This window comes from Salminus brasiliensis, chromosome 17 (genome assembly GCF_030463535.1).
Source record: "Salminus brasiliensis chromosome 17, fSalBra1.hap2, whole genome shotgun sequence".
Lineage (NCBI taxonomy): Eukaryota > Metazoa > Chordata > Actinopteri > Characiformes > Bryconidae > Salminus > Salminus brasiliensis.
In genome coordinates this window covers 30755246-30899424 of record NC_132894.1, presented here as the reverse complement: position 1 = coordinate 30899424, position 144179 = coordinate 30755246, and the positions used below count along the sequence as shown (strand labels likewise).

General features: G+C 41.5%; 4 protein-coding genes across 11 annotated transcripts in view; 3 read left to right on the top strand and 1 right to left on the bottom strand.

Moving 5' to 3' along the window:
• Positions 1–1801, bottom strand: part of gemin6 (gem (nuclear organelle) associated protein 6) — a 2563-nt gene extending 762 nt beyond the window's left edge. Inside the window, exons 1-2 of the mRNA XM_072660583.1 lie at positions 1517–1801; positions 1–175 (exon numbers count right to left, since the gene is read on the bottom strand). The exon at positions 1–175 is cut by the window's left edge and continues 762 nt beyond it. Coding sequence (XP_072516684.1) covers positions 1–175; positions 1517–1644 — 303 coding nt within the window. The 5' untranslated portion in view covers positions 1645–1801. The remainder of the gene's footprint in view (positions 176–1516) is intronic.
• A 146-nt stretch (positions 1802–1947) lies between these two features.
• LOC140537869 (serine/arginine-rich splicing factor 7-like) lies at positions 1948–11487 on the top strand. Of its 7 annotated transcripts, none has more exons than XM_072660162.1 (10): positions 3091–4544; positions 4657–4751; positions 5837–6017; positions 6702–6878; positions 8095–8175; positions 8686–8763; positions 9714–9767; positions 9892–9936; positions 10884–10919; positions 11058–11487. In XM_072660162.1, the coding sequence occupies exons 2-10, from the start codon at positions 4748–4750 to the stop codon at positions 11110–11112; spliced, it is 711 nt and encodes a 236-aa protein (XP_072516263.1). In that variant the 5' UTR covers positions 3091–4544; positions 4657–4747; the 3' UTR covers positions 11113–11487. The 7 variants fall into 7 exon arrangements, with proteins under 7 accessions (XP_072516260.1, XP_072516257.1, XP_072516259.1 ...); XM_072660161.1 differs by having other exon boundaries at positions 4643–4751; XM_072660156.1 differs by lacking the exons at positions 3091–4544; positions 4657–4751 and adding an exon at positions 1950–2030.
• A 34698-nt stretch (positions 11488–46185) lies between these two features.
• LOC140537731 (heterogeneous nuclear ribonucleoprotein L-like) lies at positions 46186–125345 on the top strand. Its single transcript, XM_072659933.1, has 13 exons — positions 46186–46607; positions 89562–89680; positions 96531–96768; positions 99989–100074; positions 104110–104206; positions 104350–104422; positions 112333–112404; positions 114116–114330; positions 114709–114830; positions 117398–117599; positions 118127–118184; positions 119812–119910; positions 122622–125345. Exons 1-13 carry the CDS (start codon positions 46383–46385, stop codon positions 122675–122677), a joined length of 1662 nt encoding a protein of 553 aa, XP_072516034.1. The 5' UTR covers positions 46186–46382; the 3' UTR covers positions 122678–125345.
• Positions 125346–136617: 11272 nt separating this feature from the next.
• On the top strand, positions 136618–142705 carry ist1 (IST1 factor associated with ESCRT-III). Of its 2 annotated transcripts, none has more exons than XM_072660762.1 (10): positions 136618–136723; positions 137861–137961; positions 138049–138229; positions 138325–138412; positions 138584–138667; positions 139349–139459; positions 139556–139741; positions 139952–140062; positions 140667–140715; positions 140827–142705. In XM_072660762.1, exons 2-10 carry the CDS (start codon positions 137874–137876, stop codon positions 140991–140993), a joined length of 1065 nt encoding a protein of 354 aa, XP_072516863.1. In that variant the 5' UTR covers positions 136618–136723; positions 137861–137873; the 3' UTR covers positions 140994–142705. The 2 variants fall into 2 exon arrangements, with proteins under 2 accessions (XP_072516863.1, XP_072516864.1); XM_072660763.1 differs by having other exon boundaries at positions 136624–136723; positions 137864–137961.
• Positions 142706–144179: the final 1474 nt, after the last annotated feature.

Sequence of the window (144179 nt, the reverse complement as noted above, 5' to 3'; positions counted from 1 at the left end):
CTCCTTCAGCTCCTCTGCGCTGAACACCTGGTTGCCTGCAGGTGTGAGGAGAGACCTCAGCTTCTTCTCGGTTTCTTCATCTCCCTCCCTGAGGACCTGCACCTCACGCACAGCGTGGCCTAACACCACCCTCACACAGGCGCCTCCTTTCTCCTGGAAGGCCACGAGGACCACACTTGTGGAAGTGGAAAATGAGAAATTAAGGGTTACTGAGCAAGAAAGCAAATTTGCAATAAGTGCAACAGCCAGTAATACACAAATATTAAACATGACCAGAGACTGAGTTAAGCAGACTGTGAAGGTGTGAAATTCTTTGGAATATGAGCAGTAATTAACTAATATCCCTATATAAAAAAAAAAGTGTCCACTGACTTGTTGTTCCTGCTCTGTTTTGTGTATGTTTATGTTTTAATGCATCTGTGCTAGTTTTAATTATAGAAGTTTACTTCTTAGTTCAATTTCTGGATCGTTCCATGCCCTATCCACTTCCAGTTCCTACTTTTGAGCTTTAGCATTTGTTTTTAGAGCGGAAAAAATCCCAAATAAGTCAAGAATAGCACCTAACCAATTTCAGTTCCTGCCTGGATAGACACTGGAAGTTCCACTGCAGTTAAATAAGGAACTCTAGAAGCAAGTATTTCTTACCTCCCCGACTCAAGGTAGTTTTTGCTAGCTAGTTGTACTTCTGCTTCAGTTCCATTATTTCACTGTAGTATGGCCGAGGGATTCTGATATTTAAATAAAAAGCACTAATAGTTCTAGTTTTGCTACTTTGTGCTAAGAACAATGTCTTACAACCCTGTTACAGCTTGTTTTTTTGAGCAGACTTTTTTTTTGCACTTGTTCCCTCTTAAAATTACAATACAGGAACCTTACAGCATATTGCAAAAAGGTGTGATTTGGTGTGAAAAATTAAGATAATAAATTGGGTGTAAATACACCGCCTATCGAAGAGCAGTCAGGCCTCTATGCTCCACCAGAGGGCAGAGTGGAACCTGCATCTCACATTTTGCTGTTTCATCATTTATTATTTAGAATTTTAATATTATTATTATTATTATTATGAATATTGTCGTTAAAATTTGACAGACTTTTCTGAAATCATGAAATTTAGGCGACACGGCTGTGTTTCTTTGAGTAAATCCATCCATGACAGAATTAAAAGTAATTAAAAAGAAGCTGACACATTTCACAGGTAGTCTAACACTGATCTGGAGACAGGGGTGCAGTTATTGTATGGGTATTATAATTTGTATATAGAGCCAAAATAGTAAAGCAATATCACGGTATGGCAACATCACGATATACCCAGCAGGCTCAGTATCGTCCAGCTCTGCACTGAAGTGTTGCTTAGGCTTCGCCTCACACTTCTAATGTGTGGAGGATCAGATACACCAAATAAACCCCTTTCATAGCTCGTCCTAACAGAGCTGCGTTACACTGCACAGCCCTATACTAGTATTATCACATTTAAGCTTAACTCAACTGAATCCCTCCACATTGCCTTCGTCCATACCTTGCAGACACAGGGTCCACTGTAAGCACCCAGCCTTCATGCTGCTGTTTATCGTGCGCTGTCACTTTCACCTCGTGGTTCACATACTTGCTCCACTCCTGAGGCATCATGTTACACCAGTCACTCATCGCTCCTGAACGTCCAAGTCAACCGACACAAACACAACCAGTGTGAATGCAGCCGATTTATCCTCGTTAGAACATATACAACAGATCTCAGGAAGAATACCTGCCTCTTTTATATCACACCAATAACCAAGCTTCAACACAGCCCTGCTTTGGAAACTTGACCAGGTTCTGGAAGCCGAACAACGCTGGGATTTGTAGTTTCACACCCCTATTAAACCCACTGCACGGCAGCACGTAGAAACTACAGGTGTCGCATTCCGGGCGCTCCTCCGCCGGAGACGCTCGCACTTGTGGTTCCGTTTGGATGAGCCAGCCTGTGACGCTCCGTTTAGGTTTATTGAAGGCAGCTGAGTGTGCGATGTCAAGATACGGCCGGCACGGAGGAGGTGAGTCTCTTATAGTCAATTCAAGACGTTGGCTCGGGTATATTTAGGGGAATTACGCGGCTTACTGCTTAACGGCATCCACTGTAGGCAGAACCTGCTGTAATGGCGGGTGCGATGGCCGTGGCAGCGCGCGCTCGTAGCCATCAGTTCGAAGGTTGCTAGGATAAGATGGCGTTAGCGCGCTAGTGCGTTAGCGTATTAGCTTATTAGCTTATTAGCTTCGCTTGATTTTGTGCGGATAACAGCAAAACCCAAATGTTTCACGATAATGTTGTGGAGTTGTGCTTCGAAATGCGACCCCTGATACAGATATTCTTCGTTGAAAATTCGTGCACGACCCAAGTTACAGTTAGCGCTAGTTAGCTAATAGCTAGTGCTAGCTAGTTTCGCGGACGTTGTTTACATTGGGGAGCCGAGGTGGCTAACGGTGTCGAGCTAATATGGCTAGCTAGCTAGCTAGCTGGCTGGCCAACGTTTGGTGCTGGCTAGCTTATAGAAATTCTTAATTTCTCACATTTTAGAGAGCAATATGGATAAACTAATGTCATATTTGGATAATGTGTAGCTAGATAGCTAACAAAGTCGACTAACGTAAGCTAGCAGCAGCTAGCGCTAGCTAGATAGATCATATGTACGCCTTAAAACGTTCCCTCGAGTTTAATAAATAGCTAATTAATTCAATTTAATACATAGTTCAATTGATTGTAGTAATTTATTCCTTAAATGAAAACTTAATTAATAAATCAATTCCCTCAATTAATCAGTTCTCTCAGTTTAACCAGTGCTAGCTAGATTAAATTCGGGAGACAGTCCATGTCCCATAAATATAATTAATCTACCTTGATACTTTATTATATTAGCTTTATTAGTCTTTGTAAAATGTTTATTCAAAGAGCAAATTACTTGAGTCATTTCATTAATGTTACACCTGCAAACGGACAGACCCTTTGATCATTTCTTTAATGTCACTATGGCTGTAAGTTTGTCATAGTTTTGGGTTTTTTCTTTGTTTTTGTGGGTTGGTTTCACATTAGACGTTTTTGCTAAAGGTCTTTCAGGTCTAGCTGAGTGTTACAGATGAATGCACGTTTGGGCAACTCTGGCCAAAATGTCTGTTACTGTGATTAGTTCAGTGAGTAGAAGATGAACCGATTTATAAAAGGCATGCAGCTGCAGAAGCAAGATCAACATTTTAAGGAAGATTAGTGTTATATTTGTTTTTGTGTCATAAGAGATTGGGCACCCCAAGCTGTCAGGAAACTTTAGCCGAGGTGTTGCAAATGCTCCTCAAACCTTGGCCCGACGATCAGCAGCCATGGGCTCCTCTAAGCAGCTGTCTAGCACTGATGCCCACATAGCAGGAGAAGGCCGTGAGAAAATAGCAGCTTGTTTTCAGACAGCCGTTTTCTTTGGTTCATAATGTGGATAAAGAAATGGCAGCTAACAGCAAGCTGGGGGTCAAAATGAGGTCTTGAGGACCAAGAAAATGTTCAGAGCGAACTGCATGTAGGAGTTCTTATAACAGTACATCAGAAACCTCGGTTTCACTGCAGAAGAGCTTCTGAAGTGTTTTGCAGACTCTGGGGTGGTGGTGCAACGTTCTGCTGTGCCTTGACTCCTGCACAAATATGACCTTAATAATAAATAGGGATAGTCTTCACAAGAAACCTTTCCTGTGTCCCCACCAGATACTTCAGCAGAGGCAGTTTGCAGAGGAACATCTGCACGAGCCAGCTGCATTTAGGAAACATGGCCTTGTGGGCTGATGGAGTTAATGGACTGGATGGAAATTAAAAAGGGAAACTGGTTTAGTAATATTTAAGAATTGTGATCTTTAACTTTGCACCTTTTGGAAATCAGGAAATTGTCTTTTACTCTAAGCTCTTCACAGCGACAACAGTTTAGACCAGTGGTGCCCAAGTTTGCATGACACTACATCTTTAACATTGGTTTCAAACCTGTGCCCCATAACCAGTTAGTGCCAGCCTAGATTTTGTGTGTATGGGTGTTATTAACCAGGAAATACACTGACCAGGTGTTTTTATTAAGTCATTTATTTATTTATTTATTTATTTATTTATTTATAAGAAAATATTAGCTTGCAAAGTTGAATCTTTAAAACCCCACCTTCCATACTGCAATGTTACAGTCCCTTTTGTGACAATTTGATGATACCTTAAACTCTTGTAATAGTTTTGCTTTGTTAATTTTTGTATCTGAAGTGAAGTAGCATTAAGTTTACATTGGCCTGGTATGTGAGAGCCTCAGATTGAACCATCCCCCCCATGTTGTACGCATGCATGTCACTGTCTCACACAGTGATGGTACTTTGAGTACTTTTTGTGGCTGGATTATTAGAGAGCGCCTGTTCTGGTGTGTGATTAGATTTCTAGGTTTAAAACCAACCTTGAGTCATATTGTCAATATATTTTATATTTTATCACATAATTTGAGCAGTGTTCATCTGCGCTTGGACATGAGGTGCCCCAGGCAGTCACCCAGGTCGCCCATATGGTAGATCCAGCCATACCATATTGAATCACTGTGGGTTTAAAGTAGCTTTTAATGAGGTCTATGTGATGATCATTACATGCATCTCCTTAGATTAGCAGTGATGTTTTCTCAGGTCAGATGTGAATACCCACTGGATGAGGATGGAGAGTATAGTGGTTATAAAAGGAAAGGACCACAGTCTGGACTGCTCTACTTTAAAATAAATGGGTAATGGACGTTGATGGGGTTTTTTTAAGGCATGTGGTTGTGTTGACCTGTCAGATACAGTCTCATAGTGGAGAGTATACCCATAAATAATTAAGCCTGTCTGTCTTGTAGTGTTAATTGAAAGCTTTCTGTTTGTACATTTGAGTCAGGTTAATGACAACAGCAAGATGTAGTGTAAATCTGAACTTACAATCTTGTACATTTGAGTCTTTTTAGTTTATCAGTTTTTCTGTTTGCATTGTTTTGAAACCACATGAACAAAAATGTGAAACTTCATTTTCTTTACGAAAGGAAAAGCCCGGGAGTGAAATTCTGCAAATTGCACACATGACTCTAGTTCGGGTCTGCTGTAACTACAGAGTCTGCAGCGGATTACTCTGAAGAGACAGTCACATTAGGTACATCAGATTATGCGGAATAGACGCAGCGTGACACTTGCATGCGGCTATCAGTCTTGTAGACCAATTTAACAGTTAGGAGCGCATGAGACACCCACAACATTAGCTAAGAATATGCAAGGGGGACGTTTGCCAAGGCAGATTTTAGAGCTTGTCATGGACTGAATTTATTTTGTTAATAAGAAATAAAAATGAAAATTTGTAATTGATGCTGGATGTTTTGATCCAACATACAGCATTACTGCTCAGGAAATCTGTCCTACACTCTTCAGTGGTTCTGTATGGAACCATTTGACTGCCTGTATGGTTACTTGCCTGGTTTGGTGTTCTTTGGATTTGGATTGGTGAATTTGGGTTTTTATTGCCCTTTTTTTTATAGAGATTTTGTTCTATACATGGTTCTGTGTGATCATAGAACCCTGTACTGTACTGAGTCTACAGTATATAGAGCTATATAGAAATAATTTCCGTTAAATGTTAGATGATCTAACATGTAAACATTCAGTCTGTGTTATTTTGACCCAAAAGACTGGTTCATCAAAACTCCCACAGAAGCTCATCTGGAGGGACTTGTGTGAATTGTCTCACGGCCTTCTGCAGTATCAGAATTTTAAAAGTCAACATCGCGATGTACAGCTGTAGGAGTGCCTGAACCCCAGTGGCATATTTGTTCCTCTCCTTTTACAGAGACTAAAGTTTATGTGGGTAACCTGGGCACTGGTGCAGGGAAAGGCGAGCTAGAGCGGGCGTTCGGTTATTACGGGCCGTTGAGAACTGTGTGGATTGCTAGAAACCCTCCAGGGTTCGCCTTTGTGGAGTTTGAAGATCCCAGAGACGCAGAGGATGCCGTCCGTGGCCTCGATGGCAAGTAAGTGGGCGGACACGCCACCATCCCACCTTCTACCAGTCTTCTACATCACGCTTCATCATTCAAAAGCGTTCGGAGGGTTGTTCGTTTTGTTTGGTTTTGTTTTTTTTACGTTTGCAGACGGTTATTGTTGGTAATTTGCTCTTTGGAAATATCGAAGCGCTTGAATCTCAGCTGATTTATAGTAAAGGGACTGTCGTGCTTATTAGACTAATGAAATTTAGTCATTTCTCTAAGTTGAAGGCAGCTCAGGGCAAATCAAAATCAAAGTTAGTTCATTAAATCGGAAATCGACTTGATACATGGGTAAAACCGAGCAAGTGGTGATCCATTTCTGAAAGCTTAAGCTGTGTTTGGGCTGGATTAGTTTTACTTAGAAAGGTATGTAATATATCATTTAAAGGACTCACATCGGGATCTGTGATTGGACCGCAGTATGATTCAGTGCTGCGGTTCTAACATGTTCTTACTAAACCTGGGAACACGCACAACCTTGTGATGTCTAATTGTAATTGACTTTTTGGGGTCATCTGTGGTAATGCTTTATTTATATGAACGGTCAAGTCAAATCCCAAACAAGTTACCTTAAATACCCCTCTTTCATGAAACGAATCCAGCTAGAACAGTGCTTTACAAATCAGTTGTCCACACTGTTTGTCCCCCTCCTCCTAAATGTGCTTTCAGAGTGATTTGTGGAACCCGAGTGCGAGTGGAATTATCAACAGGGATGCCGCGCCGCTCCCGCTACGACCGGCCGCCCACCCGCCGGCCCTTTGACCCGAATGACCGCTGCTACGAGTGCGGTGAGAAGGGCCACTATGCATACGACTGTCACCGCTACAGCCGCCGCCGGCGGAGCAGGTATGGGTGGCCGTAGAACCTGGCATCTATCTGTACTTTATGGCTTTTACACCTGTTATTGTGATACAGTTACTGTACAGTCTCAAAGACTCTGATTAGACTTGTTAACACTATATTTGTATATTTTATATTAGTTTTGAGTAGAGCCTCGGCACAACAGTGTCTACATGTTTCTTAATTGCTCTATTGCAACTGCTGCTCTTTCTCTCTTGTTTTCTCTCCCTGTTTGACTCATGTTTCCTTAATTTTGATTTTTCAATATTTGATATATTGCTCAAATGTTTGTTGCGATTTTATTTAATGATTCACCTGGTCAAAACCTTTCAGGTTTCATCGTTTGATTCAGACTGTCACGACCCTTTACGATTTCATGGGGCATCTAGCAAAATTCCACTCTTACGGTCACCTGCTTTGACCAGGGCGTGAACAGCCAGACTCTCTAAGGCTCCTGCCACCTCTACTCTACCTGCAACTAAATGTTTCATACAGGGGCATTAAAGCGTGTGCCCACCTCCCGCTACCCCAAACCTGTGTGATCGCCAATCTGAGTCAATTTGGCTATCAATTTGGGCCCACGCTTTTGCTAATGAGAGCATCGAGACCTCGCCCAGACCACGCTCCCGTCTAGAAAAAGCACCTCGCACACTTCTATCAAGTCTCAATCAAGCGATTTGGCTGTCAGTGCGGTCATCGTTAGAAAGCGAAGAAAACGACTAGATGCAGAGGTCGGCTGATGATAGATACTTCTAGACCGCCTAGATCTGCTAGACCTCGGTTCCAAAGAGGGTCGACCTGCAAACTTGCAAGGTTTATTTTAAGTACCAATTAATGTGTCTCTCTTTTTTAAATTTTAATTCCTTTGTCTGAAATCAGTCAGAAGTGTAAGAGTAATGCAGTAAAGCTCTATTTGCTCTAGTTTTTGTTAAGATTCAGAAAAAACCTGATTTATGCAGAGAGATCCTATAGAGAGCATGTTGTTGTGATTAATGCTAAATTGAAGTACTGTATGTTTGTCGTTAATGTACTGGTGAGGCGAGGGGCAGAAAGAATGTAAGCTGATGTAAAAGGAGATGTAGGGACAGAGTCAGGAACAGAAGTAATGAGTAATTGTCTTTAGTTATCTGTGTTTGCAATTCTTGCACTAAAGATTTTTCTCTTTCCTTCCCCTCCTTCCATCCATGCTTCAATCTCTATCGTTCTTTGTGGCCGTGGGCAGGTCTCGCTCACGCTCTCATTCGCGCTCTCGCGGGAGGAGGTATTCTCGCTCCCGCTCACGAAGCCGAAGCAGAGGCAGGAGGTGAGTGCGTGTGAATGTGTATGTTATGTGGTGTATTTAAAAATAGCAGTACGTGCTCTTAGGCCTGCACAGTATACTGTTTCCGCATTGCCATCGCAATGTGCACATGCACAATAACATCGGAGGACGTTACGATGTTTTGCTGCTTGATAATAAAAAAGGAAAATCCGTACTATGCCAATTTTCTGTGACCTTTTTACAAAGCAGGTTATTCTACCCAGTATCATTTATGTTACTCCAATCCTGGACACATGGAGTGCATTAATAAAATCATTACATGTTGGATTTCTTTTTATATAGCAATACATACTGCTGAAAAAAAAAATTGCAATGTTGTTTATTCCCAATATCATGCAGACTATATGCTGTATTCTGCTCGTACAGTTACAACTTCATATCACACGTTTTATTTTTATTCAGTAAACCATGCACTTTCACTGAATGTTCTTAGCTTTGCTTATTATGAGTGTGAAATCAGTATCATCGAGTGTATTTGTATGTGTGTTTCAGGTCGAGGTCTTTCTCTCCTCGGCGCTCTCGCTCTGGCTCGCCCCGACGGTCTAGGTCCGGTACACCCAGGAGGTCCAGGTGGGTTACAAAGAAATCTTATGTTCTTTTTAAATGAACATAGGGGTTCTCTGGGCCTGAGCAATAAACCAATGACAACATTTATTGTACTTAAACAAGCAAGTACCTGACTATATGACATGGTTCAGTGACTTAGTATATCGCGACACAGTAAGCAAGGCTGTTTTTTATTTTTATTTTTTTTATTTATTTATTATTTTATTGTTATTATTTTTTATATCAAATTTATATTTCATGCATTCAGAACAATGACTGAGACAAAGACTGAGTACAACAAGCTACATATCTAGAGGTCGGCATTTAAACACAGCACACAATGAACTACTGTCTGTCACCAATCTCTGGATCATTAAAAATCAGTACTTTGTTTTTGAGACTCAGTATTGCGACACATAATATTACAATGCTTCGATATATTGATATTTTCATACACCACTATAAACCAGTGCATCCTTTACTCTCCAGCTGGGAACACAGAAGTCTAACTATTCACTGATAATACTGTAGATCAGCATGACAGTTAGGAGTGGTGGCTTATTAATTGGCTATTAAATCAAATATAGGAATATAGAAGATTTTAATACATAAATGAATATAAATTATTATTAACCTTATTTTTTTTTTAAATATGCACTCAGCATTAGAACAAGCATTTAATAATTGGTGGTAATTATCACTGTTGAATGATGAGGATGAAAAAATATATGTTGTGTATTTCTGCCATATAATTCTTGTCTTCTGCTGTACTTTATGGATCACCCAGAAGCTAACTGAGAAGCGGCATTAGAGAAGAAGTAGGGGTTGGTCTAAGAATTTTATCAAGCCAGGGTCAGACTATATAAAGCCCTAATTAAGATTCTGCAGCTTCAGCATCAGTTTCTAACGCATTAAGCTGAATTCCAGCTATTCTCACACCTTAATGAGCTCTTTTTCTCTTCTTGTATTTTAAGGTCTAGATCAAGATCCAGATCCCACTCTCGCTCTGCCTCCCGTCCAAGGAGCAGGTAATATTCTCCATCAACGGTCTTGTCAGTAATGTGCTTTAAAGTATATAGCATTGCCTTCTGAAGTCTTGAAGTTGTTAAATTTCCTGTATTTGCTGTTTTATTTATTTATTTATTTTTAAAGGTCAGGTTCAGTCGGGAGATCTAGGTCTGGCTCAGCAGCTCTGAGGTAAATACACACACACACACACACACACACTCTTACTCTGTTACTTTCACCTCATTAGTAGTGTAGCTTTCCTTTTGTTTCTCGTTGGGTTTTGAGTAATCGCTCTTAAAAAATAAAAAGTAAGCATGCATGTGAATGGTCATAAAGCAAAACCTCCACACTGGGGAGTGGAGCATAGACATAAAAGAGAGGTTAACAAACCTGAGCTGCGTAGCTACAGTGACCCTAGGAATAAACCTTGACCTCACATGTCCTACTCTGTGAAATTTCCAAAGTGTTTATGAACTTTTTTTTTTTTTAATAGTGTAGGTACCTCTTCAGTTAATTAGTCCAGGGTACACAAATAAATTAATTAGAGCATATAATGACCCAAAGCCATCTGTAAAAAAAAAAAAAAATACAAAAATAAAGAAATAAACAAATCCAAGCTTTTTGCCTTTCACAGTGCTTGATAACACAGATAATTAAGGTAAAAATGGGAAACAGTGGAGTGTGGAAGTATATGCTAAATCAAAGTTTGCTGATGAGCTGAAAGTCCAGTTTTCTGTTCAAGGGCCTACAGCACACTGAACTTCACTTGAACCTGCCTATTCAGGAGATAATCCATACATACTATGTCGACTTTAGATTAACAAATGAAATTGCAAGAACTGTAAGAAAGCCAGTGCAGCATATGGGCCCTTTAACAGGAATCTGCTTTTCTTTCCCTCCCATTGTGATCTATTAGGATCTGCTTATTAACTATAGATCATATATGTTATGCTCCTGATGTCCTTATACACCATCCCTGCAACATACAAATGCATGCCTTGCATTGCTTCTTGCATGTGACTGTATCATGGAGGCGTTTGCTGTGGGAGGGGGAATAAATAAATAAATAAGGCAGTAAACTGAAAACCTCGAGGTGTTTCTCAGTAAACTGAAGGAACTTTTTGTTTTAATCTCAGCCGTTCCAAATCTAGAGCTTCACCTCAAAAACAAAGGTAGGTTTTTCTCATCAGGTTGCAGTGGGTTTTTTTCGAATGGATTGTTGATTGTTTTGTGTAGTTCCTGCATGGTGAAAACTGAGCTCTGGTGGAACAGTGATGAACTTGCCTTTTTCGTTTTCTTTCCCCTTCCAGTCGATCTCCCTCTCGAAGTCCAGGCGGAAGCAAAAGCCCGGAAAAAGATGACTGAGCTTCTGACTGTCTTTCTTTTTAACCTTCTTTTTGTTGTTTTTTTTGGAGCACCTCAATTTGGAAATGAAGGGTTTGTTTTGTTTTGGGTTTTTTCCTGTTTGTTTACACAACCTATATGATTGTTTACTGCTGTATGGGAGGGAAAAGAAAAAATAGAAATGTGTGTTACATTATATTGGAATAGTTGGGATGCAGAAAATCTTTGGTGTTTTTGTTAGTTTTTTTGGAGGGGGTAGAAATGCAGTCTTATGACTTATTTTCTCACTGAGTTGGTGTGCAGTAGATGCAGTGTACAGTACAGAGATACTTGGATTTATTTAGAGTTTTTTTTATGTGCATATTAAATTAAGTTAAGACTTTACAAAAACTTGAACTGCCTGATTTCTCATTATTTTTATCTTGCAAATACAATATGGGACAGTTTCCTGGACAGGAATTAAACCTAGTCCCGAAATACACAGCATTTTGCATAAAGATGTTCCGCTAAAACGACACAAACAAATCTTTGAATGTAACAGTTGTGTAGCATTGTTTGAAAACCCCACAATTAATGGACCAATAGATATACTCCAATATATTTATATACAATCTTTTTACTTTCACTTCCATTGAAGTTAAGAAGGCTTTTTCCTTCTCCTGTAAAGCTGCTATTTAATGCAAGATTTGTGTGACAGTGATGATACAATCCACAACTAGGCTTAATACCTGCCTGGGGAAGCTGACCCTATATGACCAAGCTTGTAGGCACCTGTTTATCTACCTTTTATTCTAAAATCAAGGGTTGTGGTGGTAAAGCCCTTAATAAGCCCAGTAAATCCTTAGGCTCCATCTAAACGTGTCTGAATATTTGAAAAAAAGTGAGGTGTGTTTTTTTTTCTTTTTCTTTCCCTCCTTCTCTCCTCTGTTTTTGAAAATATTTCCATCCACATAGACAAAAATTATTGAACAAGCATGCTAGCCCTGTATGGGGCGACAATACCTCGATAAGAGACTTAAAAACACTAGATCTCAAATGAAACACTACTATATAGTGTACCAGGCGTATTACATAATTGGGGATTCTGTGTGTAGATGTTGTAGTTGTTTGATTTGCGTAGTTCACTATATAGGGAGTAATGAAGTATCTGGGATTCAGCCAGAAACATGCATGCGTAGTGACCTCAGCGTTTTCATTAAGCACCGTTTTTCCATCCACACAACACTGGGGGAAAAAATCTCCACCTTGAAAATTGTTCTGAAAATGTCAGTTTTCAGTGACTAAAATCTGTGTATTTGTCTGTTTCAGTCTCTACTACATACAAAGACCTTGTTTAAAATATCTGGATAAATGTGGCTGAAGCCTTAATCTATACAAACCACTTTCTCAAGTCGTAAATTTTAGTGAGATTTTAAAAACAAGTTATGATTTGTTGTAAAAAAAAAAAAAAAAAGCAGAGAAGAGTCTAGGCCTATGGTACCATACAAGACCCCTTGTGTTCCTAATAAGCCTGCTTATATTTTATTTTTAAAATATGAAAACAAAATATGTAGTGTATATTAATATTCTTTTTGTTTTTGTTTAGATATTTAGATATTTGATGAGTGTAAACAATATGTATGTGCAATATTTAAACTAAATAATAAATTATTAGTATTGCTATTCTTAGATTAGCTAATTTATATATATATATATATATATATATATATATAATCATATAAATTAAGTCCAGGCAGTGTAGCTGGTCCATGCGTTTCTTCTAGACATTAAGCCTCAATTCAAACTCTGGACAACTGCAGTAGAACTTGGTTAGTGACCTTATTAACATCTGCACAGTCAAGTAGAAATTTAGAAATGTAGCATTTTCTATAATAATTACACACAAAAATATAATAAATACATTGAGAAATCCTACTGGGCTTTATCCTGCTCTGGAACATGCTTGGCACAGGACATGGTTGCTTCAGAGCATCCAGCTCTATTGCCAAAGCTTTTTTAATGGAGATTACATTGAACACGCCTGCAATGGCTGCACCTTTAAAGTAGCTGAACCTACTAATTACAAGATGTGCCTGATTACTTTTGGACACAGTGAATCAGCTTAATGGCTCTCAGTTTGAAATCCTGCCAATAGGTGGAGCTGTGGACTTAGGGACACTGAAATGAAAATCACCTTCCTGTAACAACCCCCCCCCCCCCCCCCCCCCCACACACACACCTTTTGTCCAGAGGCTTCAGAATGGGTCAGTGCTAAAGTTCTGTGAGTGCTGCACAGACCTGGACAGGACATGATATTAGTGGTCAGGCCTGTTTGTATGCTGCATTGAAATCAGTGGGGTTTTATGTACCTATGGTTTTGCTGATGCCTTTGGTCATTTGACACACTTCTTACACAACAGCTCTGGACAGCGGTAAACGGAAATGTTCGAAGCTTCTCGGCATAGAGCTCAAACTCCAAGGTGTCAGAGCCCACAGTGTAAGAACAGAGCTGTGTGCAGTGTAGGGCTGAGTGATTGCTCTGTGTTTGATCCTGATAGGGTTTGAACTGCAGTAGCAAGTGCACTGTCTGCCAGACTGAGGCGTATGGCAGAACATCTGTTTAGATCGAGAGCGAGGGGGGGAGGGGGAGAAGGCTTTTTTTTTCTGTTTCCCATCTCCAGTGGCGGGGGGGGTTCAATGCAGCTGTTTCTTTTTTGCCCCCCCTTTGCCCCTCGTCCCCATTTTGCAGTTTGACAGCAAGCCAGCGAGACGGCCTGTGTTCTTTTAATAGCCCCATTAGCTACAGGCAAAATGTCAGCCACCTAATGTGATCAACCTTCGCGGCAGCCTGCGAGAAATCGGCACTGATGTGCCTCTGATGGAGAAACAGCGGGGAGGAAATGCCCTTCTCAGACGCAATAGCATGGAAACGATGAAGCGATGAGGAGTGTTTATTTGGTGGCCTATTAGTCCATCACAGGGTCATTCCGTCATTTAGTGGGTTCACTGATTTCATAGACTGTTTTTCTGCTCATCAGACTGATGAGAGAAGCCGGGCAGTGGAGGCCCGTTCGCTGAGAGGATGGAAGTGTGATCGCTGCCTTCGTATTGGTTACAGGGTCAAGTTCAGTACAGAAACCCCTGGGTCTTTGAACTGGGTCTTGCTGTGTTCTACATCCAGTCCAGTCAAAAGTCTGGTGTGTTTTTTGAGATATTGAGAAATCCCACTGATTGCGTTGCTTGAAGCTTTAGACCCCTCTAGGCTACGGACATGGTGAGCTTATGGGCTCATGTTTATCTGCTTCAGAGCATCCAGCTCTACTGCTAAAGCTTTTTTAATGGAGATTACATTGAACACGCCTGCAATGGGTGCATCTTTAAAGTAGCTGAACCTACTAACTACAAGATGTGCCTGATTACTTTAACATGAATTTAAGAAAGAAAGAACATTAATACACTTTTGTGAATCCGTCCACATGTCTGTTTGTATCTACTACCTTGTTTGCGGTCAATAAGATAATCCTTTATTAGTCCCACAGTGGGGACATTCTCGGCGTCACAGGCTGGTAGGCAAACTGAAGAGGGTCAATGGATGGACTCACCAGAGGGCGGATGTGGTTAAGGACCAGCCTCTCCAGAGCCACCGGCCTGTCATCTTCAATGTCCCTAAATTCAGCCATGTTACTCCCCTGCTGCGTTCTCTTCACTGGCTTCCTGTAGCTGCTGCCTGCATCAGATTCAAAACCCTGATGCTGGCCTACAAAGCCAAGAACGGACCAGCCCCTCCGTACTTGATGGCAATGGTCAAAAGTCGATCTGCACCAAGAGCCCTTCTAGCTTCAAGTACGGCTCGGCTCGACCCGCCATCCCTCAAAATCCACGGAAGACGAGCGTCCAGGCTTTTTTCTGTCCTGCACCAAAGTGGTGGAACGAGCTTCCCCTGGGTGTCCGAACAGCCGAGTCGCTCGCTGTCTTCAAACGCAGACTGAAGACCTTCCTCTTGAGAGAGTACTATGGTCACCTTAGTGTCTTGTGTTTAGTAATGTCTAAAGCTTAGAGATATCTTTAATATGAACTATTAGTCTATTCTAACTGATTTTTTTCTAAGGTAAATAGCAAAGCACTTTGTAAGTCACTCTGGATAAGAGCGTCTGCTAAATGTCTTAAATGTAATGTAAATGTTTAGGTCCTTTGGGTGCTGTGTTTTAGGTACAGGTACCACACAAGATGTTTTCCACAGCTGTGGTACTCTTCCCAATTTCAGGCTCATGTTGAACATGTACTCAACTACCCTGCACAGCTGATCTGCGCAGGACTTGAGGAGCCTGGCACTGATACTGTCGGGACCTTGCTCATTTCTCACCTGGGTTGTTGTGAAGGACAGGTTGAAGCAGGGGGGCTGGGTGCTGGAACTTGGGGAAAACTCTATTGGCCCCAATGAAACTTGAACAGCTGAAAGGTTGGAGTGCTGACATCAGTACGAAGAGATCAGTTCCTTTGGGTTTGGTAAAAAAGAGTTTTATATAAGGTTAAATGGCTTGAAATCACAACAGAACAATACTGAGAACCAATTTCTAAGGTTCCATATATCAGAACCATATACAACAGTTTCCCCATCACAGAGGATAACCATTAACAATGCAAAGAACCATTTAAGCACTGCCTTAGCTAAAGAAGCCTTGAAGGGTCGCTTAGTGCATAGTGGAGTTCCAAATTCCATGGTTGGTGAAGAACTAGGTATCCTTTTGACATACAGTATAGTGTGTGTGTGTGTGTGTGTGTGTGTGTGTGTGGACCAACCAGAGATCCTGGTTAAAAAAAACATTCTGTGGAGATGACTATTAAAAATACAAGACAGGAGCGATAGATCTGAATGTTCCAGGTGCAGCAGGGCCTTCAGGTGTTTGTAGGTAGAGCAGTAGAGGTGTATGATGTGGTTGGCTGTGGGTTTAAGGTGAACTCCTTTTATACAGGTGCTGAAGCTCACAGCATCTTCTCTTTCAGTGTCTTTCAGGCTTGACGGCCGCTGCAGAGAATGGGAAGTTCAGAAGAGAGGGGAATATACTGAAGCAAAACAGTATTTCTCTACAACAGTAGAAGACCAAAGAAAGGCTTGGCTTCTCTGTGCTGGGGCTTTGCTAGGTTAAGGTTTGGCAAATACGGATGAAATCCCACTCAGACAGATCACACTTTGTTCATATTTGAACTACGTTCAAAGGTTGTGTGGTGGGTCAAAGTGACTCCTTCGCCTTTTATACAGATGAGCCAAACCTGGAACGCTCACAGATGAAGTTTTTTTTACGTTTTCACGGATATACCTGGCACTGTGGGGGAAAAGAGAACGAGGGAGAGAGTGTGTGACGCTCTGGGCAGCGTTCTGCTGTACATCTGGATCCATGTGGACATCACTATGATCACTATGACATGAGCTACCCATGGTGGCAGCGGCCTATTCTCAGCGTGGCCGAGGAGAATGCACCCGGCTGCAGGGCACACATTGTTAGGAATGTTTTGAGGCACATGACAAAGGGTTGAAGATGTCCTGCCCATCGGATTCCCCAGATCTCAAATGGATCAAGCATCTGTAGAATGCACTACAACAACAAGTCTGATCCACTGAAGGTCCACTTCACAAATGAGAGGACTCTTGGTGCCAGATACCACAGGAAACCTTCAGAGCTCTTGTAGAATCCTTACCTTGTGGCGGCACAAGCTGTGTAATAAAGCTCACAAGCTAATGTGTTAGGCTCGAGCTACCACACTAGCTGACAGTATGATACACTGTGGGCGTTTTCGCATATCTATAGCTACTTTGCTCTGGTCCAAATCTCTTACAAACTTAAAAAACTCTTGGTTTGGTTTGCTTTCAAACTGGGAAAAATTCAAGTGCAGCAAAATGTGTCACATTAAACCACATGAGAAACCACTCTCTGCTTATTGGTTAGACATGTCCGGGGCGGGAGCAAGAATGTAAATACAGGAAGAAGGCCCTGTGTTCTTGACTAGTGTGTATTTTTTTCCAGTTTAACATGGAGCAACAGCAGAGATGACGTTTGGTCATAGCTGTAGTAAATATCTGGGCAGCTTTGGGAGCCATTTAGCTTTAACTTGAGGAGTGCACCTGATAGTTGGGCCGGATCGAGGTCAGATCATGCTCTCGCCGCAAAAAACTAATCGCTCCAGAGTTTCTTTGGGATCGGAACGAGACGCCTCTTCTCAAAGGTCTCGGTGCAGTTGTTTGGGTTTGCATCCGAGTGTGATTACTGTATTCACACCGGCCCAAACGAATCGCACCATGGGGGAAAACGAACCAGAGTCTGATTTAACAGGCCTGAGATTACGTAACAACTTCAGGCAGTTTGGGCCAAATGTGTGATGATGTTGGCAGTTTGCACAGTCCAGCTTGTAGCTCCACTGCGAAATTAAAATAGCAAACGTCTGACACCAAACAAGTTTTAGCAAATTAGCTACATTTGCTAAATGTGCATGTTAATGACGCTTCTTTGTCTGGCAGCTAAAACCCCAAGTACAGGCCTGTTGACTTCCGTTTAACCCGTTTCCTAACATGAGTTCTGTCGCCTATGAATAAACATGTCGCCAAAACTCACACCTAGTTTTTTTTCACTTTGATAAGCCACTGTTTAGATGCCTGGCTTAACTGAGCGTATACTACATTAGCAGAATATGAGCTTCATCCAGAACAGCATCTGGATCAATTTTTCCCAGGCCTGCTCTTCCTCTTAAAGGAAGGAAGTAAGATGATGGGTTGAATCAGGTGTGCTAATGCAGGTAAAACACTAAAATATGGATGGTGGGAGGCTGCTGCAGCAGGCTGAGGAAACCGTGATCTGAGGGATTTTTAAATTGAGGCTGAAGGGAAGGGGGAGGAGTGAGCTGGGCGTTGCATAACCGAACCCAAGGCATCTTTTGAAAAGCACACAGCAGCATGCATGAATCATGGGAAGCAAACAGAGAGACCCTTCAGCGGGAGCGTGCACACCACCCCCGCATGGCAGCAGCTCCTTCCCAGCCAGGCTCAAAGTGCAGCTGGAGCTCGCAACTCAGAGGAGCTGCAACTTTCACCTCGCTATATATGTTTCTCAGAGCTGGACGTGCCGCATGGAGACACAGCTAGGGTTCATTTTTACTTTAACGTCGCGTTATTGAACAGAGAGACTGTACTTTTCTTGAAATCATTGTCACTCCAGGCCGGGAACACTGCTAATTCACTATGATACTTTGGTGGAGCTGCACTGGATCTCACCAAGACTTCGTAATAAATCCAGTAATTTTAAGGCTTATTTATGCTCAACGTTAAATACGGATATGAACGTAGCTTTCGTTACATACTCTGCATTCATTTTGTCCATATTTGTGCACGTTCTCGAAAGGCTTACGGATACGTATGAAGCGAAGCAGTACCACTAAAAAACCATAGGGGTCAGTGTAGCCAATGGTTCAAGCGAAACACGACCACTGCCACATGTGTGACCTAGGTAGTTCAGACTACAGCCGCTTACACTGCTGCCTCTTTCGCGGCCTCCTCAGCTGTCACCATCCAGTGGATCTATTGCATCCATGTAACATCCATACCAACAAAAGGATGCACAGAAGTGGACAGTGATGGTTACAGCGTTTGAAACGGCCGTGAATGAGTCTGTCCTTTACTGCCTCAGTCCGCATGCCTCTCTCGCTTCAGACAGTTCTATATCTCTCAGCTTGTCAATTTTTATATTTGCGGCAGTGCTGTCAAAGTAAATTACACTCCTTACCTGTAGGGGGAGCCCAGTAGCAAAAAATTCCAATTTTCACATAATGCTACTTTAATTCACTGCTATGTTTTTAGGTCAGTGTTACTTAAGCAGTAAACAGACTGTAGACATTATATATATATCATCATCTTGTGCTTTGACTGGCTGGTTGAATTGTGAGCTTTGGTTGGCTGCTGAAATCCTGCAATCTGACTGGCTGGTTGATTTTTTCCCCTCTAGTCGTTACAATGCAGTTAATTGGTGTGCTGAACAATCACTCCCATCTGATTGGTTAGCTTCTGTTGCTTTCCATTTATCCCAGTTAGTTCAGTGGCAGACTGCGATATTTAGCGTAACTAATCCAAACACTGTCCATATTCCTCAGGTCAAGGGAGGAAACTTGTGAGGAATGCCAGGACACTTAAAGAACAAAAACCTGAAACCTGAAAAAGAGTAAAAATAGTATCTCTCTGGGTGAGTAACATGGCCCTCCCTCTCCCCCCACTGCCCAATGATGCTAGCTAGCACAGGTGCCTATTAGCGGATGTACCAGAACCTCACAGTTAGTGTTTTTCTCCAAGCGTGTTCAGCTGTCCAGTGACATTACATCTGTGGCAGATCCAAATGCTAGTGTAAAATTGGACACAGCTAATTTGGGAGGGAAATTGGGTCTGGAGGGATGAAAATGAGATTTTTTCATGATATGTGCCCTGTAATGCATTCAGTAGTTTGCGGTAAGCTCGAACTGACACCTCAGGGTTTGCGCGGGTAAATCCGGCCTCGTTTTGCAGCCTAAGAAAGGTCTGCACGGCCCATCAACAAAAGGTACACTGGTGAGAAACTAATGCAGGATGAAGGTGCCTCAGTAATTCTGAATGTATTATTCAAATGTATGCAGGGGTGGCATTTTTCATCCTCCATCTGACACATAAAACAGAGCACCAGGCTCTGTCAGGAGGCTGGAATTGATCTGGGCAAGTATTCTGTGTGCATCGAAGCAGGAGCATGTCCTGAGTGTGTGTGTGTGTGTGTTTGAGAAAGTAACTGTGTGTGTGGCTCTTTTAGGGGACCAAATGTCTGTAGAATAAATAAAAAAGTATGACCAAGAGTCATTAAAATTTATTCAAATTTAGTTATTTGCAGTTTTTATTAGAAAAAATGATCATAAATGAGCTTTTGAACCCTGAGGTTTAATAATCCATGTGTTAATGTGTGTGTGTGTGTGTGTGAGAGAGAGAGAGATAGAAGGTGGCTGCATATTTGTACAGTGCGTTTGTGTGTTTCTACTGTGTATTTATTGCAGTATAAATCTTTAATGTCTCAGCATCGCTGGCTAAGCTGTTATTACATGGTCTGAATGGCGTGATTATGTGAATGACATTGCTAGCGAGGGTCCCAGTGGCCCTCCGGATGTGCTCCTGCAATCTATTAAGAGGGAAATGAGTCTGTCAGAATTCCAGCCAGTAGCCCACACAAGCACCGACTTCATGTTCTGAAGATGACCATGTTGTTGTACATGTGTATCACTGCGGTTTCGTATGTTCAGAGCGATGCCTTGGAGAACAAGGAAGACAAACTGGACGACACAGACGGATGAGAAAAGTCCATGCTCTTAAAGCTGTATTTCCTAAAAAGAGAATAAAAAAAATATAATTTTGAAGCTAACCAATCACAACACACTTTGCTCTAAACCCCGCCCCTAAATACAGAATTAAAGGCTGTTCTTTCAAATTGAAAAAAACAATCACAACACACCTTGCTCTAAACCCCGCCCCTAAATACAGAATTAAAGGCAGGGCTTTCAAATAAAAGCAACTAATCACAACACACCTTGCTCTAAACCCCGCCCCAAAATGCAGAATTATAGGCAGGGCTTTCAAATAAAAGCATTTACATTCATTCATTCATGGCATTTAGCTGACGCTCTTATCCAGAGCGACTTACAAGGTGACTCATATTACAGAGGTGGGCCAATGTAGTGTTAGGAGTCTTGCCCAAGGACTCTTATTGGTGTAGCACAGCATAATCACCCAGATCGGGAATCGAACCCCAGTCTCCCACATGGTGTGGTAGCTCCGTGGCAGGTAGTGGTGTTATCTGTTGCGCCACACCAACCACAAAGCAGCCAATCACAACACACTTTGCTCTAAACCCGCCTCTAAATACAGAATTAAAGGCAGGACTTTCAAATAAAAGCAGCCAATCACAACACACTTTGCTCTAAACCCCGCCCCTAAATACAGAATTAAAGGCAGGGCTTTCAAATAAAAGCAGCCAATCACAACACACTTTGCTCTAAACCCGCCCCTAAATACAGAATTAAAGGCAGGGCTTTCAAATAAAAGCAGCCAATCACAACACACTTTGCTCTAAACCCCGCCCCTAAATACAGAATTAAGGGCAGGGCTTTCGAATAGAAGTAACCAATCACAACACACTTTGCTCTAAACCCCGCCCCTAAATACAGAATTAAGGGCAGGGCTTTCGAATAGAAGTAATCAATCACAACACACCTTGCTCTAAACCCCGCCCCTAAATACAGAATTAAAGGCTGTTCTTTTAAATAGAAGGAACCAATCACAACTTTGTGACAGTTGGAGGGTTTGGCCTGTTTTATGTCAGTCAGTGCAGGCTCTGAATCTGGGCCTCGTTTGCCTATATGTTCTTTTATAGGCTTGAGTAACCAAATTAGGTTTATGGCATGAACTGACCTTTACAATCACGCTCTAGTTCCCCGTGTTGGCCCCCACCGGGCAGACGACCTTATTGTGGATTCTAATTGCTCTAAATTTGAATGACATGTCAGAACACGTTCCCAGACTCAGCTTAAGTCAAAGCTCTCACTGAAGGGAATTCCAGTGATGGATTGCCATTGGTAATGCAATTTAGTCCAAGACTGAACTTAATGCATGTCCAGGAAACCGGCCCAATGAAGCCCATTTAGAATCCAGTCCTTCATTGGACTTAGAAATGGCTGCAATTTTGGAGAATGGCGTCATTTGACTTTCTGCTCTCCATACAGCCATCCCACTTCTCCACCCTCCATCTCCATCCCTGTTTTTCTCTCCCAGAGCATTCTCTACAGGGGCCCAACAGGGATTGATTTATTTTTCTGCTCCAGCCACCCACCAGCGCTCCAGCAGATGCAGAACTTTGATTCTGACCCAAAATAATGGCTCTGCTGCTCGAGTTTCCATCCGAGGGCCCTCAAATGGGTTTCATCAGCTAATAGCATTTAGCCGTGTGCACCAGGGCCGGCGTTTTAGAGCGTGTCATCCTCCGGGAGGCTCCCGTCTGTGTTGTGCTCCATCATTTACCTCAACGTCTGTCATTAACTATTTTCCTCGAAGATTAATGGCCCTCCTGAACTCCTGTGTATAAATATTTCTCTGTTCCCTCTCTGAGAGGCATTAAATGCTCGCCGGTGATCGATAAGTGAGGCTAATTGAATTATAAAGTTCCCAGACAGGAAATGATGGTAGGTTCATTTGTCTAAATGGTTTGGTAATGATGCCTCTCGGGTGTGAGGCGGGGAGCTCATTTGTTTTCGGCCTGATGTTGGGCAGCTAGAGTGCTCTTCGCCTCTTTCGCGGATGCGCAGAAGCTGCGACACTCTAGCCAAACTCGATATCCGAGTGGACGGACGACCGCGGGTCAACATTGATTACTCGCTCCGAATTTGGCTGATGCTTTTTCAGAGCTGAACTTAGGGCTTTTCGGCAGTCCTTCACTCTTTCCAAATTGCAGGCAGGTACATTAATTACAAGTGAGATGTGAGCGTGGATTCTGTGTCACATTATGTACTGTGCTAATTCTGTAATGTATTCCATTACAATATACATATTCAGAATACATTAAGAATGTTTAAGGCATACATCTCGAGAGTACAGGGGAACCTTGGGGGGCTTCTGGTTCTTCAACAATGGGGCCGTGTATGGCTTGCGATTTCGAATCCCAAGCCATGACACTTTGCCATCCGCAGCCAGAGTCACAGAGAGCACAACTGGCCATGCTCTCTCCCCTCAACACTATTAAAGTGATGTTGGTCAGTACAAGCATCTTTTGGCTTGTGCGGTGGAGCTGGGGACCCTGCGCTTTTCTTCGAACGTGTCAATGCATTGGTTGCACCTCGATAAAAGGTGGTGGCTGGCTTTGAATCTATCAGAGGAGACGTGTTGAGTCCTTACCCTCCGGGAGTAAGGACTGTCGGGAGCTTAGCTAGTGCTAGAAGCGCTATGAGCGGATGGATTAATTGGTTGCACCAAACTTTTGCAACAAATTTTTGATGAACAGCAATTGAAAGGTAATTTTTGCAAATAAATGCTCTAAATAGCAATATTTTTATTTATGTTATCAATGGTTTATGAAATGCAACACAAATGTTAATTTCCCTAAACACACTGGCTATAAATAGTAAAACCCTCTGGTTAACATAGGGTGGTCTCTTCATTTTTTCCGGAGCTGTATAAGGGAAATATTGTCACTGCCATGCAAAAACGAAGCTATATTTTGTGGAGTTTTTTTTAAGTTTTGCATAAAATGAATCTGGAAGTTGTTTTTTATGATGTATCAACATTTCAAAGGACCAATTGGACCAATTTCAATATACGTCCAATGAAAGTTAAGATTTTTGTAAACTTGCCATGTTGAAGATACATGGTCCAAGTACTCAGTGTAGATCCTCTTGTGTTCTGGTACATCACCACCCTGGTTGAGGCCTAACTTCAACCCGTACATCAGCTGATCTTCCTCTCCTCCAGATGAACAAGAGTCATTATAGCCAGGTCATGCAGAGGGCCCATAAAAGCTGTAATCCATCAATTTCTCTCCATTAAAATTTCCATAAGCAACAAACTAAAGCCCTACTGGCATCAATCACAAAAAGGAAGAGGGCGTTTGAATGGTACTGTGAAAGCTCACATTGGTGTCATTTGTTATCCTATCAGTTTTAGTAATGTTCATCAGAGATGCATGGCAGAGAGCTGGAGAGCTTTTCCGGAAAGATCCCCAGTGCCCAACTGGTCTTCTCAGCAGTTTCCCTTCTGCCAGAGGAAGGTCCTGCTGCTAGCTCAGCGTTTAGGAAGTCGACGCCCTTCGGCCTGATCTAATGTCAGTTTTGTCTCTCTGTCCTCATGGTAGCGGTCAGGAAATTAGGGTGGTTAAGCTGGTGCTGGATCAGAGCACTGGTGCTGCAGAGCATACCAGCGACTGCTTGAGGGAAACAGCCTCCCAGAGCTAGTTTGGCACAGGCAGACAGCGGAGCGGAATAAGTCCTCTATTCACACTGGCTTCTGTGCTCTCCAGCTTGGCTCCCTCCTTCAGGCCTCCTACACTGTGTCATTTTTGCAACCCACGGAAGCAACATACAGCACCATCAACAATGCAAAACGGTGTTCTGTGCTCTGCAAGAGCTTAGCCTGCAAATATGAGCATGTTGGTGCCCACGACATAGCCTGCCATGCCTGCTTTTTTCATTTTCACTCAATTTCACTCAATAATTAACAATAATTAATCGCTTTATTACAAAAGGTACCATATAGACCAATCAGCCATAACACTGAAACCACTGAACAGCTGAAGTGAATAACACCTAAAATCTCCAGATTAGGCAGCAGGTGAACAATGACTACAACCAAACTGTGATCAGGCAGGTTTTGTGGGGTGTTCCCAGCGTACAGCGGTCAGTACCTACCAACAGTGCTCCAAAAAAGGACAACCAGCGAACCGGCGACAGGGTTATGGGCATCCAAAGCTCACTGATGGAGGGTCTATGGAGGCCCCACCTCAAAGCTTACTTGGAAATATGTCCCATTTACTTTATTAACACATATTTGCAGAACAGTTCAGGGGGAATTCTAGACTACTTGTTGTACTGGGGCACACACAGAACAACAAAATATAGAAACAGAAAGTCATATATTATTCATTATCATTACATTACTGTCACACATATTGGTAATATCACGATGCCCCTGTTTCCAGCTAGCATAAATAAAGCCTCCGCTAACATAACTGATGCCTAGTTTAAGAAATGCCTTTGCTTCAGTGGTCTAATATGTATTTTGGTGGGTTGTATGTTTATAAGTGGCTATAACCAGATCTTCTAGCTATGAGCTGTCATTATCTTGTCCGCTTGTTGCGTGGCTGACCATCTTTTATTATTTATGAAGTCCATTACTCCATTGAGCCTAAATTAGCTGGCTCTGACTGAAAGCACTAGCAGCTAAAGCTTTTGGAAAGACGCTGAGGCATTATGGGAAATGTATTGCCTGTAGTGAATTTCCTGTCCTGTAGTTCGGCCCAGCTTTTCAGGATAAAATTGACTTTTTACCGCAGTGATTTTTTACATTTCTGTGATTTTATTGGGGCACAGTAACATTGGGTGTAATGACGCCCCCTGGAACAGTTACATGAGGATAACTGGCCACAAATAACAATGCTTCACATGAGCCTTGTTAAGATCTGATTTTCTAAATCCTGTATTTTGCCAGCCAGACTAGGATGACGCTGAGATTCTGTCTGCTACAAAAAAGTTTAGCACTTTCTTTTCACACATATGCAAAACAAACATGCATACATAAAGCGGAAAGTTTCGTCTACCACAAAGATGGCACACTCTCTCTATCAGTTATGATGACTGTGACTAGTATCTGGATTGAAATCAGACAGAAATCTGATCTTTGTGAGGGACAGAATATGCAAATTTGCTTTTAACGCTGCAATTGATACTGCCGTTTCCTTTCTGGGGAGGGCTTTGGTTGTCAAATGCGTCTTGGATAGATGGGTGTGTTAAAACTGCTGTAACATGCGGCTTAAATGCATCTCAGACCAATGTTTTCTTACTTGAGATTTGCTAAATTTACAAGGGCAATGCACTGAGCTGTGGAGCAGTGGCTCAGTGTTCTCTGGACTGATGGATGGTGCTCCCATTACAACGCTCTTGTGGCTGAATGCAATGAAACCCTTACAGCAATGCTCCACAATCTAATACAAAGCCTTCTTCCCTGGACAGCAGAGACAGTTACTCCAACAAAAGCATGGGAAACTCTTTTTAATATGCTTAATTTCAGAAGAATGTGATGAATGAGCAAATGTCCCAATACTTTAGTCCATATAGTGTGTATAGTAAGTGTATCTGGGATCCATCATTTTATGAGCACAGCTGTGAAACTTGCTGCTGTTTAAAAACACATCATGAATCTATGTGGTCAATTCAAAGGTGGGAAACTGTGTTTAACTTGTTTTTGCAGCGGCAGAAGCTGCCGTTGCTAGGCTGCACTTTTGATGATGCAATGGATAGGAAGTTTCGAGCTTAGATTACAAGCTAAATTTGGAAGTTACCACATGCCGCAGCAGCCTATTTTGCTTTGCTGGCTGTCTGCGCAGGATCCTCAAACGCCGATTGATATATATTTTTTATTTAATATGATGTGAAAAACAGCGCAACATGCTGTGCCAGGTCTCCATGGGAATGCATGTGTTCTCAGGGGAAGCAAAGTGCCTGTGTGATCTAAGATGTGTCACAATTGTGTGTGATAATCGAAAACCCACCAACCTCATGCCAGTCACACATACGTCATTCCAGTATGCGCATGCTCAGGAGATGCTTCAGGCCCGTAACAGCCTGGCCTGCTCAAGCTGGTCGAGCCTGTTGAGGAAACAATGAATGAGCAGGTGTCCCAGTATTTCTGTCCATATTGTGTAAGTGTGTTGTGAACATGCTCCGCCAATGTTCCATGGAGAAGTAGCAGAATTCCCACCAGGGAGGCAGTCCAGGTCAGTGGAGCATCAATCAACTTGACTCTGAAGCTGCTAACTGTATTATTATTATTATTATTATTATTATTATTATTATCTGGTTCCAACAGCACCTCTCAATGGGTGGGATCTACATATTAGGCAGCAAGTGAACAGTACATTTTTGAAGTTGATGTATTGAAAGCAGGTTAAGGATCTAAGCCCCTTTGAAAGTCCAGACTGTCATGGCTTGACGACTGGCTCAGAGCACCAAAACATGTTGTAGACCAAGTAAACCTATTCATGGCAACTGTATTCTTTAAAAGCAGTGCCGTCTTTCAGCGGGATAATGTGCCCTGCAAAACTGCAAAACTTCAGAAATGGTTTGAGGAACAAGACAAACAGGCCTCCAAATTCCATAAACCTCAGTACGATCAAGCATACGTGGGAAGTCCGATTCATGCAGACTCTGGAAGACTTCTGTAAGGATCTGCTGCTAATGCTCTAGTGCCAGACTCCACAGGACGTCAGACCTGTGTCAGTACCTACACCATATTAAGCGTTTGTTTTGTCCTACAGAACACTAGAGAACACTTCCCCTGTCCCTGATCTCTTCCTGACCAAAACTACAGCTAGCTGTTGCAATCTGTTGTGTGTGAGTCTGTGAATCTGGCCCTCATTTCCTTATTAAGTGCTGATCACAAGCCAGCCTTGGTGGCAAACCCCGAATGACACACTCCACAGAGCTGATCTCACCCCAGCGCTTCAGCAGCTCTCTGTGCCATCAGCAGCTGACAGGAACAGTGAGAAGATGTGAAACCCACTGCAGACATGCCTGAGCCTCCCCGGCGCCCCCTGTGGCCGTTTCCCCTCCCTGTCCTCTTTCTGCGTCCCATTTAAATCACACATTCTTCTGAAAGTGTGGCTGGAGACTGCTGGGCCTGGGCGAAAGCTGGCATTACTGCCTCAGAGCCACATGCGCAACCCTTGCGCACCTTTTCATTCTTTTTAACAGTCCATTTTTCGTCAGTCTGCAATGTGAACCCATCCTTCAGCTCTGTCAGTGTTTGGAGTTCAGAAGCCTGTGCTGATAGTTCCAAACATGGGAGAACCAAACCAGGAGCCCTGCTTTCAGTATTTCTGCAGAAATCTGCAGGGAGATTTCCACAGCTCCAAAGCTCAGTCTTAGGCCAGATATTTGGATTTGGATTCATATCTAGTCCATGTAGGGCCTGTATGGGAAGCCCAACTGGGAACCAGAAAGTTTTGTCCTCGGGTTCCACATTGGCCCCACATATGGATGCCCACCAGGGTCAGTGATGGGACCAGGAAGGGTTAAACATGAGCCCCATCTGGGTTGTACACTGCATACAGGACCTAGATAAGAGAGATCCATGAGAGATTAGGGCCCACATGTACAAGCCCACTTAGAGCCCATGCCCACCTGCAACCCTCCTAACCCATGTTCCATCCATGTGAGCCCCATGGCATGTTGGCCAGGTATGCTCACACTGTACAAAAGTAGTCGGTCCGACAGACATTCTGTGACGTGGATGCTGAAATTGCACATTAAATGCAGCCCCTAGACCGAGCTCTGTCAACACAGAGGCACTCAATTCAGCAGAATATGGCGGCCTGTATTTCAAAAGCTGTGTCATGCTATGTGCTGAAATTCCATTAATAAAAAAAGGACACGTACAGACTTACAGCTGCCAGCAGGTGGCTGGGAAGACGTGGACAATACGGTTTGTCGATTTTGCGGAGAGGTTTGGAGGTTCTGAAACGCAAAGCCAGCCACCCGCCTCTTGTCGAACTGCCGGAGATGCTGCATTGCCTGGCTTGGAGGAAAGCTCTGGGTCCCTGGCTCTACCGTACCAGCTGACAGACGCCTGTGCTGGCCAACATCGCTCAAAGGTGATGAGGAGCGAGAGCACGGCCAATTGTGCTCTAAGTGGCCAAAATTTCTGACGTCAAAAATCCATCCGGTCATCTGACTGCTCCTCTGGCGCTCGTTTAGGCAGTTATTTGAGCATTGCCCCCCCTCTTTGCATGTCAAACGTCCGCCGCTCGAACTAAAATTCGGACCGATGCAGGAAATTCAGGCCCAAAACAGGCCCATGGTTGGTCCATTGTTCTGAGAACACCAGTAGCTTCTGAAAGCAGGCATATTCCCTATGCGCAGTCTGACAGTGACCAAACTGCTGAACCAGCAGGACAGTCTTGACCAGACTAGTTGACCAGTGTTACTAGCTTTACCGAACTAGCTGAACATCAAAACCAGCTTGAACACACTGGTCATCCACCATCACAAGCTTGAGCAGACTATTCAAAACAGCATTGCCATCTTGAGCAAGCTGGTTGACCAGGATTATTGGCTTTACCAAACTGGTATAAACTTCGGGCATTGCTCCCCCTCTTCGCATGTCAAACGTCCGCTGCTCGAACTAAAATTCGAACCGATGCAGGAAATTCAGTCGGCTATGACCAAAACAGGCCCATGGTTGGTCCATTGTTCTGAGAACACCAGTAGCTTCTGAAAGCTGTGTGGAACATGAGGACGAAACCTTCTGGTTCCCTTTTGGACGACCCAAGCAGGCCCCAAATGGACACGTTCGCTGGGATACTTGTAATAGAGATGTAGGAGTGCGAAGAACCTTAAAGAACGGCTTAAAAGAACCTTCTCTTGATGTAAAGGTTCTTAATTAATTTTAAGGTTTCTTCACACTCCCACACCTCTATTACAAACATGGTTCTTTCTGGAGCCAAAAGTGGTTCTTCTTTCTTTGGCATCTGTGAAAGAACCCCTTGTAGCAGTATTCTTGCTATTTGCACTGAATGGCACTGAGCTGACCTACATTGTTACTGTGAATACACCACAGTTTCCTCTGCGAAGTGTAGCATATGGTGTCATTTAGCACATGTGTTTGGCATGCTCCTGTACTCACATACACACTCACTCTCATACACACACAGCCTGACACACCCTCTCACATTAACACCCATTATACTCAAGGCTTAGCAGATCAATACACACAGCTGTTCTCTCTCTCTCTCTCTCTTACTTTCGCTCTGCTCAGTCTCTCTCGACCCCTTTCTCTCCCTCTCATCCCACCTTCCCACCTCTCTTGTTCTTCCGCCCTGATTATGCGGCACCACACAAAGATGCGAGTAACCGAAAGAGGACGAGTAAAAAGGCACAAGTGGGCTACAATGTGTCTTCTGATAGGAGAAGCTAGCAAGGGCCTAGAGTAAGGGGGGTGAAGCAGGGACAGGGTGGTAGGTGAGCTCCTTAAGTCTATAAATCGGAAAGAATATAGGCATATTCCCTATTCGCAGTCTGACTCGTGGGAGCAGTGCGGTTAGGTTCGCATTACATGGGTTGGAATGGTGGAAACAGCTTGACCAAACTGCTGAACTAGCAGGACAATCTTGACCAGACTAGTCGACCAATGTCACTAGCTTTACATCAAAACCAGTTTGAACACACTGGTCAACCACCATTACAAGCTTGAGCACACTATTCAAACAGCATTGCCAGCTTGAGCAAGCTGGTTGACCCACATGACTAATTTGTCCATGCTGGTCAACCAGCATGACCACTTGTTCAAACTGATTGACCAGGATGATTTGCTGTACCAAACTGGTTAACCAGCATGACTTTCTTGACCAAACTGGTTAACCACAATTACTAGCTTTACAAAACTGGTCAACCAGGATGACTAGCTTGACCAAACTGGTTAACCAGTATGGCCACCATGACTTGCTTGACCGAACTTGTTAACCAGTATGACCACCATGACTAGCTTTACAAAACTGGTCAATCAGCATGACTAGGTTGACCAAACAGGCCAATCTGAACAGTAGTTCTTCTGTGGGCCACCATGACCAGCTTGACCAAACTGGTTAACCAGTATGGCCACCATGACTAGCTTTACAAAACTGGTTAATCAGCATGGCTAGGTTGCCCAAATAGGCCAACCTGAACAGTAGTTCTTCTGTGGGCCACCATGACTAGCTTGACCAAACTGGCTAACCAGTATGACCACCATGACTAGCTTTACAAAACCAACCAGCTGGGATAACCTTCGCTGCCCATGCACATCAGTGAGCCCTGGGTGCCCGTGACCCTGTCGTGAAGTCACTGCTTTTCCTGCCTTGGAGCACTTTTGGAAGGTACTGCCATTCACTGCATACCAGGAACACCCCATTCAACATGCCTGATGTCTCAGAGAGATGCTCTGACCCTGTCGTCTAGCCTCAGTCTCAGATTCTCACGCTTGCCTATTTTTCCTGTTTCCAACATATGCCTGACAAGACCTGACTGTTCACCTGCTGCCTAATTTGTAGCTTGCACCCTTTGACAGGTTCCACTGGAACCAGATACTCAGTCTTATTCCCTTCACCTGTCAGTGGTTTTAATGTTCTTCCTCACTCTAAAAGGTTCTTCATTTTCCTCGTCCTCATCAAATACAACAAGGACCAAAAAGGAAATCGGATTCGGGAAAAAAAAGGAAATTCAGATCGGCTGAAATCCAGAACGTCTGACCAGCCATGTGTAGTAATTAGCCATCTTGTTTGTGTGCGATGTTTCCAGTGCATGATGGGATGGCAGGGAGAAAGCAGCCCAGTGTAGCATGTAAGTAACTAAGATGAGTGTGTGTGGTCACACATTACGAAGGTGACTGTACTTCTCTGTCCTGAAAAAGGGTTCCTGTGTCCTTCCATGTGTGTAAATGATGAAGTGGGCAGCTAGGTGGGTGTCCGAGAGGAAGGGAGAGAGGGAGAGAGAGAGAGAGAGAGGGAATTATTTCGGAGTCCACCTGCACTGTGCTGTGAGACAGCGTTGGGAGGTTTTTAAATAGGGCTCAGTGCTGCCTGCAAACCATCCACTACTCTTTATGTAGGCTGGGGACTCCATTCAGGGACATCAGATAAACTCACTGATGTGTCTCAGCCACAGGGCTGAGTGTGTGTGTGTGTGTGTGTGTGTGCGTGTGTTCAAGTGTGTGTGTGCGACTTTTCTTAGCTTCAGTGAGTGAGTGTGTGTGCTCAGGCAGCTAATTCACATACATAGTGTGTTTTATGTGTGTGTGAGTGATTGCACTTGTTTTCAGACAGTTTCAGGACCAAATGCATCCGTTTCTTAAGGTTCTTAAGGGCAGTCTTTCAAAAGTCTTATCAGAAATTTAATGCTTATATATTAACACATATAGAACATATTACATATAGGTGCGTGCATATCATCACTGTCACCTCGTATCTCCAAAATCGCAACTTTACAGGAGAAGGCAAAAATCTTCTTCACTTTCAATGGTAGTAAATGTAAAAAATGTTTATTCCAAGTCATTTTGGAGCATTTCTATTGGTCCATAAATTCAAGTTTGCTGCACAATGTGAAAGACATTTTGGGGAAATAAAAATAGAAAATCCAAATGAAACCTTTAGGCCTTTAATGACTCAAGGGTATATTTGGGGTGAACAGAATGTGCTGAATGTCATTAAAAAAAGCACCTCTCCAACTGTCAAGCATGGTGACGGTTCGATCATGCTTTGGGTTTGTGTTGCAGCCAGTGGCAAGGTCAACATTTCAAGACAAGACAAGACACCCATATTCACCACAAGCGTTGGACAGAAATGGAATTTGGCCTCCGCCCTTAACCCATCCGTGCAGTGACCACACACACATACACACTAGTGATCAAACACACACACAGTGACAGTGAGAACACATGCCTGGAGCGGTTGCTGCAGTGCCCGGGGAGCAGAGAAAGTGAAGGGTGTTGCTCAAGGGCCCAAGGGCAACAGCTTGCTGTTCCCTGAATGGGTTCCAGTAAATACCAAGAAACTCTGGAATCAAACATCACACCATCTTTAAACAGCGGAAGCTAATATGAGCATGGCTCCCACAGCAGGATACTGATCCTAAACATCTCAAAATCCACAATGGACTACTTTAAGAGGTGCAAGCCATGATCCTCACAGTCCCATGATCCAAACATCCCTGAGAATCTGTGAATAGAATGGAGAATTGCCACGAAAATCCACCAAACAGGGGTGCCCATGGTTTGCATGCCACTGTATATAATACATATAGGGCATCTAATTTTTACATATAGACACTTACATATATGTAATACAAATGGGCATGCATTTGTGAGCTCTTCAGAACAAGGACAAAAGCTGACATCATTTGGGAATTGTCATGTACAGCATGTAATAGGCAGTGCATCAAACACATTAGCGTTACATATCAGCACTGAAATACATAATGTATGTGGGACATATGTATGACTTTCCCTTGTCCTGACGTCGTACAAAAACAAGTATGTGTGTGTGTCTGCCAGCGGGAGCGGGGAAAAGAGAGCAGAGGGCCATTAAAAGCCAGAGAGTGCCGCCCCGCTCCCTGCTGCTTCCATTATGCCCTTGCTATGAGGCAGCCATGCATCTCTGCTGTCTGTCTTGAGCCAAGGCCGAGACTTATTTACCCCGTCTCCTCTCAACAACAAAGCTAAGTGTACTGTGAGAAGCTCCAATTAGATATCAAGGGCCGCACAGATGAGAGAAGGAAAGACGGTTCATAAATATTGAAGTGTGAGAAAGAAGGGGAGGCACCGAGCGAGCCAGCTGCCGTATAAACTTTCAGCCATTTCGAACAGGACACTAGGTTTATGGGGGGAGGCTCGGGGGGGTTGGGCATAAAGCGATCACTGTGAAGCTGGGCTGGGCTCCTCAGGCATCCATCGATCATATTTACCTTGTCAGTATGGCTCACTCAACCACAGCTGACGTTTCAGGCTGTCAATCAAAGTCACTAGGTCTGCTGTTTAACCAACAGTCGTAGCCACAGTGCTAATCACAATAGCTTTAATTCAGACTGTCTTGAGTTTCTCACTGATGGACAGACAATAGCTAATGGACGTCTGAAACTGATTATAGGGAAGCTAGGACAGAACCACGGTCCGATTTTTGTTGTTTGGTCACACCTGTGCAGATCAGTGAATTGCTGGAATCCATTTGAAGAAAAACAGCCCTTACTCACTTCCTCTTCCTCAAGGAAAGGTAACTGAAGCTGACTTCTGCTTTTTAATGGACTTGTTATTTTTCAACGGGTGTCAGGAAGGATTGTGGACTAGACGGAACTCAGGACTTACCAGGACTCATGCACTTTATGAATTATTAACAGTAAAAAGTCTGCATCACTGTGACATGGGTCTTAGTTTTCTGGGTAGGAGAAGCGCTTTAACCCCTTGAACCATAACTTTATTATTCAGTTCTTAAATTGTGGGTTTTTGTAACAGTTTGATTTAGCATGTCTTCTGGAGTCCCACAGGGTTCTATTTTAGGGCCTATGAAACTGTTTATTAGGTTCATCATGATAGTAATGCAGTTGAATGGAATGGAAGTGAAGACATGTGGGCTACAGGGTCAAAAAGTTATGGTTGCCATGTCTTCTCATGTCCTGATCAAGAAGAAGACTTGTTATATCAGGATTTTTTGACATATTATTTTTTGACATATTCATATTCTTTAGCTTATTTCAGGAAATAATGCTTGAAATAATATTCCATAATAAGAGAACAACAATGGTAGAGCAATAGTGATGTATGTCCAAATATATGTGGACACTCCTTCTAATGAATGTATTCAGCTACTTTAAGTTGGACCTGTGGAGCAGCGGAACTGTGTTCTCTGGAATGATGCTTGATGCTGCATCCAATAACATCCTGGCCTCACTAATGTTCTTGTTCTTGAATGCAATGAAATCCTCACAGCAATGCAATCCAAAATCTAGTAGAAAGCCTTATTCCCTGGACAATAGAGACAACTACTCCAACAAAAGCAGGATAGACTCTTAACCCCTTTAATTAAGGAAGAAATGAAGATTAAGCAGGTGTCCAAAAACTGTCCATATAGTTTAGGTGAATAGGCCATAATAAGGTCTGAGTGTGAGTGGGGCTATGGGCTGTCACCCTGCCCTGTCTAGGGTATATTCCTGCTTTGAACCAGGAGATTCCAGGTTCTGGACTCTAACTAACACTAGGGCTATCCTACCTGTGGCAATCTCCTGATGATGAGGCCAACGCTTAGACAGTTGTGCCACTTGGGAGCCCTAAGTCAGTGCATAGATAGTTTAAAAGAAATATACAGAAAATATTACATACGTACTGTACTTTAAGTGACACTTCAGATTACAACACAGAGCTTCAGTTCGGTAAATAATGAAGGGGTAAAGCCATCTGTGCAGAATATAGTTTTAGTTATAATCATCAGAACTGATTAAATAATATTAGCAGCCGGCTCAGTTAGTAATTATATGGTAATTATATTACCATCTGTGAAAATGCGAGCTGTAGGGTAAGAGTAGGGTGAGAATATGTAATGTTCACACACGGAAAGCAGAATTTGAATCACAATGATGTCGTTTATCATGATAATACCATCCAATAACGTCATCCAAGCTTACCCACCAATGCTCAGCCACCTTAGAGACCCTCGCTATCACTCAGAGGGAAGGAAATGCGCTGTGATGTGTGATTTACATTCACTTTAAGCATTACGATGAGCTGTCAGGCCTACACAGAGGAGAGCTTTATTATTTGCATTTCTTTGTGTTTGGAAATGAGTTTCTTTTCTCAGCACTTTGCTCTGTTCCGATTATGTAAGACACTGCGGGGAATGAGGCGCATCATTTCCATTCTGCATAAGTCCATCAAAGAGAACCAAAGAGGAAAAGCACGAAGCCCAATTCATAATGTTTACATCAACCAGTAGCTGCGCTAACCAGGCCTGCATCCCCCGACACACATACACTCATCTGGCTTTCTTTGCTGAGCCCCTGTAGCATCATGTGAAAGGCTAAACCAATAGTTAATTACCTGGATCCTGTAGCCTGTGGGGGCTTTTGGTGAACAGCAGAAAAGAGAGAAGCGTAAAAGCTGAGGCTGAACCTACGATTGTCCAATCTACAGCTTATAGAACTACCAATGCTGCAACAACAACAACAACAAAAAGCCACGCTTTCACTTCCCTAACCCAAACGTTTGGACACACCTGGTTGAATGTGTGCTGATCATCATCTTAAAAACATGTGATACAAATGCTAGGGTGACTGTATTTTCGGACACATGGGTATCCACCGTAGTTAGGATGGCTGGAAGGGTTCTCAAGTAGGCCTAAGTTGTAGAGTGGAAATACCTCTCAAACCTCTCAGACCAGTAAATACCCTTAATAACCTTATGCTACGTTCACATGCTATCGGAAATGTGGTAAATATGTGTTCCTGACTTCGAAGTTGCACATCAACACCCCCTAAGTCGTATTTTCTAGTGGGAAATTCTGGGATTTCTAGTGGGACCTTAAACCTTTAAACATGGCAAACAGACTACTCTCTTAGCCCAGTGCTAGTTATTAACATTACGCTTGCTGTAATTTTTCATGCTGCTTCTAGAACAAAGCACTTGAACGTGACATGCTTGTCATTCTGATTTGACAAGTGGGAAGTAGGATGTGATGTCATAGGATGATGTCATGGTGGAGCCATGACATCATCACTATGGTGAATACCTGTGTGTCCGCAGTGTCCCCTTTTTTGAAAACAAAAATATGGTCACCCAAGCATTCGGATGAAAGGTTTTTGAGCTGATGATCAGCACACCTTCAACCAAGTATGTCTAAACTTTTAAACCATACTGTAAATATCTGGACAGTACTCAGTGGGCTAGGTTAGTATTTTTATTCAGCTTTAGAAGAAGACGTCACTGAATTTCAACGTGAGCTCTATCTACCGCCTTTGTATCCTATGGTCGAGCACCACTTTCTTTCATTTCAAAGCATTTCCCAGAACAGAAAGCACACTGACTCAGAACACAGCTATCATAGAAGCAGTGGCGAAGACCTTCAGTTTAGGCCACAAATGTCAAAATCACCTGTCGGATAATTCTCATTTCTTCCACCCATACTACTCATATGGGATTCTAGAAGTTTGCTAGCACTCGACCCAGACTTCCAAAGCTTGCGAAAAACATTCCCTTGATTTCAGCTACGTTTCTATACCTGCTTTTTTGTTTAACAGTGTCTTTATCAGCTTTGGCCAGCTCTGGTCAGTGATGTCTGTAGATCTACAATGGCAAAATGGTGACTGGTTGATTCCTTGGGAGTTTCTAATTGCACTGGTGGTTAATCTGATGTGCTAGGCCTTCAGTTCTACCAGTGAAGTCCTAACCAGTGGGAGAGCTTGTTTAGCCACATCTACCTGAATGTTCTGTTCGGCAGTTAAAAAATAACCAACAAAATCATAATAATGAAATATTCTAATCATATCTGTCCCGGATTGACGCGTAAGATAAGGGTCAGTTTCTGGATAATTATTAAGTCGAGTCCTGCACTATGGAGGGATCTCCTTTCAAAATCCTAAGCAGTTTAGGCCTGCATTTTATGGATTAGCATAGCTAACACTGGCTAAAGCTAATAGCACACTTAAGACAAACACCAGCTTTATTAAGGTGGTTATAACATGTGTTATTACATGGTCACTAAGTGTGCCAAAATGTAAACCAGACTGGTTTACTTGTTGACGTATCCATATTAGTTATTACTTTCTAAAGATTTTGCTAAGCAAGCATTAGTTAGTTATGCCACTATTGCTAATGTTGTTAGCATTTAGCAGTCCTTCTTCGTGTTGTCACTCCAACCAGCCCTCTCATAAAGGTAAAGGGGCACGTATTTGTCACTGTACACTGTACAGCAAAATGTGTCCTCCGCATTTAACCCATCTGGTAGTGAACACACACTCACACACACACACATGTGTTAGGGGCAGTGAGTACACACACACACACACAGAGCGGTGGGCAGCCAACTCCAGCGCCCGGGGAGCAGAGAGGGTAAAGGGCCTTGCTCAAGGGCCCAACAGGGGCAGCTTGCCGAGCCCGGGAATCGAACCCACAACCCTGTTATCGATATCCCGGAGCTCTAACCGCTGAGCCACCACTGCCCCATAACTGCTGAAGCAGGTGGAAAATGAACTAAACCTGGAACATGCTGATCCACTGGTTCCCTGTTTGGGTCAGTCCATGCCCTTTAAGTCCAAACATTCGCTGCTAAGCACAGGAAAGTGTGTCAGGCCCATGTTTTGCGGTTAACAACACTAGAGTCATAGACGCAATTAGCCTATGACTCTATCAGTGTTCCTAATTCATGAGTAAGGAACTAACAAGAGAGCACAGATGAATTACTGGAATCATGCAAATAATTTAAGAGCAGCCATCGTTTGCTTTAAATGGTCTCAGCAAGTGAGGTTAGCTGTCCGGAGGGGTTTCAGCTGAGGTACATCTTAGCATGGCTGTCTGGCCCCCTCTCCCCCATCCCTCTTTACCAGAGCTCAAAGCAATGTGCAGGATGGTGGGACTCGTGGGATGGGAGGAAGCTCTCCAGGGCTGCGAGAGCAAATGCGTTCCAATAGAAACTAGGTCAACAGCGGCCATTTATAATGAATTGTTTCAGATCCAAAGGCTGCAGAAGCGAACGCCGTCTATCCCTCAGTCAGTGTTTGACTGACACTCTGCCACGGCGCACCTCTGGGCTTTGCTGCCATGTGTGACTTTACTTTAGCACATTAAACCGCAGCGAATGTGCGACACTCCACTCAGGTGTGATGTAAATGAATAACACAGTTATGGAGTGGTAACGTAGCTGCTCTGTGGAATTGCTCTAAAGATTGCCTTCATCACAAATATGTCACATTCCCCAGCTGAAAACACAACATGCATGCACTGGACACTTTATTGGAAACCCGTATCTCCCAGTGCCACCATGCTGTAGGCCCTTCAGCTAGCCTGACATTGTCGACTTGCATATTAGTGTACCAGCAGTTGGCCAGGTGCTCTATAGTGGATGTTCTTGGGTGGTGGACCACCCCCAACCTAGCAGTAACCCTGATCTGTGTAAAACCCCAAATCTGGTCAACTGTCCATTGTCCAGGTGGTGACTCCCGATGAATGATGGTGAATGATGAACCAACTGTGCACAACAGCCGAACTGTACAGTGAACTGTAAGGAAAATGGAGCTCATAAAGTGGCCAGTAAGTGGACCTACAAGGTAGGCGTTTCTAATAAAGTGCCCAGCAATTTTTGTTGAGCTAATGGTGTTTACCATCAGATAGAAATCACAGAAAAGCAAAGACCCTAGCTAATCTGTTCCATCTCCTGACACACCAGAGCCCAGTAATGGCTCTGCTCACTGTATAATGCATAGTGTATCGTAATGTAGTCTAGACTAGACACTGGTCTAGATCTTTTTACCTTCTGTCTACAGAAGTGTCCAGTATCTGATATCTAAACTGCTTTTAGGCGTCTTTGCTAAAGCATGCCTTCTACTCTGCCCATAGATGTGGGCTGGCGTGTTTTGAATGTAGCTGTATCAGATAAAGTGATTGGTGATCGCATCTCTTCCTGAAGCTTGTGATTAGAAGAGTGATGTACTCACATTGGTGTAGTCGGGAAGTCACTGTATCAGCAAGGCCTTATTTAACACGTCATAGTCCATTTATATTATAAGAAAATCATCTTATTGGACTCGTATTGCAGCAACACTCTTACTTCATAGATTTTGGTTGGAAACAAAAGGGTTAAAATCTTTAAGTGCTTATGTGTTTATTCCATGTGTTTCTGTATCTAGGTAGATAAAGCAGGTTTCCTATTGGTTAGGATTTCAGGAGTCGGACTGAAGGCCGTACCCATTAAATTCCCTATCAACGTATTAGTAATTAGGAAGTGACAGAGCAGAGATCTTCTAATCATGTACTGATTTCCACTAGGTCAGACCAAATTCTGGATGAAATTACCATTACCATTACCATTACCATTTAACAACCTAGCCAATGGGCTAATTAATCAGCATTAATGAACAGCACCTGCCGGAACCCTAGCTTTTCTTCTGAAAGCAGTATAGATTTTAAGTAAACCATAAATTAGGCTGTAGATGAGTGTCCGTTCACTGTCCATTCTAATATACACCCCTACCTAGTTGGTCCACCTTGTGGATATAATGCTTTAGACAGAAGATCATCTGTTGCTGCACAGTGTGTTGTGTTGGTCATCCTCTAGTCCTTCATCAGTGCTCCCACTGTTAAAGAACTCCAGCAGCACTGCTGTATCTGATCTACTCGTACCAGCGTAACACACACTACTAACACCCCACACCAAGTCAGTCAGTGTCACTGCAGTGCGTAGAATGACCCTCCACGCAAACACTACCTGCTCTGTGGTGGTCAGTCCTGTGGGGTCCTGATCACTGAAGAACAGGGTAAAAGAAGGCTAATAATAAAGTATGCAGCGAATCAGATGGATACAGTCTGGAATTGCAGAACTACACAGTGCTCCTATATAGAAACAAAGAGCTGGTGTTAATGTTGTGGTTAGTGTACATGTTTTATTAAAAAAAAAAGAAGAACATGTTATAAACTGTACATATCTGAGCTGTTAGTGTGAGACTGACCGGATTAGCTCATGCTAACTTGCTGTGAAGTCATCATGTTTGTTTACACTGTTTTAATGGAGGGCTACTGGCCGTTGTAGCCTATTTAATGATAACTCTCAATTTACATCTGAGCCTTTAATTAGATATTTAACATTAGCCTACCAGCTGAGGTACTTAGCTAGCTTACCTTGCTAGTTAGCCAAACAAACCACTTCACTTAATGTTTGGTATGCTTATGTTGTTTCTGAGTGCAAAGTGTCTTCTTTATGTATTTGTTTAATACACAAAAAACATATTTGTGTATTATGTTCACAGGTTATACATCTGATATATGTCTGAAGATCTGCATCGAGCTGAGAAGAGTCATAAATATTAATAAAGATATGATTTGATAACTGAACAGTGTCATTATTGAGCATTTCTGTTAGTGTTTGCTCTGTCTAATAGTAACTCAGCACCGGTTTCAGGAAATAACCCAAATGTGTGTGGTTTAACCCAGCATTTTTGAGTGTACCAAAACTGGATTGTTTAGTACTGATACGATACACAGTGGTGAGTTTCGGTATCGGTATCTGTACTGATACTGGCACTTACACACAGAATCAGTATCGACAATAGAGAGCACTGATACCATGAAGCTTTGTTACAAACCCAAATGTTTAAACAACCAGTAAAAGCCGGTCATAAACAGTTATTAGCAATAAACAGACAAAGCAGACTTGCCGTTGCCATGTATTGGTGGCTCAGCGGTTAGAGCACCAGGCTGTTGATAACAGGGTTGTGGGTTTAATACCCGGGCTCAGTAGGCTGCCATTGTTGGGCGCGTGAGCAAGGCCTTTACCCTTTTCCCTTACCCTTACCCTCTCTGCTCCCTGGGTGCTGGAGCTGGCTGCCCACCGCTCTGGGTGTGTGTGTACTCACTGCCCCTAGTTCACTAGTGTGAGTGTGTGTGTGTTCACTACCACAGATGGGTTAAATGCGGAGGACACATTTCGCTGTACAGTGACAAATATGTGCACCTTTACCTTTATTATGTTTCTGAAGCCAAAAGGTGAGTTTCAGCAGCTTGGTTAAAGGCCACACATTGTTTGTACATATAGAGACGTGGACCTGAGTCTTGAAATATCAAGCTTAATAGATCTTATTTGGGATATATAAATAGAAAAAGTGCAACCTATAAAAAGTGGAACACTATAAATATCAGGATTTATGGCTATCTATCGAGTTGATATTGGTATCGGCAGATACTCGTGAATCTGGTATCAGTATTGGAACGAAAAAGGTGGCATTGGTGGGTGCATCCCTAGTGGTGACAGGAACCAGACATACATTTCACCCTAAAGCAAACTGAATGACCTTGTTTTAATCTCACTGATTAAACCATGCAGACAAATATGGTGTAACAGGAGAAGATCACCAAGAACTTCCATGTAAGAACATTAGCTTTGCTCACATTTGTATTTTATTTCTCCCCCAGAAACAATCTCTGTTCAATGATTCGAGCCCTCACGAAAGCAGACAAAGGAAAGTTTGCTCGAGAAAAACGAAAATAAAATGTTGCATTCCAGTTCTGCTCCACTCAGGTATTCACAGATGCCGGCTGCTTTGTGCTTCAGCCGAGAGCTCAGCGTTCACTGTGTGTAGAGAGGGAAAATGAGCAGCTTGCACTTCAACTGGAGCAAGCAAACAAATCTCCATGGCTCGAGCGCTCGCTGAATAAGCGGAAAACTGGAAGACCTCCGTTAAAGCATGTCTCAAGGTCTATTTCCTTCAGAGTTGTTTTGACAAGCTATTTCAGAAGATGACTGAGATGGACGGCGAAATGCTCAGCAGTGTATGACGATAGTCATTCAGGATTTCCTGTGTGTGAACACATTGCGAGGTAACAGATCAAGGGTGTTAAGCTCAAACCTCAGAGGGCCGGGGCATCATCTTGCAGAGCTGATTGCTCCCCCTCATCTGACACCAAATTCAACTAACACCAAATGTAACTCCTGAAGGCACTGAGAACCAACTGATGGCTTGAATCAGATGTGTCAAATGAAGTAGAATGCTAAACCCTGCAGCGCTGTGGCCTTCACACCCCTGCGCTAGAAGCAGGGCGGAAGCCATCCTGTGTTCGTTCGACCTTGGAGGATCCTTGGCTTCCCTGAGCCCTTGGGTGCATAACAAGCTTTTTTGCATAAACGTTTTCCAGCTTCTGGAGCAGCTGCCGATCAGCCAGCTGTCAGAAACCTTGTCTGATTCATATTCACCAGTGTATCTCCCCCCATGAACAAAGGCAGCATAGTGCAGACAAATTGGAGGTAATAGGCCTAAATGTTCCATCAGGCCTACAAGGAGCTCAGTGCTGCTTATTCCACTGGAGTGTCCTTGTTTTCTATTGCTATATTGCCATTGATGCTATTTAGGCTTTTTAAGTGTATCTCAGCATCTTTTTAAACCCTCAAACTCTATAAGGCTTTACTTTCTCACTCATAACTTACATATTAGTTTTATAGCAGTTACTGAATAATTCATAGTAGCTACTGGATAATAAGCCTCATGATTAATAACTGAATAATATGCCTAGACGTTATTAATTTTTCAGGGGATTCTGTATTTCTGAGGAGATTAGATATAAATTAATCCACTTGTATAAGGAAGGAGAAAAGTCTACAGGACGTAAATGGAAAAAACGCTCTGATCTTTGAAAGAGAGGAGAAAATTCAAGCTCTGCTCTCACTTCAGATCTGAAAACATCTACAAGTGTTTCTGTCTGTCCTTCCACTGTGAGGAGAGGGCTGAACGCTGCAGGTCTGAAAGGATGCGGAGCAGATCAGGAAGCTCTTACTGAAGAACAAGAATTTTTGATCAAAACAAACTGCTGAAGCTGCTGCCATTCTCAGCCACCCCAGAGTCCAGATCTCAACATCTTGGAATGGGTTTAGGATGAGTTGGATGGTTAAAGGCAGCGAATGCTCCAACTTCAATGACTGACCTTTGGAGGCAACACTAAATGCTGAAACTATCCAATATTTATATCAATTAGGGATCTCCTGATTAGAATGTTTTGCCCCCCTGTCTCTGATCTGAGGGTCTTACTGCTGAGTATCGGCCGATACTGATAGAGCCACACGGTTTAGAGAAGATTAGCTTCAGAAAAATCCCTTAATTTTTTATATCAGTTTCTATAATCAGACATTCTGGACTGATTGATTTAGTTTAGTCGAGACTCTCCTCCCTGACCAATCAGCTCCCAGCTCCTTTGCAACACTTCCTGTGTGTGTGCGTGTGTGTAGTGGTACACACTCTGGACTGATATCTGTTGTTGTTGGTTTGCTGGTGTGAAATAACTCTAAAAAACCTCTCACCATGACTATATATATATATATATATATATATATATATATATATATGTATATATATGCGAAGAAGCTAGCTGCAAGTTGGCAGCATGGATATTATGGCAGAGGCTTTGCAGAGATGTTGTCAGAGGAAGCGAGGAAGAAAAAAAAAAAGGTCGGGTGACCACTCTAGAGTCTGAACATAAAGTGATGGTAGATGCAGAGGTAATAGGATGCAAGCTTCCTCCTTTTAAATTTCCTTCTGCAAAACAGAGGTTCCCCTTTTGGGTATTGACTTAATGTTAAATCTTGGTTCAGCAGCCAAACATCTTAGTGTCATAATTGATTCAGATTCATCATCTGAACGTCATATAGCTAAAATGTCTAGGACTGCTTTTCTTCAAAACATTGACAAGCTAAGAAATGCTGAGTAAATGCTGAGAAAAGTAAGTACATGCTTTTATCACCTTAAGACGAGGCTATTGCCGTGCACAGGATGTGTCAGGATGTTCCAGCAGGAACCTTAGTAAACTTCAACTAGTTACAAATACTGCAACTAGGGTCCTACAAAGGGTCACCTAGGGTACCATATCAGTCTAGTTCTATCAGTGCTGCACTGGATTCCAGTTAAATTCCATATTGACATACAAAGCCCTACACAGCCTCGCTCCTGAGTACCTGCAAGATCTCATTTCCCATTGTGAACCATCACGATTACTTAGATCACAGGATACATGCTTCTTTACAGTTCCTAGAATTCAGAAAACTTCAGCAGCCAAGAGCCCTTTCTTGTAAAGCCTCCCAGTTCGGGACTTTTGGGACTCAGTCTTAATCTTAATCTCCAAGTCTAGGCTGAAAATCATCTCTCTAATTTATAAAAGGTTTCAGATCCAGGGGTTCATGGACACAAGGAATTGGGTAAACTGAGATGCTTGACTCGGACTCAGCATCCACAGGGCTGCTAGAAGAATTTGCATTGCACTGAGCTTCGGGTTGTTAGCAAGGTTAGGGTGTTGGATGATGGTGCCACTGACTGCAACACAATCCCAAAGCATGATTGACCCACCATCATGCATAACAGTTGGAGAGGCGTTCTCTTCATGACATTCTGCAGACCATTCTCCAACATACCCTATATGGACAAAAGTATTGGGACACCTGCTTATACCTTGTTTCGTCCTTAATCAAGGGTATTGCAAAGAGTTTATCCTGCTGTATCTTTTGTTGGAGCAACTGTTTCTACTGTCCAGTGAGGGCTTTTTACTAACATTGCTGTGAGGATTTGATTGCAGTTAGCAACAAGAGCAATAGTGAGGTCAGGATGTTGGATGATCACCACCCTACCTCATCGCCAACTCCCCACCTCATCTCAAAAGTATTGGATTGAAGCATCATCCATCATTCCAGAGAACACAGTTCCTCTGCTCTACAACTCAATGCCGGGGGGATTTATACCCCTCTAGCCCACGCCAGGCATTAGGCAAGCTGAGAAAAAAACAGAATTTTACTCAAATATGAGCATCGTGCAGTTCTGGCGAGAGGTTTCGTGCAGATCCATAGTGTTTCCATAGTGTAGTGGCAGCATTCCGACCAGGAGTGGCAATGACAGAGATGCCATATTTCCTTTAACAGTCAGTGGAGCATTAACATTGCCATGTTATTTTATAGTAATATTGCTGCATACTGTTGCTTTAAATATAGTAACTTCGTTACTACCTATTCATCTCTGAACCATATATGACACTAAATATGTTTAGAAAATGCTGTGATTCTCAAAGTATTCAACTATTTAGTAGCCAGATCTGAAAAGCATCATATGATTCTCGCTCAGTCTGGACCGTTTATTTACGCCTTTTATTTTAGCCAATTAGCGACGCCACCTCTAGGCAGCGGAGGCGGTTCATCCAATGAAAATCCTCCGAGCTTTTGAAGGCGCAGCAGCAGCACCACCAAAAACTCCGGATGGAACGACAAATTCGTTTTAGCGAACCGATTCCTTCGAACTGTCCATTTCCGTGAATCGAGCGGTTCATTGATTCACATTCTCGGGCAACTTCCCAGTTTACCCCCATAGACCACAAAGACTTAGGATTTAGCTTAGGAGTTTGATCACGGTTGCCCAAATAAACACAGGACAAAGTTATAACCGAATAAATGAAGCGAATTACAACCGCTCCAGAACATGTGGGCGATTTCAAAGAGACATTTATTTTTAAAAAATGAATGTTTTATAAAACAATAAAATATACATGTTGTAAAAGAATTTAAATTCATGGAATTAATATTTGTAAGTTGTAATATTTTAAATTTTAATGTTTCGACACGGACAAACGTTGTTTGCAAAAATGTCGAATCAGTTTCGCTTGTGAATCGGTTTATTGAAAAGAATCGGTTCAAAAGAGTCGGACAAAAAATGAATGCTTTATAAAACAATAAAATATAAATGTTGTAAAATAATTTAAATTCATGAAATTAATATTTGTAAATCGTAATATTTTACATTTTAATGTTTCGACACGGACAAACGTTGTTTCCAAAAATGTCGAATCAGTTTCGCTTGTGAATCGGTTTATTGAAAAGAATCGGTTCAAAAGAGTTGGACAAAAAAAGGAGTTTTATAAAACAATAAAATATAAATGTTGTAAAATAATTAAAATTCATGAAATTAATATTTGTAAATTGTAATATTTTAATGTTTCGACACGGACAAACAAAAATGTCGAATCAGTTTCGCTTGTGAATCGGTTTATTGAAAAGAATCGGTTCAAAAGAGTCGGACAAAAAAAAAAAAAAAAATTAGAAGCGAGAGAGGGCGCGCGCGCGTCATTGGCTCTCTCGCTCGCTCGTGCGGCTTCGCCAATGCGCACACGGCGGTGAGAACGTTGTGCTCGCTCGTTCTTCTCGCGAGGAGGCACATGCTGCTCGCGCCTTCACGTTTCGAACCGCAGCGCGCCGAGTCGACTCGCTTTCACCGTTAAAACCGTTAAACGACCGGCAGAGCGCCGCTCCATCGGCCCCAACATGTCGCTGGTGGAGGAATACGCCGAGGGGGAGTACGAGAGAGCGCCGAAGAGGCTGAAGACGGCGGAGGTGGAGGAGGGAGAGGAGCTGGAGGAAGGCGAGGACTCGGACTCAGCATCCGCGGGGCTGCTAGGAGACGAGGAGGAGGAGGAGGAGGCGGCACGGCGGCCCGGCGGCAAGAGCAGAGCCCGGTGGAGCGCGTCGAAATACGGCTCCGGGAGGAAGGTGAGTGGCTCTTGCTGGAAGCGAGGTAAACAATTAAGACCTCAGCCCTCAGGTTCCCGGACGAGGAGCTCCACACGAGCATCTCCACACTCAATGGAAACTCGTAGCATAGGTGAATTAGCGTTTTTAAGGGGTGTGTGTGTGTGTGTGTGTGTGTGTGTGTGTGTATGACGTGTGTGTGTGTGTGTGTGTGTGAGTGTGTGTGTGTTTATTTACCTTGGAGCCCACATAGAGGATCCACAGACTGCTGCTAATATTGAAAGTATGGGAGATATCCAGTTTTGAGGGGTTGGATGGGAGGCTTTTTGGGAGTGGGGGGGGTACCTTTCAAATATAGCTATGTTTTTCATCTGGGACCCCTTATTGGCTGATGTTAGCAGCTAATAAGCTAAAATATAAGCTAATATAAGCTCCTAGTATTGGAGATATCCTTCATTATAGGGGTTGGATAGAGTGGTGGAGAAGGTCATGGACCTCTTAAGGAACACCCACATGCTTATGATGAGCCCTCTCTGCTGACAGGCTACAATTTAAGCTCCCAGCATGAATTAGCATGTAAGGATTGCCAGTGAAACAGCGTTCACCTCCATGATTCTCTATTTTTATGTTAGTAGTGAGAAGGACGAGCACAGACCTCCCAGACCTTTCCTAACCCCACTCTGCGCTGGTTTAACTCAGAAAAAGAAGACCCAGAAGAAGCTGAGACCTGCTGAGCGCTTTTCATGGCGGCCAGCAGTTCTTTTGAGTTTTTAACTCGATTACAACTAATCAGATTTCACATCGTTTGAGACTGGCTGGCGTCCCTGGAGAAAAGCTCCAACATGAGGGACCCACCGGGACCAGGTCACACACACACACCCCTTTAAGGCCTCCTGCCGATGAAAGCGACAGATAGTATGGGCTTGAGATGGGGCGTTTGGGGCTCTGGGAGGGCTTGGTTGTTGCTTTCTCTTTCGCTAGTGCCGGCAAGGTCGATTTGCGCTCAAGTAACCTATTTCGTTTGTCTGCGACCACCTGCCACATTCTTCATGTAGCTGTTTTTTTGTGTGTGTGCCAGTCCGTAAGCTTCTGGCAGTTCATTAAGAGACATTCGGACAATGTCTTAACATCAGGGCTATCAGAAAATGAACCAAGGGGTCATTTGACTTCTAAGTTGAACCCCACAAGCCTGCCTGATGTTTTGGAGATGCTCTGACCTGGTTGACTAGCCATCACAATTTGGCGCTTGCCCATTTTCCCTGCTTTTAACACATCACCTTCGAGAACTGACTGTTCACTTGCTGCCATATCCACCCCTTGACAGAAGCCTCTGTAGATGAAGATAATCAATGTTTTTCACTTCACCTGTCAGTGGTGCTAATGTTATGGCTGATCGGTGTGTATAATAGCATAATAATGAAGTTGCAGAGCTAATCACTTTTAATATATAATAACATACAATTATTCAGACACTACGATTAGAATATAAATGTTTAAATATCCTAAATAAATACAGCAGAAATAAAATGATCCTACTGTTCATCCAAAGTCGACATACTGGCTTATCCACGTTAATGGGCTCTCCTCGCAATGTAAATACTGAAGTAATATTGAGGCGAGGTAATACAGAGGTCAGCAAAAGTGATTGAGGTCATGTCTATATATATTGTATAATAAGCTGATAACCCAGTTTTCGTGACGGGCCTATGATTTCCCACCTAAATGCATAAAAGTATCACCGGCAAAATACATATGATTACTCGAAAATACTAACAACATAGAAATATGATTATTGAAAAAATACAAAACAAATGTGAATAAACATGATTTAAAAAAAGAATAACAGCAAATAAACATGATTTAAAAAATGAATAACAGCAAATAAACATGATTAAAAAAAGAATAACAGCAAATAAACATGATTTAAAAAATGAATAACAGCAAATAAACATGATTAAAAAAGAATTACAGCAAATAAACATAACTAAAAATGTCTAAAAGCAAATAAACATGATTAAAAAAAAGAATTACAGCAAATAAACATAACTAAAAATGTCTAAAAGCAAATAAACATGATTAAAAAAAAGAATTACAGCAAATAAACATGATTTACAAAAAAATGAACAGCAGATAACGATGATAATTAAAAAAGACTAACAGCCAATAAAGATGATTATTAAAAAATATTAACAGCAAATAAACATGATTATAAAAAGACTAGCAGCAAATAAATGTGATTGGTGAAAAGAGACGTACAGAAAAAAAAAAAAAAGATATATTTTATTTACATAAATCTGCAGTAGCTTTTAGATGAATCCCTCTGTGAAAATAACATAAAAATAAGTATTTGGAATAATGTGAGGGGGATATGGAGTAATGTCATTTGTTTACAATTGTCGACAATTGATTAATGTTGTTTATGTATGAGAATCACACTGTTTGTTGGATTGCTGTGTTAAGATTATTTTAAGCTTTAATTAAAAAACAATTGTAAACAAGCAGTAATGGATCAGTGTTGGTATTCGTGCAGCTGACACTTTAGAAAAAGAAACCATCCACCCATCCAGAAAAAGCCATCACACGTTTGTTTCTTCTCGAGATCTCTGTCTGAGTAGCATTTTGTCTTGATATTTATCTTTTACAGGCATAGGGGAAAGGAAAAGTAGGAGCTAGAGCAGAGATAGACCTTTCCACGTTGGGCCTATTGCTTTTTCCTGACCTCTTTGAGAGTATCATGCATCTCCACGGTGAGAAACAGCAGCAGCATCACCTTTTGCTGGCCAGATCTGCTGACAGGATGATGAGATCAAAGGACGGCAGGTGCGCAGCAGGCTGGTGTTATCAACCTACGTATTTACAGCTCGTGGCGCACTGCCTTGTGGGTGAGAGCGATAGGGGGAGACGGCGAGATGGTTTTAGATTCAGCCTGCATTCATAATCTTCCCACTTTTATGTGTATGCAAATGGGAGTGGGCTGACAACAGCCAAGGGGACACTGCATGCTCCACATCCCTCTTTCTCTCTCGCTCTCTCTCTCTTTCTCTTTCTCTTTCTCTCTAGTGGGTGGCTGTGTCTCTAGAGGCTGTGAGAGGCATCTGGGCTCACTGTGGGGAAGGCTGTAAGATGGTGTGGATGGAGATGAATAATCCTCGCCTAATGCTTGAGCCCAGGGCCCTGCAATGAGTCTGCACCTGCTCTAAAGGAAATAGGGGGCGACCAGGCCAGGCCAGTTCCAGCTAAGAAATTACCTATTGATTTTAATCCAGTGATGCATGTGCATCAGATGCACAGATGTCTCATTGGGGCATGGACAGCACTGCTGGATTGCCCGAGGAGCTTGTAATGACCATGATCAGGGAAAATGAAGGAGTGCTCCATGCTGGAGGAAAGTCAGCTTACCTGCCCAATGGACCTAAAGCTGAATGTACTTTTTCATATGTACTTGTGTACAGTATTTTGAGTTGTTTACCTTTCATGATGTATAAATAGAACAAATGTAACTTGCTCAGATGTGGTTTTACAAGCCTATTTACCACCCTGTTATTTAATAAAACAGCTTTTCATTTTGCTGTGAACTTGGGAAAGCTGGGAAAAATATTGATTACCTCTGCTTTTATTGGCCGGTTTAAGTCACTGTGACAACATACAAGCATGTATCATAGCCTGGCCTATCCTAGCCTAGCCTTGACTAGCATAGTTTTTAACACTGTAAGAACTTTCTATAATTATATATTTTAAGTGACCAGATAGTTGCTGTTTTCTCTGTGTCCTCTCAGTGTCCATTTGTGCATGGTTAGCTAACTGTGTGGGGTCCGTTAGGGTTAGCTTTCGGCATAGCACCTGGCTAGCACCCTAAAATTCACGTCAGAGCAGTGAAAAAATGCCAGTTTAGAAACAAAAGTGCTTACGCAGCAAATTTCACATTCAGGTACGCGTATCTGTGTAAAAAGGTACTAAACTTCGGTGTCTGACCCTTTAAACAAGCTTTTTAAAACTTTTCATTTAGAACCAAATATGTAGAAACACCACATGGAAACTGAGAGTGCTGAAGGTCAGTTAAATGTCTGTTTAATAGTAATTAAATTATTTATGACTGGCTTTTGTTTTTAAATGTTTGGCTTTCTAATAAAATATGCAAGCAAAAAAAAAATATATATATATAAAAGGAGATTGTCAGTAAGCTTCATGGTATCGGTGCTCTGTATTGCCGATACTGATACTGTGTGTAAGCGGCAGTATCTGTATTGGTGCAACAACAGTTTGAGGGTTTTTTTCAAAGGGTGCTCAAAGCATCTTTTATTTTTACGAGTGTGTTTGTTTGAGTGGTTAAGTAAAGGGTTAAGTAAAAGCTACTGTATGAGTGTGCAGATCTGAGAGGCTGTGAGATTTAGTTCACTACAGTAGGCCAGAATCTGTCTTTTGTTTGCTTTGCTGTGTTGAATTTCGCAAGAGCTTACTTTGATGAAATCTCAGGTGGTGCTATGAAAGTTTTACAGATAAGCTCTGCTTTTTGAGCGCTTCTAGGTTCACCGAAAATTGCTTTTCAGGTACGAGTGACAGGCACTGCCGAAAGATTGTTCTTACGGAAGCAGTGTCAAAGAAGTCTCGAGTCACACTTCCACGCGTCCTGTTGAAGGTATTTTCTATAAATGGAAGTGCTTCGCTGCTCCGTTTCAGCTTGTGTGCTCGTGTACCTGTGTCTACTTTCGAGACGCTGGAAGAGCCATTCTTCTGCCACAACGTGTGCAGTTTATTATTTTTTTTGCCAGCACATGAGTGTCTGGCCTTAGATTGAGTTTTGCCAGTGTGTCTGAGTGTGTGTGTGCATTTGGGTTTGGGGGGCAGGGCTTTTGTTGATCTTTATCAAGGGGAAGCCCACAACGTATTATTTCCATGCCTTACGAGGCCATGAATATGCACAAATAAATCTTCTCACTCTTCTCTCACCCTACCCTGACTTTTCACAATGGCATAATCTCTCTTCCTCCCAAACCTGTCATAACATTGTCACTAAATATGATCAAGATCTAGTCCTCTGCTTCTGAACTGTCTGCACTTATCAATTGTCTACTGCACAGTAGGCCGCAAAAATGCAAATAATTTGAAAGCAACAGCAAAAATGAAAAATAAATAATTAACAGTAGCACGTTTCTTCATGTCATCCACCTGTATTTTAATATTTGTGTGATATGTGGCCCTACCACACATTTCCCTCATTTGCATGTATTTGCCAATTATAACAGGACACCATAGTGCCAAAAAAATATCACGTGAAAGAGTGAAATTTCCTGAAAAGGACCTGAAGTGGATTTAAAGCTTTCATAAAGTTAAATGGCTAAAAGTTCAACTGCACTTGAGACGTACCTGAAGCATTAATACACAATTCCATATCTGATTTTTTAAAAATGGATTAATAAATGTGCCTTAGCCAATCAGATTTAAAAAAAACAAAAAACATTGAAATTGAATGGAAACAATGTATATAATTTTATTCGGTATACCAGGCTGATAATGTTTGTCAACAACAATGTTTTTATTTTTGTATATATAAAATATTCCCTGTATTTGTAGCTATAATTGACCAAGTATATGTATCTCTGATTCTGGTATTATTAAATGTATTTTACTTTTACTGAGGACAGATGTGTTTCCAATAAACACAGTTGGAAGTAGGGTTGGGTACCGAAGTTGGTATTTTTAAGTGTACAGACAGAATTATGCTGACACAGCCACGTACCATTTTACGGCAAATCAATCGCCACCAAATTTTGGTTCAAGCTTGACGCGCAGTCCTTGCAATGGCGAGCTGAAAGCGGTCCTGAGTGTGGTTATATTTTTTAAAACTTGATGCAGACAGCGCTCTCTGCAATATTTGTAATGCAAAATAAAGCAAACATCTGGTCAAACAATTTATATTTCAAAGCTGAAAAGTGTATTTGATAGCCTGAAAGCCAAGTCCCTCACAACTGCTGCTGCTAACGCCATTGCCAAATAGTGGAGAATACAGTTGTGCTGCTGCTGTAGTCTTTCATACAGGTTATTTAAGCAATACACAGACATTTGTAGCTTGTAGTTCAATACAAGACAAGCAGAAAACACTTTTGCCTTGCGGTGTGTGTGTGTCGTGTCTGTCGCATTACATTTTTTTTTGACCATCAGTATTTTTCTTTTTTTCTTTTTTTGTCCATGCCTGCCACATACCCATCCAAAGCTACTGTAGGATGTGTAAAAGTAAGGAGCCTCTTGGGAAAGCAAAGTAAAGACTTTCAACAGCACTAACCGAACACGCACTAAGAGTCCATGATTCAGCCCAGTTTAGTGAATTTAGGTCTTTTTCAGAATTCTGTGCTGCACGTTTGTCGATAGGTAAGCGTGTTTGAGTTTACAATGCCTGAATGTCGAGGTTGTTCAGATAATAAGGTTGCTGAATTGTTTGCATGCAGGAAATGTGCAGCAAGTTTGCAAAACTGTTTTTTAACCATTATCCAGGGTGATAAGCGCTTCAGATTGGCACGGATATGAGTAGAAGATTTCACGAGAAGGCTGGATTCATTCGTCTAACAGGTGTCAGTTCTGGTGACCTAGTATTAGATTTCATTCTCAATTTAGCGAAGATACTGGAAAACCTTAGAGAACAAAAGAATCATAATCTGAAAAGTATTCTTGATAATATTTCTGCTGCGCTGCAACTGCCCACTGATGACACATGGATAAGGCTTTTTTGGAGTCTTACAGCTTGCATTTTCGTATCTCATTGCTCTTCTTAAAGTGAAATGATGCTATAGATCAACGTACGTTTTAAAAATGGTTTAGTTTTGTTGTTGGATGAAATGCCAACATTAGTTCAGATGTTTTTCAGACATTTATTGAGATATTAAAATAAATCCCATAGGCTTTAACCTAGGGCTGGGCGATATGGTTGAAATACTATATCAAGATATTTAAACACATTTATTATATTATGCGCAATATTTATCATGATACATGTAATCACAGACTAAATACATCAGTAGTGACATATTCTTCCATTCAGATACTCTCTCGTTCTGAGTACAGTGATTTTATGTAACAGCTGCTGCTCTTCATCTAATTAAACCAGTCCAATACCACTGTTGGTAATGAAACCTGCAGTTGATCAGGGTTCTTTACGCACAACTAATATCCTTGATATTCTTAGAAAAGCATATTGAGTAACACAATAACAAAATTTATCAATATCTCATATTGCCCAGCTCTCCCATGTTCACTGGAAATGCAGATCACACACTTCTTTAATATAATAACGCATAGTAGTATTTAAGAAGGTGCACAGGTCCATCAACCACTTGTTAAAGATGCATTTAAACAATCGGGTCACGGTTCTGTGCGTGCAGTCTCACAGAGCAAATGCTTATTTCTTATATTATTGTTGGTAAATACAGTAATTTCAAAAGCATGTGTTCCTACCGGGAACCTTAAGCTGTAAGCCGTTGGATTTGCATGCTACTGTAGTCTGTAGTCTTGTTTGCCCCCCCCCACACTACAAACGTTGCTAACGTTTATACTTTACTGCTTCATTTACACACTAGAGGAATTCCTCAGCGGGGCGCAGTGCAGGACTAGATGGATCGAACTATAACTTGTGTTTGACCACCAGGTTTGACCACCAGACTCCCCCACCACCCGTGTCAGACCAGCTGCACACCCTCCTGCCACCACTACCTGCTTAATGACCATGTTAAAATCTAATGGATCTGCCTGTACTAACATTACTACCATTAACTATCATTACTCTCTTTACTCTTACCATCACTTCTGTGATTATATTAAGTTATACTATACCATGATTATTGTGATTATCAGATGATGATATTTTATGGTGAATATGTTGCACACCTGAGGAGTAGAACAGTCGTATGCGGTGGTTCAGTGACTTTTATCAATAATTTATAATTAGTTCTGACCAAAGGACAATGGGTCACCCTGGTGAGCCTTGGTTCCTCCCAAGGTTTCTTCCTCCAGCTTTGAGGGAGTTTTTCCTTGCCCCTGTCGCCTTTGGCTTGCTCACTGAAGGTCTTAGGTTTTCCTGTCTTCTTATGTTGTTGATCTCTTGTGTGTTTACTGATTACTTATTCTGTAAAGCTGCTTTGTGACAATGACACTATACAAGCACTATACAAATAACCTGATTTGCCGCACAACTGTTAATCTTATGCTTACATTATCCCGTTGAGACCTTTGTGTAGCCCCACAACTCTAATAATAAGAATTATATTCAGAAATACTTTATTGAAGAATTTAACGCAAGTATACAAAGTGCTTTACAGATTGAGAGCAATACAACTAACCACATGGAGGCTGTATTTTAGTATCAAAGTTTTTATCTGCTTTAAAACACTACGTTATTACTGCCACAAAGAGGAAGATTACAATCATTAACATGAATACCGCAGCTTATATACTTAACTTTGCACCTTAGATGATGTTGTTATAAGAATAAGAAGAGATGTGCAAAAGCACGTTCCATCTTAGCCTGCCTAACTACAATGAGTAAATTAGTGTTACCCTGCATTAGCTTGTCCCTGCTCTCCCGTATTAATCTTCCACAGTAATCATACACTTATATCACACTGCAGTCATGCAAAAACTTTGTATCTTCAAAATGGCAACTTTACAGTAGGATGAGAAAACGTCTTAACTTGCAATGGAAGTCAGTGTCAAAATAGTAATTTTGGAGCATTTCTGTTGATCCATTTATCAATCAGCGTGAATAACAACTGCCAGATTCACAGTACTTTAAATGACAGTGAAGAAATGCATCAAAACTATTACAGTCTATTGTAAGTAGGGCTGCAATTGTATTAATTTTTTATGGTATGTCACAATATTTCACCATACTTCCTTGTTGTTGTTATTCTTCTTCTTGATATTATTATACACAGACCCTTAAATCAATTCTTACTGGGTATTTTTTTTTGGTTGAACAAAAACGTACTACAGTTAAAGCTTAAGACGAGATGAAAACACCATCCTGAAAATAAATGAAAAAGAAAGCTACACGTGAGCTGGATCCAACTTGTGCTTATTTTTATTATGGATTAATCTTCTGATTATTCACGAAGACAGTCTGGTTAGTTTTATTTATTTCCAAAGACAGTATTAAGCAAATATAAACAGTATGTTAGCCATCAATTCTCATACCACAGTATACCTAACAACGGTATACAGCAGCAACCCTAACTGTAACATGTACCATCTACTCCAATGAGCTCAGGTTTTGTAAAAGCTGTATGATTGTAAGTGGTAAAATGACATGAATTAACTACATCACGTAGGCTTAACATTGACTTGGGACCAGTGTCCCATATTTTAACAGAAAATCCAACATTAGGGAATGCAGATTTGTCTGAGAGAACTGATATGTCTGGCATTTTTTGTATGCGAGTATGTGTCAGATTAGGACACATCCTGAGGATTTCAGAGATGTAGACTGTGTGGCTTTAGCATGTTTGCTTAATATCACAATATATTTCAGCATTTATTTTCTATACCTGCAAGAGAGATTAAAAGAAAATGTGAAGCACTTTTAAATTAAGGGTATTCTAATTTAGTGCAAACTTGATACTACTGATTGTCCGGCACATGTAAAGCCAGACACTGCCTCGTTTTGAACTGCCGCTTGCAGCTCCGATACAACAGCTAACAGATGCCTGTGCTGACCACCATCACGCTAGGATTAATGTGGGCACGAAGTGTCATCAGCTTACCCCTGAGAGAGCATGGCCAATTGTGCTGTCTCAAACCAGCGATCCTCAGATCATAGTGGCTGCAGCTTAGTCCACTGGACTTCATGGAGGTTCCTTTGTGTTTGCTTTTCTTATGTCATTTTTACAGTGTAGAGACACATGGACTTCTCGGCCGTAACCGACCAAGCGTTGATCATTAATCAGAATCAGATATGCTGTCACAAGCACTGATGCGTTTGCTGATACTGTAGAAAATGCAAATCCTTAAATGCCCAGCGAGCCACGAGCATTTTAACACCTTGAGATGCTAAGCAGGTACTGTGTGGTTGAGCATTGCTCTGAGACCAGCATAGTTCACTGTGTGTGGTTTGCTGGACAACATTAGCACCACTCAGGTCAGTTCTTCTGAATTTTCCGTTCTGGCACAACTTTTAGATTTAAGATTAGGCAACTTCTCTTTTAACTGGAAAAGCAGCCCTGAATAGGTACATACCTACCACAGCGTGCAGAGTAGTCTAGAATACTCATAAGCGAGTGGTATCGAAAGCTCAGAAGAGTGTATTTTTGGCCAAGGGGTGTACAAGGCCAGGAATACACTTGGTGTTTGTGGCCCTGTGCTTTTAGATGATGCTCACCACGACTGCAGTCTGTTCAGGGCAGGTCGATATTAGCTCGCTTGCCCTGACTGACTTAATAAAAGTTTGATGCTCCGCGACCGCAGTGCCTCGCAACACAGGGGCGCGTTAAGTTAGGCGCCCACTGTGATCTCAATAGCGGCCTTCACAGGGGAATCTTGAAAGCGCAGACGGTTCTCTGAAGAAGTTCTGAAGGCACGGCAGCTCCCGGCTGCCCTACTTAGCCACGATTTCACTGACGGCCGCTAATGCTCAAACAGTTTCTGACATCAGACGGCTGATAGAGGCGCCGCTTAATATTCTCCAGCTTTCATTTCATCGTCTCCTTATGTAATCCCGCTCCGGAATTAATGCAGATGTCGTCTTTTATTTATTTATCATCCTCTTTTCTTCTATATCTTCTCTCATTCATACATGTAGGCAGGCGCCTTGCTCTGAAGCGGGTATAATTTTTTTATAATAATTTTTATCTCCCGCTGTGAAGGATTTTAATTTTGATGACCAAATAATGCAAATGATGTGATTAAAAGCACAAACACACCCAGAGCAGAAATTACAGGTCAGTCATTGTCATGAGCTATGCATGACCGTATCTCACCTGCTGAAATTTGCATGTGCATGAGTATGCAGAGGCAATGCTCCCTGTTTGCTTTTGATTAAAGGGATTCGTGTTCCGAGAGCTGGGTTCGTTCAGACAAATCTGCACTGCTGTATAATTTTTTCCTCTCCTTGCGCTGACTGACAGGTTGTTCTGTATCTAGATCTGTATCTGTAAATCAAATAACTGAGAAGCAAAAGCTTCCAGAATTGTGCAGAATTTTAATGGATGGCCCTGAAGCTGTAGACGACTGATTGCATTCACAAGCCAATTTAAAACCTTCCAGTTTTTTCTTGCTATGATTTTTTTTGTAATAACTTGGGGGAAAGAGTCGATTTTTAGACGCTTAGGCAAAGGAAAGATTCTTCTTTGATGCACATAAGAATCTAATTGAGCTTTTACATAAGGCTTATGCGTTTGCTTTTAATTGAAAAATGCCAGGAATACCAAACGTTTCTGATACATGGACACTATAGTGCATTAAACATAAAAAAAAATACTTTCTCAAGTGGCTGCACATAAACAAAATATGGTAATTATTACAACAAAAGAATAATGTAACTTGTGTGAAAGTGCCTCACTCTTTATTATGAGTCTTTCTAGTGTATTTAACAAAAAGAACATAAAGATGAAACACAAACACAGAGTTTATTAAGGTTTTTTAGATTCAAATGTAGAGATATACTGCTAAATTTGGACGCTCCTGGTCAAATGACAATTGATAATTTATATAAATAAGTATAAATAAATTAACATCCTCTACAGAGACACACTTCTGTTCATTCTAAAGCAGATTTACTGCTGTATTTGATTTTTTTCATATGTGTTACCTTTATAATAAAAAAGTAAATAAGTAGGATCTGTGTCTGATACATTTGAAACCATTTTACATTTAGGTTTGTTTCCTATAGAAGCAACTGAATTACTCACATATTTATTCTTTGAAAATCCTACTATTTTGAACAAATTGCTGTAATTATACAACACACTTGATTTAGTTAAATAAAGTGAGGGCATGGAGACCTTTGCAGTTTACAATTGCAATTAAAAGTGACATATTTCACTCAGGAAATCATCACATACAGTGTTCTAGTTTATGCAATAGTAAATGAGCTTATGTCTGCTTATTATGAGCTTATGTGTTTATTATTGTCAAAATAAAGGAATTCCAGGAATTTATTTAGCAAACTTTGCAAATGAAATGTGTTTAAACCATTTGGGTCCAAAACACCCATTTAAATGCCACAGAACATCTTTCATTTGGATTTAAAGTGATAATGTTCGTATAGTTACGTATTGGATGAACATCTATCAGTAGTTTATGTTGATTAAATGTAATTTTCATATTTTAATTCACAAATTAAATTAGAATCTTCTGTTATTTTGTTCTCATGTGACCAAAGGAATTTAGGTTTTATGATGACATTTAGTTTCCATACATTAATTAGCAATCAAATGGTTAATGTTTCTGTTAAAAAATCAGTACTCCAGTGTCATCAAAATGTAAAAATTTTTCAGCTGTATGATTATGTTGTTTAAAAATTGTGGGCAGACGTGGACGTGAACGGGTTAAAATAAAAGAAAAAGGCTTTTGTCAGTTGGCCTGCGGTATGAGAGCGGAGTGGAGTCCGGTGTGGGAAAGAGAGAGCTTAAGGCAGTTAGGTTGACATATCTGTGTTATAGCGGAGGTGCACTCTTTTCACAGGCTGCTGCAACTTTGCTGGCTTGCAGAAGCTCTTTTGCAGCATACTTGACACCGGTGCACCCCATGGAGCCTTTTTTTTTCCACTCGACTTTCCCCTGAACCCATTTCTTTCTGGGCCAGTCGACGGGTCCCGCTAGAAATGTGTCACTCTGCGTAATTAATTTTAGCAATTTCGATAATCAAATTGAGGGCTTTTGGAATCTGATTGAATTACAGCCACAGCACAGCAGAGCTCTTCTTACTCCCGTAAGAAACAGCATTCCGTCCAATTTTTGAGTTATTTTTGGCCTCATTCATAACTTGTGTGTCATCTTGTGTTTCGCTGCTATTTTTACAGTCATTATGTCTTCGGTGTCACAAGACTGAAGCACAGCTGCTGATAAAGAGAGGTTTGTTTGTCTCCTGTAAGCCTGATTAGGCTGTTTATGCGTTTGTGTAATTAAAATCAGACGCATAATACATAATCGGTTGTGCATGAATATTCCAGCACACGGCCATCTGTTGCAGTTTTTTTCCCTCTTGAGCTTTTATTTGGTTTCTGTAGTTAATTATGAATTTACATTACAATTAAACAAGCTCGCATTGATGTTTTTGCTTGTTTGATGGTCTTGAGGTGTGTGTGTTGTGCTTGAGTGTGTCTGTGTATACGCGTGACTGTGTCTAGTGTGAGCATTACGACTGGGTTGTTGTTTTTTTTTTTTTTATCTCATTTACTAAATGATTCTTGGTTCCCAGGGAACAGAATATTTGCCTTTTGGCTGGGATTCACCTCACAAGCTAATCAGCGGATTAAACGTCCATTCTGTGATTGCACCATCAAAGCAACAACAGCAAATCATCCCAACAGCGGTCGGTATTCACCATCCCCTGCCTGCAGCAGGACGTCCTTGCTGAAGTGGTGTTGATTAGGGACGCTGCATTTGTTAGCTGGGCCTGGTGTTAGCAACACGTCAGCTCATAATGTTGATTATGTATGCACTGTTTCAGGACCACTCAAGTCCTGGAGGCCCTCTGCTCAGAACACTTTAGCATTTTCCATCCTCTTAATTTTTGATCAGTTGCCGACCTGATGAGCCAAATTTAGTGAATGAGCTAATAGTCTGACGTCTAGTTGATTTTATCTTTTTTTCATATTTTTTTGCATTTTTACACATTTATTTTTATGTATGGTGTATTATTTACATAATTTAATAATAATAAGCGTATATATGTATGTGTGTGTTTGTGTGTATATATATATATATATATATATATATATATTAAGCATTATAAATATATTAAGCATTAATAAAATGTAGGGATAAAATGTTGGGACTAAGTCATTAGATCATTAGGGTTGGTTAAATGTGTTTGATAGTTAATTCATTTGAAGAGGGATATCAATAAAAGACACAATAAATACATACATTAAGGGACATGTATAGTATAGTGCTTTAGTCTAGTCTTTAGCCTAGTGCTTTAGCCTAACCTTAATATCTCTTGTTTTGAGATAAGATAAGATAAGATAAGATAAGATAAGATAATCCTTTATTATCTTATCTTTAATTTAAGGAGTTTTAATTTAAGGGTCTACATTCCTCCACTGTATTTAAATGAGCCCTTAAACTGCCATCTGCTCCACATGTAACAAGTGGAGCTGCAGCCACAGTGGATAAATAAGCCCAGTTATATATATACAAATAGGCATATAGGAAAAATATGGGACAATCTTTTGGGATATTGGGTTTAGGTAAAATAACTAAACACATACAACGGAATTAGTTGTATTTTTTTATAAATCATTTATAAAAATATTTTTTTTCCTGTGAGGGCAAAAGCTAGAGCACCCCCACTTTTATTACTACTTAATATGCGTAAAATTAGAACCAGGAGCAGCAGTTGATTAGAACCTGATTAAAAAGGGTTTTGGAGGAGCCTGTCTTATTTAAACCTCAGACATTTAGTTCGGTTTGCTCTTGATTGTTGAAGTGAGTGGTGAAGAGCTCTCTGAGGCCTTCAGAAAGAAGGTTGTAAATGCAGATAAATCTGGGAAGTGATTTTCCAAGATCTCAGAACAATTCGAAATCAGCCGTTCCATGTCTAAAAAAGAATATACAAATTCAGATTTATTCATATGGGGCTTTTTACAGCGAATATTGTCACAAAGCAGCTTTCACAGAGATCCGGGTGAAGGCCTCCTTTGAGCAAGCCAACAAGGCAACAGTGGCAAGGGAGAAACCTTGAGAGGAACCACAACTCAAAAGGGGAACCCATCCTCCTCTCGTCGACACCGAATAGCAGAACAAATGACCGAACACCCAGAATAAAACTGTCAAAACACATAGTGAAGTCCATGCAGGTAAATGCACAGGTTGCATGGGATGTTCCACAGATACTTCTGATTCATCGTGCCATGCTATTTATTTTTGATATCTGTTCTTACGTGTTTTTAAGATTCTATTAGTTGCAGTGACTGGTCTTTTGACTGCTAGTGAAATGTGACATCAACAGGAAGTCAGTCTAACAGCGTGGGGCACACACCTCAAGAAACTCCTCACATTTGCCCGAAATCTAAAAGAGTTTATCAGGTATTTGTAATTAATCTTCAGTCTTTCGTTCAAAGACTCAATCTAGTTGGATGTCAACATGGCAAGACCTTAACAGAAGAACAGCACAAAGGTGTAATAGTCTGAGAGTGGCAACGGACGCTCGAGATCGGGGGTGAGTACCGCAGTGTGTTTAGTGTGTTAGTGAGTCAGACTGTGTTATTACCCTCAGACGTGTACAGCAGCTTTATCGGCATGCGCCATCAATGCCTTATTTCACACAGCGCACAGTGCTACTGAAATTAAGCTCCTGTTTGAAGAGAAAACAAGCTTCGGGTATGCGTTTAAAAGACAGCACTCCGAGATACGGAGAATAAGGAAAGAAGGAGAGAGAAAGAGGGAGAGGGAGAGAGAGAGATGTGTGCGAGAGAGAAAATGGAGTGAGGAAGTCTGTGAAAATCATCAAAGCAAGAGAAATTCCAGCCCCAATGTCAATGTGTAATTATAAAAGTAGGGCAGAGAATCCAATCTGTAATAACCTCTCTCCCTCTCCCTCTTCCTCGCCCTCTCTCTTTCTCCCTCTGCATCCGCGTGAAGAAGGGCAGCACAGTTAACAACACCCGTGAGCTGAATTTGAAAAGCACCTCTGTGTTTGTTGAACGTTGTTGAAAACTTGAACAATCAGCCAACAGTTTTACTCTGGATGGAGGATGGAGGGTGGAGGGTGGAGGGGACCGGGCTCAGAGGATATTGCATATTGGCGAGTGGAAGTTTGAAGATCATCTAATAGTGTATGTGTTAACAGAGCCCTACTTCAGAAGGGATGTAGGGTTCTGAATGCAACCAGTACAACTAGAACAAAAAGCCTCGAGCGAGTTCTTGTGCTGCTTTCTAATTTGAAGGCCCATACCAGTGCATCTCAGCAGTAACAGCCACAGTATGAAAGAGTTCTGGACACTGTGTTGCTAGTGGACAATATAAAGTTACTGTTATTGTGACAAACTGCTTAATGATCCACTTCTCTGAGTTTATCATGGGTATCATCAGCATTTCTAGAGCACTGAACAGCTGCACGTATCATAAAAAGGACAGATTTAGAGCAGTTATAGAAAGCCTGAAAGAAACCACCAGTGACCAGTGTGCAGGAACCGCAAGCTGCAAAGTAGTCGACACAGTAGATGTCAGCACAATATGCCATTATCATATTTCAGTTGTTTGATTTTTCATCTGCTCCTTCTTAAATAGTTCATTTTATTAAAAATAATCCAATTTAAAATGATTGAACTCATAGTTCGTCAAAATTAAATGATCTCAATGATCCTAAACATGTGTGACTTGATGCTCATTATCCAGTCAGATTTGTAAAAAATATATATTCAGTATTTAATGCTGTGTGGGCGTTTTATACCACGCTGTGATTGGCAGTGGTGTAACCCTGGCAACATAATCAATATCCTAAAACAACAGGTTATTTTCTTTGTTTTTTTTTAAACTTTTATTTTCTGTCAGAAGTTGAGTGAAATGTAGTAGATCTATCCAAGGGGAATGTTGAATGTTGATGACCCGCTCAAGTAGGAAGTATGTATAGCACTGTGGCCAGGTACAATAATTTAATAAAAGCTGAAAAAAACAAGGAATTTAAGAAATGAAGAGTATAAAAACACAAAAAAAATAAATTACACATGACCACATACAAATAAATAAATCAGGTAGAACTAAATAAATAAACAAAATAACTATAGCTATAAAGTAACTATATAGTGTATATATATATTTTTTTATTTATACACTTTTTTCCCCCTTGGAATTTCTTTCCTATATCTTCCTGGTGTTTTATATGTAGAAAACTGCAAATTAATCCCTTGTCTGCACACATTTGTGAAATATGTGAAATAAATATTTCTTGTGTTTTCTCGTGAAAGGCTAGAACGAGAAGCTAAAAGCACGCCCGAGTAACGTCTATGTAGTCGTGCAAATAGTAAGGGATGTTTGCCGATATGGCCCTAAAATAAATTCCCAAAATTTCAGGCTACTTTTCGTGATAATGATTTTCTTGGTGAAATGACAAAACATTGAGAAATGTTTGATTCATTTTGAGAACGTACTATTGCAACAAAATAAGTGTTTTACATAGTAAAAATATAACAGTTTCAAACATTAAGTAGAAACAGAGTGAAAATTGTAATCTCTGGTCTGTTTTGTAAACTGTATTAAGCGAGATTCTCAGTCTTTGCAAATCATCAGTGAGGAATGTCCTTAGATTTGAGAGATGGTCAGACTTTAGTCTTTTAACAGTATTTTCAGAGTCTTTCCAATGTCTTCCAGTCTGTGGTTAGCATTAGTTATTATGTGGTTTACCCAGAGACTCATTTGATCCCAGAGACATATTTGATCATAGATGAGGTTTGTGAACTAAAAAGCTACCCATCATAACACTGATATACTGTTTATCACAGTTCTGTTCTGTTGACATCAGAATTTGTGATAAACAGTATATTACAGTGTTATGATAGGTAGCTTTTTAGGTCACACACCTCATTTCTTATCAAATGTGACCATCTTATAGCAATTCTACTTGTTACAGGAAATGCAATTGGCCTCTTTTCGGGTCATTTTTGAGACATTTTTGTAAATAAGCTTACTGCAGAAACCTGTATAGCCCTACCCATTCTGTCAAATCCAACAGAGAATGCACAACAGTGGTCTTTGTTTGACCATCAATGTATTTAATACACGTTAATACAGGAAACTATAACTTAAAGAATAAATAGATTCATTAAAGCTTTGATTCCACAGATCAATTCCTGCACGGATTCCTGAGCTGATTGAGAATGATTGTAAAGTGACCTAGCTCCTGCGTTTGCGTTGGAAGTTGGGGAAGGGGAAGCGTTTAGTGGCAGACAGAGACGTTGCTGGGTGCTTTACAGGACAGAGAGAGATGTGTTTTAGCTCCTCAAGGTTAAAAGAGGTAAAAACGGATAAAGAAACATTTTTCTGGAGCGCTCTCCTGTCACACCTACAACAGCAGTGTCAGGCTGCGGGCACTTTCACAACAGCTAAGACAAGACAGCTAAATATACGTGTAGGCTGCTGTCAAGACATTGTCAACTGTGGGCTTCCTGCAGAGATGTTAGCACCAAAAAAGATGTTTCGGAAGGACTGAACTTGATTTTTTTTTTTTTTTTAATTACCAGTTCAGTTCTACACTGATCAGCCATAACAGTAGCATCACCTACCTAATATTAAGTAGATCCCATATTGAGTAGATCTGACCAGTCGTGATGGACTCCACATTCTCTGAAGGCTTTCTGTGGTATCTGGCACCAAGATGTTAGCAGCAGAACCTTTAAGCCCTGTAAGCAGTTGAGCCATAGGTGCCCATTTATAATTGATGAGCCAATAGAATAAAGTTGGCATTTTGGTAATACAAGGTTTTAGCATCACAGTGCCTATATATATATTGATGCTGTCCAATGAAAAACATGTATTTTTGGCCGTTTGGTTTGAACCCTGTAGCTGCTCAGTACACTGTGTAAATAATTCTGGATATACAGACCAATAGAAATGCCCTAAATTACTTTTATTTACTTTAATTAACCTCTATTGGAGATTTTTCATGATATATATGTGTATTTGACATGGAAGCATCCCTAGTTGTGGTGTGTGGTTTTCTCACTGTAAGCTAACAGCTCCTCCACTGCCTGCTGTGGTTTTTCACGTTGCGAAAGACCTTGGATCCCGTCTCCTTTGCCTCAAGCTGAATTTGCTCTGAAAGACTGATCGAGGAACTGCCGTCTCCTGTGCATTCTCCCTAGCTTGCGAAACCCTAAAACCCCCATTGTCGTCTCTCTTCATTCAAGACGAATAGCCCGGCATCAGCACGAGCCAGCTTTCAACCGCCAGCAGCATTTAAGGGTCTGTTAACTTGACGCTCATATGGTCCGAGCCGCATTAGCGTTGATTACTGGAGCTGCTTTAGGGTCTGTCTCGAGCTGAGCTGGGAGCTAGGCAGGCTTTGTCAGTTTGGTACCGCTGTAGTGCGTTTCCTGGGCACAGCACTCTGTTATGATGTATTGGGGGAGATATTGCAGTGGCCACTCCACTCACCGAGGCCGCGTTCGACCGAGTTGAAGAGTCGAGAAGGATTTGGGCCCATTTATCAACAATGTATGAACACTGTCCCCCTATAGCTACTCCTACTCACTCGGTGACTGTAATGCAGTCTCTCTCTCTCGCTCATTCTCTGTTCCACTCATCTTTAATGAGGACCTCAGGGAGAGAGATATAAAGATGACCTGATGAGCCTTTTACTAAAGTGTTCTAAAAGGAAAATCGTGCGAGTGAGACAGTATTGGAAGCGAACCAAACCAAACATGTTTTCTTTTCCTCGCATCTTTCCGAAACCAAAGAGTCTGCATTGTTTCCTTTTTGAAGACACGCTGCTTATTTATTTATGATCCCAGAATTAACAGGACATTACAAGGCATTAAAAAGTACTGTAAGCAGAATGTCAGCAGTTGAAGAAAGCTCAGTGGGAGGAGGCATAGGAAGAGAAGGCCGTGTTGGTGTTAGGTAGATGTTATCTTCTTTAGCTGATGTTAGGTTAACACCTCTAGCTGATGTTAGGTAGCTTTTACCTCCTCCATCTGATGTTTGGTAGCGTTAAACTCCACTAACTGATGTTGGGTAGATGTTACCTTCTCTAGCTGTTGTTAGGTAGATGTAAACTCCTCTAGCTGTTGTTAGGTAGATGTAAACTCCTCTAGCTGATGTTAGGTAGATGTAAACCCCTCTAGCTGTTGTTAGATAGATGTAAACTCCTCTAGCTGTTGTTAGGTAGATGTAAACTCCTCTAGCTGTTGTTAGGTAGATGTAAACTCCTCTAGCTGTTGTTAGGTAGATGTAAACTCCTCTAGCTGTTGTTAGGTAGATGTAAACTCCTCTAGCTGATGTTAGGTAGATGTAAACTCCTCTAGCTGATGTTAGGTAGATGTAAACTCCTCTAGCTGTTGTTAGGTAGATGTAAACTCCTCTAGCTGTTGTTAGGTAGATGTAAACTCCTCTAGCTGATGTTAGGTAGATGTAAACTCCTCTAGCTGTTGTTAGATAGATGTAAACTCCTCTAGCTGTTATTAGGTAGATGTAAACTCCTCTAGCTGTTGTTAGGTAGATGTAAACTCCTCTAGCTGTTGTTAGGTAGATGTAAACTCCTCTAGCTGATGTTAGGTAGATGTAAACTCCTCTAGCTGATGTTAGGTAGATGTAAACTCCTCTAGCTGTTGTTAGGTAGATGTAAACTCCTCTAGCTGATGTTAGGTAGATGTAAACTCCTCTAGCTGATGTTAGGTAGATGTAAACTCCTCTAGCTGTTGTTAGGTAGATGTAAACTCCTCTAACTGATGTTAGGTAGATGTAAACTCCTCTGGCTGTTGTTAGATAGATGTAAACTCCTCTAGCTGATGTTAGGTGGATGTAAACTCCTCTAGCTGATGTTAAGTAGATGTAAAAAAAACATGAGGAATAAGGATGAGGAAAAAACCCTCATCCTCGTCCCAACACTCTGTTGTTTAGTGTGTTTTGTCCCAACTGATATCAGTTATTAAGGGCCAGTGTTTTTGAAGAGTCTGCTCCTTTTTTCCAGGAACGATAAAAAAATGCTAGCTTATGTCTGTGATAATGTACAGCTCTTTGGTGGTGCAACAGATATCACCACCAAACATTTACATTACATTTACATTTATGGCATTTAGCAGACGCTCTTATCCAGAGCGACTTACAAAGTGCTTTGCTATTTACCCAAGAAAGAAAACTTAACTAGCTCAAACAGAAATAGAGTGTATTTGCAGAGAAGAACTAAGAGCTCCTAACATTAAAATGATGTTTTACGCTTTTATGTGTTAACATAATCAACCTATTTTATGTAGCCTACCAGAACATGCAACCAAGTAGTTGTGCGTTGGGGAACCATTTACCAACAGACATGAATCCTTGTTTAATGTTTCCTATGAGGCTGTGGCTGTGGCTTCAGTGGTGCCACAGTGGTCCTTGAGGTCCAATTATTTACCTCAAATGAGTAAAACTATGCAACATTCAGGTATGCTACATTCAAAGGGGGATATTTTTCAAATAGCAAATGGAGTCAAACCATTTTGAGCAACAGAAAACCCTACAGAATATGAAATGATTATGTTTCCTAGTTAGTTTAGAATATTGATTAAAATAGTAATGGCAGTATTCCTCATGATATAATGCTAAATATAAATGCTTAACTGAGCAACAACAAACCATTCACAATATCTTAAACTTAAAGAGTTTATTGGTAAAAGAGACTGTATGAAAACAAAATATGTATTTAGTAGTTAAAAGTTAGTATTTGTTTTCTTTTTACTAGAAATTCTTAAATACAGTTCTCCAAAAATGAAAATAATAGACTTAATATGTGTTTATTATGGTAAATGTTTTCTTAAGACACTCCATTCCATTGAATATTCCATTATTTAGTTAAATAAAAAAAAAAGTCAAACTAAACATTCAGAAATTTCAGTAAACAAAACTAAGAAGTGACGGTGGACAAATAGCTAACAGGAAAAAAAAATCTTGAACAATATGATAACTGCGTCATGACATCGAAAAGCCATTGTTTTCCTACAGTACTACAACTAACAGTACAATCTCAACATTTAATTCTGTTCTTTTTAAAAAGAGTAAGGCGACTTTTGAGGAAAACCAATTTATCTTATTTTATTAAAAAACAAATTTGAGAAAAATTGAAGAAAATCTGACTCCAGTGTGAACTGCATTACTAGATTTACTCTGATGTTAAGGTGAATATCATTATGGTAAAATATTTGCTAATTCATAAACAAGCACCATGTACACTGTTACCATGTAAATAATTTTGTTTCATTAAAAATATTGAATTTATTTATTAAAATGAGCATATTTTGGCAATAAAATAGATCACGAAAAAATCACGAAATAAAGATGAATGGACTAGTTGCAGTTTTTCATGCTTTGTATAAAATGGGAACTTCCACTGCCAGTAAGCTCTGCTCCAGGAAGCTCCCAGCTCACTGTGTTGTCGAGTGCACATAAGATGCCAGTCCTGGTGGGCTTAAACACAGCAGACTTTAGCGTTCCTCCTCATTTAACACACGATTCAACTCTACAGCTAATTAGCGAGGCGTTTGTGGCTGAACGCAGGTGGCGTTTTTGAATTGTAAGTGTGGAAAATAAGTGTTTGTGAGTGAGCTTTCAGCTAAACAAACAAAGAAACAAACACATAAATAAATACAAAGCACAGATGTGCACGTGAGCCGGAAAGTGAGCTGAACAGAGGCCTTTTGGATCAGAACCGTTTGTGCGCTGCTCGTTTGCATGTGCCGTTAGCAGTTCATGACACAACAGTGGCCTGCAAAAAAATAACAACTGAACTGTTCTGAGGGTTTCAGGGTTTTGGGTTGCCATATTTTGCAAAATAACAGATACATTTTTCTATATTGGCATCGAAGCCGTAACTGCATGATAAACCGTTTTTACAGTGAACTGTACAGCTGCAGTGGTAGAGGTAGATGAGCTACATGAGGAGGAAGGTGACTCACTTTGTAGGATCTCGGAGCCTATTAATACGAAGACGCAGATTTCCGAGACATCATATTTTTGCTCTGTGATGGTTTAAAAGAAGAGCGTAAGTCATTCGCTCATCACATGCAGTTTCCAGTGCAGGTTATGTGCATCTGTGAATCCATTTTCTTCTTTGTTTGTGTTTTGCGACTGCTTTTGACTGTTGATTGAAGTTTTTTGGTACCACATTGATCTGACTGCTACTTTTGTGTTTGTAGCTCAAGCAAAAAAGCAAAACCTTAATTAAAATAATTTAATCATTTAAAATAAATTAATAAAAATAATTCATAATTTAGCCTTTTTACAGCTTTTTATAAACGATGCAATACATTTTCCCCTTCTTATTATCCTGTTATTTTCCTGTTATTTCCCGATTTTCCCAAAATGGAATAAAGATTTAAACTAAGCATTCAAAAATTTCAGTATTTTTTTTTTTTTACCAAAGTTTACTGCAACGCTAAAAGTGCTACCAGGCCTTAACTTGGTTACTGCTGAATTTTATAGATTTGGCCCATAAAGTGATGACCAGAGCACTGTAATGCTAGAATACAGACTGCCCAGTACCTTAACTATGCATGTTTCTGGCTGTATGTGGTAAGAAGTGGCAGTGGCAGAGGTAGAATAAACACAGCGGTAGTATTGTGTACTGTGGTGGTACAGTATGCAGCCAGAGAATGCCGTTTCATAATGCAAACCAGCCTGCAGCAGAGTCCACAGTGTGGACCTGTTTAACAGTGGAACATGGAAATCTAGGTAATATCTGTAGTTCTTGTGCTTTGACTGGGTTTAGGCCACTTCCTTAAAATGTTTGTCTATTTTCTGCCAGTGCCAAAACCACCATATTTGGTGGTATTAGTGCAATGACAGTGATAATGAATTCCTTTATATCCGTGTGGGGAAATACACTCCCACTGCGTTTTGAATTATGGCTGGTTAGGAGCGAAACTGTCGTGGGAATGCTTTGTTCTACAGGTGTGGGAGAACCACACACCTCGGCTTGTTCTTAAAACGGAAAATGGCACTGAAGCGCATACTCGGAACTGAGAGGAAGAAGCTAACGCACACACAGTTCAGAGTGTGTACCATGATGCACACACATCACATGTAAAGTGATTTATTTGCAGAATTGACACACTGTCAAGTTTAAAATGGTGATTTTAAAAATGTTGCTACTAGGGATGTCCCGATCATGTTATTTTTCCCCCAATAGAATCAGTCTCTTAATGCTCAGTATCGACCGATTTGATCCTATCTGATCTTTGTGTTTGTATAAATAATCTAGCCACACAGTTTAGATCAGATCAGATCAGATCAAGCTGATTAATCGGTTTTGTAAAATCCTTTTATTTTTAGTGTCAGTTTCTATAATAAAAGATTCGGGACTGATTGATTTAGTTTAGACGAGACTTTTCTTAAAATGACTATTTTAATAATCCAGTCTGACCAATCCACTTCCAGCTCCTTTGCAACACTGCAGCCTAATCACTTCCTGTGTAGTGGTACACACTCTGGACTGATAACGGATGTTGTTGGACTACAGGTGTGAAATAACTGGTTTACAGTGAGTGAATGTGATGCTGTGATTGGGTTTCTATAGCGTGAGTGTATTAGCATTAGCGTTAGCCCCTGCTCGGTTCTAAATGGGTTCTTCAATGCTGGTTTAAAAACACAGAAAGGCGTGTGGTTCTCCCGCTGGTAAAACAGACCGTTTCAGAGAGAGTTTTATAAAAGGTCAGATATTATGGTCTGTTTTCATGTTCCACTGCAGAACTTTAACTTCGGTATTTACCTTCGGAGAACGTCTGCACTGCTGCCGACTGGGCAATAATGTCCGTTAATGGGTGCTTTGAGGACACCAGAAGGCGATCTGAACACTGGTTAAAACATAGAATTGGATCAGAATTGGCCTTAAAATAGCCAATACCCGACCCATTAAAGTATGCCTGGATAAGTCACAATCACAATCCCCTGGATCAGATTGGGATATTCCTAGTTGCTACCAAAAAAAAATCCAATCATTATAGAAAATGATACTGAAAAGAAAGTGATTTTTCTGAACGTATTAATCTGCAGCTCATTAAATCTAAACTGTATGGCTGGATTATTTAGACAAACATAAAGATCAGAGTGATATCAGCCTAAATTAGTTCAGAGGCAAAAAAAAGATCAGGAAATCCCTACAAACCATTATGTAGTGTTTCTTTAAGAAGATGCATTTTAATTAATTTCTTATAAAACAACCAGGCACACAAATAAAGACCCGACCAACCCTGTATTTTGCCTGCTGTTCCATACCACGTGAGCTGTGAAGAAACATTGAACGAACTCCCTTTACATCAGAAAGGCTTCTCCCACCCTTCGCACCCCCCGGACCTCCCAACCACATAATATAATTGATGAGAGTTGATTAATATGGCGCTTGGGTTGCTTATGCGGCAAAACGGAATGACCCTGTAATCTTTATTTCTGACTCCCTGCCCTGTTCCGCGCCCTTAATCAAACGCTTCCTATTATAAGCTGACCGTCTGACCCTCGCTAAGGAGAGAGGAGGCTGTTGCTGCGCAGCGTCTTTCTCCACAAGGCTAAATTCGTCTGTGATGGTCATGGTTGTCTAAGCTGTTCCCTCTCACTGCGCCAGCCAGCCTGGGAGGCTGATTGCCGTGTCACTGCGTGTCAGTGTCAATCCATCCTCTCCAGACCTGAAGCACACTCGCCCTTCCTCCTGACACCTACAATCATCTGCCGAAACAGCTACCTGCTCTGCACTCTGTGCACCTTTTTGCTGCCGGTGGTGTCCTGACCCGTCATTGTGAGCCAGTGGGGTTTTTTCTGTCTGTCTTGAGAGGTAGAGGGGACTGGCCCAGATAACTGTTCACAACCTGCTCTCGTTTTCACCTCATGAAATACATCTGATGAAGGCCTTGTGGGCTCAAACCTGCAATACTGCTAGATAAATATGGTACATAACGCATGCGTACGCTCTGAATAACTAAATTGAGCATATGTGGACAGCTTGTGGCAGCGTCCACAAATTTATGTGCATACTGTATTTGTACGTGGTGTTTGACCGCAGTTGTATATTCAGTATTTGTGACATATAGAGCATTTTCACGTCTGAAAGTCTGGATCAAGGTCCGAACCAAGAAGGGTTTTCAGTAGACACTGATGCTAAAAACGCGTCAACATCAATATTTTAAACTGACGCAATATTTTAATATTATTTTAACTTCTTCTTCATTATTTTCAGGTCCCTATATTAGTATAAAAAATAACCAATGCTTTTCCTCATTACCACTATGGAACTTCTCCATGAGGTCAGTCATTTTGGCTCTAGTCCAGTCCGCTCCATTCAAAGCTACAGTATTACAAACAATTGGGGTCCGATTTTTTTTAAGTTTCCAAAGACTTCAAGGCCTCAACAGTATGTATGATCTAAAATTAGGACAGAAGTAAAAGGTGGTTTGTACACTGGCCAAAGTTTCGAAAGCATACCACAGCAGCACTCACGCAACGCACCAGCACCTGAAGAGAAAACATACAGGCGCTGGACCACCAGAAAGGGCACAACCACCTTGACTGTAACTCTGTTCATGTTTAAGGCTGGTTAGCACCTCTTTATGCTTAATACCTCGTGGGCCACCAACACTTGCGACCACTTACTTTGACGCCAGAGTGGTTTAAACACAAAGCTGGACGCTGACTACTCTTTCCTGCTCAGTAGAAAAGTGGAACAAAGGACCCCAATAGACACCAGTGTTTATATGTAATTCTGGGAATTCTGGGATTGCATGTGCGACTGGGTGAAGGTCACATTATATCTGATATTAGCATAAAATTATGTGAATTAAATTTTATTGGTGACCCATAACACTTTATTTCTTTATGTCATAAAAAAAACATTGCAGTGTAAACACCCACTAATCACACACAGGCAAACACCTTGGAGCTGGTTGGTGTTACTGGAGCAGTGTGTGTGTGTGTTACTGCACTTTGGGCTTGGGACTGGATATAAACCATATCTAATGACTCTTTTCTGCCTTTATTTTAAGCACATTTCTCTGTATAGGGAACGGCATAAATACCACAGATCACATACACTTTGATGGAGGGTATAAATGCCCCAATGCACTGCTTACTGTAGACCTATATTTACAGCTTTGTCAAATTAAAATGCCCAATTTGAACTTTTTTGGAAGGAAATTTATTTGCTTAGATTATTCAACTAATCTACAAAATAATTGGTAGATTAATTGATAGAAAAGTGTTCACTAGTCGCAGCCCTAGAACCATGATTTAATAATTTAATCATAATTAGATATGCGCCAAATGCCGATTCCAAATTTCTTCCTTTCTAAGAATTATATATGGCGGCATACAATAAGAACTTTAAATTTATGCTATGTATAACATCTCTGTTAGCTGTTAGCTGGTAGTGTTCTCCTCCAAGCGTGTTTAGCTGCCCAATGACACTAGACCCGCCCCCCTTCCAGCATAGTGTATAATGTGCTAGGCATCCAGCTACTGGGTGGGAATTGGAAATGACTAAATAGGGAAGAAAATTGGGGGAAAGAACAGCGCTGTAGGCAGAACAGTACAATAATGAACCATATTCACTACATCATCCCTGTCTGTGTAATGCCTGACCCCTTAAAGTGTAGTGTCTTGTGTTCATTGTAGAAAGACAAGGCCAGGCCTAATTAGGGTCTCAGAGTGAAAAAAGAAAAAAGAAAGAAAGGGAGGAAAGAAGGAAAACCGCTTCTGCAGATGACAGAGCTCTTTGCATGTAAATGCCTTGTCGTTACATCAGCATTCTTAACAGCAGCAAGAGCGGATGAGTGAATATGGAAAATGGGGTAATTATTCACATGCACACACACACAAACAGGACCGTCACTGCTCTTCAAGCATCCTCCCAACAGCACCTCATCCCTCCACCCTCAGCCACCCTTCACTTGGAGCCAAAAAAGAAAGAACTGTTACCATAGTGACAGCGGGAGAGGCCCAGTCTGCTCGTGAGCGACAGCGCCCAAGGCTGTCCATCACAACTTGGGCTGTCACCTCTGTTGTGTTTGGCATGGCAGCTGAGGCCCCCTGGAGCCCCTCACTCTGAGCAGGGGGATATTTTGAACGTGGACCAAAGCATGACTTTGCCCTGCGGTTTTAGTGCTGCCCGTCCCATTGTCTGTTCATTACAAAAACACGCAGTGACAAGTGTGCTGCCCTGTGTGTGTTCACCCGCATAGGTTGCCAGATTTGGCTTTCATTCGGCATTACTTTTACACGTAAAATAATCTTGTCTGAAACACTCGAGTTGCAAATTGTTTTGATTTGACTTGCTGTTTTTCCTTTTACGGAGGATTTGTGGAGAAAAAAAGACAAGCTCAGCTTTTATTGGCTGGTTTACAGCACTGTGACAGCACCAATCACAATAGCCACATAGCGTAGCATTACATAACCTAGCCTAGCTTAGCCTAGCATAGCTGATCGGCGTGACTGCAACTGTTATTTTGTCATTTTTCCAGAATCTTATCAGAGACTGTCCTCTCAGGACTGTGTGCGCTTTGCTAGCTGAAGGAAATAACTGGATTAGCTTTTAGCCTTGCATACACTCGCCTAGCACCTGGATGGGCCTTCTCTCCTGGCCCCCCCTAGCAGCTGCAGCACTGTCCCCCGGCTTTTAGCCTTGCACCCGGTCTGCCCTTCCCCCTTTTGTGGCCAACCTAGCTTATTTCCCCAAAGACTTTCACTAGTGGACTGGGGAGTATGTCAGTTTTGTGGGCATAAGTAACAAGAGTCAAGACTGTGATGTAACAGTTGTGAGCTTTTGGAATTGGTCTGTTTTCAGCTCTGTTCTACCTGTACCAAACTCACTACTATGAGCAATCCCAAGAGGAATAGAGCTCTCCATTCTAGGTGACTCGATGACTGGCTAGGTCTGACAAAGAGGGATGAACACTCGCAGGGATAGTACAACGCAAGAGTAATTTAAACTGAATGTGGCACGCCCATGAACAATACGATGAACTGGATGTAGCAGAACGAGGAAGCCGTTCTGCCGTCTTCGTGGTCTCTCGAACCTTAAAACTTGACCGTGAACTACAGTCAGACGCCACCGCACCAGGATGGCTCAGAGTAAACAATTCTCGGCAACGGGTATCTCACGCTAGCTCCTTAAATACCACAGCCTCAGGTGAACCGAATCAACAGAACAAAGAACACAAACGAAACACACCTGAAAACAACTAAACCGTGACGTGAGACATAAGCATGGAAGTCAACTTAAAAGTCTGTAAAACTAGACATTAACAAAACTTCAACATAAAAAAGTCCAGAGGAGAGCCTGCGGGACGCGGCCTGGGACTGCCCCCCGTGGCGGCGGGGACCTGACACTAGGGCACCTTTATTAGGCTTATAAAGAGGTGTGTTACCTTTCATTTCCTTTTTTATTTGTTTTTATTTTAAAACTCATTTCTTTAAAGGTAACACACCTCTTTATGTCTAATGTCCTTTAATGTCTTGTTGAAGGTTTACTGTTAGCTACAGGACAGTCACTAGTCACTAACTTAACTGTTTTGCTCAGTTCTCGATTCTCCGTCTACATAAGATTGAGCTGCTTGGCTCTAGTCTGCAGATTTTGAGGCAGTCGGATAGTTGATAGTGCTAAGTAAAAGCAACAGCAGGCAAGACACATTGGTTTTGATTGGCAGGGCAACTAGTTTGCAGTATCAGGGAGACGAGAGATCAAACTAGGGTCTCGTCTCTCTTTCAGAGATCAAAATCAATCAATTCTCAAATGCTCATTGCTGTGGTTTCATTGTTTTTCCACAGAATCATGAGCGATTGTTCCAGCTGCAGAGTGCTGCTATGATGTAAATCATGCTCTTAGGAGTTTTAACCAAGGGCAAGATGTTGTAGTGTCTCTTTTCTTCGGCATGTTTAAACGTGGACGGCCTATTCTTAGGCAGAAGGCCGAATATAAGGAGAAGAACAGTCGTGGGAGTTGATTTCGAGGTGACCAGTTAGCGAAATATAAGGAAGCTTACATGCGGCATCCTCATGTCTAGGATATAACCCAGTCACTACAGCGAGGGTAACCAGCTTCTTTGGAATCTGGATCAGTCAGTTGCAGAAGTGCCCAATGGCAGTGTGAAGTACCACCACCACAATCTCCTTTAGCATAGGGTTTTTCTAGTAGGGCAGGCCTTTGTGGAGCTGAGTGTGTTAACAGCTACAGTAACAAACCAAATAAAGATTGCCCCCCCACCCGTCTCCTTTGACTCATTGGAGCACATCCTGTTAGTCATTCATCTGTTTTGCTACAGCTTAAAACCATAGACACAGGCTCGCATGCACTCACGCCTCTACACAGAGTCTTCGTTTGGTCTTCGCCGCCTGATTTTCTCTTTCCCAAATGTGACGTAAACAGTGGCAAGACCCTCACTGTGTTATTTAAGCTTCCCAGTGTGTGATCTCTTGTACTTTTGGGGGTTTGCGTTGACACATGGTCCCCCAGCGTAGTAGGATTTCCAGCGCAAAGGCATTGCATGTTCATCTGCAGCTTCCGGAAATAAGGTCAACCTGTGTGCTTCTGCATCTTTGCTTCTGCAGAAGCATCGAGTGCCAAGATGCTTGTTTTTTCAGCTTGGCGTTTTAGAGAATCTAGGGTTGATTTTTTCCAACCGCAGAGTGCTTTTGTGATTCAGATTGTGCTGCTGGGAGTTGTAAACAAGGGCAAAGTGTTGTAGTGTTTCATCTTTCCCGGGTATGTTTAGAGCTGGGTATGTCTCGGGCCTATTCCTAGACTGCACGGCAGCGTTAGGGGAGTCTTTACTGAAAAATCCCTTCAGATGTGTTGAAAAGACTTAAAGGAATAGTTCCACGAGCAGTCAGATTAACAAGATTCATCACTGGCCACCGGGATGCAGTGGATCGGCCAAGACGTGTGTGATATCTGAAGAAATCTGAAGATATCTGCTTGTTTAGTTTACAATTGAAGATGTTATGGGCTAACGTTTGTTGGCTAATGCTAACACACACTGGACTTGGACTGTCACCAACCTCAAATTAGGTCTATTCATTCTGTTTGTACTAACATTACGTGTTTACGTAGCTTTTTGTGAGATTTCTGAAGCATTAGCATTAGCCTAGCATCTCCGGTCATAAACTAAAAAAGAAGCACATTTCAGATAGCAAACAGTAATAAATCATGTTCTTTTGTTTTCACGCTTGCCCTGGATACATGAGTCCGAACCTGGGACTGATTCTGGGCTCGTTTGAGGGAGGGGGCTCATTATCACTGGTTTGCTTTCACACAGTAATTTCCATTCGAGTCGTGGCTCGATCGCGTGATTTGGAACTTCACTTTTCTGCTGCATTTTCACAGAGTGGTAAGACTCAGGTTCATCTGTTTGTTACCATTCCTGGTTCCTTGTGGTTGGTGTGGCGCTATGGATAACACCATTACCTGCCAGGGAACTACCACAACACGTGGGAGACTGGGGTTTGATTCCCGGTCTGGGTGACTATCCTGCGCTACACCAATAAGAGTCCTTGGGCAAGACTCCTAACACTAGGTTGGTCCACCTCTGTAATAACCTTGTAAGTTGCTCTGGATAAGAGCGCCAGCTGAATGCCGTGAATGTAAAGGTAAATGTTTTCCTTGGATACAAACAGTCAAGTAGCGAAGAACAGTGCTTTCTGGACACCTTCAACCAGTTGTGTAACCCCAGACGCAGTGCCGGGAGCGGATAGCTTCTACACATGCAGCAGGCCGCAGACCCGTCAGAGTCCGGTTGAAGCGAACTCCAGACCACCAATTTCAGGGCGACTAGAGACTGGATCTCTGGCCTGCTCCTGGGCTCGAAAACAACTTTCACACTTGACCACAAACATACAGAATTCACAGAGCAAGAAGCCCTGGGTCTGTAAAAGCTCTTGCAAATGTTTTAGGGCTAGATTGAAAACTGACAACATGGACATGCACAAGCTGGAACTCCTCTGGTCTTTAAAAGAAAGGAGCTAAAGGGAACACTGTCTGAACTGTCTGAAAGGAGATGTGGTCAGATGTAGTCAGCATTAAAGGCTTAAATGGCACATATTTAGATCTCCCATAATTATCGAGCACCTGCAGGGACAGAGTCGACTTACTGCTCGATTGAATTCCAAATTGAAAGCTGCACTGTGCGGACCATACTGTGGAGATTCGGTAGGTGATGAATGTGTGGAGCGTTCTTACATAACCAGTCACAGTTCTCACTTCTGCTTTTTGATTGTTTGTCTGTCCAACGCTTCAGGACTATCACGCTATCATACGCTGACCGCCTCGAAGGAAGTGAAGCAAGAAGCCCCTGGCTTAGTTCACAACTTCTGTTTGTCTCTCTCTTTATTTAACACGTCCTTCACACTCATGAAGTCGAATCCCACTGTTATGTCTGGCTATCGCACCTTTATGTGCGTTGGTTTGACCTCTAGTTCCGGTCCTTGTCGTCAGTGGTGCTATTAGAAGACTTCGCGCAGGAGCACTGATAAGAACAAGTTCAGGGTGACATCCTTCTTCCTGTCCTGACGTGCTGCTGTTTGTACTGTGGTTTGATCATCTACATCAAAGCGAATGAAAGCTGTTTGAGGGGCCACCTTATTCCATTTGATTCTATGAACCATGCACAAAAAATGCATTATATATGTTTATTAATATGATATACAGTGCAGTGCAAGCGTTTTCGGCACCTCGGCGTCACGTTACTTTAGAGCATTTCTCTCAGCAATATGAGAGTTTTTACTGTATAAGCTCCAGGTCTCATTAGAACAGATGCAGGTAAACTTAAATACAGTAAAAGGAACAAGAACTTTTCATTCTGAAGAAAGTAGTTGGGATCTAGCCTGAAGAACCTGTAAAACCTTGGTTCCAGATTGCTCCTGGATGCTCCCAGTGTTCAATTCCATCACCGGCTCACCGGATTTAGCATCTTTACACACTGATTTACCAAAGATGAGAACTCTAAATAATTCTAGACTCCCATGTGGAGAGCTTTGGAGATGTTTTAATGAACACAGTGATGGAAAACCAGGATTATCTGTAGGTTATGTATGTTATTAGTATTTACTCTAATATTAGCGCATTACTGAGCAAATAAGCAATATACACTTACTGCCCAGGTAAGGAGCTATTCAATTCCTGATGTAACAGCTGCCGAAAACATTAGCATAGTCTTGTAGATTGCGTTTGATATTTTATGTTCACTTGGAGATCATAAGGATGTATAAAGTTAATTAATTATTGAAATGACACATAAATTATCATTAATTTAAGGTAATGATGTGTAGTGCAACCCCACAAGACTGGGTTTTGTTCAGTCCACACTTGTCTGACTTCAACCTGATCAACCTGAACAGTTCAAATGAGCCCATCCAAAATTGCTATTGCTCACTTATATACTAATATACTCATCTATTTTCTTCACATTTTAACTAACAGTCATGCTAATTGAATAAACATTTTAATAAACAGTTCAGGTACTTTATTTGTTTTTCGTTCTTCAGCACCTGTCGGTGCTTCTAGTACCCTAAATGCTAATCTGAAACACAGTTCGCCATTGCAGGCCTGTTGCTGTCTGTGGTTAAGCAACAACATAGGTTGCTTCTGCCTCTGATCTTGGGGAGGACGCTGTTCACATATAGAAAGCAAGCAGACTGAGAATAGCCTTTCTCAGACTTGGCTAGTGCTTTTTTGACTTACCGTTAGGCCTTTGGGTTTTAGTGTGCAATAGTCACATTAAGCAAGCGTGCAAAACGGTGTCGCAACATTACAGCTTCTCAATTCTTACATTCACACATCAGCTCTTACTCAGCCTGCTCTGTGAATAATCAGCCTAAATGTAAGGTCAAAACAAATTGTCAGAGATCAGCTTTCGCCAGTATCTAACTGCATAGGACAGGTTGTTTCTTTATACGTTTAATATTTTTAAGTGAAAAATGCATTTGTGTTTAGTCTAGGGCTGGGCAATTCAGCGACAATTAATCATTCAGAACCTCTAACTGAATACATCTTGCTTATATTGATTATATATTTTTGTTTTTAAATTCTGTTTATGTACTGCGCCTTAAAAAAAAAACATACTTCCACATGTATAGTCACATGACAACCCCCCCCCCCCTGCAGTCTGCAATATGGAAGCAACATGGAGGATAATCCAAACAAAGGAAGCTTACAGCCAGCTTGAGCAGCATGTTCCAAAACAAAAATAATAAAATAATTTATTTAATTGTTTATTAATTGTAATCGTAATATTGCCCAGCACTTCTGGAGTACTTTTTTTGTGTACTGACCTGAGTATTTCCCACTGTTTTCAATGAGAGATATTAGAGCTGGGCAATATGACAATATTTTATCGTATTGTGATACATTTTGTTATCGTGATACACAATATGCTTTTCTTAGCATATCGAGGATATGGTCAGTGCTTAACTGGTTGACTGTGACTGACTGAATGAAGTGCAGCAGATTCTGAATAAAAATCACTGTACTAAATTTGAGAGAGTATCTGAATAGTAGTAGTATCTGTCACTGCTAATGCATTTTCTCTCGATATCGAGTATCGTGAAAATGGTTTTAGATATCATGATATAATATTTTCGCCCAGCCCTGAGAGATCCATTTTGTGTTTTGTTATGTTTTTCATTGCTATGCTATTTTATGGTATTGTGAAAAAATGTGCTTTTGGGATATACGGTTTACTTTTTCTAAATGTATCGTGCATATTGTTTGTACTTAATAGTGGTGACGTAGGCACTTATTTCCCACACATTTGCCACCTACTGGACAGGCTGTGAGTTGCTGAAATTTACAGTAGGTGGGAAAAATGTGTTATACTATTACAGTAGTTTTAATTTTCAGTGTTCTAATCTGTGAAAATGATTTTCCTAAATAGCGCCAAGGTGATGGTGTGCCCATGCCTCTGTTCAGAAATGATTGGGGGGGGGGGGGGGATTGGGGTGTACAAAAAGAGATATCGAAGAATTGCAGTAGTATTTCAATTCTCAAAAACACAGCTGCGACATTTTTATTAATAGTTTACATGTAAAGATTGGTGGCAGACAATGAAGTTACAGTATATCACCTTGTCAATACACAGCCCTAATCTTCAGTATTTATTTTGACAGAATCTTGTAAATGAAATACCACTCTGCTTAGGTCAGATTTATTGGACCCAGATGTTATTAGTCAGTTAACCCTTGTGTAGTCTTAACATTCTGTTTACTCCCCTTGTCCTAAGGGTCGTAAATGGCCCGAGACTATCTGTTTACACAAGTGCTGTGCTGCACAGGAAGTATGAACAAAGGCTGTGCTTCACTTTCTGTAATGTTGACGTCACACTAGGGAAATTTGGAGTTTCTGTGTTGCTAAACATGGTGGCGAGTCTTGTGTTTGACCCTTATAAGCAACACAAGGGTTAAGATGAACTGCTAGTAATGTTATAACACACTTCCCTTATTGTCTTCCTCTACCATGCACACACACACAAACGCACACACCGCTTGCCCATTCCGGTTGCCTTCATACAGGTGCTCATCCTGGCCAGCACTGCTGCCTTGGCCTTTTATTCTCTAATATTTATCGGCCTATTTATTCACCTCTATTTGCCCAGGCTCTCTCCCTGCACCCATCCCTCTTTCATCCCTTCGTCTCCCCCTCCTCTATTTGTGGAGGGAGAGGAGCGAGAGAGAGAGTCTGTTAACCTCCTCTGACATTGCGCCTTATCGGCCGAGCTGGCTGCTGTGGATTATATGGTGGATTAATGGGAAGGATCGCGGAGCCCTCAGCGAGACGCTGGCTCAGCCGCTGACACTTTCTCTCTCACAGCTCTATCCCGCCGCTGCTCGGGGAAAAGAAAATAAAGAGAAAAGAGCAGCGAGATAGATTAATAGAAGTGTCACTGGTAAAATTAGCTTTGCGAACGGTCCAGTTGCTCGTGGCTTTTAAGAGCGCATGCTAACACAGCGAGGTTCAGCCAGATTTGAAGTGAGCCCAGAGATTAACTGCAGTGCAAGATTGATGCACACCCACAGGAGTGTATTCATATTTCCTTTTTTGTGCAGGAAAACATGTGAATACTGTCTACGCCAGGTCTTCTCACAAAACATGACAAATACTTGAAACCGATCTGCGAAATAAGAGAAAAATATATCTTTAATGTATAAGGAACCAAACAAAAGAAACTGGGAACCAAACTGGATACAAAGAAAAATATATATCTTTAAAAAAAAAAACACAAAGAATTGGAGGCCAAACCTAAAAAGGAAAAATCTTATATCTTTTAAAAAAATGGAGACAAAACTAAAAAAGAAAAAATATAACTTAAAAATAATAATAATAATAAAATAAAGAAATGGAGACCAAACTAAAAAAGGTAAAAAAAAAAAAAATTAAAATAAAAACAAAAGAATTGGTGACTAAAAAAAGGAAAATATATCGTTAAAATGTTTTTTAAAAAAAGGTGAAAAAAAGAAATGTGAACCAAACTGGAAAAAGAACATATTTCTTCAAGATAAAAAACTTAATTAAAAAAAATTAATTAATACTTAATAATTTTAAATTGATGTTTACTAATATTTTCACACCTAAGTGACCAAATTGTTTTCCCAGTAAGATTTAAATGAAAATTGATGTTGAAGTTGTATGTTGTTTAGAAGGAAAATGTTAAAGTTAAGGGATTCAGTGGTTAAAAGTAGTTGTAATTTAATAAAAAAAACATCAAAAAAGAGAAGTAGGGAACATTAGTGATTAGTATAAAAAAACCTTCCAAAAACATTTACAACATTTTGGGCATAAACTAAAAAAGAATTCCTATTATCAAAATGCCCCTTATCATCTCCTGAGGGTCTTTCATTAAACGGTTTTAATAGAAACCACTGTTAATGATTTAAACTACACTACAACTACAAGAACGTTCTATTAAAAGGGTCTTTGAGCAATGCCATAGAAGAACCACTTTTGGTTCTATAAAGTACCGTACTTGTCATAGAGATTGTGAAGATTCTCGAACCTTACGAATATTACAAGCATCTTTATGAAATCCAAAGTGGATCTTCCAAAAAACCTTTAGTAGAACGTTTCTTTTTAATTGTATGGATTTGGCCTATCAGAGTTACGTGGGCTTATATGGTATACACACACTCAAATGTCTGGGCTTTTTTTTTGGTATAAAGCTGTGGCATGAAGCTCACATTTATCTGTAGATCATCTGTAAAGCCTATCTTGAAAAACTTGAATCTTAAATTGAACATCCTTTTGACCCTAAAAATATGTGCTTTGATGTGCCCCTGTTAACATGCATGCACATTTAGCACGCAAAGTGTCTTTTTTTTGCTGTTTTGGGAACTATTATATCGTATGCAGTCAAACTGAGACATTTGTACATTGGTACGCCTTTAAATGATGTAGTAAATTATATAAATATCTACATGGTGGTGTTTACGTCACTCAAATATTTATGAACATGGTTTGAGGCTTCTTCGTGAGAACCACCCTCTCATCATACAGATATAGTCAGTGGTCACATTGTCAAATTTCTCACAGTTTCAAATACAGTTTAAAGTAATTCATGCAATGACATCCACTTTACTGTTACAGCTAGTGTGGACACCCCCGGTCAAAGCTTCTGCTTCGTCTGTTTCGTAGGATAAACCTTCAGTTCGTGCCTCTTGAGGTAGTCCATTGTGGAATTAGAGATGTGTTAAAGATCATTATCCTGCTGTAGAAGCCATGCTTCTTCATTTTCAGCTTTTTTCTTTACAGACAGTGAGATGCTTACTTCCAGAATTTGATGGTACTTACTTGAATCATTCTTCCCTCTACCAGTAAAATGTTCCTGGTGCCACTGGCTGCAACGCAAACCCAAAGCATAACTGATCCACCCCCGTGCTTAACAGTTTGAAATGTGTTGAATGTTATTTAGATTTTTAACTTATCAAACTTTGTCAGTGTCTTTAGAAAACTTTTAAAAAATGTGCTTCGTCTGGCCTTTCCTAACAAGAACTGAGAACAAGCCATAGCTCTAACAAGCTAATTAGAGCCTGTTTAAATGGGTTGGGGCTCTTGGGCTGCTCAAACTTTTGCATGGTGCTCCTTTCCTTTTTGTTTGAGTCCAAAATTGTGCAAAACAGAAGTAACACACTATTAAACTGATGAGATTAACTGTTTAATCTTCAACTTCATCCCTTTCGGAGACCATTTCTTCATCTACTCCCTTATTCAGGTATTTACAGTAACAGGAATCCTTGCCGAAGGGACCCAGACATTCGCATGCCTCAAAAAGCAACGCATTTTACAATATTCCACATATTTCATAAGAAGCACGATGCTTTCTGTGCTTTTGGATACCCTTTGGCCCGTTGGTAGAAGCCGGAGAGACAATTATACAGAGAGGAAGGGAAGGCAGTAGATAAAGAGAAAAGTGCAAGCGCGTTTTGATTTGCCGGGGTGGGTGTGTTGAGACAGCTCGCAGTCTGGGGTGTGAAGTAGAGAACGAGGTGAGGATGCTCAGTTTGAACCGAAGACAGAACTGACATTGGATGGGGGCGAGTATGAGGGGGGAGGCAGCTAGAGACAAGAACAAGAGCACTTTCTCCTCTCCAGAACGGAATTCAACCGGCATTTCAGACCCGAGCGCATGCCGATGAATTTTAAGAGGCTTCCTCTCTTCCGGCTATAGAGAAGCCCTGCAGGCATTTACCTGTCTCAAACTCCCTCTGAACTAAAAACCTACAAAGCAGGCCTGGATGTTTAACTAATTACCAGCCTGCTGGAGACTCGCTCTGGCATGCCAGTAGACCAGTAGTAGAGTGGAGGCTGGAAGTTGATGTTTAATTAAGCGATATTTGAATGTCGTCCTGGACGTCCGTTAATTTAGATTAGTGGTGCACCAGCAGCTGTTTTGTCCTTCATCTGAAATCCCCCAGCTGTTTTCCGCGGAGCACAAACCGCTTTAGGATTTTGACTTTTCATGCCCTTCCATAACTGGAGAATAATAACTTTGCCAAAGCAGTCATCAGGCCCCATTTAGAGCCTCATGTTTATACACCCAAGACTATTATGAGATAAAGCCTGTCAGAATTGGATCCTATCTTTTTTTTCCACCGCAAGACGGTGCATCCATCACCCAGAAGTCAATTTAATATAGAAACTCGTGTGAGACTGAATATGAAACCATCCTGTCAGAAGGGTTTGAAGGATTAATGTTAAGTCTTGCAGACAGGGAATTTCTGTTGCAGACGAGAACTCCCAACACGCTCCATCTTTTGTTGTCTGCCAGAGAACGTGATGTAGTGCTTACATGGAACTGATGTGAAATTTAAGGCACCCTCTGTTCTTTTCATGGCAGTTTGAGAGCAGGGCTACAAAAAAAAAAAAAAACAATCCAATAATACTGTGATATTTTGGGTTTAGAGGTGGGTAATATGGCACAAATATTATGTCACAAGCCATTTACACCGATCAGCCATAACATAAGCACCACTGACAGGTGCAGTGGAAAACACTGATTGTCATATATCTACAGGGGCATCTGTTAAAAGGTGGGATCTACATACAAGGCAGAAAGTAAACAGTCAGTTCTTGAAGGTGATTGGTGTTAAAATCAGGAAAAATGGACAAGCATATGAATCTGAGCCACTCTGGCAAGAACCAAGCTGTGATGGCTAGATTAGTGGGTCAGAACATCTCCAGAACACCAGGCAGGTCTTGTTAGGTGTTCCTGGTGTGCAGTGGTCAGTACCTACCAACAGTGTTCCAAGAAAGGACAACCAGTAGAGAGCGACAGGGTCCATGCTGTCCATGGAGGTCCCATCTCACAGTGTACAGGACTTAAAGGATCTGCTGCTTGGTGCCAAATACCAAAGGACACCTTCAGAGGTCTTGTGGAGTCCATGCTTCGAATGGTCAGATCTGTGAAGGCACAAAGTGTACCTACTCAATATTAGTATTTTTTATTTATTTATAATATAGAACTGCAGACAGATAATCAGGACTAATTATGCTCAGTTATTCAAAATGAAGGTAATGTTTTTTTAGTATTGACAATATTCCAGATATGCGGAGAAAAGCATATTCTGTGTCAAGATCTCAGTTTGATTGATTTGGTTTAGGAGACAGTATGACTATGAAAACAAAAGTAAACTTCCCCACATAGCCGAATTATGGCTGCCAGTTACCAACAAGTTTAGTTTATTTAATAATAATAATAATAATAATGATAATAATAATAATAATAATAATAATAATAATCAATGTGTAAATAAGGTATATTTATGCTGTTTTTACAGAATCATATTTTTTTTATTTTGACATTTGACATTTTGGGCATGTCTTTACAGAGCTTAGATTGGTGACAGTTCACTTCCAGTGTTTATTAGCATTAGCAAACATTTCTTCGCTGATCAGCTGCATCTGGCGCAGCAAAAAAATCTTGCTCATTTGAATTTTTTGCTGAACTGTTCCTTTAAGGTTTTAGCGTTTCAGCGAGATTTGAGTTGTAAATTGAGTTGAATTACAGTCGTTTGCCTGCTGGGAGAGGAAATCTCTTTGACATGAAGTGTAAAGTAAAGCAGTTCACTCTAGTAGTAAATAGAATGCTACTGACTGGCTGTGCTGATTTGCTTAGCCAGTGTGTGTGTGTGTGTGAGTGTGTGTGTGTGTGTGTGTGTGTGTGTGTGTGTGTGTGTGTGTGTGTGTGTGTGTGTGTGTGTGTGTGAGTGTAAGTGTATGTGAGAAAGCGAAGCAGAGCTGGCTGCTGACTGCTCTAAGGCGCATTACTGCAGAGCTGTGCGTTTCAGAGGGACAGAGAGCCAGTGATGCCGCGGCCCGTTCCTCTGCCACTCAGCGTTACACATCCAAGGAGACATAATTGGCTGCCTCTGAGCCGCTCGCTCTATTGTGTTTCTTGGAGGATGCAGCAGAGAACACGAGAGTGGGATGAATAGTCTCCTTATGTGGTCTGTAATTGCTGTGATGATGAACTGGAAATAAATAAACTGCAGTAATATAACTGCAGTATTTGTAATAAGTTCAAAATGATTGGGTAAACGTATGCTAATGTTTATAGCTGATGAGATTTTCAGCAGTACATCATTGTTCAGTCATTTATTTGTCATGTCTGGCTGTTTATGTACTGCAGGAGTTTATAATAGTTCAAACCTTAAAAGCCTGTATGTGGGGCCATACTTCATTTCCTAATCCTCAAACAACATAATTTACAGATTACATTCTTTCATAGCATTAACTGAATCACACGTAGTCAATGCAGAATCATTTATTGCAGTTATTTAAACATCATTTATAGCAGTAATTGAATCCTTTGTAGCAGTTTCTGAATTATCTATAGTAGACACCGAATTATTTATTATACATACAGAACACAGTAGACGTTCTAGAAAATATATCCTGAATAAGAAGTTACTGAAAATAGTAGTAACTGAACCTCTTCTTGCAATTATTAAACAATTTATAGTAGAGATAGAATAATTATATTAGTTACTGAATCATAGCAGTTATTGAATCATTTATCATGATACAGAATCATTTATAGTAGCTGTTGAATCATGTATAGTAGATACAGAATATTAGTATATTAGTAACTCATTTCTGGTATGTACAAAATTATTTATAGTAGTAATTGAATCTATTATAGTACAAACACAATTTTACATAGTAACTAAATAATTAATAACAGTTACTGAAGCATTAATAGCAGTAATTGAGTCATTTATAGTTTCTGAATCATTTATATCAGTTGTATCAGTTATATCCTGAATTATAGACGTTACTGAAAATAGTAGTAACAATTTTTTCTTGCCATTATTAAATAATTTATAGTAGAAATTGATTAATTATATTAGTTACTGAATCATAGCAGTTATTGAATCATTTATAGTAGCTGTCGAATCATGTATAGTAGATACACAATGTATATTAGTAACTCACTCCTTTATAGTATGTACAGAATCATTTATAGTAGTAACTAAATAATTAATAACAGTTACTGAATCATTAATAGCAGTAATTGAATCATTTATAGTTAGAGTTCGAGTCATTTTATAGTTCAAGTCATTTTAGCAGTTTCTGGATCATTTATAGTATTAACTGAATCATTTATTTCAGTTATAGCAGTTACATCCTGAATTTTAGAAGTTACTGAAAATAGTAGTAACTGAATCTTTTCTTGCAATTATTAAATAATTTATAGTAGGCATAGGAACATTTATATTAGTTACTGAATCATAGCAGTTATTGAATTGTTTATAGTGATACAGAATCAGTAGTAGTAACTGAATAATTTATTGCACTTAATTTGTATTAGTATGTAATTTATAAAGACAGAATCAGTTGTAGTAGATAATCATTTTTGTAGGAACTGAATCGATTATAGTAGATGCAAAATAATTTGGTGTAGTAATTGAATTGATTATATTATCTGTAGTAGATACAGAATCATTCAATTGATATCGATTATTTATAGTAGCTGCTGAATCATGTAAAGTAGATACAGAATGTATATATATGTAATTCACTCATTTATAATTTGTACAGAATCATGTGTAGTAGTTACTGAATCGTTTGTAGTATATACAGACTCACTTGTAATATATATTGAGTAATTATTAGTAGTAGTTATTGAATCATTTATAGGAGATACATAATAATAGAAAATTCAAAATTCTCAATAAGCCTGGGGTTCAAAGTGTTAAATTTTTATATTCACATGAGTCATTTTGGTGATTGACTGCAGTTGTAAGATGGTGACTCAACCATGTAGTGCAGTGAGGCATGTTGTCAGGGGAAATGTAGTTTTTTTTTGCTCTTTAGTAGTCTGTCTACGTGTTCGTTTTTTTCTGTGTATTTCAGTCTGTACTGCAATTTCAGTATGGGGCTCCCGTGCCCCATACTTCTGTTTTTCTTCCCTGCAGGGCTTGCCACGTACTTCTTTACATAACCAGCTATTTTGTATGCTTGTAATGCATTGCACATCAGTCTACTCTGCACAGAGCCTGCTTTGATGCTCTTGAGCTGTACTCCACATCAGTGCTTCACTACAGCGTTAGTGTTGAACTTCTCTTTTGCTGTGTTTTGCTACATTTTCTCTGCTAATCAGTCTCCTCCTTTGGTTGATAGGATAACGGGGATGACACCCACCGGATTGCCCCATCCCCCGTGGTCCATGTTCGGGGACTGTGTGAATCAGTGGTGGAAGCTGATTTAGTGGAGTCTTTGGAGAAGTTTGGCAACATCTGGTAAGAAAAAGGATCAATTATACTGTACTGTATTGACGCATAATGTACTGGGCTCAGTTTCCCAAAAGTATCTTAGTGTTAGGATCATCTTCACGTCTACACCCATCTGTGGAGTCCAAGAAAACATAACTGACCTTGATCTCTGATTGGAAAGCATGGCTGTCACTTTCCCCCCCTCTATCAGTGCTGGCACTTGTTAGCTGACAGAATTGGCACTTTGCGTTCTCTTTCAAGTGTGTGTCTGATTCTGTCAACCTCACGGCACTAGTATCAGTTTGTGATAGGGGGAAACCTAACTAGTGGCTGGAAATTTCAAGGTCTTCTAAAAATGTTCTATTGGATGTCAAAATAACATGTGAGTGATGTGAAGTAATGGCTTAGCATCTCAAAAAAGGTAGTATCTTAAATGGATTAGGTTGTATCTCAGAATAATGAGATCTTAAAATGATGAGGTAGAATCTCAAACAAATGAAGCAGCATCTGGAAATAATGAGATCTGGAAATATAATAATGAGATAACACAAATAATCAGATAGTGTCTCAAATTAATGAGGTAGTATCTCAAAATGACAAAAGAGTGCCTCAAATTAATGAGGAAGTATCTAAAAAAATGAGATCCTGAAATAATAAGATCTCAAAATAATAAAGCAGTATCTCAAAGTAATAAGATCTGGAAATAATGAGATCTCAAAATAATGAGATCTGGAAATAATGAGATCTCAAAATAATGAGGTAGTATCTCAAAATAATAAAGCAGTATCTCAAAATAATGAGATCTGGAAATAATGAGATCTCAAAATAATGAGGTAGTATCTCAAAATGACAAGAGTGTCTCAAAATAATGAGGTGGTATCTTAAGCTAATGAGAGAGTGTCTCAAACTAATAAGGTTGCACATCAAATGAGGTAGTTTCTCAAAATGATGACAGAGTATCTCAACATAATGAGAGAGAATCTCACTGAGGTAGTATATCAAAATAATATGATACTATCTCAAAATAAGGACATAGCTATCCACTTAATAATTAAGTCCTAGTTTTATTTTTCAAATTAAGTGGTGGGAAAGGGGAACCATATAGATGGGACTATGTTGGAAGAAGATGCCATCTCAGCTTTAGTCCCTAATCATGAGGACTGAAGTCTCACTCAGCACAAACCAAACCCTCTTTTTTAGCTTGAGTACCAGTGAGCTAGTTAACGTTTGGAGCTTTTTATAGACTTTACCAGCATAACTTAATTTGATGTTATTACCCCTGCCTTCAAAACCCGACTTCTGTCAGAAAAAAGGCTGCTACCATGGGCTTGTTTCTGTTGCCATGGCTACACCACTGCCAATCACCCTGCTGCCCACACAGTCCTGGTCAGGCAGCAGCTTGCAGCTCTTTTTGAATTACGGTCAAGGATTTATCATCTTCAGATATAACTTTCTTATTAGCTCATTAAAAAGTAATTGATCAACAGTTATCACCTGCATCATATCTTACGATCGTGACTGAGGTATTGTTGACTATTCCCCATCAAGTTGTTGATCCCTTACAATCAATAGATACTGATGCAAATCCAAAGATTTTATCTCAGAGAAAATCCATACTGTCCGTTAGTAGTGCAGTAAAGCCTGTGTTTATATACTGATTGAATAGGTTGAGAGAAAGGTTTATTAACCTTCAGGATAAACTCAGCTCTCAAATGAATAATTGAGGGGCCACTCTTAATGAAAGATATTTCTTGTCCTTTGAAGCCGGTGCCTACTGGATGTAATGAATACCAATTAACTCTTAATAAGGTTGTGATAAATGCAGTGGGTATACCACAGTATTAAGCTGGTTCAGTCTAACGCAAGCTCCCATGGGTGTTTTCACTCCAAAGCTAATGAATTAAAATAGAGCCCAAGAAGAGATTAAGGCTGCGTTTATATCCACAGTTGGGTTTCTTTGGTTCTGAACCAAAACATGAAACAGTACACTGCTGCAGATTAGCTCTAGTTTGCTTGTCTGGGGTTCATGCTGACATGTTTGACTTTGAACCAAAAGATGTGAAGAAAGTGAGTGCATTTGTTTTTGTAGTCAATAACTGAAATAACATCTAGCAGACTGAGCCTCACTTTACTATAATTATTAATACATTAAATCAACCATATGGATATTTGGCATTTCTTGCTCCTGGGCTCCCCCTACAGTTGGAAAGTGCAATTCACGCTTTAAAGGATGCCACCATTAAAGGATGCGTTTTTCTGGACAAGCTGAGAGATACAGAACCGTCAATACACAAATTTGACTCTATGCAATTCTTCCAAGAAGGATCCTGCCCATGTCTCCAAAGTTACATATGGCAGTAGCATGATGAGCCTGATGCAGCAACAACAGCGACCCTATTTTCCACATTTCCACAAGCCAGTGAAGCATTGCATTGATTTTGAAGCTGTAGGCTACATAGAGTTGCTTTAATTGATAATGTAGTTAAAGTGTGCAGGCATATGTTCTGAACTAACAGCAGGTATTTTATTAATATAAAACCTATCAATTTCATAATTGCTAGTTCAGATCTCAGAGAAGATGGGCAGAGGGAAGATGAGGGTTAATTTCGGGTTTTGTCAGTATCAATGGCTTTCATTCAAGTTACATTCATCAAATGAATTGCACCATAGTTTGCTCGGAAGTAAGCCCTGCCTGACCTCATTGCCAGGTCTAGGCCTGGCTATGCAGTTACACACCGTGGTCTGGAATGTAGTGTTCAATCAAACCTATTTTCAAATGAATCCAACCAAACATGCCAAGTGTGAACATGCCCTAAGTCACTAGATAGCTTTGGCCCAAACTCCTTTCATCCACCCACATACTGCTGTGGAATTACAGCGATGGCTGTCCAAATCTGGGTGCCAGACCATTAACAAATGCTGTACATTGTAGGTTGCACGTGGGTCATGACAAACCTTAAATGTGGCTTCTACAGCTGGGCCAGTTTTGGCCCATCATAAACTTGCCATAACTGCTTTTTGTGCTCAATCCTGGTCCAGGAGAGTCTAGATCCAGCTCACCTGGCTCTTATATTCGCATAGTCCCGAAGGCCTCAAGTACCTGGATCAGGTGTTTGAGGCTATGGTTGGAGCTAAACTGATGCTATAGCAGGGTTGTAGATCACTAGAATGAGGGTTTGAACCTTCTGGCCCCCTGGTGTGTCTGATTTTAAAGGCTTAATGGCTTGTGCTTTATTTCTTCCTTGCCTTCTCCGTTAAGAGAAGATTGCGTTGGGTCTGATTTGTTTAGATTTGCTTATACTTGTTATTAACAGGATATAGCATCATTAAAAGTGTTCTGTTAAACAGAAGGAGACGTTCTGTGTGAAGTATGTCAGTATTTAGGGCAGTCAGTCTCTTCATTTTCAGGTTATTACTATTTGTGGGAATCACAATTCACTGCTGAGCTACATGTGTTAAATAGAACAGCTCAGTAGAGCATCAAGAGTGGGATGTCATGGCATGTACAGCTCGACAGGGACAGGGATGCAGAGAGACAGACTTGCAGAGATGGTTCAAAGCAAGTTTATTCGAACACAGAGAATACAAAACCAAGGTGCGTAACAAACAAGGTGCAGCAATCTATCGGACAAAGCTGGAAATCAAACAGAACGTGACAAACCAAATGGTGAAAACAACAAACCTAGCACTGGGAGGAGCAGGGAGCGACAGGGGAAGAGCTGTGAGATGTACTGGGGTAAAGACAAGGGAAGAGGGGAGGAACAAAAACCTCAAGCCTAGTTTGGGACTACAAAAGGGGAGAACAGAAAGCAGCCACAAGCCGAGCTTGGGCGATACAAGGGGAAACTACTAGTACTAGAGCAACACTCTACGTGAATCTAACGATAACTGGAAAACCGGCTACCTGAACGAGATACAGGGCAAGCCTAACCTGAATGTGCTGTGGAGCTTCCTCATGAGCTAGGGAGCATGAACTGGACACTGCACTTGAAGACAGCTTGACCAAGACAAGATGCCAGCTAACAGGATCATGCCACAAACACAGAGGTTCAATTCACAGCAGGTACAGGCTGGAGGGAGGCTCCTTAAATGCTCCCAGTCCCAGGTGCAACACATGAACACACAATCAACACAAAAACAAGGCGGAAGTCCTTATATGGGCCAGGGGGGGTGGCGACCCGGGATCTTAATGCTGACACATGAACTCTTTCTTGTATTTCAGCATTACCAGCAACAATTTTACATATTAAACATTTGAACATTTTAGTATGAAGTTATAGTACTATGCAGTTGTTTTAGACACCTGTAAAAGAAAAATTTTAAAGGTTCTTATCTGGGCAGTAAGTGTATATTACCTCAGTAGAACACTCATAGTAGAATCAGTATTAGCAACATTCATACAGAAGTCATCATTACATCACTTTAAACATCATTTAAACATCTCCAAAGCTCTCCTCATGGGAGTCTAGCATTATGTCTAGTTATCATCCAACACCCAGTTTGGTAAATCAGTCCTTAACCCTCTGGAGTCTATGGATGTGTCGCATGCCAAATTCAATGTTTCTCAATGTTTCCATTAATATTTTTGTGATAATACAGAGCAGAAATACTGTTCACACATTTCCTGAATCTGCAGAGCCCGTCCCTTCGATTGCATCTCATTGCAAGATCGTATGCGACTCACATCAGGAGTCACAAGGCTGTGAAGACGGTTTAAGATACTTGTTTTTACTTGTCAGTTTTGTGTGAAACTGACCAATGAACACTCAGAAACTCGTCTCTTTCCTTCTCTCTCTGTGTCTAACTGGTGGATTCATCTGTCCGTCATCTACCTCTCACCTGTAACTGGTGGATTTGTCCAATCTGACCAATGAACACTCAGAAACTCGCCGTTTTTATACTATTTTATTCAGACATTCCTCTGCTTTTGTGAAGCTAAGACTGTGGTAAACCCATTCCAAGCACCAACACAATTCATCCACATGAGTAAAGGTGTGTTTTTACAAGAAATATGAAGAATTTCTAAAATTTGACTTGAATTTTTCAGATTTAGAGTCAGAGTATTTCTCCATGCAGTGCTCTAGGTCACATGGGGTCTCATTATAGCATAGAGAGAGCGAGAGAGATTGTTCTGAACAGTTTGATAATAAACATGTGGGTATTATCTGATATGCAAGAACCTTTAACAGTGAATTTAAGGAGATTGAGAAAATGCCCTTAGACTCCAGAGGCAAATTAAGTGTGGGGAGTGGTAAATCAGGGGAGCTGGTGATTGAATTGAACACTTCTACGCACTGGCTGGGGGGTGGGGGTTGTGGGGCGTCCATGAAAAGTCTATAGTTTTAAGTCTTGAGGCTTTGTTTTTCAAACTAGCTCACAAGAACTCAACTACTTTCTTCAAAATGAGACATTCTGTATTTATGTTGACCTGCTTCTGTTCCAATGTGATCTGGAGCCTAAAGCCTCTGTATATAAAGCTGCTGAATTCATGTAGCGTCTTTATCAAATTGACGGCTGCTTTACTCTGCAATTACAGTTGTTTTTACATATACGGTTTCATACTGATACTGAAATATAAAGTATGTGAGTGGGTGCAGTGTGTCTGAGGTGCTCTGTGACACAACATTGCAGTGCCTTTCTCCCAGTGCCATCAAATATGCTGGATAAGGTCAGTGTGGTATAAAGATGCTAGGGAGGTATCGGATAGCTTGGGATTAGACCCGATGCTTCTTTCCGGTGCAGCTGAGCAGAAATAGAGTAGCGCATCAGGGTATTTTTAGGCCAGCAGCAACATCGACAAAGGACTCTCCGAGAACATCTTATAGGGGGGGGGATCTGCTGTGACTTTGTTTTGAGGTTGTAGAGCTTCCTTTACAGACTGTCGAATCAGGTCAACAAGTCAGTGTAAGTGTGAATTTGAAGAATTCCACTCTCTAATATGCCCAGGTTAGTGTAAACAGACTGAAGCTAGCATAGCAGATCTTCTCAGACAATAAGCAGGTCATAAACATTGTTGCTTACTTAAAAAGGGGCTGCACTGTAGTATATATAATGTATAAATATTTCGTATATTAAGATAAATTGAAATGACGTTAATCCCACAGTCAGGAATTGCTGACGTTGCTGACCCGCTGTATTTGCGATTCTTTAGAACCTGTGGTATTTTCAATCTTCAGGAAGCATCGGCACGTCTGCTGTCAAATTATTATGCATCACTTTTAAGAGTCTGTCGCTGAGATTTGTGAAGCGCAATAAAGACTAATGGCTATAAAATTCCAGTCCTAATTAGAAATTATTTGTATGGCAGGCACAACAATTTTCCGACCAGTTCTCTAACGTGAAGAACAACAGAAAAGCATTTGAGAAGCTAATGGACTTCTGTAAGCCTTCATTTATCACTGTGTTCTGTGACATTCTGCCTCTTACTCAAAATCCATCTGAGCTCGTACCAGCAATGCTTTACAGAATTACATCCAGTGATCTAGTTTTTACTTTTTACACTCTACTGCATGCAGATATTTGGAGAGTTAGAAGATTAGCCTATATACATTTTGACACTATGTCCAAATGTTTGTGGCATCCTGACTTCACTAATGCTCTTTTAATACTCAATACTCTTATTTTTTTTGTTTTTGAGAAGGTTCCAACAAAAAGTCTACATCAGATTATATGTAGTATATATAATACTATGCCATTATCCTCTTAAATTGAACAATTCCCAAGTAAGAAAACATAAAAACTATGCAACTACTAAGAAACCGTAAAAACTATGCATATGTGTTTTAAGAATTGATTTCTACCAAAGAACGGTTGGTGAATGAGACCCTATGTCTGTGTATACAAGTGTTGTCTATAATCCTCTTCTTCTCCTCTGCAGCTATGTGATGATGATGCCGTTTAAGAGGCAGGCACTGGTGGAGTTCGAGGACGTGGAGAGCGCCGACCGCTGTGTGGCCTGCGGCTCCAAAGAGGCTGTCTACATTGCAGGACAGCAGGCCTATTTCAACTACTCCACCAGCAAGCGGATCACCCGGCCCACCAACGCAGACGACCCCAACAGTGGAAACAAAGTGCTGCTGCTTTCTATTCAGAATCCACTCTACCCTATCACTACGGTAACTAGAGTCCTGCTACACCCCTTATTACAGCAGCTAGAATCCACCATACCCAGCTGGCCACCTAGACGATAGGCCGATTGAATGTAGGTCCATGTAATCAGCTGACAGAAATTCAGGACGCCTAATGCCAGCGTCAGTTTAATAGAAAATACTGACGACAGCTGATGCTGCTGTTCTGGTGGTTTTAAGCTGTGATGTAAACAAAATCCAACGTCTTCTCAACGTCACATGCCAACAGCAAGTTGGCGTAAAATACAACATTTAGTTGTGAGGTATGGTGACCACAACCCAACGTCTGCCGAACTTCATAATGTAATTGCTGGTATATAATGGTATATATTGCTGGTTTTAAGTAGAGATAAAAGGATAAATGGGCTATGTATCGGCATTGGCCGATTTTCAGCCCAAATATTCAGTTGGACGATAATTTAGCCGACCATAATAACTGGTCAGAATATCTAGATTCATAGAAAATATCTAAACGCAGCTTGTCTCATGGGGGACGCAGATTAAAGACATATCACTCATACAATACTCATCCCAGTACAGTGAGTATCAGCAGAGCTAGCAAACATTGCTTACGACACTGAGCTCCACAGGGCAGTTCTGCACAGAAATTCACTCTCAGTTCCACAGCGTTTTAAATGGGGTTGATTCCAAAAAGTAAAGTACATTTCATCTTAAAAAACAATGCAGGAACATTACAGTAGCCCTGTATGATGATTCATTACCAAATTCGCCTGGAAAGGTTAATGTGACATCCAGTCCCGCCCTTTATCGGCATCTTTATCCATCTCTAATTTTAAGTAAACAAAAATTAGAGTTGGAGCTTGATGTGAACTCAAGCGAATGTGAACTGTGTTTTTGGTGTCCAACATTAAGAGTCCATTGTCTCTCTGGCATTGTCTCTCTGTCTGGTTTCTGCTGGGTAGCCTGTTGTTCTGTGCACCAAAATGTAATGGTGTCAGATTTTATGTGGTGTAAAACCTCTCCATCATGCTACTCAGAGAAATGAGATGATCCCAGTCTGTCCTGACTGAGGCAATGTTGGGCAGGATTTTACACATTGACCATATGGTCCGAACCATTAGTCACACAGTCACACACAATTTTCCAAATTATGCCAAAAAAACAAAGCCCTGAGGACCATGCGCTGGAAGTACCAGTATGTAACTTTGGGCTGCTTGACTTTACTGACCCAACTGTAATTGTGTGACTTCACTGACTCTGGTGACCACCTTCTCTGGGTCACATGATTGTAGATTCATTATTGTAGATCAAGAAAATGTACAGCCCCCCTCCACCATTCACTGTGGACCATTTAGACTAGCACTTGATTCATCTGAGATTCATGTGATTCACCACATATTTTCAAACTGCTTCTGACACATTGTCATTGGACAACGGAAAGCTCTAACTGCCAATTGTAGCTCAAAATGATAGGTGGCATGACTCCAGAAATATGAATAAAATAAAAAATGTGCTTTTGTTCACACACACAAAAAAAAAACAGGAAGTGGCTTTTGGTTTATGAGCTCATAGTTCATTTTCATCATTTATTTCCTGGCTCTATTGTACATGCTTATAGCAGTTGCTGAGCATGAAACAGCAAAGCTAATGTTATGTGGCTAGAAGAGGTCACCACAAAGCTTCACAAAAACTACATAAATGTATTGAATAAAATAGAATAGAACCCAGTCAATACTTAATCTAATCCATCTGCAGTACCATTTGTGACCTGTTAGTGTTCCAGTGAGAATCTGTAACTCATCACCACACTAGATCTTCTACAGCTACTACATTGCATGCTTGCCACCTAGGCCACACTGCACCTGTTCATTCTGTAAATGAAATATTCCTCAATCAGTTACCTGGGTAACTTAATCCATTCAGTCCATTCAGTCCATTTAATGACTAAAATCCCTGAAGCTCTAGCAACTAAAGAAAGTATGCTGTCACATTACTGTGGCCGCCCGAATCCTCCATTAGTGCGCTCCATAAAGTCTAGTAGCACGTTGCTCCATCACCAGGGTAATCACAGCGTTTCCTAATCATTATCACCCAGCACTGAAATGCACCGCTGTCCCTCATTGCAAGCCTCCTATTGATAGCCCAACAATACGGATACTATCAGTGACAATCTAGTGCAGAACTCACTAATGGCTAGTCAGCTGAAACCTCATTGATCTCTATTATGCGAGTTCCCATTCCTTTGGTCTCAACGACCCCCAGCAGAAGTCCATGCTCCAGCCTAGGTCTCTCCTATAGATTCAAGCGGAAACAATCAAGGCTGGACTCTAGCTAATGGGCCTTGAAAGACCCTCAACGCCTGCAGTGCTGCTATGTTAAGTGGCGTGGACCTTTTCGGGAGAGAGCAGCAGGGCCTGATTAGACATATAGATCTGGGTTTTCGAACAGCACCTAGCTTGATTAACAAGCTGATGAGCCACTTCCCACAGCATTCTGGTCTGAATCTTAGTGGAGGTTTAATCGTCAGTCAGAAATCAAAGTGCATTGTCCTTTCATACCGTGTTGCATTTCAGAGTAAAACCTGTTATCGGTGGGTGATGGAAGGGGGGGGTTTAAACATGATATATGGCTCCTTTTGTAGAGACATACAGGAGTGGAACTCCTTTCCAGTTTTACAGCTTCAAATCAATGGTAAAATAATGTTTTAAAAAATTATAAAAAAAGTCATAGAAAAGAATAGAAAGATGTTTAGTAGATGAAATTTAGCAGAGTAGAGATTTGAAAAATAGGCCTTTTCTACTGTTTGTCTGTTAGATCCCAGGAAGAATAGTGGCTGTTGAGATAGCAGCTAATGGGGATCCTTATAATAAAACAGTATAATTGGTTTAGGTTGGGAATTAGAAAATTTATATTATCTGATAAAAATAGAGTTTGGGACTACATCAACCTGGATCAGAATGACAGAGAAATACATATGTAATACATATATAATAATAAATACATATAAATACATAAATGCACATATAATACATACATAATAAGATAGTCCTTTATTAGTCCCGCAGTGGGGAAATTCACAAATACACGCATAATACAAAATATAATTATGGATATTTCTATACGATTTTAAATGAAGATGTTTTAGCGCAGTAGCCCAGAGTCCCAGTGCCTTTCCAAGTGTAAACACTTAAATTAATTTTTAAAAATCATTAATTGAGTCTTGACTCTTGTCTGTTTCCCGTTGCAGGATGTTTTATACACAGTGTGTAACCCCATCGGCAATGTGCTGCGGATCGTCATCTTCAAGCGCAACGGAATCCAGGCCATGGTGGAATATCCTTACTGAAGCATTTAGTGCTAAGACAGGGCTGCTAGAAGATCAGCACTATGTGTGTGTGTGTGTGTGTGTGTGTGTGCATGTGCATAAGGGTGAGTGTAACTTAGCACTGTTGCACAACAGGCAGTTTGTCAGGGCAGGAACACACACAAAGGCACCTTTCCACACTGTCCCTCACACTCTAAATGTGGACGTGTCCAACCTCCAGCCTACACACACTGACAGACATAGACACACGCGCGCACACACATGTCCACCTACCCACCCAACTGAGCGTGCAGCCACCTACACACACATCCACTCCACCCACACACGCACACATTCCTCCTCCGCTGGCTGCTCCTGGAGCTAGATCAGCACGAGGACCTCTCCAGCGTTTGAGGGCCCTCATCAAATATAGATGTATCCAGGGCAACACACACTGAAGCATGACATTGACGAGATGGGCCTCCTCCACAGAGAGATGACTGGGAGTTGAAGTGCTGAGGAAGAACAAGCCATTTCCCTGTCTCTCATGTTACCTGCAAGTAGGTTACTCATCAAAACAGCTTTTAACAGAGCGCTGGATCACTCTGTCCTAATTCGGACAGTTGGTCCAGTCTAAACATCACCTCTTAGAAGACACAGTCATCACCGCCAGTAGAAAAAAAGTTAATTCCCTCTTAGCTTGTTGAAGCCGCAGGTTCTGAATTGCCTCCTCCTTTGTGGTTAAGCATTTTATTCTGATTTGAATTTGATGATTTTACTGAAGTGCATTTGGACTTGTTTTGCTGAAAGATTCGGAATTTTAACCACATGGTTATCATTTCTTAATGTTTATGCAAGCTGACAAATGTTAACTTAAAGGTGCCAATACAGAATATACATTAGAAAATACAGTCGTGTGAAAAAATAGGACACCCTATTATAAAAGAACATAACTTTTACAAACATCTGGACATTTTTTAACCATTTTAAGACATGGAGGTAATATAACTAAACACATAGAGCTGAAGAATATTTTAATAATGTGTAAACTAATGAATAGAAATAGGGTAAAAATTAGGACACCCTGCCACATTTATTACTACTTAAAATGTGTAAAATTAGAATCAGCTGCAGATTATTAGAACATGGTTAGAAAGGATTCTGGAGAAGCCTGCTGTCGCACTGTCTCACCATAGGCATTTGCATCAGCTTTAATTCCACTAGTTTATCTAACCTGCTTCCCTCAGCACAGAGTTGATCAGTGTAAATGTGCTGTACCTTAAGCTTGTTTAAAAGACAAAGAAGAATATCAAAGATGCTAGTTGACCTCTGTGTGCTCATTTTAACTTTGTGCTCAAGATACATTCGAGTTACTTAGCACAGAAAAGTTTGGCTGGGGACACTAGAATGTAAATGTGGCGCTGTTTTAATGTGGAATATCAGCTTCAGGCTGCGAGATAAGGCAAACGCAGCCTTGTTTATATCTTTAATATGATAATTTCATACCTTTTATATCAGTCATATCCAGTAAATACATTAATCATAGTCATGAATTGTCACTACTTTATATAAAAAAGGCAAAAACAGCTATAATAATGAAGAAAACCCCAGTATTCATGATCTGGTCTTGTCTGCGCAGTGAATGTCTGTTGATTCCCCACATCGTTCTACAGATGACGTACAGCTCTGTTGCTGAGTGACTCCCCACTGCTTGCGCTAAAAGAACAATGCAGACCGTCACGGGCAGCTAGATCTCACTTACAACATTGTTAAACTTACATTTAGATTCTTTTAAACATGATTGTTGAAGTGAGTGGGATCACCATGGCCAGATCTGAAGAGCTCCCTGACCAACGTGGCCAGATCAGGCCGGCCTTGCCATTTCAGCTCGAAAGAGCAGACAGCATTGTCTCCAGCAATCCTAAAAGGTCAACACGGGACCTACAGGTAGCTCTTGCCACAGTACAGCATCGACCATCAGAAAGACCTGACTAGTTTGAAGTTCAACAGAAGTGTGCTGAGAGGAAACCCTTGCTATGGTTTCTTGGGATATCCTCATTTTTTCATATGACTGCTTAGAAAAATCCACCAGAATTGAAAAAGCATTGCTCAACCCATTAACAAGACTATAGACGGGCCGAAAGTGTTATTACAAACTTCTATTATCAGAGAATCGCCCCACCAGTTTATTCAGAAGTCCCTGTAGTTACTGAGTAATACACCTTAGTGTGTAATAAGCCTTGCAGGGTTAAGGGCTTTAAAAAGAACATCCAGAAAACGTTGAACGCTTGAGTCGCAGTGATTGCATAAGCTTTTGTAATGCTGCACTGTCATGTGGAAAGAGACATCTACCGACACCATGTTTTACAGTGTTAATTGTTACAAATGAATCCGCAACACTATTCATTATGTGAGCATTTGTCATCAACGAAGAGGACACTGCTTAGCACACACGTGCCAGCTTTCCTGCCAACTTATCTGATGAACGTTTTCCTGCTAGCGAGCATCAGTCAGGAAAATAAGTCTAAGAGTAGTGTAGCTGTGTAGCAGCATTTGTAATGTAAGTCCTTCTCTGGCCTTGACGACTGCCTCACGTACTTCCACACGTTCTCCACTGCTGTCCACAGACCTCCTGTAGAGGTTGGATTTTTCTTCCCCACACATTCCCTAACAAGCCTCGGTGCTGTTTAATTCTGATTAATGATTGTGTTGTCCCTGACATCACCTGAACGTCCTTATTGCTCAACCCCCACTCCGTCTCCTGATGAGCGCTGTGGCATCGTGCACTGTTTTGTTGGCATATCAGGTTGTTTTCCAAAAAAGAAGACATAGATCAAGCACATCAGTATGCGTACTAAACATCAGTAGCCAGTTGCTCCAGATGAACGGAAGTTTGAGCTAGTTAACCCTAAGTAAGGTTAGGGTGTTTAATCCTAAAGTTGATCCTAAGCCACACGTTGAGCGTAGTTGGTTTGAGACTAGCGGTGGGCAGGAGTTCAGTTGCACCACAGAGACCTGATGTACGTCTTAGCTAGTGCTCCTGATTTGTCAACCGGTGCTTCTGGAAATTTAACCACCACATTTCTGCCTTGAAATTCACTGCAATGACACTGCAAACTAACATGGCTGTGCAAATGAGTTTCTTACTGGTGTAGAACTTGGAGAAGGTACACTGTAACTGCCTTGTTGATGTCACTGCCCATCATTCTACCATCTGACACACCCTGCAGGTTGCTATTTTATACTGAGCAATTAAAAACAATAAAACTGCATTAATATAAACATTGGTAAATGCTCATATGCTCAAATTGCTAGATATTCAAATACACATAGGTTGGGGCTTTAAATTGCTCTAGCTTAAGTAACTTTATGTGAGAATTGTTATTTCTTGCTCATTTGCCCCCACCTGCAGTTTAGGCTCTGAGCCAACCCCCTGGCTTAGAGGCACCCCCTGCATTTCTGGACTTTTGACAGACATAGAACCTTCACAAAGTGAAAAAAGCATGAGGCAGTGAAACATAAGGCATGAACTCAGCATTACGCAGTTCTCACAATTGTTTTCCTGCCTGCTTCCCCACAGTGCTGTTAGGAGCCCGGAAATAGCAACCACAAGAATGCTACTCTCCCTATTACATGTTAGTCGGGCATCACAATTATTTTGAGGCTTCTTTTTTAATATACAAATGCTACATAATGTTGCTTTAAGGCTTGTCGTACTCACACAGCACAGCCTAAAAGCCCCAGGAAGACCCCCAGCATATGTAGCCACCTGCCACTGGCTACACACTTGCTACATATGGGCTTGTGAAGTCCGTGGATGGCCGTCTTTGGTTTTGACCTTGTGTTTGCTGTGTGACCTACATTGTCAGTAGCTGCGGTGATCGTCTCTGTGGCAACGTGGTCTAAATTGTGTTCACTCATCAAGTCAAGCTTCGCATGGTGTGCGTCTGCCTTCCTTGTCTAGCTTGTCTAGCTGTTCACTCATAGAGCTCGGGAAAAAAAGGTGATGCTGTTCTGGCTGCTTTTCACTTGCTGTGGTTTTCCCTTGACTGACTGTCCTCCACGTTCGAATCGGTCCAGAACGCCCAGAAGGCCAAAGCGGCCCTCAACGGAGCCGACATATACGCCGGCTGCTGCACACTGAAAATCGAATACGCTCGGGTAAATCTGCAGCGCTCACACACACACACAGTTACACACTTGCACACGCTTACACACGGTCACACACACGTACACACACCCACCGGTGGAGCCTAACACACATGCAGCGCCGCTGTGCTCTCTCTCTCCCTCCCTCATTCTAGCCCTCACGCCTCAACGTCATCAGAAACGACAACGACAGTTGGGACTACACCAAACCCTTTTTGGTCAGAAGAGGTAAGAGACCTCACACCTACCTACTTTCATACTGTGATACCATGTGTGTGTGTGTGTGTGTGAATACAAAACTGTGTCAAAGTCAGAGCCCACCATTCAAAACTGCAGTCAAAACAGCCATTAAGGACGTTGCTCATTGTTCAGTAAGGGGGGAGTTTTCAAAACTTGAGTTCGAAAGTGATTAAAACCAGACTGGATCTGGAAGACCACCAAAAACTGGCCCCATTAGATGACCAGCCCTCAAAGACCTTTGACAAAGAAGAGAAAAACAAGCTCCACTCTCACCTCAGATCTAAAAGTGTCTGCAGGTGAGTCTGTCCTTCCTTACACTGTGGGAGGACAGCTTAACAATGTATGTCTGAAAGGATGTGAAGCTGATCAAGAAGCTCTTACTTAGAAGGAACACTACTGCTGAATACCCCCAAGTCCAGACCTCCACATTGCTGAACAGGGCTGGGCTGTAACAATGCATCAGAAAAAGCTTATAGCTTATAGGGGAGTCACTTGCTATAGCAAGAACCTATAGGTAGCTCTTGCCACAGTACAACATCGACCATCAGAAAGACCTGACTAGTTCGACGTTCAAGAGAGGTGTGCTGGAAACCCTTGCAATGGTTTCTTGGGATGTCCTCATTTTGCATAGACTGCATAGAAAAATCCACCAGAAATTTAAAATAATTGCTCAACCCCTTAACCAGACTATGGTCGGGCATCAGAGAATAGCTTATAGCTTATAGGGGAGTCACTTGCTATAGCAAATCAATGTGCATAGTGGGAAATGGGCACTCTGTTAATTATAACACCAATGCTAGTGCATTGTTTGAACTCCAATCGGCATCTTGCTCCAGCATATTTATGTCATGCTCCACAGCCATCTTGCATCTCAGCTCTATTATCATTAATTCTTAAAAGCTTTTAATTTTTTTCTCCAGTTTCACTCTTGTTGATATTGTGAGAAAACTGACTCGAATTGTGGGCTGAGTGTATCGTTACACTCCTATCATTAAACAGGCTTAGATTGCCTTGGATTGTGAGCAGCAGAAACTTCTAGGACTGAACTTTGGGGGTGTGGACATCTCCCTGCAGATTTCCACTACAGAAATATTGAGAGCAAATCTCTTGCCAAAAATGGATGCTGTGATAAAGGTGAAGGATGGACACACAGAACCCTGAGAAATTTGATAGTAGATTTAGTTCACAAGGCTACGTTTCTCCATGCATTTCTGACTAGTACATGGTTTGTTGTTTTTTTGGTGCTAAAAAAGAAATAACTTGTACATAAAACTGAATTCCGAAGTGAGGAACATGCCTAAAGCTTCATCCTATGAATTCCATCTCTACCTTCCTTGTTCACAACAATGTTTGAGCAACCCACCACCCCGTCACATTCCTTTAATCAGCCATACCTCTCAGGCCTAGCTCCACTTATCAGAATAGGGTCTGGCCTTCTACCACAAAGCTGCAGACACTCCAGGCGGCTTCTCCTTCAGCCAAAGTTCTCCCCCCCTTTTTTACAGTCTACTTCCACATAGTCATAAAATGATGCCATTGGCTGGAATTCGCAAAGTGGCTGTTTTGTCTAGAAAGGAAATAAATGAAGGGTGGTCCCTGACTTTTGCGGGGAAAATGCACGCCCCCTCAGCAATCCTGTTCGCCCTGTTCGTCATATTCACCATGCTTTAGCTGTTTATGTACATGTGCTTCTGGGTCCACAAATGACTGTTGAATCTTCTCGAATCTGGTAGTGATCAAGATTGACTATAGCTGGTAGCCTCTAGAGTAAAAGCAAGGCGTTCAGCTTCATGTATCAACGTTAAGCATGGTGGTGGTAGCATCATGCTCTGGTGTTGTTTTACTGCCAGTTGAACTGGTACATTGCACACGTGGACACAGATGGGTGTTGCAACAAGACAGTGACCCCAAGCACACATGAAATGTAGTTCTGGAATGGATAAAGCACTGAAGTCTTTATGTCAAATACGTTGAATCGAGAATTCTGAAGGTTACATGCAGGTATTCTCTTCGTCTCCTGTACAGTTCACCCTGCTTTGACAGAAGCCACACTGATTGCTTAGAATGACTTTTTTCTCCTTTTGCTTAAATGATAAAAGAGTGTAAAACAGGCATAAACACAACGCACCTCAAATACCTTCATACACCACCGACTAAACATTGAAGTCTCTACATTCCAGTTCAGTCCTGAGTGAATAGAACCGAGTAGAAGCCAAAGTGAGTACAGAAGAAAATGCGTGGTTTCTTAGAAATCATACAGCTTCTTAAAATGATTACCAATCAGACCTGGAATGATCCAGTTGCATGGCTTGAATGCCATAACACAGAAGAATGACCTTCTAGAAAAGAGAAAAATGGCCTGCGATTGCATTAATTCAAGAAAGATGGCGAGGAGGGGGCTGAGGCATTCCTGGGGAGAGCGGGGATATGTCATGGGGGCACAGGAGCGTGTGATTAACCAGCTTATGGATCGTCCAGATCACCGCAGCAGCCGCTGCAGCTGCCGCTACGTTCCCCCCTCCGTCCTTTTCCCGCAAATAGAGGGTAAACAGAGCGTTATCGCCAGAGAGCCGACGCTGCTTAGCAATCGATCTGAAGGTCTGTTTGACTTTGTCCGCAGCCCAGCTCTCTTGATGCTGCCGTAGGTGCACGCTTTCAGCCTCCATTGTTTCGTTATCGAGGTGAAGGGTCACGTGTTTGGGAGAAGCCACCGTGCTGGAATTTAAATGCTAATTGCATCCTGAGCTACCGAAATAAATAAAAGCATATTAACAGAGCTGCCAGGAGTGGAAAGAAAGGCAGTCATTTCCTCCCCTCTCTCTCTCCCTCTCTCTCTCTCTCCTTATTTTCTCTCAGCACTATGTAAAATTACAGATGTCATTAAGGGTTCATAAGAAAACCCTTCTTAGAGACATAATAAATAATAGATTTCGTCTCACAAAAGCAAAAAAGCTTTCTTTTTTCCACAGTAAATATGGGACTCATGGCAATAACGGATTTCATAGCACTATTGTGGAGTCCAGTGGACCAGTTGTTAAACGAGCAGGATGTGTAACTGTCAAACAAGCCAGTATTTTGTGAGACACTGTATCACTGCAAAGGTGAGCGGGAACCGCTAAGCCCTGACCATGGAAGTTCATGGAAAATGAAATATTGGTATCAGCAATGATAAACTAGCAGTTAGCATGATGATAATGCAGAGACAAAAGTGAGGCGTTTAACCCCAGGAACACCGCACCAACTGTTAAGCATGGTGGTGGTAGCTGCATGATACTCTGAGGCTCTGAAACAAGGAGCTTAGAATTTTGTAAGCATATCCCCGAACTATCTGCTAGATGGTTGAAACTTAACTTGATGTTTTAGCGGGACAGTGTCCCCCCGGACACCCATCAAAGGTGGTTATGGAGCAGATAACACAGGCTAAAATTAGGCTTTTGGAATGGCCTTCCCAAAGTCGTGACCTGGTAAAAACATGGGGACTGTGCCTAAAAGTCAGGTCCGTGCCTAGAAGAGTGGTCAAACATCCAGACAGAATTCTGCAGGGAGCTTGTTGATGGCTACCAAAAACATCTGGTCAGAGTAGGACTTTGTAAGGGAAATATAACCATATACTTTGTGTTCTGTATGAAAGAAAATCAAACTTGCACTGCAGACTCTTGTTTGTTTTCTATTAAAGATGTTATAACTCTTTCTGACCCAGAAAAGCAACTCTTTGGACCAGAGCTTTGCGCAGTACTGCAATTTAAAGCTCTTCTTTGTCGTTTTTCAGTGAAGTCTTGGAAAAGTCTATGACTTGTTCTTCTTCCAATAAATCTACTGGGTAATTCTCTGATTACCCAGTTACTCATTAAAATAATTGGTAGATTACTCGATTACTGGTGTAATGGATGTTGACAGCCCCCTTTTGAAGCAGCAGTGCTTTGTGGAGAAGAAGCAGGATGAGAGTGAGCTGAACATTCACAGTGTGAAGGTCACCTTGAGCCCTAATCCTCCCCCACCTTCCCATGATTCCTGTGGAAAATGGAGCCCAGCGGTGCCCACAGGTTCCTGCCGCTAACCGCTCATTTTGTAGCAATTAGCATCGCTCTGCATGACTTCTCCCTGCAGGCCCCCAGAGCTAAACAGAAAGAGAAAGAGAGGGGAGAGACGGAGGGAGCGAGGGAGCGTGTAGCTCTTTTCTCCTTCCGCTCTGCCTCTGACAGTCTGGAGTAAGACTTTGTTCCTACGCGTGTGCCTGACTTTGAAGTGATGTAATGCCGGATGATGTGTTGCGCCAGTGCTGAGAACTTCCTTCCTCATCGTCCCCCCCACCCCCCCACCCGCATCATACAATCGTCTCCAGTCAGAACCTCAAAAAAGAAAAAAACACGCAGGAGATCGCAACTAACAAGGCACTGCCTCCCTGCCTTCGTAAAAGAAGCAGGCTTCATGTAACAATGGAAATGACTCTATTCTGCCTTCTGACTATCTTTAGCGAGACGTTCTTCTCCCGTCTGCCTCCATCCTGTTTTTTTCCTGCTGTTTTCGTTCTCTTTTCTTCTTGAAGAGGGGATAGAAGGGAGTCTTGTTCTCATTTAAGTGTTTTCCTTGCCATTTTCTGTACCTTTGTGAGTGCAAGCATCAACAAACCCTTCATTCAGAGGGAGAAAGCATCTTTTATGTTTGCCCCCCTCCCCACCACTCTTGCCGAGCCCAGCTGGGGTTTTTATTTCTCTGCGAATTTCTCCACTCCCATCTGCTGTCTCTGAGAATTCTTTCTTTTTTCTAGCACATTCTTCTTTGCGATGCTTATTTTTACTTCATTACAAGAAATATACCACCAAACGTCTGGGACAGATTTGAGCGGGACAGGTTTTCTGCAGTCTGATCAGCCACATGAAATTCATGCTTTTCCCATTTCAATTTTCCAGATTCAGACCACTTTAAATTAGCATTATGCTTTAGCAAAGTGTGTAACACCTTTACCCTCCATGTGGAAAACTAGGGTTCAGGTCCCTGTACAGCCCAATCAGAGGCCCTTGGGCAAGACTCTGTATATGTAATATAGGACAAGACAGTTAGTAACACGTTCACATAGTAAAGCTTAAACACAGAGAGTTGAAGCTCTTACCACATTTTTAGTTTTTTACTTTGCATGTTGCAATTTTACAGCAGAGATTTGAACTTATCCCGGTGCCTTTAGATCACTGGAATAGCCTATTAGCCTATCAGATGACCAGGTCAGTCTACACCAGTGTTTAGCAGTTACATACACATCATCAGCCAATCATAACACTGGCTTCATATGTTTTTATTTAAACTAAAAATCTTGTGTCTAGTATACTTCCACATGTGTTGTTACTATGGCAACCCAGTCTTCATTTCGGCAGGTGATTTTGATTTACTTTTAATCTTAGTCTTTTGACTAAAATGTAGATTAGACATTATTATTTAGTTGTTTATTGTTAGTTTTAGTCCAGTTTTAGTTGATGGAAACTAAGTGGAGTTCTGAAATAACAGAATTTTAAAAGGAGGAACATACCTGAAGCCACTCCTCCCTAATCTAACATCCTAAAAACTTTCTCTCTAAATTGTCCAGGTGTCCATGACAAGTCTGCACAACTCTCCACTACCCTGTCACTTCCCCTGTAACCCTGTCATCTATCATTCCTGGCTCAACACACATCCGAGAGGGGACTTGGCTTCCTACCACAAAGCAGAAGCCCAGAATATAAGTTCTTCCCCCACTCTCACAAATTCTCACAAATTATCACAAGCAGACATGATGCGATCTAGCAAAAATGTCTAAAACAGTCTAATTTTAGTCATGCATTTTTAAGGGTTTAGTATTTGAGAGGACATATTATTTGATACTTTGATATTTTTATACTTCCTAAACAACGGCTAAAAAATTACATTTAGTTACATTTAAAAACACTGAACACCTTCCAACACCTTCCAAAATAATGGGAGGAATATGACCCCATTTTTCTTCAAGTTGCATTTATTTATATGAAAATGTGTTCATATGTATTCCTCTGAATGGTTTACGTTTTTGAACAGTGCCTACATTTTAAACACTGTCCCTTACCGTTTCCGGTGTCTGATGCAGCTGTTCTGGCTATTTTTATTAAATGCTCTCAGCAAAACGGAAAGATCGAGAAAAAATGATGACTGTAGTTTGTTCTCTGTTTCACCACAATTTAGAAAATGTCATTTTAAAGATCTTAAGGTGTTTTTTGTGAACAAGAGGAGAGAAAATTCAGTCATAAGGATACAGTGAGGTACGGCTGGCTTAATGTGCTGATTAGTAAATAATGTATTTAGTAAATATTTATTAAATAATTTGGCATTTTGTCACTTACTTATAATTTGGCATTTTCATTTACTTTTTGTTTGTTGATGAAAAGTGTGACACATCATAGTTTTCAATTTTAGTTGATACTTTTTGTTTTTAGCATGAATTCAATTCCGTCTTGAAAAATAGGTCGTCAGCAAATATTTTTCATCACAGCTTTCATAATGAAATGAACACTTCAGCAAAGCAGTGTGGAAAGCAGGCAAATGGGTCTACAGTCTGACTGTACAAATCAGATTGGGTCACTTGCGGCTTCTACAAATCAGAATAAGCTCCTTCAAAAGAAATCCATAAAAAAATTAGTTTGAAACCCAAAACACATACAGTGCATTAATCAGCAGTATGTAGTTGTAGTATACATTTAATTAAATGGATGTACATTATATGTCCAAATGTTTGTGGACACCCCTACTAATTAAGGCATTCTTGAAGGCAGTTACTTTAGGTTGCACCCATTGCTGACACAGATATACACACAGCTTGTCTAGTCCCTGTAGATAAGTACTGGAATAGGACTCTCTGAAGCAGATAAACATGAACCTATTGGCACCATGCTGCCGAATGCCAGGCGTGGGCTAGAGGAGTATAAAGCCCCCCAGCATTGAGCTGTGGAGGAGTGGAAGAACTGTGTTCTCTGGAACGATAATGATGGGGCTCCATCCAATACTTTTAGAATGAGTTGTGGAGTTGGGGATGAGGTGGGGTGGTGGACATCAAACATCTTGACCTCACTAGCGCACTTTTCTCTGAATGCAGTCGAATCCTCACAGCAATCCTCACTCCAAAATCTATTAGAAAGCCTTTTTCCCCTGGACAATAGAGACAGTTCCTCCAACAAGAGCAGGATAAACTCTTTTTGATACCTTTGATTTCCGAAGAAACAATAAACAATGAGCAGGTGTCCCAATACTTTTGTCCGTGTAGTGTATGTTTATTCGTTTTTTGCTTTGTAATGTTCCTAGCTGTGACCTGACATTTCGGACATGGAGGGTGCGGCTGGCGGGGCTGTAGGCTGTGTGATCTACTTTAACATAAGAACCCTGTATTACTCCTGCACTGCACCTCTTTCACTTCTTCCCCTCCCCTCCCCTCCCCCCTTCTGGGTTGTTGCCTTTCTACGTCCGTGACATTTAAAGGGCTCTAGACAGCCTGTGCCCTCTCTCTCTATCTCTCTCTCACTCTCTAACGCATACACACACACACCACACACACACACAGAGTGTGAGTGTAGCACCGTCTCTGTTCTGCTCACGTGTGAAGCAGACTTCTGCCGAGGCCGTGGCTTCGCTGCGTGGAGGTGGAAACAGACAGCTGTTGTCATGCCGATACATTTCATTTCCTATCACTCCTGTAAATCTCGCCCTGCTTTGGCCATTCTTCTATTGTCCTCCATGAGATTGCATGCATACATATTGCATGTTTTATCTAGGAGTGATTGTATTTGTCTGTGTGTGTGTGTGTGTGTATGTGTGTATGCTTGTGTGTATTTGTGGCTGCAGTTCTATAGCAGTTTCACACCTTCCTCTCACCCCTCTCCTGTGTGTATGTGCTTTGATTACAGAACGTGGTAAAGGCAGACAGCGGCAGGCCATACTGGGGGAGCATCCATCCTCCTATAGCGACAACGGCTACGGTCAGTCTCCATCTCTGTGTCTCGCATACACACACACACATGCACAGGCTGCTGTGTTACACTGTGTCTGGGTGTGAGGCCACATAGGTCCCATATGTATTATGTGTACATAAGAACCTATATGTACTGGTCTGTACTATACACACTATATGTCCAAATGTTTGTGGACACTCCTTCTAATGAACGCATTCAGCTAGTGTAAGCTGCACCCATGGCTGACACAGATGTGCACATGCACACACGAAGTTTGTGTAGTCACCATGGAGTAAAGTATGGGCTACAGAACAGGACTTTCTGGAGCAGATTAACATGAGCCCATTGAAACCATGCTGCCTAATGCCAGGCGTGGGCTAGAGGGGTATAAAGTCCACCCAGCATTGAGCTGTGGAGCAGTGGAAGAACTGTGTTCTCTGGAATGCTTTTGTTAAATTTTGGATGAGTTTGGAAGTTGAGGTGGAGTGGTGCTCATCCAACATCCTGACCTCACTAACGCTCTTGTCACTGAACACAATCAAATCCTCACAGCAATGCTCCTCCAATATCTAGCACAAAGACTTCTTCACTGGACAGTAGAGACAGTTACTCCAACAAAAGCAGGATAAACTCTTTTTAATACCAGAAGAAACAATCGGAGGAAACAGGGAATGAGTAGGTGTCCCAATACTATTGTCCATAGAGTGTGTGTATATATATATATATAGTCGCTGTCATGTACAATCCTCATTTTTGCTTGTTTTTCATGATTTCAAACAGTTCTGTAAATGGTGTCTAAATTTTACGACTTCAAAAGTTCAAAATAAAATAAAATCTTTTTACATTGAAGTTTTTTTTACTTTTCATGTAAAGCCTTTTTGGAGATATGAGGCTTTTGTATGACAGCACCGAAATGTACAGTACTGTGTCTAGATTTTTGACATAACGTGAATCTGGCAGTTATCCTTTACACTGTTCAACGTTTTCATGATGAATGGACCAATAGACATGCTCCAGCATGACTACTGACTATGTAGGTAACACATATGTACCTATATGTAATACCAATATGTCATATATGTATAATATACTGTATGTATGTGTAAGTTTCAAAGCTCAATCCTTTTGTCCTGATACACACACACACACACTCTATCTCTCTCTCTCTCTCTCAAACTCCTCTCATCTTTCTCATCTTTTTCCCCCCTCCTGTCCTCCTGTGTTACTCTGCAGCTGTTTCTCAGTTAGGGTGATTGAGCTCACTCACCCTTTTCCACACAGATAAGAAGGTGGGAGAGAGGGATGGAGGGGTGTAGAGGAGAGACAGAGGAGAGAAATGAAGTAGGGGAGGCTGTGGGGGGTGGCTGGGTGGGGGGTATGAGATGCTCTTCTGCTAACCATGGTGTAATTAGCAGGACCCTGCAGGGGAACCGAAGTGCATCAGACTAGAAAATAGTGTGTAATTTCTCTCTCTCTCTCTCTCTCTCTCCCTCGCTCTTTCTCTATCTCTCTCTCCCTCGCTCGCTCTCTCTCTCTCTCTCTCCCTCGCTCGCTCTTTCTCATTCTCTTGTCTTTTTTTGGTTTTGTTTCTGAAGCATTGCACCAGAATGTTTAACAGCAGCTTTCTGCAATTGACAGGTCTTCCTTTGCTGCTCTCTCTCTTTCTCTCTATCTCACACTTTCTCTCTCTCTCTCTCTCTCCCTCTTTCTCTCTCGCCCCATGTCTGTGGCTGTCTAGGGTCACACTGCCCCCTGCTGCCATTGCCGAGTAATAACCGGTTCAAGAGGAGCTCCCACGAGGTGCCCGACGTGGTGGCCTACCCTCTGCCCCAAACGTCCTCCTACATCGGCCACTCCTCCAGCTCGGTTGCCATGGTGAGCGGCTTGCATTCCACCAAGATGAACTGCACCCGCATCTTCAACCTCTTCTGTCTCTATGGTAACATTGAGAAGGTAAGTAAGACTTGAGGAATGATGCTGCAGTGTTTTGGCACTTAACGTCAGATAGCAATTCTTCTTCACGGACGTTGGAGGAGAAAGGTTGGCTTTCTGGCTCAGAGAATTGGTCAAAAGTAGATTTAGAAAATTTAGCAGTATATAGGCTGGACAAAAGTATTGGGACATACCTCTTAATCATTCAAATCAAATCCCAAATGCCTGGTTGCTCCAGAACATCCAGGTCTAATGGTAAAATTATAGAAGGGTGCCTGAGTATGTCTGGGCATGAAGTGTAGCTATGTAAAGGTTCTGTAGATTAGTAGGAAGACACTTTTTTGATAAAGAAGGCTGAAGTTGATGGCGTGTTTCAAGTGCTTTGCTGTTTGGATGTAGGTGAAATTCATGAAGAGCGTGCCGGGCACAGCCCTGGTGGAGATGGGGGATGAGTATGCAGTTGACCGTGCCATTACACACCTCAACAGCATCAAGGTCTTCAGCAAGAGGCTCAATGTATGGTATGGACATGCTTTATTTACTAAAAATTAAAAAATCATCAATGTGGCCTGTGAAGAAGTTTGGGCACCCCCTCTTTTCCAAACCTCATCTGGCTTGTCTAGAGGTTCTGTAGCATACGTCAAAGTTCTGTGATGAAGTCACAACAGGTAAGGTTTACCTTCTACGATGCTTCATTGGCGATTATGTTCGTGCAAGGACACTACACAGTGGCACAGTGCAACAGCCTATAAGTTCAGGGCAGTCACATGGGGACCAGTCTACAAACAGTTGTCTCCAAGATTTTCCTTAGTCTTGTGGATCTCATCTTGACCTCCACAGTTCCCCTGAACTGCCATTCCTTAATAACATTCACACTGTGGAAGCCAAAAGCCTTTCCCTGCCTTGTGGACATTTGTTACTTGCATTTTTAGATCTTTAGGCAGTTGCTTAGAAGAGCTCATGGTTGCACAGAGTTTGATGAGAATTTAAAAAGCTTGGTAAGGTGACTCAGCTGATAGTGCCTAATCCCAGTTGGTGGCATGTCTCAGGCCTGATTTGCTAGTCAGGTTCTGAGATAGTTGTAAAATATCTGAGCCTTTATAACACTTGCACACACTTTGCACAGGCCATATTGATGTTGGTTATGAATATGAAAGACAGAGTAACTACATTAGTAAACAACACTGTTAAAAAATATTGGGACACCTGCTTATTCATTGTTTCTGTGGAACTCCAACTTTGTTGGAGTAACTTTTTCTACTGTCCAGGGAAGGGTTGCTACTAGATTTTGGAGCATTGCTGTCATGATTTGATTGCATTCAGTGACAGGAGCATTAATAAAGTCAGGATGTTGGATGATCAACACCACACCTCATCCCAAAAGTATTGGATGGAGCACCAATCATCATTCCAGAGAACACTGCTCCACTGCTAAACCGCTCAATACAGCGTATACCCCTCTAGCCCAACACAGCCAACAGGTGCACATCTGTGTCAGCATTTTGCTTTCAGCTCTACTTTTGGCGGCTCATATATATATAAAAGCTTTGTTACGCAGCACCGGTAAAGTGACTAAAATAGTAAAATAGAGGCATACACTGTTCCCACTGTTCGCCTAGTTATTACCAAGTTGCCTCGGAGCTTTTGCTCTAAGCCTCATTTTGTCTTTTTGAGTTTTCCTCGAGAGCCCTTCGGGGATGAGAGGACGTCTCGTTAAATTGGCTGACTTCATCCATCAGAATAATTCACTGGTGTAGCGCCAGATTCAGTTAAGAGCGGTTGTTGCGTGCGACAGCTACCACAAGCCCAGAAAGCACTTCATTAAGCAGCTTGATAGTGCAAAGCTGCTGCATTCTCAGGATTTCACAGCATCAGATAAAACACCAAGGCCTGAAGGACTTTTAAGCTCCTGTATGCATTTACTATGCATTACGCTATGCTTCTGCACAGCCAGACTAGGAAGAAACATGCTGAAGGAAAGCACAGTGGAAAAGTAAAAAGGCACTGCCCATTGAAGGGTGAGTGAAGTACAAAAAGATGGCACTCTCTTTGTATCCTCGCTCTCCGTTCCTCTGCCTTTCTAGCCGCGAGGCACTGCTTTCTCTGCCTACTTTCCTTTAGTTGTTGTCATTCAAAATGTACCAGTGAATTGCTCTGAATTTGGCCTCCCTGACTGATGGCTGTACTTGGCTGTACTTGAAGGATAATCTTTTTCTCTTTTGTGTTCCCCTTTCTCCTCTATTCCCCCATTCCTTTTGTCTGTTTTTCGCCCCCTTTCTCTAATCGAAATGTCTATCATTTGCTGTCCTTTGTCATCGTACTTCCCACCTCCACTCTGCACTCAATCCTTTCCCCTTGCTTAACCCTTTAAAACTAAGTTGTTGGTTTTTTTTTTGCTTTTAAAGTGGCTCCATTTAAATGAATGTATTACGATACTTTAAGCTGCACCCGTGGCACCCGCTGCCTTGTGGAGAAGTGTTGACAATAGAACAGGACTCTCTGGAGTAGATAAGCATGGACCTATTGGCACCATGCCTCCCACTATACAGCATTCAATACTTCTGGGATGAGTTGGGAAGTTGGGGATGAAGTGGGGTGGTGATCGTCCAACATTCTTGCCTCATTTACGCTCTTGTCAACGAATGTAATCAAATTCTCACAGCAATGCTCCAAAATCTAGTAGTTGTACCTGTACAGTAGAGACAGTTACTCCAACAAAAGCAGGATAAACTCTTTTTAATACTCTTGATTTCAGAAGAAGCAGTAAATGAGCAGGTGTCCCAATACTTTTGTCCATAGAGTGTCCAAAAGTATAAGGAGATCTGCTCATTCAGTGTTTCTTATGAAATTAAAGATATAAAAAAAAATGCAATATCCTCGACCAGAAAGTACTGCAGTGCATCCAACAGTAAAGGTAGCATGGTGCTTCTTTTACACAGTGCAACAAATAGTACACAAATTCAACTGCACATGCTAATCTATGACCTTTACTATGACCAGTGTGGACTCATAGCTACATACTTTACATACATATGTTAGATAAGATGTGGGTTAATTCTCTTCTCTCTTTGTCTTCATTTCTTTGCAGTGTGTCCAAGCAGCATGCAGTCATCCCAAGCCAGGTCTTCGAGCTGGAGGACGGCTCCAGCAGCTACAAAGACTTCGCCATGACCCGCAACAACCGATTCACCAGCGCCGGGCAGGCCTCCAAAAACATCATCCAGCCGCCCTCCTGCGTCCTGCACTTCTACAACGTCCCTCCCTGCATCACTGAGGACGACCTGCTGAGGGTCAGTGACCCTGCAGACAGGAGAATAAAACTCAGGAGAAAGCAGTGATGGCACAAAAGAAGCCAGCTGGGAGGCAGATACAATGTTGAGAATGAGCCAAGTCTTTTCTGCAGCTGTTAGCCTCCTGGTCCACCCACACTCAGTGCTTGTCACCCTCTGTGGTCATTACACTGCATCTGTTGAGCTCTGATAGCATTTAGAGGTGGCCCCTTCAAACTAGAAGACCTCTCTCTGCCCACTCACTGATACATGAATAGAATCAACCGCTTGTGTCTTATATTTTATCTGAGGGGCTTTAGTGCCGTGGGCGTATTGTGTAGAATTGGGTGTATTGGGTGTATTAGTGCATGCGTTCAATAATTTAAAGCTTCAGAAAATGCGATTTATATTCAGTCGCCAAAAAGATATAGCAGCAAGTGAGCAAGTCTTTGGATTTTTGTTGCATCAGACCTTCCCTCTAGTGGGCTTTGGTTGTAAGTGCAGCTTCACGATGAGGAGGCACTCACTGTTCTATTGATCTTTTCCAGTTATGCACGGAGCATGATGTGCCGGGCTTCATCAAGTTTAAAATGTTTGACGCCAAACGTAAGTTCTATGTGTGGGAGTGTAGGTTGTCTGTGTCTGTTTGTGTGTCTGGGGTCTTTCAGATATGTGATATATATATTATATATTATATATACATTTTTCTATATAATATAAGCTTATTGTCTCAAACAAACAAAACCAAAAAGGTACCCCAGGTGTACTCAATCACCTGAGACATGTTTGGTGTCTGAAGTGCGCTTCTTTAGTTTACATCAGGAAATGCTAGTCAATCACTGCCAACCAACACTGGACTTAGACTGCCACCAATATTATCACTGTAAGAACAAAATACCTCATTTAATCAGCTCCAACTAAATCAACTAAAAAGCTTTTATACTGTAAAAGTACTTTGTGGGTCTCAGCGTGGTCCAGCGGTTTAGGGTGCTGCTGGTAAGACTCGAAGATCGCTGGTTCACTGAACCCCAGGTCATGCTACCTGCCATCAGCACAATTGGCCTTGCTCTCTTCTTCCGTGTGATGCTGACTGGCATTGTTACTTAAACTACAGAAGCTAACTTCACATATAAAACATGTCTTGGCTGATCGACTGTGTTTTTTTTTTCACTGAACTATTCCTTTAATGTAGGTTAATGTAAAATCCACCCTATGGAAAAGAGTATTGGGACACCCACGCATTACACCTACAGGAGCTTTTATGACATCCTGTTCAAAATCTATGGGCAGTAATATGGAGTTGATCCCCTATAAGCTATAACAGCTTTCATTCTCACCCATCCATGTCTTTATAAACCTTATCACAGTCATGCTGGAACAGAAAAGGAACTAAGGGGCCTACAGGCCAACCCATGAAAAACAACCCCATAGCATTATTCCTCCTCCACCAAACTTTACTGTTGGCACAATGCAGTCAGGCAGGTAACGTTCTCCTGGTATTCGCCAAACCCAGACCCATCCATCAGAGTGCCAGATAGAACATGTTTCCCCTGCTTCAGAGTCCAGTGGTGGTGAGCTTTTCACCACACCTCCCGGCGCTTGGCGTTGTGCTTGATGATATAAGACTTCCGTGCAGCTGCTTAGCCATGGGAACCTGTGCCATGAAGCTCCCAATGCAGTTTTTGTGCTGCATGTTAATGCTAGACAACCCATTCTTTAACTGATGTCAGACTGCATGACTAGGTGCTTGGCCTTTACACACCTGTGGCAGTGAGAATGAATTAAACACTTAAGAGGTGTGTCCCAATACTTTTGTCCATATAGTGTAACAGAAAATCTGTAGTTCTAAAACACAGCAGTAATAGAATTGCTTCTCTAATTGCTTCAGGACCTGCTCATTGGCTTCAATTATAAGTGTGTTTCGGTGATAATCAGCCATATGCTACAGATGTCAGATGAAGATTAGGTTGAAAACTGCTGGAGTATTCCTGTGAATCAGATGATGCTTTTAGAAGCAATCAGATGAAGCAATTACCTTCAGTAAGTTCATTTAAAAATATTATGTGATAAACTGAATCATTTATATTGTTTAAGATATTGTTTTTTTTATTATACAGCACTAGATTAGCATAGGGGATAGAAGACCATATTGCTCAGTACATTGTGATACTTTTTGTGATATGCACTGTTGACCTCGGTCTTACTTTTTTTTTCTTTTTTCTTTTTTTTGCAGCAAGCTCCAAAACCATCTCGGGGCTTCTGGAATTTGACAGCAAGACTCACGCAGTGGAAGTGCTGACAGTTCTCAACCATTATCAGATCAGAATACCCAGTGAGTACAGCACTCATATTCACCCACCCTTCTGTTTATTCATCCAAGAGAGCATGGCATAGACCTCACCCTGTTCTTACAGACTGGAGTTAAAAAATGTTCAAAGAAAAAGAGAGGCTCTTTTTTTTTTTTTTTTTTGCAAGACCTGGTAGATCACCAAATCTATCTCCGTCAGATACACAGCACTTAAAGCTTTCAGAATTGAGAGAGAGGAGGAAATCAAGCTCCACTCGTGCTTCAGATCTGAAAACATATGCAGGTGTTTCTGTGAGAAGATAACAAAACTGGAAAGATCCAAACACCATGGCAGCACCAAATAATGAGAAAAGGGGGGAAATTCTACAGATTTAAAAAATAAATACATAACTTTAGAAAACGCAGAAATCCCACCCAGCAAAAACCGCCAGCGACACACACACACACACATATATATATATATATATATATAGATAGATAGATAGATAGATAGTGCAGCAGTATAATTGTTTCTTATGTTATACTTTTGATGATTTTGTCCAGCTCATGGTATTCAACTCATAGAGTGTGTTTCTGAGTGTGTCTTCATTTTCCAGTTTTTTTTCAGTAATTGAGAAAGTTTTTAATATCCACTGGAGGATCTCTGATGTGCGCTCAGAGACTAAATACAGCACGCAGCAGTGGCCAAAAACTGTTTTGCTACGTGAGGCAAAAACTAGTTTAGTGAAAACAGTACGTAATTCAGTCTGTAATTTTCTCAGAGGACGATGGAAAAAAACACAGAGGAGCCCCCGTGAAAAATACAATTACCCCAGGACCATGTGTACATTTAATTATGCCTGAATAGGGCTTGTAACACACTCCTCATTTCCAGGCTTTCTAGGAATGAAGATCCTCTGTTGTGTTCGGTGGTGTTTGGCCGGTGTGCCAGGGACAGTTAGTTCTTTTTGGTCCATTCTAATATATCTGCCAACATTAATGTCAGGCTTTGTCTTTGAGTGTTTGGTCGGTGTGCTCTGGCCTTAAGCTCTCACACCGATTTAAAATCCAGTTTGAATCAGGAAGAGTTTTAAAGTTTTAGATTCACCTTTGGATTTGACCTTTCTATAGCTATACAGCCAGATTCTTTTTGACACTGAATGGTTGGTCACACTAAACCTTGAAACATCTCATTTTGAATTTAGTTGATGAAGTATCTGTATAACTGTCTCTTATGTTTTCAGCTATTTCTCGTGATGCTGAATAACCTGGGCTTTGCCTTAATTTTTAATTGATCTTTTAACATGTACTGACTAGTAATGGACATTTTGTTAAAAGTCCAATAACTGAAGGTCACATGTGGTGACTGTATATATATATATATATATATATATATATATATATATATATATATATATGTGTGTGTGTGTGTGTGTGTGTGTGTGTGTGTGTGTGTGTGTGTGTGTGTGTGTGTGTGTTTCCATATGTTTCCAACTGTGCAAGACCTGTTAGACCACCACATCTACCTCCTTTGAATAAACAGCACTTAAAGCTTTATGCATATTTGAGAGAGAAGAGAAATTCAAGCTCCACTCACGCTTCAGATCTGATGGCCGTTTTTTTAATGAAGGTCATAAACCTCTGACTTCTGCACAGTACTATATGATGCTGCTTTCTCTGCTTATCCACTCCTTGGCAGACACATCCTTCTTAACACCGGCGGTGTTGTGTGCTGTTTCTTGCCTTTGATTTTGCCCTGTGCAGTTAATCTTGTGGCAGGAAATGTGATACGCTTCCTTGTAATCCTTGGTCACAGCAGGTGTTTTCTTTCTGTGCCATCGACAAAGCAAACAAAGACGCCTGCTGCCGGGCCTTTTGTACATTTGCCTGCAAGGCATCGTATTAATCTTCTAAAATACCAGTCATTGTGTGTGAAGGTTCTCGTTTTTTATAAGTGTGTTATAACGTGTGCGGAAATTCCCATGTTGAGGGATCGTACAGTGTAATTCAAGACGTGGGAGCAAGGATGAAAAAAAGGTCTTGATGTCATAACATGTGCTTAGTGTTTGAACAGCTCCAGATATAGTCATATGTCTTACATTTGTGCTTGAGGGCAGTCAGGGGTCATGGAGAGTTAGCACTTAACACTATTATTTACAGTCAACAAGGCAGGAGCAGCCTTGGGTGTGTTTTTCCTGCCCAAAGAAGAGACGCCGTAGATCAGTCTGAGGAATCGGTGCCTTCTATGAACTTTATTTTTATTGCTCTATACAATATACACTATGGTCAAATGTTTGTGGACACCCCTTGATGCACCCCTGAGTGCACTCAGCTACTTCACGTTGCAGCCATTGCTCACAGAGATACAAATGCGTTCACACACAGCTTGTCTAGTGCCTGTAAAGAAGTACTGCCAATAGAATAGGATTCTCTAGGGCATATAAACATGAACCTATTGGCACCATGCTGACTAATGCCAGGTGTGGGCTAGAGTGGTATAAAGCCCCCCAGTGTTGAGCTGTTCTCTGAAGTGATGGATGGTGCTCCATCCAATTATTTTTTAGATGAGTTTGGAAGTTGGGGATGAGAAGGTGTGGTGATCATCCAACATCTTGACCTCACTTTCAACATCATTATATTCATCAACTAAGATGAATATAAAAAACTGCCCCCCTAAAACGTCTCCTAGCCGATGCTGTGATCTTTTTATTCATGATCTCTAGAGAGCTTAACTGGATATTTCTCCTCCTCCACAGATGGCTCCAACCCCTACACCCTGAAGCTGTGCTTCTCCACCTCCTCCCACCTCTGAGAAGGGGACACCCTCTCCAGACCACAGCGCTGTTTACATGGGAAGAAGAAGAAGGAAAAGCCACAGAACACCCATTAAGAGGAGTGGAGGAGCTGGAGCTGGGAGAAGTGGAGCGGAGGGGATGGTGTAGACTGTCATGGCCCTTAGTGTGAGGACTCCAAGCGCAAAACACTCAAGAACCGTTTTTTTGTTTGTTTTTTTGTCTTTTTTTCTTACACATTTTATGCCATCCTTTTCGACAGCTGACTCTGGTATAACCAGAAACTGACTGACTTTATGATAAATGAGACATGATGATGTCATCTCAGCCAATTCTAATTGGACAGTGGCACTGAAGCTGTGTTTCCCAGGGCAACCGCAGAAAGATGTAACAACCGTCATCTTGGTTGGTTTTGGTCTCTAGCGAATTTGATTTGTTTTTGTTATTCTTCACAGAATGTACAACCCCCAAAAAACTACAGCCTGTGATGTATTGTTATGCTGATGTTACTGATGTAAAAATTAGCTGGATGAACCACTCAATGAATCTGAATCGATGAACTGATATATGGTGGAATGAGAAGTCTTTGCGTAGACCCTGAGATGGAGACAGGGGTGCCTGGGAAACGAGCGACCTGTTTATAGACTGTAATTTAGATTCTTCTATGATATTTATGTGTATAGATAGCGAGTGAGTCATGAAGTCATTTTGAGGATTACTGGAGCACAGGGGGGCTGATTCCATAAGCCGTAAAAAAACAACAACAGTAACATGCTGTGTGATTGGTTAAACTGTACTTGTAAATTGACTAATCAATAGTTCTGTTGCTAGTTTTACAGAAACAAAAAATCAAGATCATGTACTGAAGGCTTTCTTAAATTCGGCCCCTGATGCTTTAATAAGTGATTAACAATAAATGATGGGAGTGAGGGATTAGCTGCACATTGCGCTGTTGCTCCACAGCCAGACTTGACAGCTCATGAAAGATTTTAGAATTCCTCGTGCCAGTCAGTTGGACGTCTACATGATTTCATGACGGGCACGTAGCATTCTCTTTCGCGCATGCTGAGGTACTCGCTGAGGACGCTTGACAGGCTTCAAACTAGAGCTGCACAATATGGAACGAAAACTACCATTGCGATTATAATTAGTATTTTAATGACTCTGCAATGTTTCACAGTAACAACAAGGTTCTTTTTGTATTGATTTAGTACATTCAAATCATGATTTCTGAGCCTGAATTATAATAGCATGAGAAATAGGACGAGGCAGTTATTCGGTAATGAATCAAAACATCTAATCGATGTAATATTCCCAGTGTCCGTTATTCTTTACATTTTTCAACTCTGCTAGTGCTTTCCCCCCTGTCATGGGACTGCGAACAATAGAGGGTAAGCATGTGACTTCACCAACTGCCGGAGTCACTGCAGCCACACCCACTGAGTGGCAACGTCAGTGTTCGGTGCGAAAGTCGCTAACACTAAAATGGGATAGAGCCGCTGTGCAACTGACTGTACAAACAGATTCAGCGGGAATTCAGAGCTATCCTTTTACAAGAGAAGAGAAAGGAAACTAAAGGATTGCTGCAATTCTGGAATCCAGGCACCGAAACGTAAGGGAGCTCACTGTTTGGTGAAGTAACTCTCTAAACACAGGTGGGGAAAAAAAACAAGCCCACTGTAGTAGCGAATGCTAAGTTTGATTAAAGGGTAAAGCTAGCAAACCTGAATGAACCAGTCTACTGAATGTGCCTGAAAAAAGGATGTGAGGCTTTTTCCTATAAGCAGGTGAGTCTCAGTTAGCTGGTTAGTTCCTGGTCTCCATGGACCATTGGTTATTTAGTAATTCGCATGGATTGCTGTCAAATACACCTGCCCTTAACTTGAGCATTGGGCTTGTTTCATTCCCAGCTTGGATGTTTTTCATTAAAAAAAATGCCACTCAGTCTGACTAAAAGAGGTGAATAGGAATAAATACTTACTAAGGTTTTATTATAGTGCCGAAACCAAAGCTGTGAGCCGTTGCAGTGACAGTGCCGAATTATAGTGCCGAAACCAATGGCTCTTGTGAGCCGTTGCAGTGACAGAAACCAGCCAATTGTAACGGAGATCATTATTGTTTGTTTTCATGAGCCCTCCATAAAAGAAAAAAACATGTTTAATCTAAGGGCAAAGTAACAGGGTTGTAAATGACATCTGAGCATTTATCACCCCAGCCTCATACTTAATATTTAGCCATCAGAAAATTAAAATCCTAATAAAAGCACACAGTAAAAACACTGTGATTGGTTATCTGGACAGGTGTCTCCTCAGTTGGTCCTTTGCATCCTTCTGTGATTTCAATTTTGCAGCCACCATTATAGCAAACAATATATTGTGCAGCTCTACATCATATATCAGAGGCTTTGCTGTTTCAGAGAAGTGCTGAATTGCAATAAAGGATCAGGCCTGGCCTACGGCTAAACTGGCAAAAGAAAAGGCAGAAAAAGTTTTGAAATCCTTACTCCAGGATGTCTAACTGTGGAGCACAGCGTGTTAGCAGCCAGCCGGGGAAGGAGGACCAGAGAGAACCCAAGGATCATGTGTACGGTATTCTCTGTTTACTTGTCCATGTGTGTAAATGGCACTTCACCACATCTGCAGTTCACTGTGAGCATGTCCAGCCATTAAAACATTTGCCAGTTGACAATGTCTGCTGTGTATTACCCTTTAAAATGATCCTCAGTTTAATATTTCATCTGTCATTTCAGGTTTCATTTTTACTCGATTCTGACCACGCTAGCTGCCCTGGACATTGTGCTGACATGCGAGAACGAATAGACCCATAGTAAATATATGTGTCCAATATTATTTGCTTACATAAACATACGGTAAATTAAAAGCCATTCCTCCCTAATATAAAGTTACCTTTTCAGTTACAATATTCACATGTCCAAATGTTTGTGGACACCCCTTCTAATGAATGCATTCATCTACTTTAAGTTACATCAATTGCTGACATTGCTGAGAGGCAGCACACACTCTCTTGAGCAGATAAACGTTAACCTATTGGCACCATGCTTAATGCCAGGTGTGGGTATAGGGGTAAAAGACCCCCAGCATTGAGCTGTGAAGCAGTGGAAGAACTGTGTTCTCTGGAATGATGGATGGTGCTCCATCCAATGCTTTTTGGAGTTGGGGAGAAGAGGTGGGGTGGTGATCGTCCAACATTCTGACCTCACTAGTGCTCTTGTCACTGAATGCAATCAAATCTCCAAATTATTCCAACAAATTACTTTTTAATACCCTTGATTTCAGAAGAAACAATTAATGAGCAAATGTCCCAGTACTTTTGTCCATATAGTGTATTTTTACGACTACCTGCCTGATATTGTGTAGGTAACCTTTATGCCACCCATATAGATCTGACCATTCAGGGCATGAACTCCACAAGATTTCTAAAGGTGTCTTGTGGTATCTGGCACCAAGATGCAGATCCCTGAAGTCCTAGAAGTTGTGAGGTGGAGCCTCATCAATGAATTAAAGCCTTGGGTGCTTAGAACCCAGTTGCCAGTTGTCCTTCCATGGAGCAATTTAGGCAGGCCTGTCCACTGCGTCCCGGGAAACACCTCACAAGACCTGTTGTTTTGAGATGCTGTGACCCAGTCGTCTAGACATCACAGTCTGACTGCCATTAAAGTGGCTCAGATCCTTAACTTTCTTCAAATACATCAACTTCCAGAACTTAACTGTTCACTTGCAGCCTTATATTTCCTACCCCTCTACAAATGCTACTTCACCTGTTGGTGGTTTAAATGTTATGGCTGGTCGGTGGACATGAAAGGGCCCTTGTCATAGAAACCTTAAGCAAAGACTACAGAAATAGCCCTAATTGAAATCACTGATCCTCTGATGTCACAAGAGAACCATCTCATTTACATATCCCCGCCCATTCTAACTTATCTTGTTAAGCTCCGCATGCTCATACTACAGCTCTCAGGAGTCGGGGGCTATGAATGAGGCTCAATACAAAGCAATCAGTCAGAACAGAGCGTATTTTGCTAATATCAGTTGTAAATGCTCAGCAACAACAAAGAACCATGATGAATTATGAACTAATACAAGCTAAATGTAGCAGACTGGCCCTTTAAATAATCTATAACTAAGCTGTAATTAATAATAATTATTAATATTCATGCTAATGTATTTTGTGTTTAGTAGACAGTCTGCCATCCTTTCTCCAGAGTAGAATTTTGGATATGACTCGACTGCTTATTTACACACTATTCTCATATCATAAGAATACAGTATAACAGTGTGTGTGTGTGTGTGTGTGTGTGTGTGTGTGTGTTTATGTTTGTGTGAGACAGAGAGCATTTTGACAGCATGCTTTAAAGGAATGTGACAGCAGTATGGATGTCACAAGAGAGTCCTTGGCCTGGAGTTAAGTGTCTGAAAGACAACAGGATCTGGAGCGATTGCAGCAGTCAGCACGAGAAATGAAGCTCTCTCCAGGTCCATCTGCTTCAGCAGAGCCTGCAGCCAGTGGGCTGCCTTCACTATTCATCCTCTTTCCCTCCCCTCTGCTTTCCCCCTTGCACTCGCTTCTGGCAGTAGCCCGGGTGGGGGGAGAAAATGTCTGACCTCGATTCAATTTGATTGTCATTAATTAGGAAACATTTTTTATTTTCATCCATTTGATCCAGTATTTTTGTAGCATGGCAAAAAATCAGTAGAATGTAGATCAGTGCATTTGAGCCCTTTAGTTCATTAAGTTTGTTCAGGTCTCCGACTTGTTTCCATCGTGGTCTTCTTTAACAGTGAAGACAGGGCCATCGTAAGTGTTGGCCCTATCATTCGCAGATTGGAGGTTCAATTCCCAGTGATGCCATAGCTGTCCATGCCTGAGAGTCCCACATAGCATAATTGCCCACATAAATGTTGAAGTGCCCAGCCCCCCCAAAAAACCTTAACAATGTCCTAGGTGGCATCTCACATGCCATTAAAGCACAGTAACAAGCACCTTCAGATCCATACAGTCATTCAGTCATCTTTTTCCAGGCTGGCTCCACAGCCTACTCAGCACAGGGCAGAAATACCCCATGGACAAGACACAGTCCATCGCAAGGCAGTCCATTACAGGGTACTGCACACAACTATTCACTCACAGCTAGGGCCAATATAGCATAGCCAATTCACCTACCAAGGTTTTTGATGGTGGGAGGAAACCGGAGTACCTAGAAGACCAGAAGAAGACACCAAATGTCTCACCCAAGTCACCCATCCGTTTCTCTTATGTTCTGCTTTGACATGGTCAGGGTCATGGTGGGTCTAAAATCGACCCAGAATCATTGGCTGCAAGGCAGGAATGCCCCCTGGACAGGATGCAAGTCTATCGCAGGGGCTGTCAAGATCAGTACATCACGATATGGATTTATGCATTTTTACATTCCAAGTATCTGTACCACTCTACCCTCCCTACTTTCCCTTCCCTTCCTCTTTTCCTCTCACCCTCCCTCCGGCCTTTCCTTCACAGCAGCCTTCATCTGTCAGATCAGGTTTGGATGACGGGGAGCGTATATGTAAACTGGGGTATTCTGCTCTGTTAATGCCGGTTCACCTTTCACACTGCACCCGCTGCCGAGACTAGACTAATTAAGTTTTGGGCTGCCAATTAACTTCCTTCTCTTTCCAGGGACTTTCCCCTCAGCTGCTGACAGGCTCTGCCTCCCTCGTTTCTCTCTGCCTTTAAACACCAGCAATATGTGTAACAGGTTGGGAGCAGCACGTCTGAGAGTGGCTCCCTGGGCAAGCAATATGCCAGCATTCCTCCAGCGTGGCTTAAAAATGTGACCTGGTTTTCTCACAATGTCAGCTAAGGTCAGGGCTGTTCAGTTGGCTAGTGTGTGACACATGGTCGCAAATGGCCCTTACATGCTTTTTTAAATTCCAGAGGAACTTCTCGTCAGCGGCTCGGGGGCTGGATGGATTTTGGCATGCATCGTCTCTGTTGCTTGCTTCGCTCCTGTCTGCATGTTGGAACAGCCTGGCCCAGTTTTGTCAGAGCTGATTTGGTCCCCTCAGGATTTCATGCCGAGCTCAGAGAGGCAGGAGGGCTGACTTAAGTAGCTGAAATGGAAAAGATCAATCACTTTCCCTCTATCTATCTCTCCCTCGCCATCCTTTTTCTCCTCTACCCACAGGCTCTCGCCCATCCCTTGACACATTACCTACACCGAAGAAAGTGTCCACAGTAGATTTTTCTATTTGCACTCCAAAAAAACAAAAAAAAAACAAAGGGATCCCCAAGCCACAGAGGTTGGACTTTAATGCCAGTCCAAAAACTTGACAATGCAGCCTTGACAGTTTGTGATCCGCAGTGTATTGGACACAAAACCAATGGTAATGAACCATTGTGACCATGGTGAATGTTGGACAGATTGGATTGGAACATCTCGCTCATTCTTGAGCCTCTAGATAAAAGAAAGGGATTGGATGTGTAGGCCATCGTGCAATCTCTGGGGCTCTAGAGAAGAGCAGGGAATTCTAGTGTCGTGGAGTACACCCAGAATCATCATGCACATGGCAGGAATACCCATCACTTCATCGCAGGGTAGCACACACACCCAATTTAGCATAGCCAGTCCACTTACCATGTGTCAATTTGGTAGGTGAAGAAAACCCTGATCCACAACCAATCAAATTGCCTGAACCATCGTTATCATCCAAGCCTAAGTGCTAGTGCTGTTGATGTGACTGTATTGCTCCTCCTTTCATTCCTGACCATCATGTGCTCAGAGGCAGATGAAATTATTTTGATGCCCTGGGCATCGACAAGGATGGGGCTCCTCTCGAACTAGAAGTCACATCTAATTAAAAAATGTAGCATAAAATTGTTCCATGGACTGCTAAGAACGTCCCCTCTCCTTGCTCTGTTGCTCACTTGCTGCCTCCACACAGTTGCGTACATTCAATAGGCCCTAGGTTTCCGACCTTGGTCCTGAAGAACCTCTAGTACTAGTATCAGGAGCTTGGGACATTTCTTTTAGTTTTCCTCAAAGCCTGAAGAAGTAATTAGCATGTACAAGATGTAGCTCCGTAGACCCTCTGAGGTTTTCCTATGATTGATGAAGGACAACTGAGGACACAGAGGAGCAACAATGTGGCCTTTTTTTTTACTGCAGTGGCGTTCCCATCGATCCCCTCACTGCAGTAGTCCTTTCCAGCAAGCAGCACTCCTCTAAAGGCCCCACACTTTCAGAAAGGCTCATGTTGGAGTACTGAGGCTCCCCTGCAGGCAATGCAGGCATGTATAAGTGTGTGTATTTTTGATTCGCTCATATTATTTTGTATTTCAATTCTTCATGAATTATAATCAAGCAAGAAATGAAGAGCTACCATTATTATTGTATCTATACGAAGTAAAAAGCCCAAAGCCACACTAATGCAATTTTATGGTCAATGTCCTAAGTCAATGTGAGGGAAGTGAAAAATTATATTCCTGGATGAGGCAAGAAAATTACTTGGTCTTATGCAAATGTACATTATTATGCCAAATTACACATGCTGTCGCTTGTTTTAATTGAGTAAACACAGCCTCTATATGTCACAGTGGAACAGTGCTCCATCCTTTGCCTAGTTCTGCATCTGTTCTCATTCATTTCCATTGCAAGGGAAGAATGTTGTTTCCTTCTCCTGTAAAGTTGCCATTTTTTATTTTTTATATCAACAGCAATGATATACAGTGTGTATACTCTACGCTTGTGTAGCCCTGGTTGGCCTTGTGTGTTAAAGTGGCCATAAGCACATCTGGCTCATGACGAATGGGCACAAACAGATGACTGGGTTGCTGTTGTAGGCTTCGCTCAGGGTGTTTACTTCCCCGAGGAAATTCACAAGCGCCAGGATTATCTGAAATCAATTCAAATCACGACTCAGCAAAGCTATATTACATTGTTTATCGTGCAGGTGTGTGAGATCGTATTGGAGTAAATGGGATCACAGTCATACTGGCTTTGTGTGTGCAGGAATCTATTCCTTTCCCCAAAGCTGAGTTTCAATGACAGGGTGCTTCACGTCCTTCTACGCTCTCACACACCCAGCTGTGACAGGACACCATGTCAGCATCATATCAAACAGCCCATTAGAGCACTTGTCTCAGTAACTCAGTCATGGAGGCTTGGAGGCAAAATAAAATGACAGTAGGACAGTAGGTCTTTTCAGGACCTATCCATGTAATTAGATTCAGGACATTGGCGATTGCTGTGGTCAGATCAATAGCTTGAGCATCTCTGTACTTTATTGCATCCAGTTCTGTCTTGTTCAGCTAGGCCTGATCTGAGTAGGATGTAGGTGCTTTTTAAGTTAAGTTTTAAGTAACTAAGTAAGAACGTGAACTAAGAAGTAAGACCTTGGTGTGATAATAGTAAGTATCTTTGGTTGGGGCCTGTTATCTTTTCTCTAAAACTCTAAATAAAAATCTGATGAGCTCTGATTCTGGTTGCTGGCTGGTTAACGGCACTAAAGCCTGCATATTATACCATAGTTTTAACACTGCAACCAAAAAACCTACAGGATGTCCTACCGCATAATGTTGCTGACCTCTCATTGTGTCCTCTCGATGTGCTGTTAGCAAGCTGAAGAGACTGGAGCCAGGTTAGCCATCAGCTACAGTTGCCAGTCATTCTGTGTGCAGTGTTGCCAACTTTGCTCAGAGGAAAGTAGCGGCATACAAAGCGCCGGGTGCAGTGGTGTAAAGCACGCTGTCACTGGACTCTAGAGAAGTGGAGACGTGTTCTCTGGAGTGGTGAATCGCGCTTCTCCGTCTGGCAATCTGATGGACGAGTCTGGGTTTGGCGGTTGCCAGGAGAACGGTACTTGTCTGACTGCATTGTGCCAAGTGTAAAGTTTGGTGGAGGGGGGATCATGGTGTGGGGTTGTTTTTCAGGAGTTGGGTTCGGCCCCTTAGTTCCAGTGAAAGGAACTCTTTATGCTTCAGCAGACCGAGAAATTTGGGTCAACTTCCTGTTCCAACATGACTGCGCACCAGTTCACACAGCAAGGTCCATAAAGACATGGATGAACGAGTTTAGAGTCGAAGAACTTGACTGGCCTGCACAGAGTCCTGACCTTAACCTGATTGAACATCTTTGGGATGAATTAGAGAGGAGACGGCAAGTTCATAGCAAAGTTCTGCATAACTGCTGTAATGGATGAACTCCACATTCATTCAACCTTTTACAAAGAGCAATAATTAGATATAACATTCTGAGTAATGAAAACTTCAGTATGCTTTTCAATAATCCATGCATAAAAGATTGAATTAAAGCAGAGAATTTATTATTTTTGTCACTTGAAAGGCTATTTGAAATAATATTAATATCATAAACACAACTAAATAAGTAAAAATGAATAGAATGAATATAACACATTTTATATGATAGTACTAATAATAATATTTCACTGAATGAAACGCTCTCTTGTACTTTCTGGGTCAAATGTAGCTGAAATTGACTAATTTATGCAGAACATCGTTTTTAAAAATGTGAAATATAAATGTTACATGCGCATAAATGAATTTAGCAGTTTTATATAACCTGTTAGTATGCTAATTAGTTCTCCAGCTCCCTAGCTAAAAAAAAAGCCTATAAATATTTAATTTCTGTTCAAAATGTTCTGGCCTGTGGACAGAGTGTATCCACAGACTGTGAGTTTCCCCATCCACTAATTAACACAGCTCATTTGCATTAAACAGAGCTAAGCATCCGTGCCAAAATGCACAAAATCACGTGATTTTAATTTTACACCAGTTAAGGTTTGTCTTTTTAATGCATTAGAGAAATGTTTATTTGTGCTGAGATATTTTGACTTGTCAAAGACTGAGCTTTGAGCTTTGCTGCTTTGCGTGAATGACTGGCGCCCCCTTGTGGCACCTCTCTGATCCATCAAAAGCTAAGTGTGCTGATATCCAGTAATTTAGCTTAGCAATTCGACTTGTACATCACTTCCCATCCAGCATCTAGTTTATCTAATCAGGCCCTTTTTTAAAAAGTAGATCAGATGAGCTGCTGGAGGAAATGAACAAATCCATACAGTGACTGACTGGGGTTCACAGAGAAGATCAGCACTCGAACCTGTGCTCTTCTAATAACTGAAGAACAGCACAGTCTGACCTGTGTACTGATTACTGTAGTTATGTGTATTAGTGTTCTAATTGATTCTAATGGTGTACAGCGGTTTACAGGCAAAAACACACTTAATGCTGAGGACTGCACCTGGGTACTGGGTGTACCTGTACTAAAGGTGCACCACACTCAAGTATCTGATAAAATCTACTCAATAGGGGGCGATACAACCTGATATTTATACACTGTGGTAAAGGCAAAAGGAGTTCTGGGTCAGAAATGGTATATATCATCGTTGTCGTTCTCCTCTGGCATGAATAGTTCATGGAACATCACTGTTATGCCATTGGGAGGCACTCAATGTGCAAGAAGTCTATTCTCACCCCTTCACTGCACCTTCAATGCTACCACCCTCGCCCGGTACCCTATTATCATGCCCTTTTGGACAATCTTTGCCCATCTTGTTTTCGCAATCTTTGCCCATGGCGATCATGTCACACTGATCTGCTGCAACTGACTGGTGTGCTCGCTAATTTCTACAAGCCACAAACCCTGTCATGGGGCACCTGTGACGTCCCAGGCCGAGTTTATTCCAAACCAGGGGTAGGAATAAGGCACAGCACTCTTAACAGCACTTTTAACACTCTCACTATATGGACAAAAGTATCTGGACACCTGCATATTACACCTACAGGAGCTTTTCTAACGTCCCATTCTAAATCCATAGGCATTAATATGGAGTTGGAGACTTTTTTGCACTATGCGCTCTGAGCTCAGCACTCGGCCCTGACCCCGCTCTGTATTTTTACGTGATCTTGCTGAGCTGCTGTGGTTCCTAAATACTACCACTCACAGCTGATGGTGGAAGATCTAGGAGGGAGGAATTTCACCAGCCGTGTTGTTGTTTCAGTGGTGGCTCCTATTACATAGAGAACCACGCTGGAGTTCAGTGAGCTCTTCAGAACCACCCACTCTTTCACTAATGTGTGGAAAGGCAAACTGCATGGCTAGGTGCTTGAGTTGAGACGCCTTTGGCCAATGAGACTGCATGAAACAGCTACATTCAATGATTAAGAAGTGTGTCCCAGATAGAACCATATAGCGACAGGGTCATGAGCACCTAAGGCTCACTGATGTGATCAATAGAGGTCCCAAAGCAGATGGTTTTAATAAATATATATTAATAGACAGTAACATAACAGCAAAAACAGCAAGGTTTCATAAATCATCATTGTCTACCTCTGCTCTTCCCTACACTGGACTAAAATGTCCTTATCTTCTCTCAGTGAAGTCTGCTGTGGAATGATGCTGTCTGGAGCAAAGCACCGACCAGGTGGGATCCCAACTGTCCACGTCTCTTTCTTGGCAGACCGCTCTCTTGGCACTTCTGCAGACTTCAGTCACAAGCTTGGATTGATGCGAGGGTCCTTTAATACTCCCACAAACGTGGTTTGGTAGGTTACACACCACCGAACGCTTATTTGCATATTTCTCAAACAAACGAAAGCATTAAACTGACTGAAAGCCGCACAGCTCGAGAGCCACGTCTCCACAGCGTAAAAGGTGCCTGAGGCCTCACATCACTTTATCAACAAAGGATCTCTCAAACACTCTCAAAAGTGTAAATCAGAGCCCAGGCAAGAAATTACACTGTGGTTTGAGATTTAAGTGATTTATGGACCAAACAGCTTAATTGAATCAGTGGGTGTCAAACCCCAGTCCTGGAGGGCCACAGCAGCATGCAACTGTCCCACAGGCGATAAATCAGCAGTGCTGCTTTAGCATTTCTAGCAACACCTTGATTAAGTGGCCAAGTAACCTCTAGGTTTTAGGGACAGACCATTTATTAATGGCTTAAACTTGATACTGCATTTCCCAGTAGGAACATCATATCAACGGTCAAACATCATGGGATGGTTTGGACATGGTTTGCTGGTCAGAACACAACAGCACAAACTGCTGTCACTGAAGAACCATGAATTCTGTTCATCTGCCAAGCCCCCTTTGAAATGTCAGGGTAGTGACCTGTATGGCACTGATCGGGGCTGTGTATTGGCAAGAGCCTGGCGATACCAGATGTATCACGATACAGGGCTTACGATTCCAAATACTGATTTTTTGTGATATGTTGATATGTTTTTTAGGTTCATTTATTTGGGGAAAAATTACGTTTAGGATCACAGCTAGTTTGTACTCTGGAAGAGGTGAGTCTTCAGTCTGTGTTTGAAGACTGTGAGTGACTCTGCTGTTTGGACACCCAGGAGAAGTTTGTTCCACCACTTCGGTGCAGGACAGAAAACAGTCTGGACGCTTGTCTTGCGTGGATTTTGAGGGATGGTGGGTCGAGCCGAGCCGTACCTGAAGCTGGAAGGGCTCTTGGTGAAGAACGGCTTTTGACCACTGCCATCAAGTACGGAGGGGCTGCTCCTTTCTTGGCTTTGTGGGCCAGCGTCAGGGTTTTGAACAGAAAGCCAAGTTGCATCATTTTATGCAACATTGCAAGTGTGATTTGAGTGAATTACTGTAGTAGTTGTTTTTAAGCACAGAAATCTTGTATAGGTATTTATAAGTCTATTTAAATAAAACTACATTTTAACTAAAGGTAGCTGCTTAGATATACTTAGTATACAGTAATGCATTTATAAAAATACTATATATCATATTTTTAAGTGATCAAAATGTACTAATGTATTTATGTATTTTAAAAAAATAATATATTATATTTATATAAGTACATAAATCGACTAGTATATTTATTAACATATTTCAGTGTATTTTAAGTACAATTAAGTGCACCTTTTTACTCTCGGGCTGTTTTGCCCTGATGTTTTATGGTGGTGTCCTATTTTTTTTTGTTTTTACATGAATGATTTCTGCACTGATTTGATTCAATTCATTTCAGTTTAGTTCAGTTTTATTGCCATTATACTAATAGTATAATGTACAGTACCACCAAAGAGGCTAAATCTTCAGTGCAGAATAGGTAGAGCTTGGTACCATAACTAACTGTACTGTATCGTGCCCCATTCAAAGAGCATTCAGGCCTGAAACACCACTCATACCTTTCAAAATATTAATAATTCATAACTAATATTCATAAATATTCATAGGTAACTAATATTAATAGGTAACTAATATTCTAACTAACTAATATTCATAAATATTCATTGCACAACCAGCACTGCTCCCAGCGGACCACATACACACACTCTTAACTACACACACATGTTCATGTTCAGGGAATACTATGTGCAATACCCCCCCCCCATATGCAATTAAGAGTCTTTTGCTGTAAATAATATTGTTTATTGCTTTTTAAATTCTTATTTATATTGTGTATATAGTGTAAATTATTTACATTTACATCTACATTTTTGTAACTGAGTGTCTTGCTATCCCTTTCTGCTGTCACACTGTGAATTTCCCCACTGTGGGACTAATAAAGGACTATCTTATCTTATCTATCTTATCTTATCTTACAAAACGTATATATAATATATGTATTATTATTATTATTATATATTATATTATATTATATTATATTATATTATATTATATCATATCATATCATATCATATCATATCATATTATATTATATTATATTTATTTAAATTATTCTGCCCAACTCTGAGTCCTCAGTCCTGATCTGTTGAATCATGGCAGGTGTTTTCACTCCAGACCCTCAGCCTGTCCACTTCTTGAGTCCCTAAAACACCTGAACCAGGTAAACACGCCCTGCATTCTCCATCTAAAGATGTATTTGCTGGGATGGGGGATGAAGCGTGCTGGGCTGGTTTCGGGGAGTTTCCCAGCTGACTGGCTGTTTCCATAAAGACGCTCATGTGAGGCGGCGCGTCATGGGCGAAGCTGCGCTCTGGGCGGAACTGAACACCAGGAAAGGCGCCCCTTCATCAGGAACCGCGACATAAGCTGAACTCCGGGGTTTTAGAGGCAGCGTCGAAGGGTAAATATGGCCACTATCCAGGGTTGATCTACGAGTAACTCTTTATCAGAGTCATGCAGAGATGTTTAGCTGCCTCGCGAGTCTGTTTTGCTCTTTGTTTACTTCCTGCTTTTGGCGTTAGCTGCCTGGCTAGCCGGTTAGCAGTAGCTATAGTTAGCTAGCGCTAGCTCTTCCTGGTTGTGCTGAGTAGGGGGTGTTTACTTTTTTGGTGTTGTTGTTGTTTACGTCGAGATTACCATGCCTTTCTCGATGTTTTACGGTTTAGTCTGGTGTCAGTTGCTGTAAATGGATTATTAGTTAAGTATTTATGTGAGAATTGGATCACTGTGTCTTGTTTTGGGAGCTAGCTAGCTCGCTATTTGTTTAGCTGGCTGGCTGGCTAGCGCTAGTTAGCTAGCTAGCTAGTTAGCTTCCCAGCTAGCAAGTGCTAGCTATCTGCCTCTGGGGCACTGTTGTTTGGCATATGCCTGTTTAATGGGGCTAGTTAGTTATAGCTACCTTCTATTTATGTCCTTTGTTAATTAGCTAGCCAGTTGACACTAGCACTTATGCTAGCTATATATATATATACATATATATATTGCACTGATGCCATAACATTAGCACCACTGACAGGGCAAGGGACAAATGTTCATGACCATCTTATCTACAGTAGCTAGCTAGCTTCATCTGTCTTCATCTGATATATTAGGCAGCAAGAGAACAGTCGGTTCTTGAAGATGATGAAGCTGTTAAAAGCAGGAAAAATGGGCAAGCTTATGATGGGTTGTGATGGCTAGAGAACTGGGTCAGAACCTCTCTGAAACATCAGGAAACCCAAAAGTGCTGCAAGGAAGGACAACTAGTGTAATGGGTGCCCAAGGCTCATTGGTGCTATCCATGGAGGCCCCACCTCACACCTTACAGGGCTTAAAGGATCTGCTGCTAATGTCTTGATGCCAGATAGCACATGATGCCTCAAATGGTCAGATCTGATGTGGCGGCACAAGGGGGGGGTGGGGGGAGGGGGTCACTCTGTATTAGGCACGGTGTATGTGTTCCTAAGGGGATTAGTAGAAAGGTTAGTTAGCCGTTTGACTGTTGCTGATCTCTGATAATGGTCATCTTCTTGCATTCTCTCCTCTGCGTTATCCGCAGCAGTCTGTCCATCATGCTTGGTGGTGGATTCAAAGCAGAGAGGCTGCGGGTCAATCTCAGACTCGTCATAAATCGTCTGAAACTCCTTGAGAAGAAGAAAAGTGAGTCTTTTTACTACTGCTTGACTAAATGTCTCTCTTTCAGGTCCACATGGGTTAACTCTGGTTCTCTCTCTTCTCTATCTACAGCTGAATTGGCCCAGAAGGCACGTAAGGAGATTGCTGACTACTTGTCCGCTGGGAAAGATGAGCGAGCACGGATCAGAGTGGAGCATATCATCAGAGAAGACTATCTGGTGGAGGCAATGGAGATCCTGGAGCTATACTGTGATCTGCTGCTGGCCCGTTTTGGCCTAATCCAGTCCATGAAGTGGGTTTCATAGGCAGGCAGTTGACAAACAGTACTATTACTGTTCTCACACCAGTGTCTGGTTCCTTACCTGACATTCCTTTCATCTTCCACAGAGAACTTGACCCTGGCCTTCAGGAGGCCGTGTCCACCCTCATCTGGGCTGCTCCACGACTGCAGTCAGAAGTCTCAGAACTGAAAATTGTGAGCACTGGACCCTCAATAATTATTTACCATATAAATAAAATGTTGTTATTATTATTATTATTATTATTATTAGTAGTAGTAGTAGTGGTAGTAATTTGATTGAGTCTTGTATTTTCACAATTTTCTTTTTCACTATTTGATCAGTTATACCTGTTCTTTCTTTCATAGGTTTCAGACCAGCTGTGTGCCAAATACAGCAAGGAGTACGGCAAGCTTTGTAGGACAAACCAAATTGGGACAGTCAATGACCGAGTATGATGCAGGCTTGTACTGAGTATAATGAATGTTAAAGGGCCCATGTCATTGAAATTGATGCATTATCAGTGTATAAAACCATGTAGTATGAAGGCATTGTTAAAGATACAGAAACTATTGTTTCTACTAAGTGTTTTCTGAACCCTTTTCTATATAACTGTCCATTGGGCTACAGCATTTTAGCCCAACACACCTACACTGAATTTATAAATGTGTTTAAGCCTAGTACAGGACAGAGGTCACTTACAAATATCTGTCATAAATGTACAGTTATCAATGGCCTCCAGATACAGTCCATTGGCCAATACATGTGTGGTATCAGATTATTATTTCTTTTTTGGTTTGGGAAAGAAGATAACAATAGGCTAACGCTCACCAATTTCTCAACCAACTCAAAACCCCTACAAATCTTCATTTAATAGGCACAGACAAGTCAATGTGGTTTGGCAAACCGTATGACTTACTTTAGTCCATAAAAACAAAAAATAAATACATTTTGGAGAATATGTCTTGGTTGATCGACTGTGTCTGTAGTAAGTGATCATTATGTTTGCAAAACTGTTTTTTTAAGACTGCAGGATATGTTGTTTTTTAAATAAATACATAAACAAGTAAATATAAGATCTGGACCCTTTGGCATAATTTAGTCCTTATGTTTTTGCTCCTTTATTTTTCCAGCTCATGCACAAACTGAGTGTGGAGGCCCCACCTAAAATCCTGGTGGAGCGTTACCTCATTGAGATTGCAAAAAACTACAATGTTCCTTATGAACCTGACGCCATGGTTCGGGTAAGACTCACAAATTCAATTCTCCAGTGCTTCAGATATCCAGTTAGATGTACAGATATTGAGACTGCCTATTTCTGTTTAATGCTACATTTACAGCCAGAAGTCTGCCAAGGGGAGGAGGCCGACCTCATAGATGTGGACAGTGACTTCAAGAAGCCTGGTGGTGGAGGTGGAGGTGGCGGAGGCTTCACTGCTCCTGCTGCTGCTATGCCCATGCCCATGCCTATGCCTATGCCTATGCCGATGCCTTCAGCCTTTAACTACCCACCACCCAAAGGAGCCGTAAGTAAATGTTTTCTGCCAATCACGGAGGAACCATAGACCAGTTTCTGTTTCTGCAACTGTGCAGTTAACTACCAGGACTTGCTAAATCCAGAAACTGAATTCATGGCCTCAGCTGTGGCGATTTTCCAGATGGACTAAATTTTCCTCTTGTAATGTTAAATTTGCCGTAGTGTAGCATGCAGCTAAACTGTCCCATTTTGTCTGCAGGAGCCCTTTAATGGTCCAGTTGGCACCTATGATGGCTTTAGCAACTTCCAGCCTCCGGTGAGAGGAGGGCAGCCCCCGCAGCTTCCCAGCTGCCCGCCCACCTACGAGTCTGTAAGTTCAAGCAACCTTCCAGACAGACCGGGACGAGCTGTTCGCCTTTCAGGGAAGAGGAGTTTATTATAGTTTGTATTCCCTGCTGCTTGGATCTGCTTTCAGGCAATTCTTTATTTCCTCACTCAGGGAGCAGGTTGAATGAAGTCTGACATTGAACTAACCCCTAGAGATGTACCTTGTTATTTGTCTCGTTTGTTTGAGGGGCTAAAACCTGTAGGTACTTGGGATTAACACTAAGTATTATGGGCCCTAGATACATTTAAAGTGGGTCGCTTGCACCCTAATGAGGGATTCAGAACTGTACACGGAGGTGTTTTTCCCAAGAAGAGTGTATGCATCTAGCCTCTAGGTTGCATGCTAGAGACTGGCTGCATATATTTATCTGCACTGTGTGACGTTCCTGACGTTTCTCTCAGGAATGTCTGGGTTGTTTTGCTGCTCAAGCATGGGTCTGCTCTGGAATGTTAAGCTATGGAATCCTGTTCCACAGGCTTTACATGAAATAACACATTAACCCAAACATCGACTGAACTGTAAGATTGTGTAGAGCAATATCAATAAATGTTGAGAATTCTAACATCTCTGCTGCTTTTTCTTGAAGATTGATGAGTTGGCTGTCCATCCATCTGATTCTCCCCAGGTTATCCCAGGTATGTCCAAGTAACGTGCTTACCAGAGACCACCGTTACTCACAATCATAGACCGGATCATTATCCTGGTTTTATTTCTTCCAACCTGTTGCTTCTGCTTCCACTCTGCAGGCCCTGGCCCATCTTCCCAGATCTACGATAACAACGCACTTCCCGAGCTGCCCTCTGTTCCTGACACGCTCCCTGCCTCCTCCTTGGGTGGGAACACCACCGCTTCGGACGACATTGACTTTGACGACCTGTCACGACGCTTTGAGGAGCTGAAGAAGAAGACCTAATCCCTCAGATGCCCGCTGTACCCACTGTATATCCTGTTGACGGAACCTTCAGGAGATGGAAAGAGCCCTGGTCAGATATCAGTCTACCCAAATCTTCATCTGCAGCAATGATTTCTAATCATTACAGACATCTGTGTAACCTTACCTCATTCAAAAACACAGTGGTGTCTTTCTGGTGTACTTCTGGTGGAGGTTTAGTATTTTAATCATAACTTGGAATGAAGGATGCGTCAGCGTTTGTGAGGTTGAACATTTGCAGACTATACGGGTGGGAAATTTGTACACCATAATTCAGACTTTTCACAAACTATTGAAAGCAAAGAAATATAGAAACCCCTTTTTAAGCACTTTGCATTGAATGCCTTTCTGAGAACGAGACGAAGTTAGTTATCTGTAAATGTAGTATAGCCAACCACACCCAGGTGGTGGTATGACCACATAGTCATTTAACCTTTTAGTGCTGTCACGTTCAAAGATGTATGGCTGTTTTCCTGGTGTGATTTCAGAACGACATTACTTATAAATCACGAATTTAAACCAAAAACGTGAACCTTTGTGGCGTTAGTCTGTTTCAAGGGAATTCGTCAGTCTTTTCCAGTAACCTAAAGTAAAAAGGACAGGCTGGTTTTACCAGTTGTCTTTGAGAACACCCAGTATGTTGGTAGGATCATTCTCAATGACCTATATAGTCACCCTGCACTACGTCATTCCTGAATGGGGCTTATCTAATGTCATGTGGGAATGACTTGCAGAATGTGTGCGGAGTGACCTCACCACCAGAGGAGTTGTAGACCGCTGAAGGTTTTGGCAGACATGCATCAGTTAATTTTTCTATTTTGTTTCTCCCAGGTCCATTATTTATTAATCTCCAGATGCCATTTGGCAAAGAAGTGTTGCTCTAGCTGCTTTTGCTGGCTCTCAGATTGAACTGACTAATTCATTTTGTGTTTTGGCGTAAACGTTCAAGTTATTAAGAGTTTCACTTTCAGTTTGGAGAGCATGTTGTGGTAAAGACTGCTATACAGTTGGGAGGGAGGAGAGCCACTGATTGATGTTAAGTTAGATTGTAAAACTGTGGAGGGTTGTTGAATGTAGCCAGTTTAGGTCCAGAGTAGATCACACTCCTTGTAGTATATTTTGCGCTCTTGCCCCGCTGCGTTTGCATTTTCATTTGCCTTCGTTCTGACTTCCTCATCTGTGGCCTTGCCATTCTACTCCTCGGCCTGTGAGACGTGACCATACCGTCAGCTGGTGCAGTGAAAGACCTTCAGATCGCTAACTGTATATTGTTAGCCTTTTCTTCGGTGAAGGTTTTAATTTTATTTTCATGTTTTCTGTTTGTTTATATAAATTCTCATTGCTTCTGGATTGAGTTTGTGATGGTCGTTAACATCAGGAGGATTGGTCGATAATGTTTTATATGTATAGTTGCTCTGCATTTACTATTTGGTGTTTATTGCTTTTTAGTTTTTGTTTTTCATCTCTTTATTTTTGCCCTCTGTATGCGAGGACCGTAACACTACTGCACAACAAGGCCTCCCCTGATGTTGGCTATTGGAGCAATAGGGGGGGGGGGGGTGCCTGGGAATGCTTGGTTCTGATTTTAACATGTATTGGAAGCATATCAGATGGTCATCTAATAAAAGTATATTTGCTCATAATGTTTCTCACGCTACTCCTAAATAATGATTTTATTAAAGGACTACTTTGAATGATTTGTTGGAAGGTGTTCTTTTCTCCATTAAGAATCTAAGGGCCTGCTGGTGGCTCTGGCTTGTGAGAGAAGCTGCAAGTTAACTGAATTGTTCACTTCACACTTTTTCCCCAAGCCACAAATGTAGATGACTGACTGAGGCAAGAGGGTTCTATAGTTTTACACTGGAGCTGCGAGCCTCATCTAACAGAAATCTGTCAACAAAATAGGCCTCATTGCCTATGTAGTATCCGAGCAAAACTAAAGAAGCAAGCTTTAAATAAGCACTAGAGGGCACTGCTGTCCCATCAGCTGCTGTGTTCCAGTCCAGCCACAGAGCTTAAGAAGCTCAAGGAAATAAACAGACACCTTAGACACATTATGTCCAAATGTCTGTGGACACCCCTTCTAATGAATGCATTTAGCTATTTTAGGTTGCACCCACTGCTGACACACAAACAGATTGTCTAGGCCCTATGGAGAAGTACTGCCAATGCAATATTGACACTCTATCTGCTTTTTGGAGCAGATAACCAAGAAGCTGTTTGCATCATGCCTAATGCCAAGAGTGGTCTAGAGGGGGGGGAAAAAAGCCCCCAGCATTGAGCTGTGGAGCAGTGGATCTGTATTCTCTGGAAGGATGGATGGTTCTCCATTCAGTACTTTTGGGCTGAGCTGGGGAGTTTCATCATCCAACATCCTGGCCTCACTGATGCTCTTGATGCTGAATGCCGTCAAACCGTCACAGCAATGCTACTTCAAAATCTAGTAGAAAGCCTTCTTCCCTGGACCATAGAAACCATTCTTCACACTTCACAACTCCTCAGAAGGAGAACCACCCAATGAAAGATTTGTAGGGAATCCGAAGTGGTTCTTCTGTGCTGCTGTGGCTCTTTTTGGGCACCTTCCTTTTTAAAGAGGCCAGTAGCCTCCATTTAGCTTAGCCTATATTTGTAGACTGAAGTGGGTGAATTTGTTAGGTCAGTGAAATGAATAGGGAAATATGAATATGATAACCTATCTGACCATTATTTAAACCTATAAATTCTTGTAAAAGACACTGAAAAGCCAAAGAATGCTGATGTATCTCCGGTGGGCTGCTTGTGGAGCTCCTGTCATCTGGAATGAAAGGCTAATGCTATAATGCTGAAAGTGAGATATATGAGCAAGAGCAAATCAGGCCAGGATCTGAACCAGCGGAACAACCAGTGAATCAACTGATTACATTTATAATTACAATTTCACCAGGAAATATGAGCAATACACGATTTGCCACAACATTTACTGAAACAACACAAATGATTTACTGAAATCAGAAATGAGCTGTATCTTATTAAAAGAGTCTGAGAAGCACAAATTCATCACATTTGTATTTCTGTCCAAAGAACTGAGTAAATGGAGCTAATTACGACTCAGCTCTAATAAACATATTGCTCTCTAAAGCTCAGAACAGGCCTTCAGGGCAGAGGCTGTAAAAATAGAGCATAGTCTAT

What these genes read in the sequence shown, in the direction of transcription:
- LOC140537731 (XM_072659933.1), top strand. Translation starts at nt 46,383, where the DNA reads ATGTCGCTGGTGGAGGAATACGCCGAGGGGGAGTACGAGAGAGCGCCG. An exon ending in TGAAAATCGAATACGCTCGG is followed by an intron (nt 104,207 to 104,349) that starts GTAAATCTGCAG and finishes CCCTCATTCTAG; the next exon opens with CCCTCACGCCTCAACGTCAT. An exon ending in CTGAGGACGACCTGCTGAGG is followed by an intron (nt 117,600 to 118,126) that starts GTCAGTGACCCT and finishes GATCTTTTCCAG; the next exon opens with TTATGCACGGAGCATGATGT.
- ist1 (XM_072660762.1), top strand. Translation starts at nt 137,874, where the DNA reads ATGCTTGGTGGTGGATTCAAAGCAGAGAGGCTGCGGGTCAATCTCAGA. An exon ending in ACTCCTTGAGAAGAAGAAAA is followed by an intron (nt 137,962 to 138,048) that starts GTGAGTCTTTTT and finishes CTCTATCTACAG; the next exon opens with CTGAATTGGCCCAGAAGGCA. An exon ending in TTGGGACAGTCAATGACCGA is followed by an intron (nt 138,668 to 139,348) that starts GTATGATGCAGG and finishes TTATTTTTCCAG; the next exon opens with CTCATGCACAAACTGAGTGT.
- LOC140537869 (XM_072660157.1), top strand. Translation starts at nt 2,133, where the DNA reads ATGGCGGGTGCGATGGCCGTGGCAGCGCGCGCTCGTAGCCATCAGTTC. An exon ending in TCGTAGCCATCAGTTCGAAG is followed by an intron (nt 2,185 to 5,836) that starts GTTGCTAGGATA and finishes CTCCTTTTACAG; the next exon opens with AGACTAAAGTTTATGTGGGT. An exon ending in GGTACACCCAGGAGGTCCAG is followed by an intron (nt 8,764 to 9,713) that starts GTGGGTTACAAA and finishes TTGTATTTTAAG; the next exon opens with GTCTAGATCAAGATCCAGAT.